At 42.2% G+C, this 144,179-nt stretch overlaps 1 protein-coding gene across 2 annotated transcripts; it reads left to right on the forward strand.

The window, feature by feature from the left end:
- The first annotated feature begins 20,638 nt into the window (after positions 1–20,638).
- On the forward strand, positions 20,639–108,881 carry LOC122846007 (protein jagged-2-like). 2 transcript variants are annotated; one of them, XM_044142647.1, is made up of 26 exons: positions 20,639–20,900; positions 22,937–23,248; positions 65,292–65,349; positions 72,000–72,254; positions 72,878–72,938; positions 82,567–82,697; positions 82,841–82,960; positions 83,065–83,178; positions 84,663–84,776; positions 87,350–87,463; positions 89,142–89,188; positions 89,716–89,889; positions 90,160–90,310; positions 90,423–90,587; positions 91,128–91,241; positions 92,577–92,690; positions 93,048–93,161; positions 93,265–93,378; positions 93,997–94,024; positions 95,759–95,844; positions 96,370–96,483; positions 97,887–98,002; positions 98,113–98,373; positions 99,850–99,981; positions 102,682–102,841; positions 105,991–108,881. In XM_044142647.1, exons 1-26 carry the CDS (start codon positions 20,832–20,834, stop codon positions 106,485–106,487), a joined length of 3,735 nt encoding a protein of 1,244 aa, XP_043998582.1. In that variant the 5' UTR covers positions 20,639–20,831; the 3' UTR covers positions 106,488–108,881. The 2 variants fall into 2 exon arrangements, with proteins under 2 accessions (XP_043998582.1, XP_043998583.1); XM_044142648.1 differs by lacking the exon at positions 87,350–87,463.
- The last annotated feature ends 35,298 nt before the right edge of the window (positions 108,882–144,179 follow it).

Below are 144,179 nucleotides of genomic sequence, written 5' to 3' on the forward strand. Positions count from 1 at the left end.
CAGGAGGTGGGCACCTGCCTCAACTTCCTAGCCAATTGTTTTCAGAGCTGGGGCCCTCTGTAGTCCTGACATTTTATGCACTGAGGTAGCGTTTCCTTGCATTATGGTCACAGAATAGCTCCCCTTGTCCATTGTAGAGCATGTTAAAATGTCTTATGGATTTAGGAACAGTGATGAGGCGATGGGGGTGGAAAGTTGAGGGAGGGAATGTGGGGATATTCCGGGGGATTCCAGTGGCATTCCTTTTAGATTGCCTTCCTCACTCTTTTCTCGTTTCCTTTTCAGTTCAGATCTGTGTCAAGGTCATGTCAACCTTTACAACATGCTTTCTAAAAGCTTTTGTATCATTTGAGCTTCAATTCTTTAAATTTGGTCAAACTACAACAAACAGAATTGCATTTTATAGGAGTTTTTTGTGGTAAATCAACACAAAGTAGTATCTAAAAAAATTGGAGGGAATATTATGCATGATTTAAATATTTTTATTAATAAATTGTAACTTTGGCTATATGTTTAGGAGAACTGTTTTGCTCGAAGGAGAACTTCCACTTGTGTCAATTCTTTTGCAGCTTTTAGCAGGCTTTCTTCCAGGACTGTTATGAATTTAGCTTCATTCTTCTTTTCATCAACTCTGACCTGGTTCTGTCACCCCCGAGAAAACTCCTTACAGCAAAATTACAATGCCAACATATTTTACTGTGAGTTTGTGTATTTAGGGTGGAAATGACCATTACTGTTAGATATGATTTTCTCTCCGACCTATCTGCTATGTTCCTTGTTCTTCATGATGCTGCTCATTGTCTAATGCTCTCCAACAAACCTTTGAGACTTATTTTAAAGAGATAAATAAAAATAAAAAATAAAAAAAAGTACATTTAGGATTTAATTGGGAAGTTGACTTCAAAAAAGTGCACAAAATCATCTTGATAGCTTAATTGTTGTGTTACCATGGCTACAATATGGTGCTATCTGTAATCTTTGTGTTTGAGCTCAGTTTGTTCACAAATACATCACAATAGCCAATAATTAGTGATTGATTGCCCATTAACCTGGGCCTCCTCTGTAGATTTCACTAAATCTATTTTAAACACCCCAAACAAATACTGATATTTTTTGAAGGAAGGGGGGGGGGGGCATATCAGATTTACCCCGTATTACCTTGGGCCTCTGCGCTGCGCATCTCTCTGCTGGATGGGAGACCAATAGGAAGATTTAATTTACGAGGCACTAACAGGGACATACCTTCAAACCACGTTTTTCTGTTTCCTGGCTGTTGAGTTTGTAAAAAGCTATACAGAGGCTGTTTTGGTTGCCTGAGCTTGGGGTGAACTTTTTTCTGATCGTCACTGTTCATTGTCAGCCGGGGGCCGTGTTGCTCTGGTTAATGTGTTTACAGGTTTCCTCTGCAGCTGTTGCTGAAATCTGCCTGAATGGAGCAGCAGGAGCTAGGTAGAGAAGGCATTTGATATGATGCAATTTGAGGCATTGTGGCGACACAAAACAAGAGGGTGCTGCGAATTGCACGTTTTGGCATGGAACTGGGCTGGAGCTGCATGGACAGTCCAAGTGCCCACTAACGGAGTGGTCCATCGGGAAATCCTTAGTTATGCCAGCACTCCCTGCTTTTGGGACATCTTGATTTATTTAATTGCAGCATATTTGGCTTTATTCTGCAGTCCAAATTACTGGTACAGTAGTGGTAAAAATGTTAAAGGGGTTAATAGACAAGCGTTGTGATGAGGACAGAGTTTCACATATAGAATAGGAATTTTTAAAGACAGACCAAATTTCAAGGTGTTAAATCAGAAAGTAAAATTTCTTTTAAGTCATATTTGACATGTATTTCATTTTTAGAACAACTGATGGTAACATAGTTACTTGATTATCCTATAAAATGGCACAATGTAACTTGTTAACACATAACACTGCCCTTTAAGCACACATAAACACAGTCAGCTTAAAGTTTCAATGATTGTACATCGCTCAGAGTTTTAAAGAAATCAGATTAGGACTTCTTCAACAAAGATGCATCAGAAAGTGGTTCTTCCACCTCTGACTGAAAGAGAAAGACAAGTGAACCAAGTTCCAGTTCGGGAATGCGTGGACATTGAACACAATAGTTCACTCAGTCTAGGAGAGAGAGAGCAATGGCAGGTCAGCCTGGGTGCTACTTGGCTTTTGTTTTTCACCTGGTGATGCTTGGAATGACTTGAAAGCTTCAAAGGTATAAGACCCCACTCTGATAGTTGAACTGTCCCCTCATCCATTAGTCTTTGATGGTGGACTGAGGAGGTGTGCCCTGGATCAATTGGATCACAGAGCAAGCATCCACATTGGCCATGGGTAACAGGAAACAGCTTCTGTGCTTTATGGATTCCTGAATCTTAGAACATCCTTCCTTCAGGAGCCAGGTATAGCAAAGAGAAATTTCACATTCCTTCTTGTTTTGATTCACGGTTTGAGTGTCTTTTGCATGTCAAATATCCTGGCTTCTTGTTAGTTTGGGCACTTTATAAGCACCTGCATAAATGCAGACAACTGAAAACTAAGTGTTATTGATGATAAATGCTACCCTTCAATAGCATGTGGTTATTTCTCCCTCTGTGTCTGCACTGTGTTTGCAGACTCGTGTGTGCTCAGAGCTCCTGATAGCACACAGGAACATTTTCCCACTGTTCTGTGGAGCCACGGTTCTGTTGTCACCATGCCACAGCCATGCTGATCATTGTATTTATGTCCTGGGTATAACTTCCTGCTTCAGACTGTGGATTGTTAGGAAAACAATGGTGTGCTTTGCCTTGAAAGAACACCTCAATCGTTCACCACCATGCTGTAAATGCAGAGTTATACAGCATGATGAAACAATATGCATTTTTCATTCCTGCACTGTCACTTGAATGGAGGTTGTGCTGACATAATAAATCAGAACGGATTTATGTTTGAGATATTACTTTTTTAATGACATCTGAATACAATGCAGTGAACAATTCTCTGTGCACCAAATTTCAGAAGCCTGAATAAAAAATAAAAAAAGATCAAGAAATCTTCTTAAAGATTATAGAGACAAATAATGTGCAATATCTCTCCGGGTTCTCCGGCTTCCTCCCACAGTCCAAAAACATGACTGTCAGGTTAATTGGTTTCTCTAAATTCTCCCTAGGTGTGAGTGTGTGTGTGAGTGTGTTGTTTGTCTTGTTTGTTACTACGCAATAGCCAGCCTCGCCCTCTCCTCTCAATTCCTCGGGGCTGACTACTGACCAGTTCTCTGTCTAACAGGTCCGGAAAATCTCTTAAGACCAGGGTCTTACCCTGAACAAGATCTTTGAGATAATCTGTTTAAACTGGTGGCGAAAGAAATTCGTCCAGCACTCACTACCTTCGATCCAAAAGTTATGACCTTTTTCAGTTAAAAAAAAACAATCAGCTGAGTAGCCCTCACAACTGCATAGTTTCAATAACCACTTCTGTTAACGGTAGTTTTCTTTCTAAAACTGTAATGTGCACTTGTTAACGGCTGGATAATTTTTAGTGACTAGGAAAAAAGTCCCAAGGTCATTATTTTACACTCACCAAAGGAAAGTCTGAAGCCACCACATTACTAGAATCATGTATACTGGTTTTACTATAAATAGAAGAACTTTGATTCAAATGACTCAATTAATTTCAAGGTCCACAACCTGATTAGAATTTTATATTATATGCATTTATTAAGCAAGCTTTAGCAGGGAAAATGACAGGTATACAGAATTTACTTGAGGTTACCATATAAAGAAAATCAGTAAAATTTAGATCAATTTAACCTTTCTCTAATTAATCTCCCTATACTGTCATCTATAAAATAAGGCTTTAGGATGCGGCAAACTCATACCCAGATGGAATTGGATCTCGGCAACAGAAGACCTTGGTCAGAATCCTTCTCCGTGAAAAATGAATCCTCTTCGCAAGATGAACTGTCTGTTATATCCAACTGAACAGCTCTTGGTCAGAGTCTTTATCTTTAAAAAAGTAAATCCTCTTTTGGAAATGAAACAAAATGAACAGTCTGTTATATCCAACTGAACAGCTCTTGGTCGATCCTGTGACTTTTGTTCAATTCCCCAAGTTTGTGCGATGTATTTTGAGATCGCTGGGTCGAGTGCAGAGTAGGGAAATCCAATGAGGAACCAAGGTAGTGGATAGGTGGATCTCCGTCCTGTTAGTCCAGAGTGAGGTGAGTCTCGCTTTCCTTGGTTCCATCGGCGTAATCCTCTGCTGGTCTTCCTGCCGCTCTTGTGTTGAGCCTCAGCTCCGGAGACGAAGAACCTCGTGTTCCTTCAGTCTCGTGGCTTTATACCTTTCTTTTCTCTCTCTCCATGGGAGTGTACCAAGACAAGGAACCTCTGCGCACGCAACCCATGGTGGCCCAACCAGGCCCCAACTCTCCACGTGTCTCTTTTTCCACGTGGGTGGTTGACTTGCGCAAGCAGGAAGCCAGAACTTGGGTCACCATGACCCGATTGCGAACTAATGCACTTGTGACACCTGCAACCCGAGATCTGCTCCATTCACACCTCACGCCCTTCCTCTGATCTTTATCAGGCAGCTGCATCCTCCAACACCATAAAAGTCACATTTAACTTATTTTACTTTTCTAATTTATCAATCATTTATAATGTTATGATAACTAGAATTTATCATAAAATTTATAATTAAACTCTCATGCTAAGTAATAATCTGAACTATTTTTATAAATCTGCCGTTTCTTAATGAATATTTTGAACTCTCTGAGAATCCGCACACGCTCTGACTTCTAACCACTTCCTGTCGCTGCAAAGGGTTATTTCTCCTCCTGTGTAAAACCTCAATTCATTACATTTCAACAACCATAGATTATTTGATTTTAGTTCATCATTATAACCTTTTCTTTCTTTTTCTCAATAGAGGGACTACATATCAAGTAAATATAGGGAATACACATTTGATAAACAGCATTAATCAACCTACAAAGCCGCAACAATCTCTTCAGGCCTTTTTATGCTCGGATTTTCTGCATGAGCCTGGACAGATCTCACACGCATACCAGATTTCTTGACAATGTCTTTGTGTTGCCCTGCGACAGACTGGCGACCTGTCCAGGGTGTACCCCACCTCTCGCCCGGGACGCAGCTGGAGATAGGCACCAGCAACCCTCCCGACCCCATTTAGGGAAGAAGGGTGTAAAGAAAATGGATGGATGGATGGATGGATAATGTGCAATAAAAACTGTCTTCTTAGTATGAACCAGTCTGCAATGTGGAAGACGAATCTAGCAAAGTTATGCAAGTGAAATAGGGGGTAAATGTGACAAGGTGGCAGTGACCCTGGGCTGCCACCTTATCGTGGTGGAGGTGTTTGAGTGTCCCAGTGATCCTAAGAGCTATGCTGTCAGGGGCTTCGTGCACTTAGTAGGGTCACCCAAGGCAGACAAGTTCTAGGTGAGGAACCAGACAAAGCACAGTCCGAAGACCCCTTATGATGAGCGAGATTGTTGGATCCAATGTTCCCTCTCTCAGGCGTGTGGTCACTGGGGCCCCACCTTGGAGCCAGGCCTGGAGGTGGGGCACGCTGGTGAACACCTGGTGATTGGGATTTTACCCATGGAGCTAGATGGCAGGTCAACCTGGGTGCTACTTCGTTTTTGTTTTTCACCTGGTAATGCTTGGAATGACTTGAAAGCTTCAAAGGTATAAGACCCCACTCTGATAGTTGAACTGTCCCCTCATCAGACAGCTGATGAGGGGACAGTGATTTACCATGGAGTCAAGTGCAATATGGAATGAGTGGTGGCCAAGAGCAGGGACCCTGGCAGTCTGATCCTCTGTTGCAGAAGATGGCTCTTGGGATGTGGAATGTCACCCCTCTGTTGGTAAACTGTGATGGCTGCTTTTACAGCCACACAAATGTGGTAACATTCAACTACACTACATACAATAGTTCACGCAGTCTCACATTTGGGCTTCTTTAAAATCTAGGATTTAATTTATAGGTTTTTGTTTAGAATGCAACACATCATAAAACTCTATTGTAGAATAAGTTCACACATTTTAGCTTACATTCTAATAATGTTTTGCTTGATTTAACCTTTGTTTGTTTTGAGCTACCTCAGTGCCGGCTGGTCCAGTCCTTCAGAGGAACAAAGAGGTAGAGAAGGGGTGGAGCAAGCCTGTGGAGCCTGCAAACTGGTCCATACCACAACTCAGCCTTAAGGGGGGAAACTGTTGGTTTTAGTTAGGTTTATGTGTGTTCTCCCCTTTGAGTCTTCTATATGGCTTGATCAGTCAGTACTTAAGTTTCCCCTTTATCTCATTTAGATAGGTCTGTTTATTTGAGTTAGTCTGAGTATGTCACTTTGACCTGTTTTATGGGTCTAACGTTGTCATTTTTTTCATTATTTAAATTTCTGTTTTGGGTTAAATAAAAAACATTTTTTCTTTAAAATTTAAACCTGTGCCTATTTCTCCTTTGACTGCTTGGTCCATCACAGAATAGTCGGTCTCACCTCAATGCATGGCTCTGGAAACAGTCTGCTTGAGAGGGGTTGGACATACTTCCACTCTGGAGTTGCCCATGGGCAGGAATGGGTTTACGTGTTGCCCCCCATCTTGGTGCGTGCACGTTGGGAGGGTAGCTTCCCTCCACCTACAAGTGGAGGGACAGGTTCTGACTGTTTGCATTTAAGCACTGAACAGCAGTTTAGACTACCCACCCTTTTTGGAGTCCCTGGAAGGGGTACTGGAGAGTGCACCTCCTAGGGACTACCTTGTTCTGCTCACGTGGGCAATGACAGTGAGACCTGGAGGGGGGTGCTTGGGAGGAACGCACCCCGCACCCCCCCCAATCTGAACTCGAGTGGTGTTCTGTTGTTGGACCTCTGTGCTCATCATCGACTGTCCATAACAAACACTATGGTCAAACATAATATGTGCATTTGGCACCAGGACACCTTAGGGAGATGTCCTGCCTGTACCAGTCTGGTGAAGCCTAAAAGCAAAGCTCTCAATTTATCGGTCGATCTACATTCCTACACTTATCTATGGTCATGAATTTTGGGTCATAACCTTAGATGAGTGTAGAGATAGGGTGAGAAGCTTGGACTCATAGTAGAGCCGCTGCTCCTTCTTTGTCAAGAGGAGCCAGTTGAGGGTTGGGGTGGCTCGGGCATCTGGTTAGACCTCCCTGGTGAGGTCTTCTGGGCACATCCCACCGGGAGAAGGCCCCAGGGAAGACCCAGGACACACTGGAGGGACTATGTTTCTCGGCTGGTCTGGGAATGGCTTTGAGTTCCCTCAGAAGAGCTAGCCCAAGTGGCTGGGGAGAGGGAAGTCTTGGCCTCTCTACTTAGGCTGCTACCCCCACAACCTGACCCCAGATAAGCGGAAGAAGATGGATGGATGGATGGATGGATGGATGGATGGATGGATGGATGGATGGATGGATGGATGGATGGATGGATGGATGGATGGATGGATGGATGGATGGATGGATGGATGGATGGATGGATGGATGGATGGATGGACCATGTTTGATAGAGTCTAAGTGTCAGAATGAATGGACAATTTCTTCTCTGATGTGATTCACACAGAATATTGGTACAAAAATAATTTTGATCATTAATTTTTTTGGTTGGGAAAACTGTTGTCATGGTTGAGGTGGAGCCAACTGCAAAAAACACATCAAAAGAAGCATGGAGGTGAGGAGATTTTAACAAGAAATTTCCAGATCACGTAAGGAGGAAAACGGGACATGACCAGAACTAAAAGCAATGAAACCAGGTAACCTAAATTCTATAGCAGTATGATTAAGTGACCTGGAAACACTGTGAGAATCTAAGCAGGGAACTGAGCGAAGGAATAAATGCAGCAAATTAAGAAAAAAGGATCATCCTCTCCAAAACATAAAATCTAACTAATAGGTTTACCTAACTGCTTAGTCTAAAGCCACACATACAGGCAGTGGAACATGAGAAGAAATTACCAAACATAAAGGACTGGCATTAATAGACAACCCTAAAATCAATGGGTGAGGATGGCAACGGTGGTAGGTGGTAGGGGCCTGTAAATGTTCCATCTGCCTTGTGTCCATGGGAAAGACTCTTCCCTCAACCTCCCTGCTGCTGGTGGTCAGAGGGCCCAACAGGTGGCATCAGTGAGTGGCAGCATCGGCTCTGTCGGTGTGCACCAGGGCAGCTGTGACTACTATTGAGGAGCGCACCACCATCAGTGTGTGAATGGGTGAGTGAGTAATGTAAAGCACTGTGGGGTCCTCTGGACTAGGTAAAGTGCTATACAAGTACAGACCATTTACTATCAATACGATCACAGGTGAGAATCAGAAAACCACACGTGGACTATCAAAAGATCAAGGTTGTCACCATTAAACTGTTACTCAGGTTATTGTTATCTAATATTTAAATAGATTTTCAGGTTAGCACTTTTTCATAGCAGTGTCTATTAGCAGTACAAGTATGTTGTTTACTTGGACCCTTTTTAGAAAACAGTAAAGGTCAATTAGTTCCTAAAACATTTATATTTTTGCTGACAAGAATAAGATAAAGAGGCCTAAATGGAAGTGATACTTACATTATGCGTATTTCTTGAAAAAGAAAGAACAAATTTAAGTACCTTGTTGGATTATAACAAAACCTTTGACAAGGGGCCTATTTCATGTAAATTCATCAGGGGTGTTGTATCGCCCACTATACAAAAGCTGAAATATTTGTGTTAGCCAATGCAAACATGCCCACCTCCACAAATATGCAGTCAAGCACACACTTGTTCTGGGTTATGAATGTGGTGATGGTGGTGTGAGGGAAGCTTCTCCCGCATCCCATCTCACCTCCCAGCAAAGATGTTGTGCAAAGTAAAGTTAAATAATAAGTCAAAGCAAACTAAAAGCTAAATGCAAACCTAAGGAGAAAAAAGAAAGAGCAAAGCTAACATGTTCAGACTCAAAGGAATTCTTGGAGTCAGAAAGCCTGCTTTAATTAGGCCACAGCATGTCGGTGCTTCTACTGCTACAAGAGGCAGTAACTGTACAAGAATTGTAAGGAAAAAAAAAAGATTTATTCAGATTCAAATTTATTACAAACACAATTTGAAGACATAAACCCTCTGATGACACTAAACTATCTTCTTTTGAATTCTAACAAGACAGAAGTTGTCATCTGTGGACCAAAACCTGTAAAAAAGGAACTGCTTAGTCAATCATTTGATCTGGATGGAATTGTTGATCAAAAACCAACTCTGATAAATAGAACCTCTGTGTTATTTTTGGACAGAATATGTCATTTAAATTCCATATTAGAAAAATTAGAAATATTCTGTCCAGGAGTGACGCTGCAAACTAGTGTATGCATTTGAAACTTCAGGGCTGCGTTACAGGAATGATTTATAACCAGGAAGTCCACAAAATGTATATGTGTCAGTGTTTATGTTGCCTCATTGTTGACTTTCTGCATGCAGTTTGCATGTTCTCCCTGTGCATGTGTGGGTTCTCTCCAACAGTCCAAAAACATGACTGTTAGGTTAATTGGTCTCTCTAAATTCTCCTTAGGAGTGGGTGTGTGCCTGGTTGGTTTTCCTGTCTCTGTGTTGCCCATCATTTGATTTATTTTCCATTCATCCAACCTCATAAATGCTTATCCCATTGGGATCACCAGGGGTGCTAGTGCCTATCTCCAGCGGTAAACGAATGAGAAGCGGGGTCACCCTGGACAGGTCGCCAGTCTAATATCCAATGTTTTAAAAGGATAAGTGTTGTGTCCATATGAACTTTAATGATGTAACAAAACCTAAATTGTGCTCTGGCTTTATAGAGATCTACAGAAAGACACTGATATTAACCAGGTGAGCCAACCTCAGCTAAGACATTTTAGGATACAAAGATGAGACAGCATACATTCGCTGGAATGTTGTGAAAGTGACTAAATGTTTTATCCCAACTTCTATAAACCCGCTGATGTGTTTCTTGCTTCATTTGCGATCTGTGGGCGCAAGTATTTTCTGTAACAGAGGAATCAGTTCAAAACAGAGAAACCATCTAAACCTGAGCACGGTTAAAGTTTGTATTCAAGTAATAATGTAATTTTGTATGTGAGCTGTGTATATGATTGTTTCATATAAACAAAGATTATAATCAAAATGTATGCATGAGAACCACAAGCATTATTGTACTTGTTTATTCAAAAGACAAAAAAGAATAAAGATAAGAAACGAACAAGATTATATAAAATACAAAATTCAGTATTAATTAGAAATATTACTGAGAGAAACAGAAGGGAAGAAATAATAATGATCAGATTAAGAGTAGGTCATACCAGGGCATGCTGTGGTGGCCAGGGGGTTAGCATGTCCCACGTTTTGGAGTCGAACCCGTGACCTCCGCAACCTTTGCCGCATGTCCTCCCCTCTTTTCTGTCTGCCTACTGTTTCAAAAACTACGAGCCAGTAGCGCCGCAAAAACTCTTCAAAGTAAAAAAATGGGGAAAAAAAGTAGGTCATATCTATTTGAATGACATTTTATATTTATTTAATAGGGAGTAAAAATAATGATAAATATGAAGGATGTGGAGAGAAAGAAACTGTAGAACATCTATTGATGAACTGTAAAACATATGAACCTGAAAGGGAGAAATTGAGAAGAATGGTTGGAAGGAGCTCAAGAATGGAGTCTTAAAGGAATATGTGGAAATTAAGGAAACATAGTGGATATTTACAGATTAAGGAAAGCATTATTTATTTATCTTCAGAATATAAAATTTAAAAATAGAATTTGATAGATGTAAAGTAATATTGCTTCACACTCGTGTACAGTAGGTGGGGTTATGCACCTTATTATGGCGATACGCCATAATGAAAAAAGAATTAACAGAAAACACAGAAACCTACTGTAAATCCTTAGTTGTTAGTCATTAACAGAGGAGTACGCACAATTTTGTTCATTTGTGTATTTTGTTGCTCTGCACCAAATTGAATATGATGAAACCCTTAAAAGATATTTATGCAAACACATTCACACTGATGGTGGTGGGCTACTGGATAGAAACCCCAACAGTGCTGGGGCAGTCTGACAGCTACCATGCCACACACCGGAAGCAGAGATCGAACCAGCAACATACTGGCTGGGGGACAAATTATATTGTATTGTATCATACCTTCTCATATCATACTTAAGCAAATTGTTAACCAGTTTCTAACAATAGAGGTGCCAGTTACCAAACTTCCCATTGACTGTACCGCTGAGCTGGCATAATCTGAGGTATTTGACTGCTTCACACATACCGTCACCCAGTCAGCCTAAGACTCATGAATGACTTTTGTTGGACGACTGCTACATGGAGCTAAAGACCTCTATCTGATGATCTTTCCATGCTACATCACCAGCTCCAATTTGGACACTCTCATTTCTGGAACTTTGAAATAACTGTAAAATGCAGCAAAAAAATTTTTATTTGATGTACTTAGATGTTAGAGTAGTTTGTAAGTTTATTTTTGCATTTTGTTCTTTCGGTGCATTTCTATTTAGCTATTTTAGCTTGATGTTGGTCTTTCTTGATTTGGTATGTCGTCCTGAGTTTCTCTCATGTTGGTCTGCTTCCCGTTTTTATTGTATTTATGCTTTCCAGTGATCTTCCCTTGTTCCATTCACTGTGACGCCTCATCATCCTCATGTATTTCAGCTGATCTGCCACTCAGCTGATTGTTCATCATTCAGCTCCAGATTATCTGTTTTCTCTGTTGTATTCATATTTTTGTTCCTGAGTTTAGTTCCTCTGTGTGTGAGAATAGCGCACCAGTTACAAGCTGAGAATGAGCACAACACCAGAAAGTCCCAGTTCATGAGGGGTCAAATTTAGAAGTGGTAGTTGGCTTACTTAAAGCACGGGAACTGATCATGCCATGGGAAGAACAGATGGGGGCTCCATATGAGCGTAATTATGGAGATCTATCAGCAACATGTTTGGAAGCCAGATGGAGAGCATTCACTTTCCCAGTGAATGTTGGGTGTATGGGGTTAACAGGGTTGTCTCCTCAAAACTCAGAACCTCAACAGGCAGTAGGCTCTCACAGCAGTCTACATTCAACCACAGACTCTGACAGGCACCAAAGACTAGACAGGGTACATGGAAGGTGAGCAGGTTCGGTGACAGGTTCCATGCCTCTGACATGAGGTCAGTGTGAGAGCAGCAGCAGGTGCTGCTCCTTTAATCCAGAGGTGTGTGTATCTGATAATGCTGGAGCCATCCTGGAGATTTATTAGCTTTATCAGCAACGGTCATTTCCCACCTGTGTCAATCCACACACCTCTCAGGCTGTCTCTTGGTGGCCATTCTATGGATGTGATCCCACTTCAGGGTGGAAAGTTATAAAATTTAAAGAAATAATGAGATACAGAGTAGGTAGGAACAGTAAATGGCTGACATGCATACCATGTTAAAATAGAAATCACTCACAACTGGACCAGATGTGTGCCACATGTGGCCAATTGTAAGTGATTCCTAGCTTCTACACTCAGACTGAATTAGGATCATCATTCCTCCAGTGAGTACCAAAGGACAAAAATTACATACCATAATAAAAAATAAAAGCATAAATATGTATATTGTTTTTTCTTGTCCTTACACATATGTTTTCCTCAAGAAATGTATATATTTTGGTTTTCCTGGTCCTTACACGTGTTGTTGTCAAGAAATATATATATATATATATATATATATATATATATGTATATATATATACATATATATATATATATATGTATATATATATACATATATATATATATATATATATATATATATATAAATGTTAAATGTTTTTTCTTCCCATTATACATGCGCTGTCATCCAAAAAGGTATATTCATTTTACTTTTCCTTACATGTGTTTCTGTCAAGACATATATATATTTTCTTTTACATCCATCCATCCATCCATTTTCTGTTCACCCTTGTCCCTAATGGGGTCGGGAGGGTTGCTGGTGCCTATCTCCAGCTACATTCCGGGCGAGAGGCGGAGTACACCCTGGACAGGTCAGCAGTCTGTCGCAGTATTTTCTTTTACATTTTCCTTAAAAATGTGGTTTTTGTCAAGAAAGGTATATATTTTCCCGTGTCTTTTTCCTATACAAGCATCTCTTGAAGCATCTCCTTTTTTTGCTTTTCCTTGTGCATGTGTTGTCATCAAGAAAAATTTAATGCAAATGAGGGGCGGTGTCGTCAGGCTTCAGTTTCTGCAGACTATCATGTGGGCATTCCTGCAGGCCTCTGTGTCAGTTTTATGGACTCCCAGTGGGTTCACAACTTCAGAATATCCAGAGACATTCACCTTTCAGCAGGGAAAATATGTGCCAAAAGCACTGATGGCACATTCATTTTAAAAAATCTGTGTTATTGACATGCAAGAGGAATCTGTGTATGGCGATGAACCTCTGAGTTTGAAAGCCGCTAACTGAAACATACGTTCCACAAGAAAAAGAATAAATTCTGGAGTTATAACACTATTTTCTAATAAGCTAAGAGCTCCAGCTCACTGATAAACAGCTATCTCTGTTCCAGGCAAGTCCAGTGTGATGCTAACCAATCAACAGAAGCCTAAGACTGACGACACCATCCCTCATTTGCATTTAATTTTTCTTGATGACAACGCATATAATGCACAAGAAAAAGTTAAAAAAAAAAAGGAGATACTTTAGGAGATGCTTGTATAAGAAAAAGACAGAACAAAATATATACTTTTCTTGACAAAAACGCATGTTTAAGGAAAAGAAAAACTAACACATATTTGGATGACAGTGCATGTAAAAAGGAAAGGAAAAACAAAATACACAAAGATGATCATGAAGGGGTTGATCATTTTGTTTTTCTTTGGATTCTCTCCTTGTGGGTATTAGCTCAGATATTTACCGGTGCTCCTGTTTCCATTGTCAATATGACTTATGACATGTTCACCTCAGGCTGCCTGATCTTCTGTTTGATCAACACATCTGCCACGCCTGGTGAGCAACCATGATCTGTCATAGTAAGCATTATTTTTCTCATCTTCTACTGGGAATTTCAGTGTGAATCATGTTTCTCTTCACACTCTCTTAAACATCAGCAGCTTCATAAGTGTGGGAGCAATTTTTTTTCTTATGACCTCCCTTTAGCTTGCATTGTTCTGGGCTCTAAGCATAAGGATCCATTCCAGGAAGCTATTACATGTCCTGCTGTATTTATGGCTGAAAGACCACACTGGCAAGCAGGAACAAGACTTAGTCTAAAGTTTGCTCTTTTGTCAGATAAGAGCTGCACTGACTTGCGTTTGCATTCTTCAGGACGAGACTTGTAAACGTTTCCATGGCAGCTCATTCAGCCATCTGTCTGTTTACATGCTGCTGTAAGCTGAGGGTGAAGGTGCAATTGTATACTTCCTAAAAACACACACTTTGATTTCTGACACAAACCTTTAACAGTAGCTCATGGGTCATGAAGGAAAAAAATGTGGAGGTGGGAAGAACCACCAGAGAGAGTGAAAGAATGTGTGAAGAGTTTCTAATTTTTCCTGTATGAATGAGTCATCACCATATCTTTGCTTTTATTTTGTAAGTCATCTGAGGAACAGAAGCTGATTTCAAAGTTTTGCAAAAATAAGCTCACTGGATTCTTCTCCTGTCCTTGTCAACTTTAAAAGAAATGTGTGCTTTTCAAATTATATTGGATAAATTATCCAGAGAACATGCATTCCTAGCAAATTGTGGTTCTAGGAGCCTATCTGTGTTGCCTCATATTGACAAAAATACCTTATCTTCAAATTTTTTGCATTTTCTTTTTGCCTTTACAAATTGGTCCATAAAAAAAAATTTTATTATAATGTTACTAGAGGTGTAAAGTTAGATGAGTTTCTTCACAGATGTTTGCCTGAAGAAAAAATAGGATTCTCCAAAAAACAACACCTAACACGCTATAAGAAATAGCGAATAATTCAACCCCATTTTGGCTAATTTACTAACTAGCCTAAGAAAAATGGTCCTATCATCTGTTAGTGCTGATGACATAATGTCTGATTACTAAGTGTTCTTCCAGTACTGTCTGAACTCCAGCAGAAGGTTGTTTTACAGCAAGTTTAATGTTATCAATAAACAAATTCCTATTTATTTGGTTTTAAGCATTGCCTTGCAAAAGAAACTGCTACATCGCAACTTTCAAAAACTCACTCAAGAAAGAAATGTAGAGGGGGACTTATTGAGAGAACTATTTAAATGACATTGTATGTCTAATAGGGAGGAAGAATTATGATAAATGTGACGTATGTGGAGAAAAAGAAAATGTAGAACATATATTGATGAATTGTAAAAGATATGAGGCTGAAAGGGAGAAATTGAGAAGAATGGTTTGAAGGGCTGGACAGAAATGGAGTCTTAAAGGAATATTGGGAAATGAAGGAAACGTGGATATTTACAGATAAAGGAAAGCATTCTTTATTTATTTTCAGAATACAATATTAAAAAATAGAATTTTATAGATGCAAATAATGCTGCTACACACTCATGCACAGTAGGTGGCTGTGTGCACCTTAAAGTTTTTTGAAATAGTAAGTGATGGCATGTGTTGCTTTAAGGCTTTCCTGTTCTTTTTATTTTTTTATATAGGTTTTGCAGAAAATCATTTGTGTGCACAATTTTTACACTTTATTTTTTATTCTTTAAGTCATGTACAGCACCTTATCAAAAACATTGTTAACTGTATTTTCTTTTTAAAAGAAATGCCCAACCAGGGTCTGTCCCATTTTCCTGACACACATTACATTGTGGGGACCCACTGCAATGCTATTTTTGGGTTAGGGGTTAAATTTAAGACTAAGGTGTGAATTATGATTTAGTTAGGGTCAGACTGTAGAAATGAATGGAACTCAATGGAAAGTCCCCACATTGATAGTGTGACAAACATGTGTGTGGTGCTGTGTGTTTGCACCTGCCTTCCTGGGAGGAAACATCTGGTGGAGAGTGTCAGAAGCCATCTGTTGAACTCCATCAGGCAGTTAGCTGAGTGACCTGTCTGCATGGTAGGATTAGTGTCTGCATATGTTTGAGTTGCAGAGTGATGGTCTGTGTGAGAACAAACTGCTTTCTCATTAAACTGCCTCATGCCTACCACACGAGGGAGTACAGTTTCACCAAAGCCAGTCCTCCACGGCCGGTATCCTGCATGTTTTAGTTCTCTTCCTGGTCGCGGGTACCTCTTCAGCATGTCGATATTCTGCAGAAACCAGCTAATAAGCCATCATTTCATCTGGGTGTGTTAAACCAGAGAGAGGGAAGTGCATCAAGAATAAAACCCTGAAGAAGTTAATTTGCAGTTAGCCACAAGCCTCTCAGTAGAGAGCAACACTGAACTAACTGTATGACATAATTGGAAAAAACAACTCTGTATGTCACCCTGGCCTGAGCACAGTCCCTATGATGACACATGGAGGAGGCAGCATCATGATGTGAGGATATTTCTCTTTAGCAAGAAAAACCTCTCAAAATGTAAAGTTGGTGATATTCCCAAACTCTCTCCATCCAATCTGTGCAACAGATTTTATAGAGTCTTCTTAAGATAGCAAAAATGACTGCCTGTCATGTTTATAACTAACTCTTTCACCATTTGCCTTTCATAATGCAATGATTACAATACACTGCTTAGTATTATTTTAACTTCTTGTGTGTTGAAACATGCTACCTTGGAGCTGCAGAGGGATTGCAGAAAGAGTGTAAGGGGGTATTACCACATTATCCCAAAATGTGTAAATAGGTGAAAGGCTTCAGGGCTGTGAACAAACAGGGTTTTTTTGTGCTGAGCAGGTGGTTGTAGATTGATCCAAACCTTTATAACTGATAGTATCATATTTCACTGGTTCATCTTGGTTGTCAACATTTATTCTAAGACAGAGCCTCCCTGATGATTAGTCTAAAGTTAATCAGCAATATACAGTAAGTCTGATGCTAACAGGCTCTGCAGTGGTAAATGGAGTTTGACACAAGCAAGTTATTGCAAGAAACGTTAGAGCTCCCTTCAAAGTGTTCGACTCCCAGACATTGACCCGTGGCAAGTATTGAGTTTGTGGAGAACAGATAACCGTCTCTCAGCTCTTCAGCTTCAGTTGGCATTATCAGGCTAAACATACAGTGAAACACAATAACTAAACTGATAAGGAGCAGCTACACTCATCTAAAGCCTGGGCTGATACATCTTAAAACCAATGAGGCCATTTCAAAATATGAACATTTTCTGCTATTGTTTTATACCTTACAAATATGTGAAATCTAAAGTTTTAATGAATATTATGACTTTCTGTTTTCTGACTAGTTTAATAAAATGTTCTTCATTTATGTATTCAAATGTAGTTAAAATAGGTCACAATTTGAACTTACTAAAACGCACAATCTGTGTATGCAGATGAGTAAATATATTTGAGCGGTATTTCATTCTTAATCCATCCGTCTATTGTTTATGCTAATTTTTTCCAGACAGGCTCGTGGAAAGTGGGCCTGCTGAGACATGGCAGATTCCTTGAACTCAGTCATCTTTATTATCATTATTATTAGGGACCATCTATCCATCCATCCATCCATCCATCCATCCATCCATCCATCCATCCATCCATCCATTCCTTCCTCCCACCCTCCCTTGTGTATTCTGTTTAATGTGTTTCAATTCATATATATACAGTTGGAATCAGATATTTACAAACACTATATTGCCAAACGTATTAGCTCACCTGCCTTAACTCACATATGAGTTTAAGTGACATCCCATTCCTAATCCATATGGCTCAATATGAAGTTGGTCCACCCTTTGCAGCTAGAACAGCTTCAACTCTTGTGGGAAGGCTGTCCATAAGGTTTAGGAGTGTTAATGGGAATTTGACCATTTTTCCAGAAGCACATCTATGAGGTCACACACTGATGTTGGACGAGAAGGCTTGGCTGTCAGTCAACACTCTAATTCATATCAAAGGTGTTCTATCGGGTTGATGTCAGGACTATGTGCAGGTCAGTCAAGTTCATCCACTCCAGACTCTGCCATCCACGTTGTTATGGACTTTGCACTAGTGCAACTGCTTCAGTTATAGTGGTGGACTGAAAAACAGCTCCTGTAATGGCCAGGAGGATGACAGCCCAGAAGCAGCAGTGAGGGCAGCTTCTTCTGCTGCTGGTAGAAAAATGCTGCAGGGTAGAAACTGGCGATGTGGCAGCAGACTGAGGAGCATTGGAAGCAGACATGGGAGTAAGTTTCTTGTGAGAACCCTTTAGAAAAAAGAAACAGCATCAGCTGCTGGTGATGAGGAGTGGGCTCACGTGCTTGAAGGCGATGAGGAGCAATGAAGGCGTTGGACAGAAGCAGCAGCCTCTCACAGACGCACCGGAGAATAAATCAGTTTTCAATTAGGAAAAAGCCAAATTTTGTTGATCATGTCAGAGTAGTGAAATCAATAAAAAGGATATAGTATCCAAAGGGGTAAATACATTTTGGAGACACTGCATACTGGTTAACTGACAATGGGAAATATTTATTTTTGGACACTGTCAGTTTTAAAATGATTGTTAGCTGTTTAGAAGATTTTCAAATGTTTTTTCTTGTTTTGGGAGGCAGCAGAGCTTCTGTCAATATCTCAGATTCCCCCACAAACAAAAGAAAAAGTGTCATCATAGTTCTATTAACACAAGCAAAGTCTTTCAGAAGCAATTCATGCTCTTCTTCTAAAACAATTCAAGCACGTTAATATTTTTTAAACAAAGATGGTGATAAACTCCACCAACTCAATGAAACTCATCTCTCTACATCTGCTGTGATTGCTGCCATATTTGGAAAAAGAGTATGTATTAAAGATTTAAATACTTTATTGATTTACAGCTTAATGATAAATGAATTGTGCTAAAAGTGGCACTCTTTCATCAAAGTGGTAACATTTCATTGTTTTATGGATTCTGTTTTCTTGTTTCTGACCAGAGGAAACTGGAGCCTTCCTCTGGAACTGTTTATAATTACAGCAACTACAAATGAAGCTCAAGGCTGTCAGATAGTGTCATTGTAGTAGAAAAAACATGAACTGGATTTAGCAAACCACTTGTGAACTCATCATGGTTGTGACAAATGGAGTGAACAACAGCCATGGTGTAGACTCCCAGCGCTTCTTGAAGGTGCTTCAGATTAGCTTTCTCCAGTTGAATCCTTACAGACTTCTGTCATGAAAAGAAGCATATCCTGGACAGTAAAGAGAAATAAGCACAACACAATCTCTTTAAAATGTGTGAACAGGTAAGACACATCATTAGTTTTACTTTTTAAACCTGGAACCATTTTGGTTGGTCATCTAGTTACTAATCTCCAGTTTAGTAACTAGATGATGAACTACTGTACAGCCCACTTTGGGCTAATCACTTGCCAGCTTAAGAAATATCACATCGTGTCATTACATATATAGGATTGGCACAAATAATTTATAAAACTTGGATTTACTGAGAAAACACAAAGATGACATTTCTAATAGTTTTTTTTAGTTTTGAGGTTATAAAGATTTTAGTTTAATCTAAAATATGTCTATTTCATCTGATTGTAGGAAGCCAATGTATCATGTCCTACCTATAATGAGCTGGTACTAATGGAGCAGATATCACAGATAAACACCATCAACCTCTTCCTGTTCTTTCTGTCAGTTTATTCATATTGCACTGATTTGTAAAAAGTTGTAATTCTGCTAATGGTTTACTTTAAGTCAGATTATCCTAAAGGTGGAATGTAGTACATTTTGCTAAACATATGCATTTTTACATTTGATTTTAATGTAATTATTTGATTTAAGTTTTCTTAACTACTTTGATGAGATTCTAACAGTGCTTTGTTTTTCTGTGTTTGTTATTGAATCCATCCATCCATCCATCCATCCATCCATCCATCCATCCATCCATCCATCCATCCATCCATCCATCCATCCATTCATCCATCCATCCATCCATCCATTTTCTGTTCACCCTTGTCCCTAATGGGGTCGGGATGGTTGCCTTTTGCCTATCTCCAGCTACGTTCCGGGCGAGAGGCGGGGTACACCCTGGACAGGTCGCCAGTCTGTCGCAGGGCTGAATCCATTCTCATCGGTCTCATATCCAAGACTGCCATAGTTAGGTGTCAGTAGAGGGCGCTTTCGGCCGTACTCTGTCCCAGTGGACTGAAAAGACACTGAACGACACTGAACTGAATGTGATATTAATCATTTATGGCCCTCATTTGGAGGAGAAATATTTAATCAGCTTCTTATCATAAGAATTGAAGCATATACTGCATCAGGAGCATCCTTACGTTCAGGTTTTAAGGAAAAAAAATTCTAAAAGTCTAATCTTGTAAATAAATGAAACTCGACTCCATGCTGTTGTTAAAATACTTGAAGCAACGCATCAGAGACGAACCTCAACAATAAATCCATCAGAGTCCCTTTCGGAGTTTCTCCTTCTAATTGGCTCTGAGCTAGAAACGGTTCACCTCGGTGGACTATGATTGGCCCGCTGAGCTGCCAGTCACAGCAGCTTCCCTGCTCCTGCTTTGGACAGCAGAGACGCGCTGCTGCTGCGCTGCCCCGCTGCTCAGATCCCGGAGCGGAGCGGCGGAGGGAGGCGGACTGTACGTGGTTCAGACAGCAGCTGCAGCAGCGGTAGAGGTGCACTTCACCTCTTGCAGCCCTGCACGCCCTCGACAATCTGGATACTGCTTTACCTCCATCTCCAGCATTATTCTGACTCTCTGAAGCGCACATATCTGCTTCTTTTCCCTGATGAGCCTTTACTCTGAGCGGACGGAGACATGTGGAATAAACCTGGGAAAGCGCATCGCTTCTTCATACTGTGTTTCCTGCTTACTGTATGCACCGAGGTGAGAACTTGATTAGGTTGCTCTCCTAGCAAGACGATAACTTTGCTTTTGATTCAGCTTTTTCCATGTTTTATTGTTTTCTATATTTTGTAACTCCATCATGTATTTGGAGCTGAAGTCACATCTATTATTTCTAAATATACTCCCTTCAGTGAATGCAAATATTTCTCAGCAGCATGACCTGCGTATTATTTTTAATCATGTCACTTTGAATTAGTGAAGCACTGATCCATGTCTGAAATGTCTGTTATTAGTGGGGCAATCTCCAATTTACTGTATAAGCAAATAGTTAAAAAAACACTTTAACAAGTTTGATCTCTTTTTAGTCAGTTTTAAAGTTGTTGTAGTTTTTTTTTTGGGGGGGGGGGGCAAAGAAAAAAAATGTCTTCAGGCTAAAGGTCAGTTGCACAGCTGCAACCTGAACTGTATCTCCAAAAATTGCACTGAACTGCAGCTCTGGCAGATCGTACAGTTTCTGCAAAAAGTATGCAGTCTGAAAATTAAGAAGACATAAACTAGGAAATTGCACCTTTTTCCCAACACAGGGCTACAGGAATCAACTTCAGAGAAACTTCATTAGTTTGGTGCAATGGTCCCCAAAGTTGAGGTTTGGCATCACTCGGGGTCACGTCTCACTAAGAATGAGCTCCTTTTGAAAACTCATATCCCTATTTTACTTACTAGTTATTGTTAAGAACTCAAACAGCAGTTGGAACTTCATGTTTCCTCCAACAGTGTTTGTGGGTTTGGAAGGTGGAAACGTTTGGGATTGATTTTTAGCAGCCAGTCCTCTGCAGCTCTTTGTGATTCAGCAAGCCAGTTTAGAAAGATTTGATAAACGTTCTGCACTCGTTCTGCAAGGCTTTGATTTTCTGATGAATGAAACAAAGAAATATGCTGTTCAGATTATTCAAAATTCATACAACAAATTAGGAATCTGACCATTATATTTGGCTTTTTTTTTTCAATTTTAACTCTTATTATAAGTCAAGTTAAAGTTTATTTAAATAGCACATTTACAACAACCTCAACAGACCAAAGTGCTTCACAACAATCACAACATCAAAGGAGTATTTTACTATTTAATGGAAACAATTCTAGTTTTTAATATTTGCAGCCAACCCTTTTGTGAAAAGAAAACAAATTATATCCTTTTATGGATACAAGTTTATCTTAAAGTCTATTTGTCAGATTTTTTATTAAACTCAAGTAAATAATTACAAAAGTGCATATTCAATTAGTCCATAAATTGTTGGATTTGAAAGGACAAAACATTTGGATTTTTCAGGATTTGATTTTCTGATCATCATTCAGAGAAACTTTGATGGGTCAAATTTATAAAAGGTCGCTGAGCACTGTAACAAAAATATAATTTGATTATTTTGCATAGTGGAAAATTTTATACTACTAAGCACAAGTACATATGCAGGCAGCTTGCACCATCTATGTCTAAGTATTATAATTTCCTAATGGGAATGCCATAGTACACAAAACTGGATGGCTTCTTGAGCTTCCAACCACTTTAAAGTTTAATTATTACAAATGCACTGATCAAGAATTTCAAAAGAATCTAGAAAATGTCAATTAATTTCTAGATTAATCCTTAGATGTATGACATGCTGATTCTGACTCTGAGTGATCCCATTTTTATTTGTGTGGTTCACGAAACCTGAAGAAGAAGAAATGTGATGTATTTGATAGAGGTAGGTTAAGCAAGCAGAAAAAGCAGGAATTACTTCACTGTCGCCTTTCAGACCTTGAATCAGTTATATCTAATTTGTATTGGAGTTTTATTTAACCAAAATAAATGTGCATCAAAGAACCTGCTGCTGATGGAGGTGTTTACAGCCTGAAGATGGTGAAAATACCTTTTTTGGATGCACTTTATGAATAAGCAAAAGAAAAATAAGATTTTTGGCTTTGATTGGCTGAACGCCACATGGGAAAATTACTTCTGTTTGTTTATTTCAAACATTGAAAGCATGAAATAGAGACAAGCAGCTTTAGCCATCTTCACCTCCCTGTCTGCCCCTCAGGTGTGTCAGTCTTCGGGTTACTTTGAGCTGCAACTCATCTCAGTGGAAAACCCCAAAGGTCAGCTCCTAAACGGCGACTGCTGTGACTCGGAGGGCCGCCAGGCAGATGGAAACTGCGGCCTGGACGAGTGTGATACTTACTTCAGGGTGTGCTTAAAGGAATACCAGCAGGAGGTGAAGATTGGTGGACCATGCACCTATGGGTCAGAAATCACCAAGGTGATTGGTGGGAATACTTTCCAGTTCAGAGGAAGCCAGAAAGGCAGTCACGACACTGGGAAGATTGTCATTCCCTTCCAGTTCTCATGGCCGGTAAGTTGATCATGTCATAGATTATTAAACAGCATGAGTTATTATTTCAGTTTATTTTCTTCAGAATTTTATAAAAATGTTTTCCTGGAACATGTTAATCACTAGTGTTTTTGACTTTACCATTCCGCTACCTGGGGTACATCTGTATCCATTGGTGGTTTTGGAGATCCTTTAGTCTATTTCATGTCGTCAGACATCTGTCAGTTGGTCAGGAAGGTTTCTGTTGCTGAGTTGTCACTCTTCAGTCAATGCGGAATGTGTGCCATCCTGCCTTATGCACTATGAATGAAAAATATTGCTGACTATTTGATTACCATCTATCTGTTTGAGCATTCACAGAGATGGACAAAGAGTAGACAGCTCCTCCTTTAATGTTTCTGTCAAGTATCATGATACAAGGGGTTTGCCACAGTACTGGGTGTGTGTGTTTGCTTCTTTTAGGGAGCTCACCTAGGGCATCTCTGATGCAAGAGCCACCTCTGTGTGTATCATCAGTTTTCTGTCTGGACACATCACATTCTTGTGTGGGGGCTTTGGAGGTAAAGCTCCATGTCTTTCCTATGAAGACAGGACTTTGATGCTCACAGTTGTGTCTTGGTTCAGTGCATAGCTTCAGCTGTTGATGACAGAGGAGTGGGATGGTTCATGCGTTTAGTTTAGGAAAAACTAATGTTTTTTCTAAAGTGGTTCTGATTAAAAAGTGGCAGGTAACCTATTATCTCATCCAAACAGAGCAGCAAGCCAAACAAAACCTGCTCCTGCTCCTTACTTGGAGAGGCAGCGTGGGAAACTGGATCAGCACTGGCAATCAGAGCTGCAAGAAACTGTTGTCACACGAAGAGATTTTAATCAGGGGAGGTTTCATGGAAGATACGTCATTCGTTTGATTCCCATAATAGCTGATGACTTCGAGTCATTGTGAACCCAACAACATGGGAGGGAAAACAGAGGATGAGATTGGGAATGAACCCAGTAATCAGGGAATGTTTTTATGTTCTGAAGGGTTCAGTGGGTTAATCAGTAAATCAGCAGCAAAACAAACTGCTTAAGCTTCTAATGACTGATTCTCTAAGCTATCTGACTGAACAGTTTTTAGCCTCCTTTAAAGACTTAATACAATATTCAGTGAGGACTTTGAAGGCATTCTGTGTTGTAAAAAGAATAATATTAGTGCCAAAATCACAATCACGAAGGATTTTTTGTCCTAAAAATCAAACTACATCAAAATAATGTATTTTTAGGTCACGATAAGTAGAGTAAGTTCAAAAAGCAGTTTTTTTATATTCTGATTACTTTACTACAGTAGACATTTCTCCACACCAACCTGACCTAGTACTCTTGTTGTTTTGATTCAAGTCAAGTCAGACATCCTGCTTGAAGACTTAGAACTAGAGAGCAGAATTTGTCATGAGTTGTAGGTTTAGTGGACAGGATGGACACGGCTGAACCCAGGTTGAGATGAAGTATTATTGTTTTAATGAAAAACAAAAGGTGAACTGAAATCCAGGCAGCACAGATGAGCAATGAGGCAAAGAAAACACTGATACTGGTAGCACTGGGAATACAAGACATTTGAAACACAACATGTCCACTTAGACAAGGACCTGACAGGGAACAAGAGACACAAGTGGGTTTAAACACACAGGGAAGGTAATCAGGGAAAACAAGAAACAGCTGGGGATAAACAATAGGTACCCGGGACAACACAGAGACTCAATTAACTGAAGACACATACAAAATCCAAATCCTCACAGAATTAATCAGTTAGCTCACATATGTCAGAGTCAAGGCCCGCGGGCCACATCCGGCCCGCGAGAAGATTTTTTACGGCCCCTGGGATGATCTTGATTTATTATTAGAACCGGCCCGCAGACCTCAGCAAGCCGGCACCCCGTCTGAAAAAAAATCTTCCTTATTTGAACTGTAAGTAGTTCTTTAAATGTTCTGTGAGATGATGTACTTACCCATGTATCCATAACAACAGGTACTTTCAATATCCACCAAGTTATTGCCGAAATATACCGTCTATTAAACGAGTGCCCCCCGGATTAAATACACTCTCTGCAGCTGCAGCTGCGAAGTTACCGTATTAACCCGATACTTGCTGGAAAGTGCAACGTCTCCCCTTTCAGAAACCGTTGGAATTTTTCCACTTAGCGCTACGTGTGGCGGAATTACGGTACTGCAAATTTAGATAGATTTTTGCACTTTATTTTATTGTATTTCAGTCTAATTATATTTTAAAAATATTTCAGTTGTGTCTGTTGAAAATTAAAGATTACTGACAGAGCCATAAGAAAATATTGCTTTATTTATCTGATCATATTGGAATATATTTGTTAGGTTTTCAGTAGGTTCAATTAGGTTCACTAGACTATATGCGTCATTTAAAAAAATTTCAATGAACATTCGATCAGTCCGGCCCTCGGCTTGTAGCTAAATTTTTTATTTGGCCCTCCGTCCATTTGACTTTGACACCCCTGAGTTAGCTCAAGTTGTTCAGTTCCTGAAGCAGGATAGTAGCTGTAGACCATAACACCATCACCATGTTTTACTTTATTTAAGATATTATTTTTCTTTAGCGTTGTTAGTTTTTCACCAGAAGTAATGGGGTACACATCTTCCAGGAAGTGCTACTTTTGTCTCATCACTCCACAGAATATTCTCCCCCAAATCTTTGAGGCAAATGTAAAAGAAACCTTTGTGTGCTTTTGGGTCAGCGGTGGTTCCCTTTTTGTGTATGTTTTTTATTGAACCATGAACTCTGACCTTCACTTTGGCAGCGTGGCCTGAAGAGCTGTAGTTCTTGATTCTTCTCTGTAGACTGGCCGTTCTTGGGAAGGTTTTCCACTGCTCCATGTTTGATTCTTTAATGGGTAAAGATCCTCGCTGTCAGTTTGGAAAGGGTAAACAAAAAACATTTCAATGGCTTTAGGAGTCTTGAGAATCACAAATGTCAGTAACTTTGTTTCGCATCTGTTCAATTTATATAGATTAGGTGTATTTCAGGTTGTCGGACAGGTCCTGTTTAATTGATTTCTTGATTCTACAGGCTAGGCATTAATCAAATTAATTAATTAAACTCAGTTGCCCTTGACGTGTGGTTATGTGCAGTTGATGTATTATTTCACACGGAGGGGGATTATTCTGGTCGTTTTGGATGCCTTTTTCCCTTCATACAGATGAAATCGTTATTTGGAAAGTGCTCTTTGTTTTAACTTGGATTATGCTTTTTTATTATTAACATTTGATTGATAATCTGAAACACTGAAGTGTGAGGAAAAAAAAACAGGTAATATTATCTGAGAAAAAATGCCTTTATCAGAGTCTTGTAAAGTTGAAGTTCTAAATTTGTCAATATTAAATAAGCAGTAGGTCTTTACACAAGAAACGTGTGTATCCACATCCTTCATTAAATACACTTTGTTGACAAAGTGCTTTTATGATTTTAAATATATGATATTGTGTTGAGGTTTCTTTATATTTAAAGTAAAAGCCAGTATAATAGAGTCTGTGTGATCATTTTTGATCACACATGTTATGAGGGTTGTGGGCTTGGCTGGCTACACGACTCCTCCATTCATCACTCCTCACGGTCAGCTGTCAGCGGAGTAGAAGATGGAAGTAGTAACTTGGGGCTCTGTGGGTAGATAGGATTACCACTAAGTTGTATGTGACACTGGAGCTGGATATCAATAACACCAACTACTCAAACAAGTGAAGATCCTGGAGAATGTTGTCTGGGGATGCCTTTACCTCACAGTCTCTCAGGTTCAGGCTACGTCTGTTATTGGGTCATTGTCTCACTCCACATGCATGGGGTTGCTGCTTTCCACTGTGGAGGGTGAAGAGTGCTGTGTGCAAATGCCAGCAACCTCTTCTAACGGAGGTCTTAGCACCGAAGCAGAATGAGTGCCAAGCTGTGGTATTAATAATAATAATAATAAGTAAAATATATACTGAAAATGCAAGTGGTGGAACTTGAATAAAACTTTTAATTGACTAAATTTCAGGATCTGTAATTATCAAATCACATTTTAATCAAAAACTATATGCTGACAAAAAAAAAGAACAAGAACACTTTTAATTCCTCTCTGAATTCTGGTGATGATGCTGTTTTGGTAGTGGGCTCTTTGGGTTATAAAGGATGATATCCTTTTATTTCAGCTGGCTCAGATGGCAAGATAATTTTGCTGATTTTGACCTCATTTTTCCCACTCCAACAATTTTAAAGATGCTTCTATTAATGACATGGCTCTAAAAACAATCTTAAGAAATATTCCTACTGTATGTGGTGTGTAAAGAGTGACCTAGTCTGATTAGAAGATGGTCTGGACTGCTCTAGATTGATTAGTACTTTATGTATTTTTCTTGGTACATTTTATTGTTTTTTCACTTTTTAAGTTTTGATAGCTTTTATGTCTTTTTATATGTATTAAAAGAATAAATCTGAATCTGATCTCAAATTGGAGGTGTTCAACATGTTGGATCATCTTGACCCGATATCACAGGGTGTTTCTCGAGGACAAACGTGAGCACAGCTTGTTGAATGCGATGTGTAGCCAATAAGAGCTTGAGGTGACAGAAAGCGGACACAGAAGACAAAACAACTGCCATGACTAAAAATAGTCCACAACCTGTCATCTTTGCTTCTTCCTCATTGATCAGGTTTCTTTACTCTGAACTTAAGTTTAATCTCGAGAGGTTTTGAAAGATTTCAATCGGAAATTTCATGAGTGAAATCTGTCCATGTGGTGTGTTGTCTTTGCCATATGATTTTCTCTTCCCAATACACTCAGGAATCCAATACTGTACAGTTATAAACATTTCATCTATGTCCTCTGAGCAACAACCACTATTCAGTTTCACAAATTAAATCATGAAGGCATTCATATTTTCTGACTGAAAGTAGCTGTATTAAGAGGAGTCAAAGTAAAAATAATGTTTATAATTTATCAGCAATGGGCTCTTTGGACATACAGCGCTGATGTCACATCCGCATGAGCAAAATGCGGCTTTCTTGTTTCGGATCTTTCTGCATGGAGTTTGCATGTTCTCACTGTGCATGCGTGGGTTCTCCCCGGGTTCTCCGGCTTCCTCCCACAGTCCAAAAACATGACTTTAGTCGTTCATCTAAAATATTAGATGAACGACTAATATGAAATATCTCCATCATTTTAATTTTAGTGAGGCAGCCATGAACAAAATCCATCAGGTATGAGCATTAAGGATCATTAGATTGCTTCCAATTAGCTGAAAATGTTATACATTGTGATATTATATCAAATATTCAGTGCAGGCAGTTCTTTATGGTTGTTATATTGCACATATTGATATTTTCATGACAAGTAGATATATAGAGTAGATATGGTGGGAGCTGTAATTCTGATGCAAGAAAGCTTTGATTGCTTTCTTGCATCAGATGATGAAAATCTAAACAAATCGGAAATGGACAAGCAAGATGTCAAAATAATTCTGCCTGAAAATGAAAGCTATATCAGAAATTTTGCATTTTTTTTCATAGCTGGTTTTATTGGTTATGCATAGGACTCCTCTTTCATGTTTGTATGAAAGAGTACCTTCTCTCTTTGCCACTAGTGCAAAGAGAGAAGGTAATAAAGACCACTAGTGCCACAAATGTCTTGAAAACAAAATGTATTGGGTGAAGGTTCAGCAAAGTTTCTCAACTATAGGAGGACTAAAATCTCTGAGTTTCTCAGCCTCCCCATAACAAAGAAACTACTGTAATCCCCACATTTCTGAAACCATAATGAGTGAACTTACAACAAGCCTAGTCTTTTTGGAGGCTAGTGTTGAGGAATAGGTTGGTTGATAGATTATAGAAAATTCCATCTGGCATGCTCATAAGAACATAGTATTTTTTCATCGTCTCACTCTTGGTTGGGATCTGGGAAACATTGCTTAGTGGAGGTCTAGTCAGTGTTCCTGTTGCTTTTTCTTTTTGATTTCTCTTTAACAATTATACTTAAGAGGATTACTGCCTCTGCCACCATGTAACAGACTTTTATTCTTGTTACAAAATTAATTCCGTCTGAGAGACTATCAGGCAGTATTACTTAAAGAATTAATTTATGTTAATACTTTCCATCGAAAGTGTTAGCATACTTTATTAAATTCCTCCTGAGAAAACAGTTTCCTTTCAAATAGATATGTACAGCATTGAACCAGTTAATGCCTGACAGTAGCCCTACATCAGCAGCCTGTTTCTTAAGCTTTGGTGACAACAGTAACCTTGCATCACTTTGTTAAACTTGCTGGATGCCTCAACCTTAACAGTAGGCCACTGTTGAAATAAATGCTCTTCATGTGGAAGAATTCTGAGCACAGGTCAGAATTACAGAATATCATCATGTGCAGCTGTGACCTAAGATGTCTGCAATATTCCACCCTGAATTTAACATTTTAGTATTTACAACAGAGCTGTTTGTCAATAACACACATTTCTAAAAGAGTATGAACTTATTTTAACTAAACATGACTAAATGTACACAAATCTGTTTGTGCTGCTAACCTCAGATGACAAAATAGTTCTGTCGTTGCTGCTTCTTGACTTTGTAATACAACAGCTACACCACACTGATGTTGCAGGAAAATCTGTGGACTCCAACCAAATTTAGACTACAGTACCTTCAATTCCTCTTCATAGTGTTGCTTTTTAACAATTGGACCTTATTTTTTAGAACTGGAAGTTTGATGCTTTCATTTTGATTAATCACAAAAATTTTAATGTTTAATGTAAAATTTAAAACTGTAATAGAATTTATCACTTCTTATAGGTATAATTTTTTTATATATATTATTTCCAAAAACTTGTTTCTGATCAATCTGAAGCACAAGTGATTGTGCGTCAGACGCATTTAAACACAGCGTGACGCGTCGTGTGCGCCGTCTGACGCATTTAAGCAAAGCGGGACGTGTCGCACGCGCTGTCTGACGCACTAAAACACAGCTTGACGCGTCGTGCGCGCCATCAGACGCATTTGAACACAGCGTGACTCGTCGCCTGATGCATTAAAAACAGAGCGTGACGCGTCGTCTGACGCATTTAAACACAGCGGGACGTGTCGCGCGCGCTGTCTGACGCACTAAAACAGCCTGACGTGTCGTGCGCGCCGTCTGACGCATTTAAACACAGCGTGACGCGTCAAGCACGCCACCTGACGCATTTAAACAGAGCGTGACGCGTCGCCTGACGCATTTAAACACAGCGTGACTCGTCGCCTGATGCATTAAAAACAGAGTGTGACGCGTCATCAGACGCATTTAAACACAGCGTGACGCGTCACTTGACGCATTTAAACACAGCGTGACATGTTGTGCACGCCGTCTGATGCATTTAAACACAGCGTGTTGCGTCGTGTGCGCCGTCTGACGCATTTAAACAAAGCGGAACGTGTTGCGCGCGCTGTCTGACGCACTAAAACACAGCTTGACGCGTCGTGCGCGCCGTCAGACGCATTTAAACACAGCGTGACTCGTCGCCTGATGCATTAAAAACAGAGCGTGACGCGTCAAGCACGCCGCCTGACGCATTTAAACACAGCGTGACGCGTCGCCTGACGCATTTAAACACAGCGTGACTCGTCGCCTGATGCATTAAAAACAGAGCGTGACGCGTCGTCAGACGCATTTAAACACAGCGTGACGCGTCACCTGACGCATTTAAACACAGCGTGACACGTCACCTGACGCATTTAAACACAGCGTGACACGTTGTGCACGCCAACTGATGCATTTAAACAAAGCGGAACGTGTCGCGCGCGCTGTCTGACGCACTAAAACACAGCCTGGCGCGTCGTGCACGCCGTCTGACGCATTTAAACACAGCGTGACTCGTCGCCTGGTACATTAAAAACAGAGCGTGACGTGTCGTCTGACGCATTTAAACACAGCGGGATGTGTCGCACGTGCTGTCTGACGCACTAAAACACAGCCTGACGTGTCGTGCGCGCCGTCTGGCGCATTTAAACACAGCGTGACGCGTCGAGCACGCCGTCTGACGCATTTAAACACAGCGTGACGCGTCGCCTGACGCATTTAAACACAGCGTGACGCGTCGCCTGACGCATTTAAACACAGCGTGACGCGTCGCCTGACGCATCTAAACATAGCGTGACGCGTCACCTGATGCATTAAAAACAGAGCGTGACGCGTCGTCACACGCATTTAAACACAGCGTGACGCGTCACCTGACGCATTTAAACACAGCGTGACGCGTCTTCTGACGCATTTAAACACAGCGTGACACGTTGTGCACGCCGTCTGACGCATTTAAACCAAGTGGGACGTGTCGCGCGCGCTGTCTGACGCACTAAAACACAGCCTGGCGCGTCGTGCGCGACGTCTGACGCATTTAAACACAGCGGGACGTGTCGCACGTGCTGCCTGACGCACTAAAACACAGCCTGACGTGTCATGCGCGCCGTCTGGCGCATTTAAACACAGCGTGACGCGTCGAGCATGCCGTCTGACGCACTAAAACACAGCCTGACGTGTCATGCGCGCCGTCTGGCGCATTTAAACACAGCGTGACGCGTCGAGCACGCCGTCTGACGCATTTAAACACAGCGTGACGCGTTGTCAGACGCATTTAAACAGCGTGACCAGTCACCTGACGCATTTAAACACAGCGTGACGCGTCACCCGACGCATTTAAACACAGCGTGACGCGTCACCTGACGCATTTAAACATAGCGTGACACGTTGTGCACGCCGACTGACGCATTTAAACAAAGCGGGACGTGTCGCGCTGTCTGACGCACTAAAACACAGCCTGGCGCGTCGTGCGCGCCGTCTGACGCATTTAAACACAGCGTGACTCGTCGCCTGATGCATTAAAAACAGAGCGTGACGTGTCGTCTGACGCATTTAAACACAGCGTCACCGGCCTTTAAACAGCGTCTGGCGCGTAAACATAGCGTGACACGTTGTGCACGCCGACTGACGCATTTAAACAAAGCGGGACGTGTCGCGCGCGCTGTCTGACGCACTAAAACACAGCCTGGCGCGTCGTGCGCGCCGTCTGACGCATTTAAACACAGCGTGACTCGTCGCCTGATGCATTAAAAACAGAGCGTGACGTGTCGTCTGACGCATTTAAACACAGCGGGACGTGTCGCACGTGCTGTCTGACGCACTAAAACACAGCCTGACGACACGTGCGCGCCGTCTGACGATTTAAACACAGCGTGACGTGTCGAAACGAAAACACAGCCTGGCGTGCGTGCGCTCATTTAAACACAGCGTGGCGTTGCCGACAGCGTGGCGTTTAAACACAGCGTGACGGCGTTTTAAACACAGTGTGACGCGTCGCCTGGCGCGTTAAACACAGCGTGACGCGTTCGCATTTAAACACAGCGTGACGCGTTCACGCCGTGCGCATTTAAACACAGCGTGGCGCGCCGTCGTTATTTAAACAGCGTGACGCGTCGCCTGACGCATTTAAACACAGTGTGACCGCGTGGCGCATTTAAACACAGCGGCGTTCGCAGCTGTCTGGCGTTTAAACACAGCCTGAAGTGTCATCGGCGCCGTCTGGCGCATTTAAACACCTGGCGTGGCGCGTCGAACACGCCGTGGCGCTAAAACACAGCCTGACGTGTCATGCGCGCCGTCTGGCGCATTTAAACACAGCGTGACGCGTCGAAAGCGCGTCTGGCGCATTTAAACACAGCGTGGCGTCACCTGGCGCATTTAAACATAGCGTGACCGTTGTGCCGCGCCGACTGACGTTTAAACACGCACTAAACACAGCCTGGCGGCGTCGTTGTGCCGTCTGGCGCGTTGAACACAGCGTGACTCGTCGCCTGATGCATTAAAAACAGAGCGTGACGCGTCGTCTGACGCACTAAAACACAGCGGGACGTGTCGCGTTCTGGCGCACTAAACACAGCCTGGCGACGCGCTGGCGTCAGCGATTTAAACACAGCGTGGCGTTCAAACACAGCGTCGCGTTTAAACACAGCGTGGCGTGTCATGCGCGCGCCGTCTGGCGCTTTAAACAGCGTGTGGCGTGCATGCGTGGCGCGCTAAACACAGCCTGACGTGTCACGCGTCTGGCATTTAAACAGCGTGGCGTCGACGCCGTCTGGCGCATTTAAACAAAGCGGACGCGCGCTGTCTGGCGCACTAAACACAGCGTCGCAGCGCCGTCAGGCGCATTTAAACACAGCGTGACTCGCGCCTGATGCATTAAAAACAGCGTGGCGTCGTCTGGCGCATTTAAACACAGCGGGGCGTGCCGCGCTGTCAAACTAAACACAGCCTGGCGTGCGTCGCGCCGTGGCGCATTTAAACACAGCGTGGCCGCGTCAAACACGCCACCTGGCGCATTTAAACAGCGTGGCGCGCCTGCGCGTTAAACACAGCGTGACCGCGCCTGATGCATTAAAACAGCGTGTGGCGTCATCAGCGGCATTTAAACACTGGCGTGCGTGAGCGCGTTAAACACAGCGTGACGCGCCGTGCTGTCTGGCGCTAAACACAGCCTGACGCGCGCGCGTCTGACGCTGGCGTGGCGACCGCCGTCTGGCGTTTAAACACAGCGTGACGCATTTAAACACAGTGTGACACGTGCGCTGGCATTTAAACACAGGCGTGGCGTCACCTGCATTTAAACACAGCGTGACGCGTTGTGCAGCGACGCCGTTTAAACAAAGCGGGACGTGTCGCGCGCGCGCTTTAAACAGCGCGTGCGTCGCCTGCGCATTTAAACACAGTGTGACCACTGGCGCGCATTTAAACACAGCGGGACGTATGCAGCGTGCTGTCGCCAGCGTGGCCTGGCGTGTCACGCGTCTGCGCGTTTAAACACAGCGTGTGGCGTCGAGCAGCGTCTGGCGCACTAAACACAGCCGCGTGTCAGCGGCGCGCAAACACGCAGCGTGGCGCGTCGACGCCGTGCGCGTTAAACACAGCGTGACGCGTTGTCAGACGCATTTTAACAGCGTGACCAGTCACCTGACGCATTTAAACACAGCGTGACGTGTCGCGCGCGCTGTCTGACGCACTAAAACACAGCCTGGCGGCGTGGCGCGTCGATTAAACACAGCGTGACTCGCGCTGATGCATTAAACAGAGCGTGGCGTGTGCGTCGGCGCTGGCGTGGCGTGGCGCACGTGCTGTCTGGCGCACTAAACACAGCCTGGCGACACGTGCGCCATCTGGCGATTTAAACACAGCGTGGCGTGTCGACAGCGTCTGGCGCGTTTAAACACAGCGTGCGCGTGCCAGACGTTAAACACAGCGTGTGACCGCGCCTGGCATTTAAACACAGCGTGACGCGTCACCTGACGCATTTAAACATAGCGTGACGCGTTGTGCCGCGCGCGTTTAAACAAAGCGGGACGTGTCGCACGTGCTGCCTGACGCACTAAAACACAGCCTGACGTGTCTTGCGCGCCTTCTGTCGCATTTAAACACAGCGTGGCGCGTCACAGCGTGCCGTCTGGCGCTAAAACACAGCCTGGCGTGTCATGCGGCGCGTCTGGCGCATTTAAACACAGCGTGATCGTCGAAACACGCCGTGACGCATTTAAACACAGCGGGGCGTGTCGCGTCTTTAAACACAGCTGGCGCGTCGTGCGCGCCGTGGCGCATTTAACACAGCGTGACTCGTACGCCTGCATTAAAAAACAGCGTGGCTGCGTCTGCGTTTAAACACAGCGGGGCGTTAAACGGCGCTGTCTGGCGCTAAAACAGCTGGCGTGACGCGCGCTGGCGCGTTCACAGCGTGGCGCGTCAAGCCACCCGCATTTAAACACAGCGTGGCGCTGCGCATTTAAACATGGCGTGACGCGTTTTCGCCCGACGTGCATTTAAACAAAGCGGGGCGTTTGCGCGCGCTGTCTCTAAACACAGCCTGACGCGTTGCGCCGTCTGGCCATTTAAACACAGCGTGACGCGCCTGATGCATTAAAACAGCGTGGCGTTAAACAGCGCATTTCGCGCGGCGCGTGTCGCTGCTGAACACGTGGCGCTAAACACAACCTGGCGACGCGTGCGCGCGCGTGACGATTTAAACACAGCGTGGCGTGTTCGCGGTCGCGCATTTAAACACAGCGTGCCAGGCGCGTTAAACACATGACCGTGCTGGCGCATTTAAACAGCCTGGCGTGACAGCGCCTGGCGCGTTAAACAGCGTGACCTGTGCGCACGCGACTGGCGTTTAAACAAAGCGGGGCGTGTCGCACCGCCTGGCGCATTTAAACACAGCGTGGCGTCGCCTGGCGCATTTTAGTGTGCGACGCGTGACGCATTTAAACACAGCGTGGGCGTTCAGCGTGCTGCTGGCTAAAACACAGCCTGGCGTCATGCGCGCGTCTGGCGCATTTAAACACAGCGTGGCGCGTCGACAGCGTCGCACTAAACACAGCCAGCTGTCATGCGCGCCGTCTGGCGCATTTAAACACCTGGCGTTTTCACACGCCGTCTGGCGCATTTACAGCGGGCGTGTCAGCGCTGTCTGCGCTAAACACAGCGGCGCGTTGCGCGCCGTCTCGCATTAAACACAGCGTGACTGCGCCTGATGCATTAAAAACAGCGTGACGTGCGTCTGGCGCATTTAAACAGCGGGGCGTTCGCAGCGCGTGCTGCAGGCGCTAAACACAACCTGACGACACGTGCGCGCCGTCTGACGATTTAAACACAGCGTGACGTGTCGAGCACGCAGTCTGACGCATTTAAACACAGCGTGACGCGTCGCCAGACGCATTTAAACACAGTGTGACACGTCGCCTGACGCATTTAAACACAGCGTGACGCGTCACCTGACGCATTTAAACATAGCGTGACACGTTGTGCACGCCGACTGACGCATTTAAACAAAGCGGGACGTGTCGCGCGCGCCGTCTGACGCATTTAAACACAGCGTGACGCGTCGCCTGACGCATTTAAACACAGTGTGACACGTCGCCTGACGCATTTAAACACAGCGGGACGTTCGCGTGCTACCTGCGACAGCCTGGCGTGTCACGCGCGCCGTCTGGCGCATTTAGCGTGGCGTGGCGTCGCACATGCCGTCTGACGCACTAAAACACAGCCTGACGTGTCATGCGGCGTCTGGCGCATTTTTCTGGCGTGGCGCGTCGACACGCCGTCTGGCGCATTTAAACAAAGCGGGGCGTTTGCGCGCTGTCACGCGCTAAACACAGCGGCGTAAACGCCGTGACGCATGAGCGTGACTCGCGTGAAGCATTAAAAACAGCGTGGCGCGTCTGGCGCGCATTTAAACACAGCGGGACGTGTCGCGCGCGCTGTCTGACGCACTAAAACAGCCTGACGTGTCGTGCGCGCCGTCTGACGCATTTAAACACAGCGTGACGCGTCCAGCACGCCACCTGACGCATTTAAACACAGCGTGACGCGTAACCTGACGCATTTAAACATAGCGTGACACGTTGTGCACGCCGACTGGCCGACGCTGCGGCGTGTCGCGCAGCGCTGTCGCGCTAAAACACTGGCGTGTGGCGTCGCCTGGCGCATTTAAACACAGTGACCGTCGCCTGGCGCTTTAAACACAGCGGGCGTTCAACGCGTGCTGCCTGACGCATTTAAACACAGCGTGACGTGTCATGCGCGCCGTCTGGCGCATTTAAACACAGCGTGACGCGTCGAGCATGGCGTCTGACGCACTAAAACACAGCCTGACGTGTCATGCGCGCCGTCTGGCGCATTTAAACACAGCGTGACGCGTCAAGCACGCCGCCTGATGCATTTGAACACAGCGTGACACGTCGTGCGTGCCGTCTGACGCATTTAAACACAGTGTGACGCGTTGCCTGACGCATTTAAACACAGCGTGACGTGTCATGCGCGCCGTCTGGCGCATTTAAACACAGCGTGACGCGTCGAGCATGGCGTGGCGCGAAACACAGCGGCGTGTCACGCGTCTGGCGCATTTAAACACAGCGTGACGCGTCAAGCACGCGTCTGGCGCGTTAAACACAGCGTGGCGTAACCTGGCGCGTTTAAACACAGCGTGACGCGTTGTGCACGCCGCTTTAAACACAGCGGGCGTGTCGCGCTGTCTGACGCACTAAAACACAGCGTGACGCGTTCGATTTAAACACAGTGACACGTGCCTGGCGCATTTAAACACAGCGGGGCGTTCGCTGCTGCCTGACGCGAAACACAGCCTGGCGTGTCACAGCGCGTCTGGCGCATTTAAACACTGGCGTGCGCGTCGAGCATGCCGCTGGCCTAAAACAGCGTGACGTTCAAAACAGCGCCGTCTGGCGCATTTAAACACTGGCGTGGCGTCGAAACGCCGCCTGGCATTTAAACAAAGCGGACGTGTCGCGCGCTGTCTGGCGACTAAACACAGCTGCGTGTCGCGCCGTGGCGCATTTTAACACAGCGTGACTCGTCGCCTGAAGCATTAAAAACAGAGCGTGACGCGTCGTCAGCGCTTAAACACAGCGGGGCGTTCGCGCGGCTGCGCTAAACACAACAGCCTGGCGCGTGGCGCCGTGCGATTTAAACACAGCGTGACGCGTCAACACGCCACCTGGCGCATTTAAACACAGCGTGGACGTCGCCTGGCGCATTTAAACACAGCGTGACCGTCGCCTGATGCATTAAAAACTGGCGCGTCACGCGCATTTAAACGCGTGGCGTGCGCGCGTTAAACACAGCAGCGTGACGTTTGTGCCGCCGTCTGACGCATTTAAACAGCCTGGCGTGTTCGCGTGCGCTGGCGCGTTTAAACACAGCGTGGCGTGTTCGCGCGCTGTCTGGCGTTTTAAACACAGCACGGCGTCTGCGCTGACGCATTTAAACACAGCGTGACTGCGCTGATGCATTAAAAACACGCGTGCGTCAGACGCATTTAAACACAGCGTGACGCGTCACCTGACGCATATAAACACAGCGTGACACGAAAACTGACGCATTTAAACACAGCGTGACACGTTGTGCACGCCAACTGATGCATTTAAACAAAGCGGGCGTTAACAGCGCGCGCGCTGTCTGGCCTTTAAACACAGCCTGGCGCGTGCGCGCCGTCTGGCGCATTTAAACACAGCGTGACTCGCGCCTGTTTAAAAACAGCGTGGCGTGTCGTCTGGCGCATTTAAACACAGCGTGTCGCGCGTGCTGTCTGGCGCTAAAACACAGCCTGGCGTTAAACACGCCGTCTGGCGTTTTAAACACAGCGTCGAACACGCCGTCTGCGCATTTAAACACAGCGTGAGCGTCGCCTGGCGCATTTAAACACAGCGTGACGTCGCCCGCGCATTTAAACACAGCGTGGCCGCGTGCTGCGCATTAAACACTGGCGTGCGTGCTGACACAACAGCGTGGCGCGCCGTGGCGCATTTAAACACAGCGTGACGCGCGGATCTGGCATCTAAACAGCGTGGCGTCACAAGCGCATTTAAACACAGCGTGGCGTCTGGCGCATTTAAAGACAGTGTGACCGTCGCCTGGCGCATTTAAACACAGCGTGGCGTTCCTGGCGATTTCATAGCACAGCGTGTGCGCGACGTTAAACAAAGCGGGACGTGTCGCGCGCGCCGTCTGACGCATTTAAACACAGCGTGTGGCGCTGGCGCGTTTAAACACCTGGCGTGACGCGCGCATTTAAACACAGCGTGGCGTGACGCGCGTGCTGCCTGGCGCTAAAACACAGCCTGGCGTGTCACGCGCGTCTGGCGCATTTAAACAGCGTGGCGCTGCGTCGACAGCGTCTGGCCTTCACAGCCTGGCGTGTCAGCGGCGCGCTGGCATTTAAACACAGCGTGGCCGTCGAAACAGCGTCTGACGCATTTAAACACAGCGTGGCGTGTCGCCGCGTCTGGCACTAAAACAGCCTGGCGTGTCGCGCGCGCCGTGGCGCATTTAAACACAGCGTGGCGTCAAACACGCCACCTGGCGTTAAACACAGCGTGGCGCTCGCATTTAAACATAGCGTGACGCGTTGTGCGCCGACGCGCGTTAAACAAAGCGGGGCGTACGCGCGCTGTGGCGCTAAAACACAGCGTGGCGCGCTGGCGCATTTAAACACAGTGTGACACGTCGCCTGACGCATTTAAACACAGCGGGACGTGTCGGACGTGCTGCCTGACGCACTAAAACACAGCCTGACGTGTCATGCGCGCCGTCTGGCGCATTTAAACACCTGGCGTGGCGTCGAGCATGCCGCTGGCCGCTAAACACAGCCTGACGTGTCATGCGGCGCCGTCTGGCGATTTCACACAGCGTGTGGCGTCAAACGCCGCCTGATGCATTTAACACAGCGTGACACGCGCAGCGCTGGCTTTAAACACAGTGGCGGCGTTGCCTGACGCATTTAAACACAGCGTGGCGTTAAACACGCGCCGTGGCGCGTTAAACACAGCGTGGCGCGTCGAGCGCTGACGCACTAAAACACGCCTGGCGTCATGCGCCGTCTGGCGCATTTAAACACAGCCAGCGTGGCGAACGCCGTCTGGCGCATTTAAACACAGCGTGGCGTAACCTGGCGCGTTTAAACAGCGTGACGCGTTGTGCCGCGACTGGCGTTAAACAAAGCGGGACGTGTCGCGCGCGCTGTCTGACGCACTAAAACACAGCGTGACGCGTCGCCTGACGCATTTAAACACAGTGTGACACGTCGCCTGACGCATTTAAACACAGCGGGACGTGTCGCACGTGCTGCCTGACGCACTAAAACACAGCCTGACGTGTCATGCGCGCCGTCTGGCGCATTTAAACACAGCGTGACGCGTCGAGCATGCCGTCTGACGCACTAAAACACAGCCTGACGTGTCAACGCCGTGGCATTTAAACACAGCGTGACGCGTCAAACCACGCCGTCTGGCCGTTTAAACAAAGCGGGGCGTGTCGCGCGGCGCTCTGGCGCTAAACACAGCGTGTGCGCGTCAGGCGCATTTGAACACAGCGTGACTTAGCGATGCATTAAAAACAGCGTGCGTGCGTCAGCGCATTTAAACACAGCGGGACGTGTCGCGCGCGCTGTCTGACGCACTAAAACAGCCTGACGTGTCGTGCGCGCCGTCTGACGCATTTAAACACAGCGTGACGCGTCAAGCACGCCACCTGACGCATTTAAACACAGCGTGTGGCGCCGCGCGCATTTGAACACAGCGTGACTCGTCGCCTGATGCATTAAAAACAGAGCGTGACGCGTCATCAGCGCTGCGCTGGCGTGGCCGCGTCCAGCGCGTTAAACACAGCGTGACGGACGCCGCTGATGCATTTAAACACAGCGTGGCGTCGTGTCGCCGTCTGGCGCATTTAAACAGCGGGCGTGTTCGCGCGCTGTCTGGCGCTAAAACACAGCTGCGTGACGCGCCGTGGCGCATTTATACACAGCGTGACTCGTCGCCTGATGCATTAAAAACAGAGCGTGACGCGTCGTCAGACGCATTTAAACACAGCGTGACGCGTCACCTGACGCATTTAAACACAGCGTGACACGTCACCTGACGCATTTAAACACAGCGTTTTCGCCAGCGTGCAAAACAGCGGGCGTGTCGCGCGCGGACGCTAAACACAGCCTGGCGCGTCGTGCACGCCGTCTGACGCATTTAAACACAGCGTGACTCGTCGCCTGGTACATTAAAAACAGAGCGTGACGTGTCGTCTGACGCATTTAAACACAGCGGGATGCTGCTGTCTGGCGCCTAAACACAGCCTGACGACACGTGCGCGCCGTCTGACGCATTTAAACACAGCGTGACGTGTCGAGCACGCCGTCTGACGCATTTAAAAACAGCGTGACGCGTCGCCTGACGCATTTAAACACAGCGTGACGCGTCGCCTGACGCATTTAAACACAGCGTGACGCGTCGCCTGACGCATTTAAACACAGCGTGACGCGTCGCCTGACACATTTTTACACAGCGTGACGCGCGCTGGCGCTTTAAACACAGTGGCGTTAAACACAGCGTGCGCGCCATCTGATGCATCTAAACAGCGGCGTTGGCGCATTTAAACACAGCGTGACGCGTCTTCTGACGCATTTAAACACAGCGTGACACGTTGTGCACGCCGTCTGACGCATTTAAACAAAGCGGGGCGTGCGCTGTCTGACGCCTGGCGTGTGGCGTCGCCTGACGCATTTAAACACAGCGTGACGCGTCGCCTGACGCATTTAAACACAGCGTGCGTGCACCTGCCTGGCGCACTAAACACAGCCTGACGTGTCATCGCAGCGCTGCGCCTGGCGTGGCGTCGAGCATGCCGTCTGGCCTTCTAAAACACAGCCTGGCGTGTCAGCGGCGCGTCTGGCGCATTTAAACCAGCGTGGCGTTAAACACGCCGTCTGCATTTAACAAAAGCGGGGCGTGTCGCAGCGCGTCTGGCTAAACACAGCGCGGCGTCGTGCGCGCCGTCAGACGCATTTGAACACAGCGTGACTCGTCGCCTGATGCATTAAAAACAGAGCGTGACGCGTCGTCTGACGCATTTAAACACAGCGGGACGTGTCGCGCGCGCTGTCTGACGCACTAAAACAGCCTGACGTGTCAAACGCCGTCTGACGCATTTAAACACAGCGTGACGCGTCAAGCACGCCACCTGACGCATTTAAACAGCGTGTGGCGTGCCTGGCGCATTTAAACACAGCGTGACGCGTGCCTGATGCATTAAAACAGAGTGTGACGTCATCAGGCGCATTTAAACACAGCGTGTGGCGTGCAGCGTTTAAACACAGCGTGACGTTGTCGCGCGCTGATGCATTTAAACAGCCTGGCGTGGCGTCTGCGCCGTCTGACGCATTTAAACACAGCGGGACGTGTCGCGCGCGCTGTCTGACGCACTAAAACACAGCTTGACGCGTCGTGCGCGCCGTCAGACGCATTTAAACACAGCGTGACGCTAAAGCTGATGCATTAAAAACAGGCGTGGCGTCAGGCGATTTAAACACTGGCGTGGCGCGCGTCACCTGGCGCATTTAAACACAGCGTCACCTGGCGTTTAAACACAGCGTGACGCGTTTACCTGATGCATTTAAACAAAGCGGGCGTCGGCGCGCTGTCTGACCACACAGCCTGGCGTGCCGCCGTCTGGCCTTTAAACACAGCGTGACGCGTGCATTAAAAACAGCGTGGCGTGCGCTGGCGCATTTAAACACAGCGGGATGTGCACGCGTGCTGCTGACGCACTAAACACAGCCTGGCGTGTCGCGCGCGTCTGGCATTTAAACACCTGGCGTGTGGCGTCGACACGCCGTCTGACGCATTTAAACACAGCGTGACGCGTCGTCTGGCGCATTTAAACACAGCGTGACGCGTCGAGCACGCCGTCTGACGCATTTAAGCAAAGCGGGACGTGTCGCGCGCGCTGTCTGACGCACTAAAACACAGCTTGACGCGTCGTGCGCGCCGTCAGACGCATTTGAACACAGCGTGACTCGTCGCCTGATGCATTAAAAACAGAGCGTGACGCGTCGTCTGACGCATTTAAACACAGCGGGACGTGTCGCGCGCTGTCTGACGCACTAAAAACAGCCTGGCGTTAAACCGCGCCGTCGCGATTTAACACAGCGTGACGCGTCAAACCTGCGTGGCGCATTTAAACAGAGCGTGTCGCGTCGCCTGACGCATTTAAACACAGCGTGACTCGTCGCCTGATGCATTAAAAACAGAGTGTGACGCGTCATCAGACGCATTTAAACACAGCGTGACGCGTGAGCGCATTTAAACACTGGCGTTGACGCCGTCATTTAAACACAGCGTGGCGCGTGTCGCGTCACGTTAAACAAAGCGGGCGTTCGCGCGCTGTCTGACGCTAAAACACAGCTTCGCGTCGTGCGCGCCCAGGCGCATTTAAACACAGCGTGACTGCGCCTGATGCATTAAAACAGCGTGACGCGTCGTCAGCGCTTTTAAACACTGGCGTGTGCGTCACAGCGCATTTAAACACAGCGTGACCGTCACCAGCGCATTTAAACGCTGGCGTGACCGTGTGCCACCAACTGATGCATTTAAACAAAGCGGAACGTGTCGCGCGCGCTGTCTGACGCACTAAAACACAGCCTGGCGCGTCGTGCCGCGCCGTCACGCGTTAAACACAGCGTGAACGCCTGGTACATTAAAACAGCGTGGCGACGTCTGGCGCTTAAACACAGCGTGTCGGCGTGCTGTCTGGCGCGCTAAACACAGCCTGGCGTAGCGTCGCGCCGTCTGGCATTTAAACACAGGCGTGGCCGCGTCGACACGCCGCTGGCGCATTTAAACACAGCGTGGCGTCGCTGCGCATTTAAACACTGGCGTACGTCGCCTGACGCATTTAAACACAGCGTGACGCGTCGCCTGACGCATTTAAACACAGCGTGACGCGTCGCCTGACACATTTTTACACAGCGTGACGCATCGTCTGACGCATTTAAACACAGCGTTGTCACGTCGCGCGCGCCATCTGATGCATCTAAACATAGCGTGACGCGTCACCTGACGCATTTAAACACAGCGTGACGCGTCTTCTGACGCATTTAAACACAGCGTGACACGTTGTGCACGCCGTCTGACGCATTTAAACAAAGCGGGACGTGTCGCGCGCGCTGTCTGACGCACTAAAACACAGCCTGACGTGTCATGCGCGCCGTCTGGCGCATTTAAACACAGCGTGACGCGTCGAGCACACCGTCTGACGCACTAAAACACAGCCTGACGTGTCATGCGCGCCGTCTGGCGCATTTAAACACAGCGTGACGCGTCGAGCACGCCGTCTGACGCATTTAAACACAGCGTGACGCGTTGTCAGACGCATTTAAACAGCGTGACCAGTCACCTGACGCATTTAAACACAGCGTGACGCGTCACCTGACGCATTTAAACATAGCGTGACACGTTGTGCACGCCGACTGACGCATTTAAACAAAGCGGGACGTGTCGCGCGCGCTGTCTGACGCACTAAAACACAGCCTGACGTGTCATGCGCGCCGTCTGGCGCATTTAAACACAGCGTGACGCGTCGAGCACGCCGTCTGACGCATTTAAACACAGCGTGACGCGTTGTCAGACGCATTTAAACAGCGTGACCAGTCACCTGACGCATTTAAACACAGCGTGACGCCTGACGCATTTAAACACAGCGTGACGCGTTGTACGATGGCCGTTAAACAAAGCGGGACGTGTCGCGCGCGCTGTCTGACGCAATAAAACACAGCCTGACGACACGTGCGCGCCGTCTGACGCATTTAAACACAGCGGGACGTGTCGCACGTGCTGTCTGACGCACTAAAACACAGCCTGACGACACGTGCGCGCCGTCTGACGCATTTAAACACAGCGTGACGTGTCGAGCACGCCGTCTGACGCATTTAAAAACAGCGTGACGCGTCTTCTGACGCATTTAAACACAGCGTGACACGTTGTGCACGCCGTCTGGCTTAAACACAGCGGGGCGTGCCGCGCGCTGTCTAAACACAGCCTGGCGTGTCAGCGCGTCTGGCGCATTTAAACACAGCGTGACGCGTCGAGCACACCGCTGGCGCGCAAACACACCCTGACGTGTCATGCGCGCCGGCTGACGCATTTAAACACAGCGTGACGTGCCGCCTGACGCATTTAAACACAGCGGGACGTGTCGCGCTTCTGGCGCTAAAACACAGCCTGGTGTCATGCGCGTCTGGCGCTAAACACAGCGTGCCGCGTCGAGCACACCGTCTGACGCACTAAAACACAGCCTGACGTGTCATGCGCGCCGTCTGGCGCATTTAAACACAGCGTGACGCGTCGAGCACGCCGTCTGACGCATTTAAACACAGCGTGACGCGTTGTCAGACGCATTTAAACAGCGTGACCAGTCACCTGACGCATTTAAACACAGCGTGACGCGTCACCTGACGCATTTAAACATAGCGTGACACGTTGACGCGCGACGCATTTAAACAAAGCGTGGCGTTCAGCGTGGCGCTGTCTGACATTAAACACAGCCTGGCGTGTCATGCGCGCGTCTGGCGCATTTAAACACAGCGTGGCCGCCACACGCCGTCTGACGCATTTAAACACAGCGTGACGCGTTGTCAGACGCATTTAAACAGCGTGACCAGTCACCTGACGCATTTAAACACAGCGTGACGCGTCACCTGACGCATTTAAACATAGCGTGACACGTTGTGCACGCCGACTGACGCATTTAAACAAAGCGGGACGTGTCGCGCGCGCTGTCTGACGCAATAAAACACAGCCTGACGACACGTGCGCGCCGTCTGACGCATTTAAACACAGCGGGACGTGTCGCACGTGCTGTCTGACGCACTAAAACACAGCCTGACGCGCGTGATCTGGCGCGTTTAAACACAGCGTGGCGTTCGACACGCCGTCTGGCGCATTTAAAACAGCGTGGCGCTTCTGGCGCATTTAAACACAGCCTGACGAGTCTTGCGCGCCGTCTGACGCATTTAAACACAGCGTGACGTGCACGCGTCGCATTTAAACACAGCGTGCGTGCGTTGCGCGTCGCATTTAAACAAAGCGGGCGTGTCGCGCTGTCTGACGCACTAAAACACAGCTTGACGCGTCGTGCGCGCCGTCAGACGCATTTAAACACAGCGTGACTCGTCGCCTGATGCATTAAAAACAGAGCGTGACGCGTCGTCAGACGCATTTAAACACAGCGTGACGCGTCACCTGACGCATTTAAACACAGCGTGACACGTCACCTGACGCATTTAAACACAGCGTGACACGTTGTGCACGCCGACTGATGCATTTAAACAAAGCGGGACGTGTCGCCCTGTCGACGCATAAACACAGCCTGGCGCGTCGACGCCGTCTGGCGCGTTTTAAACACAGCTGCGCCTGGTACATTAAAACAGCGTGGCGTTCGTCTGGCGCATTTAAACACAGCGTGACGCGTGCTGTCTGACGCACTAAAACAGCCTGGCGTGTCACGCGCCGTCTGGCGCGCATTTAAACACTGGCGTGGCGTCGACACGCCGTCTGGCGCGTTTAAACACAGCGGCGTGTGGCGTCGCCTGGCCTTTTAAACAGCGGCCTGGCGTGGCGTCTGACACATTTAAACACAGCGTGACGCGTCGCCTGACGCATTTAAACACAGCGTGACGCGTCGCCTGACGCATTTAAACACTGGCCTGGCGTTGTGCCGCCGTCTGGCCTTAAACAAAGCGGGGGCGTGCGCGCTGTCTGACGCACTAAACACAGCCTGGACGTGTCACGCCGTCTGGCGCATTTAAACAGCGTGGCGCGTCGAGCACCGTCTGGCACTAAAACACAGCCTGGCGTGTCACGCCGTCTGCATTTAAACACTGGCGTGGCGTCGACGCGCCGTCTGGCGCGTTAAACACAGCGTGGCGTTGTCAGGCCGTTTAAACACAGCGTGAGGAGTCACCTGACGCATTTAAACACAGCGTGACGCGTCACCTGGCGCGCGTCGCGTTTACGCGCGACTGGCGCGCAAACAAAGCGGGACGTGTCGCGCGCGCTGTCTGACGCACTAAAACACAGCCTGGCGTGTCACGCGCGTCTGGCGCATTTAAACACCTGGCGTGACGCGTCAAACGCGCGTCTGGCGCATTTAAACACAGCGTGGCGTTGTGACGCATTTAAACAGCGTGACCAGTCACCTGACGCATTTAAACTGGCGGCGTCACCTGGCGCATTTAAACACAGCGTGACACGTTGTGCCGCGCCGAACGCTGCGCGGCGTGCGTAACACAGCGTGCGCTGGCGCGCAAAACACAGCCTGACGACACGTGCGCGCCGTCTGACGCATTTAAACACAGCGTGCGTGTCGACGCCTCTGGCGCGTTAAAAACAGCGTGGCGCGTCGCTGGCGTTAAACACAGCGTGACGCGTTACACGCGTCTGACGCATTTAAACAAAGCGGGACGTGTCGCGCGCGCTGTCTGGCCTAAACACAGCCTGGCGATCGCCGTCTGGCGCATTTAAACACAGCGTGTGGTCGAGCACCGTCTGGCCTTTTAAACACACAGCCTGACTGTCACGCGCCGTCTGGCGCATTTAAACACAGCGTGGCGCGTAAACGCGTCTGGCGCATTTAAACACAGCGTGTGGCGTTGTCAGACGCATTTAAACAGCGTGACCAGTCACCTGACGCATTTCATCACAGCGTGACGCGTCACCTGACGCATTTAAACATAGCGTGACACGTTGCGCCGCCGACGGCATTTAAACAAAGCGGGGCGTGTCGCGCGCTGTCTGACGCGTAAACACAGCCCTGTCATGCGGCGCGTCTGCGCATTTAAACACAGCGTGACGTGTCGAGCACGCCGTCTGACGCATTTAAAAACAGCGTGACGCGTCTTCTGACGCATTTAAACACAGCGTGACACGTTGTGCACGCCGTCTGGCGCATTTAAAAAGCGGGACGTGTCGCGCGCGCTGTCTGACGCACTAAAACACAGCCTGACGTGTCATGCGCGCCGTCTGGCGCATTTAAACACAGCGTGACGCGTCGAGCACACCGTCTGCGACTAAACAGCCTGGCGTGTCAGCGCGTCTGCGCGTTAAACACAGCGTGGCCGAAACACGCCGTCTGACGCATTTAAACACAGCGTGACGCGTTGTCAGACGCATTTAAACAGCGTGACCAGTCACCTGACGCATTTAAACACAGCGTGACGCGTCACCTGACGCATTTAAACATAGCGTGACACGTTGTGCACGCCTGGACGCGCTGGCGGGGCGTGTCGCGTGGCGCTGTGCATTAAACAGCCAGCGTGTCATGCGCCGTCTGGCGTTTAAACACAGCGTGGACGCGTCGACACGCCGCTGGCTAACACAGCGTGGCGTTGTCAGGCGCATTTAAACAGCGTGACCAGTCACCTGGCGCATTTAAACACAGCGTGGCGTCACCTGGCGCTTTAAACACGTGACCGTTGTGCCGCCGACGCGTTTAAACACAGCGGGGCGTGTCGCGCGCTGACGCATAAACACAGCCTGACGTGCGGCGCCGTCTGCGCATTTAAACACAGCGGGGCGACGCGTGCTGTCTGACGCATTAAACACAGCCTGACGTGTCGTGCGCGCCGTCTGACGCATTTAAACACAGCGTGACGTGTCGAGCACGCCGTCTGACGCATTTAAACACAGCGTGACGCGTCGCCAGACGCATTTAAACACAGTGTGACACGTCGCCTGACGCATTTAAACACAGCGTGACGCGTCGCCTGACGCATTTAAACACAGCGTGACGCCTCGCCTGACGCATTTAAACACAGCGTGACGCCTCGCCTGACGCATTTAAACACAGCGTGACTCGTCGCCTGATGCATTAAAAACAGAGCGTGACGCGTCGTCTGACGCACTAAAACACAGCCTGACGTGTCGTGCGCGCCGTCTGAGGCATTTAAACACAGCGTGATGCGTCGCCTGACGCATTTAAACACAGCGTGACGCGTCACCTGACGCATTTAAACACAGCCTGACGTGTCGCCTGGCGCGTTAACACAGCGTGACTCGTCACGCGCGCCGTCTGATGCATTTAAACACAGCGTGGCGTACGCATTTTACACAGCGCGTGTCTGGCGCATTTAAACACAGCGTGATCGTCACCTGGCGCATTAAACAGCGTGGCGTCACCTGGCGCGTTAACACAGCGTGACCTGCGCCGTGGCGCATATAACAGCGTGGCGCGCGTCTGGCGCATTTAAACTGGCGTGACGTGCGCACCGTCTGACGCATTTAAACACAGCGTGACACGTCACGCGCGCCGTCTGATGCATTTAAACAGCGTGGCGTCGCCGGCGCATTTTAAACACAGCGTGGCCGTCTGACGCATTTAAACACAGCGTGATGCGTCTCCTGACGCATTTAAACACAGCGTGACGCGTCACCTGACGCATTTAAACACAGCGTGACGTGTCGTGCGCGCCGTCTGATGCATTTAAACACAGCGCGTGCGCTTTAAACACAGCCTGACGCGTCTCCTGACGCATTTAAACACAGCGTGACCCGTCGTGTGCGCCGTCTGACGCATATAAACGCAGCGTGACGCATCGTCTGACGCATTTAAACACAGCGTGACGTTAAACACGCGCGTGCGCCTGGCGCATTTAAACACAGCGTGCGTGCAGCGTCGCTCGCCGTGACACATTTAAACACAGCGTGGGCGTCGCCTGGCGCATTTAAACACTGGCGCGTCACCGCATTTAAACACAGCGCGTGCGTGCGCGCGTGATGCATTTAAACACAGCGTGACCGTCAAACCGCCTCTGGCGCATTTAAACACAGCGTGGCGTCACCTGGCATTTAAACACAGCGTGACGTGGCCTGATGCATTAAAAACAGCGTGCGCGTTCAGGCGCATTTAAACACCTGGCGTGGCGTCACCTGGCGCATTTAAACACAGCGTGACCGTTGTGCCGCGCGTGTGATGCATTTAAACAGCGGGCGTGTCGCGCTGCTGTCAGCGCTAAAAAGCCACAGCGTGTGCGCGCCGTCTGACGCATTTAAACACAGCGTGACTCGTCGCCTGATGCATTAAAAACAGCGTGACGCGTCGTCTGACGCATTTAAACACAGCGGGACGTGTCGCACGTGCTGTCTGACGCACTAAAACACAGCCTGACGTGTCATGCGCGCCGTCTGGCGCATTTAAACACAGCGTGACGCGTCAGCCCTCTGGCGCGCAACACAGCCTGACGTGTCGTGCGCGCCGTCTGGCGCATTTAAACACAGCGTGACGCGTCGAGCACGCCGTCTGACGCATTTAAACACAGCGTGACGCGTTGTCAGACGCATTTAAACAGCGTGACCAGTCACCTGACGCATTTAAACACAGCGTGACGCGTCACCTGACGCATTTAAACATAGCGTGACACGTTGTGCACGCCGACTGACGCATTTAAACAAAGCGGGACGTGTCGCGCGCGCTGTCTGACGCATTAAACACAGCCTGACGTGTCATGCGCGCCGTCTGACGCATTTAAACACAGCGTGACGTGTCGAGCACGCCGTCTGACGCATTTAAAAACAGCGTGACGCGTCTTCTGACGCATTTAAACACAGCGTGACACGTTGTGCACGCCGTCTGACGCATTTAAACAAAGCGGGACGTGTCGCGCGCGCTGTCTGACGCACTAAAACACAGCCTGACGTGTCATGCGCGCCGTCTGGCGCATTTAAACACAGCGTGACGCGTCGAGCACACCGTCTGACGCACTAAAACACAGCCTGACGTGTCATGCGCGTCGCGATTTAAACACGCGTGTGCCGTCGAAACACGCCGTGGCGCATTTAAACACAGCGTGGCGTTTGCGCATTTAAACAGCGTGTGTCACCTGACGCATTTAAACACAGCGTGACGCGTCACCTGACGCATTTAAACATAGCGTGACACGTTGTGCACGCCGACTGACGCATTTAAACAAAGCGGGACGTGTCGCGCGCGCTGTCTGACGCATTAAACACAGCCTGACGTGTCATGCGCGCCGTCTGACGCATTTAAACACCTGGCGTGACGGCGTCACGCCGTCTGGCGCTTAAACACTGCGGCGTTGTCAGACGCATTTAAACAGCGTGACCAGTCACCTGACGCATTTAAACACAGCGTGACGCGTCACCTGACGCATTTAAACATAGCGTGACACGTTGTGCACGCCGACTGACGCATTTAAACAAAGCGGGACGTGTCGCGCGCGCTGTCTGACGCAATAAAACACAGCCTGACGACAAACGCGCGTCTGGCCTTTAAACACAGCGGGGCGTGACGCGTGCTGTCTGGCGCGACTAAAACACAGCCTGACACAGCGGCGCGTCTGACGATTTAAACACAGCGTGACGTGTCGAGCACGCGCCGTCGCATTTAAAAAACAGCGTGGCGTCGCTGGCCTTTAAACACAGCGTGACTCGTCGCCTGATACATTAAAAACAGAGCGTGACGTGTCGTCTGACGCATTTAAACACAGCGGGACGTGTCGCACGTGCTGTCTGACGCACTAAAACACAGCCTGACGTGTCGTGCGCGCCGTCTGACGCATTTAAACACAGCGTGACGTGTCGAGCACGCCGTCTGACGCATTTAAACACAGCGTGACGCGTCGCCAGACGCATTTAAACAGTGTGACACGTCGCCTGACGCATTTAAACACAGCGTGACGCGTCGCCTGACGCATTTAAACACAGCGTGACGCCTGCGTGGCGCGTTTTAAACACAGCGTGGCGCCTCGCCTGGCGCATTTAAACACAGCGTGACTGTGCCTGATGCATTAAAAACAGCGGCGTGCGCTGGCGCGTAAACACAGCCTGACGTGTCGTGCGCGCCGTCTGAGGCATTTAAACACAGCGTGATGCGTCGCCTGACGCATTTAAACACAGCGTGACGCGTCACCTGACGCATTTAAACACAGCCTGACGTGTCGCCTGACGCATTTAAACACAGCGTGACACGTCACGCGCGCCGTCTGATGCATTTAAACACAGCGTGACGCGTCGCCTGACGCATTTTTACACAGCGTGACGCATCGTCTGACGCATTTAAACACAGCGTGATGCGTCACCTGACGCATTTAAACAAAGCGTGACGCGTCACCTGACGCATTTAAACACAGCGTGACCCGTCGTGTGCGCCGTCTGACGCATATAAACGCAGCGTGACGCATCGTCTGACGCATTTAAACACAGCGTTGACACGACGTGCGCACCGTCTGACGCATTTAAACACAGCGTGACCGTGCCGCGCGTGATGCATTTAAACACAGCGTGGCTCGCCTGGCGCATTTTAAACACAGCGTGGCGCGCGTCTGACGCATTTAAACACAGCGTGATGCGTCACCTGACGCATTTAAACACAGCGTGACGCGTCACCTGACGCATTTAAACACAGCGTGACCCGTCGTGTGCGCCGACTGATGCATTTAAACACAGCGTGACGCGTTGCTTGACGCATTTAAACACAGCGTGATGCGTCGCCTGCCGCATTTAAACACAGCGTGACCCGTCGTGTGCGCCGTCTGACGCATATAAACGCAGCGTGACGCATCGTCTGACGCATTTAAACACAGCCTGACGTGTCGTGCGTGCCGTCTGACGCATTTAAACACAGCGTGACGCGTCGAGCTCGCCGTCTGACGCATTTAAACACAGCGTGACGCGTCGCCTGACGCATTTAAACACAGCGTGACGCGTCACCTGACGCATTTAAACACAGCGTGACGTGTCGTGCGCGCCGTCTGATGCATTTAAACACAGCGTAACACGTCAAGCACGCCTCCTGACGCATTTAAACACAGCGTGACGCGTCACCTGACGAATTTAAACACTGCGTGACTCGTCGCCTGATGCATTAAAAACAGAGCGTAACGCGTCGTCAGACGCATTTAAACACAGCGTGAGGCGTCACCTGACGCATTTAAACACAGCGTGACACGTTGTGCACGCCGTGTGTCGCGCGCGCTGTCTGACGCACTAAAACACAGCCTGGCCCGTCGTGCGCGCCGTCTGACGCATTTAAACACAGCGTGACTCGTCGCCTGATGCATTAAAAACAGCGTGACGCGTCGTCTGACGCATTTAAACACAGCGGGACGTGTCGCACGTGCTGTCTGACGCACTAAAACACAGCCTGACGTGTCGTGCGCGCCGTCTGAGGCATTTAAACACAGCGTGACGCGTCGAGCACGCGTCTGACGCATTTAAACACAGCGTGACGCGTCGCCTGACGCATTTAAACACAGCGTGATGCGTCGCGCGTGCGGTCTGCCGCACTTAAACAGTGCGTGACATGTCGCGCGCGCCGACTGATGCATTTAAACACAGCATGACGTGTCGCCTGACGCATTTTTACACAGTGTGACGCATCGTCTGAGGTATTTAAACACAGCGTGCATCGCGCGTCTGGCGCATTTAAACACAGCGTGACGCGTCACCTGACGCATTTAAACACAGCGTGACGCTTCACCTGGCGCGCGCAGCGTGACGCGTGCGCCGTGCATTTAAACACAGCGTGAGGCGTCGCCTGACGCATTTAAACACAGCGTGACATGTCGCGCGTCTGGCGTTAACACAGCGTGACCGTCGCGCGCCGTCTGGCGCATTTCAACACGAGTGATGCGTGCTGGCGCATTTTTACACAGCGTGACGCATCGTCTGACGCATTTAAACACAGCGTGATGCGTCACCTGACGCATTTAAACACAGCGTGACGCGTCACCTGACGCATTTAAACACAGCGTGACCCGTCGTGTGCGTCGACTGATGCATTTAAACACAGCGTGACGCGTTGCTTGACGCATTTAAACACAGCGTGATGCGTCGCCTGCCGCATTTAAACACAGCGTGACCCGTCGTGTGAGCCGTCTGACGCATATAAACGCAGCGTGACGCATCGTCTGACGCATTTAAACACAGCCTGACGTGTCGTATTTAAACACACGCATTTAAACACAGCGTGACGTCCTCTGACGACACAGCGTGATGCGCTGCGCAGCGTGGCCCGCCGCACTTAAACAGTGCGTGACATGTCGCGCGCGCCGACTGATGCATTTAAACACAGCATGACGTGTCGCCTGACGCATTTTTACACAGTGTGACGCATCGTCTGAGGTATTTAAACACAGCGTTGTCACATCGCGCGCGCCCTCTGACGCATTTAAACACAGCGTGACGCGTCACCTGACGCATTTAAACACAGCGTGACGCTTCACCTGACGCATTTAAACACAGCGTGACACGTGCGCGCCGTCTGACCCATTTAAACACAGCGTGACGCGTCGCCTGCCGCATTTAAACACAGCGTGACATGTCGTGCGCGCCGTCTGACGCATTTAATCACAGCGTTGACACGTCGCGCGCGCCGTCTGACGCATTTCAACACAGAGTGATGCGTCACCTGACGCATTTAAACACAGCGTGACGCGTCGCCTGCCGCATTTAAACACAGCTTGACAAGTGTGCACCGTCTGACGCATTAAAACACAGCATGACGCGCGCTTGACGCATTTAAACACAGCGTGACGCGTCGCCTGCTGCATTTAAACACAGCGTGACGCGTCGCCTGACGCATTTAAACACAGCGTAACGCGCGCTTGACGCATTTAAACACAGCGTGACGCGTCGCCTGCCGCATTTAAACACAGCGTGACGCGCGCTTGACGCATTTAAACACAGCGTGACGCGTCGCGACGCGCTTGCCCTCTGACGCACTTAAACACAGCGTGTTGCGTCGTGTGCGCCGTCTGACGCATTTAAACACAGCGGGACATGTCGCACGCGCTGTCTGACGCACTAAAACACAGCCTGATGTGTCGTGCGCGCCGTCTGACGCATATAAACACAGCGTGACTCGTTGCCTGCCGCATTTAAGTACAGTGTGACGCGTCGTCTGACACATTCAAACACAGCGTGACACGTCGCGCGCGTCGTCTGACACATTTGAACACAGTGTGACGCGTCGTCTGACACATTCAAACACAGCGTGACACGTCGCGCGCGCCGTCTGACGCATTTAAACACAGTGTGACGCATCGCCTGACGCATTTAAACACAGCGTGACGCGCCGTCTGCGCAGCGTCGCAGCATTTAAACACAGCGTGATGCACGCCGTGCGCTCTGCCTGGCGCATTTAAACAGCGGACGCTCGCGTCACGCCGCCTGATGCATTTGAACACAGCGTGACACGTCGTGCGTGCCGTCTGACGCATTTAAACACAGTGTGACGCGTCGCCTGACGCATTTAAACACAGCGTGACGCGTCGCCTGACGCATTTAAACAGCGTGACGCGTCGCCTGACGCATTTAAACACAGCGTGACGCATCGCGCTTGCCCTCTGACGCACTTAAACACAGCGTGTTGCGTCGTGTGCGCCGTCTGACGCATTTAAACACAGCGGGACGTGTCGCACGCGCTGTCTGACACACTAAAACACAGCCTGATGTGTCGTGCGCGCCGTCTGACGCATATAAACACAGCGTGACGCGTCGCCTGCCGCATTTAAGCACAGTGTGACGCGTCGTCTGACACATTCAAACACAGCGTGACACGTCGCGCGGGCCCTCTGACGCATTTAAACAGCATGACGCGTCGCGGGCGCCGTCTGTCGCATTTGAACACAGCGTGACACGTCGTGCGTGCCGTCTGACGCATTTAAACACAGTGTGACGCGTCGCCTGACGCATTTAAACACAGCGTGACGAAAGAACGAGATTGCGGATATGAGCGGCCGAAATGGGCTTTCTCCGTAGGGTGTTTGGGCTCTCCCTTAGAGATAGGGTGAGAAGCTCAGTCATCCGGGAGGGTCTCAGAGTAGAGCCGCTGCTCCTTCACGTCGAGTGGAGCCAGTTGAGGTGGTTCGGGCATCTGGTCAGGATGCCTCCTGGACGCCTCCCTGGTGAGGTGTTCCGGGCACGTCCCACCGGGAGGAGAAGACCCAGGACACGCTGGAGGGACTATGTCTCTCGGCTGGCCTGGGAACGCCTTGGGATTCCTCCCAAGGAGATGGAAGAAGTGGCTGGGGAGAGGGAAGTCTGGGCCTCCCTTCTGAAGCTGCTACCCCCGCGACCCGACCCCAGATAAGCGGAAGAAGATGGATGGATGGATGGAATATTATGTCTAGTTATTTTTGTTTAGGTGCAGAAGTTTTACAGAATCTGATCTTTGTACAATGTCACTGTAAGCAGAAATAGCATTTGTAGCATAGATAAAGCTGCGTAACTCTTGATCTGTGTATCCAGCAAGAACAATTCCGAAAAGTATGTGATAGGTGTGGGGCAAATAAAGTTGCCAAAACAGAAGATGGAGTCCTTTCTGTTTTATGCGTGAAACACATACATGCCATAAAGGCAGCAACATAGATCTCCAGAAGAAGGCTCCCTTACACCTGTTTACCTCTAACTTGGATCCATCTATCACATTAACCACATTAACCACACACTTCACCACTGTCTCTTCCATGTCTTACACCATGCCCTAGCCATTATTTCATATTTTTGTAAAGTTTTTGTTGTGATTTTACAATCTTGCTGCTTTAAAAAGAAACTGATATTATGCCTATATACATGTCGTCATGTCAGTTCAGCTCAGTCTTGGAATTGGTTGGCAGCACCTCAGTGACCTCTTCTCTGAATTTGGGTCTCTGACTCTGCTGATCATTTCTGTCAGTTGTGAAGTTGGCTTCCCAATAGTTGTAGTTGTACAACAAGATAAACAGTAGATTTAGACATTGGTGTGTTTCTGACAGGTGGGTATATATGCTCCAAGTCTGTGTTCTGTATTCCCCGGCACTGTGATGCGGTACAGTCTTGCAGGATCTGAGTACAGATGATTTAATGAGATGTTAATAAAACTGCTGTACAATGATTTTATCTCTATACATACTGTGACTTTGTGATTACACCTGCTGGCTCAGGAACAAACAGTTGTGCTAGGGTCTAATAATCCAGAAACTCCAGGTCCTCACACACACGTTGGTCTCACTGTAAAAGACTAATTCACAGAATTCTTCTGTTAGCAAGCATGACCTGGAGCTTTTTACAGGTTTGGTGTGAGAAAAGTGAATTAGGTCATTTCACAACTCTACAGCACAGTATAAAAACCTGATTAGATTAGATTTGATTAGCACAGCTAGGTCTCCTCAGGGAGAAGCAGTGAGACTGGATCAGGGGGTGGTGGGCCTGTTTTGTTAATAATGTGCTAAATTAACCATCCGATCTCCTCTCTGCCAGGAGCAACATGTTTTATTCATGGTAATAGACTAACAGGTGCAAGTTGTCAATTTGCACCTTCATTAGTCCTTCCTCTTATTTCAAACAAATGAAAACTTGTTGGATCTCTGGTGCTGCTGTAAGCTTCATAGCTGAGGTTTAGTCTAACTTTGTCCTTCAGAGTGAAACAGCTCCTGTAGGTGAACTGATCCCAGACAGTGTCACTTATTGGTTTGTGACCATCAGCTAGCTAGGGAACTGCAATTAGATATAAAAAATTGACCTTATTTGGGAAATATTTATCTTAGATGTAAAAACAATACAGTAATAATACTGTAGGTTATTTAGTTTTTATAAATTTTAATGAAATATTTTTACAGGAATGTCGCCACGTTGTTCACGCTGCAATGCATTCTGGGTAAGGACGTGTAGTGGTCCAACTGCCTGGCTCCTCCAGCCAAAACAATGATGAGTAACTTTATTAAGCCTTTTCAAATTGAACCAGAGCTCACTGAAGCGAATCAGAATGTAGGAATAAGAAGAGGTGATGAGGAGGAGGAGGACCAAACAGAGGAAGAGGACAGAGTAATTATGAGTTTTGGCTTATCAAAAACAGCAATTTTTTAGGTAATAGGAAAATTGCAATGTATTAAGGCCAACATGTTCAACTAGTCCTGGATCTTTTTAGGTCTTCACCATGAGGTTATTATCATGACATTAATGTAATTATCTATTTGCAATCAATTGTTTTTATTTCAGTTCTTTTACATTCACAAAAACATGTACAATACAACACAATTACAATACCAAGACATAGGAAGAAGAAAACATAGAAATAGACATAGAAATAGAAAGATTTATATAACCCGCCTGCCTCCCAACTCTCAACCCCATGGAGACCCTCAACCCCATTCCCCAAGATCTCAAAATAATAACAAATATGGAAGTGAGAAGATGAAATCATCACTTATAGCCACATGTTAAGAGGGTTACATAAAATTATGTTGCATTCTTTAATCTCTTTATTTATCTCTTCATTTTTGGCTGGCCTCGTGCATCCTGATCATTGATCTCTCCTTCATAATGATGTCTAGGAATAAATTAGCCCATTGTTGCCAAGGTAATAAGTGTTGTGGTTGCCATCGTAGTGCCAACATCTTCTTAGCTGCAGTGAAGCCTGCCCACAGCATGTACTTTTGTTGAGGGGAAAGTTCTAAAATGGAATCGTCATTCCGCAAGAATAAAGATAGTGATAATCGAATATTAGCTTGAATCATATCAATCTACGTGTTGGAAATTTGTCTCAAGAAAGCAGCCACACTGGGGCAATCCCAATACATGTGCATAAAAAGCCTGGAATCTTAAATGTACTTAAGTCACAAATAGGAGATGTGATAATTTTCATAGCATGATGTTTCCTGGGTGTTAAATACATCCTTTGGATGGTTTTTGGGTGTGTTGTGGAGGTTCCTGCAGAATCTACATCTCCTGTAAGGGAAAGGTCTCTCCCCCAAACATTTTCTACAGGGAGCCTAGCACGAGGATCCGAAATAAATGTATATAATTCAGAAAAAAATGCCACGTGCCTGACCCCACAAGGCAAGACGTTCTTGCAAGGGATGAGATGGGAAAGGCACACCCAGGGCCAGCCCAAGCCTCCATAGGGCCCTAAGCGAAATTTGGTTTTGGGTCCCTCTAGTTCTGCTAACAATGTGGACTGGCTGTAATCAGCAGTCTGATCATCATCAAACATTGAGAAGTTTAAATTATTGTTATCAAATGTTATCAAACACACACACACAAACACCCTAGCATCAATGTTTGGCTGTTGAACTGGACCGTACCAGATCGTTATCAAGCTAATTTTCTATTAGCAGCTTTACAAATCTTTTACATTACATTACCAAGGCACATTAAAACAAACCTTTATCTTGGCTTTTTTCTCTTCTTCCTCTTTCTTTTCTCTCTCCCCTTTGGACGTTTGGATGAGCTCTGCAACTGCAGCTCAAGGTACTGGCGAATTGTGCGGTACCTACTGCGGTCACCAGGGGGCTCCAAGAGCAATTTATTATTGTTTTTTTTTTTTTTATTATTATTATCAATAAAATAAATTCTACATACATTATCAAATATATATATATATATATATATATATATATATATATATATATATATATATATATATATATATATATATATGGTATGGTTTGGAAATTTTTTTATTTTATATATATTATATTGTGAAAACAAATCAGTTCATAGTGAAATTGTGTGCTTTTGATATTATAATGACAGAAATTATTGCAAAAGAAAAAATAATAAAAATTAGCTCAACTGACGGGGCCCCTTAGTGGCTGTGGGGCCCTACGCGGCTGCTTAGTTTGCTTATGCCTTGGGCCACCCCATGGCACACCGTATGCTTTCATGGCCAATTTGAGTTGTAAATAAAAGAAGAATGTAGAATATACTTCGTAGCTCTCTAAAAGAACGCAGGCCATCATTGTTCATAAGGTCTTTGAGAACATTGACACCCTTATCCCTCTACGTAGGGAAGGATAAGAGATGGAAAAGTTATTAAATATAGTTTATGCCACTTCAGGTTGGTGTTTGTGTGATTCAACGCTGAATGACAGGTTCTATGAAGAGAAGAAATTATGGGTCCTAATTGTGATCTGGCCTCTTTAGGAGGTATGTTAGAATATACTAAGTCCTGAAGCCTGTATGGTTTGGATAGATCTTCTTCAATTGGTTTCCCAGAAACGGAGGCCTCAGGATAAACCATACAAGCAAGGTTGGAGCACAAAGGACCAAAAATATGAGATATGAGAGAGTGTAGCTTTTCCCACTAACCCCTTGGCAGTGCAAGAGGAATCATTGTAGAGTAAAAGTTAACACGTGGAAGAACATCCATCTTAATTACTGACACACAAGCTTGAAGAGCATTTGGGAGTTTTGACCACAGTTGTAGATCTTTATCAATACGATTAAATTGACTCTGGCAGTTGTGTGAAGCTATATGAAATATGAAAGGAGAAATGTCAATCCCAAGGTATCTAAAATGGTTCACCACTGGGATGCCAGATGGCAAGGCGAGGGTTCTTGCGACTGAATTTAGACGCAACAATGACTACCTGCTCCAGTTAATTTTATAGCCAAATAGTGAGCCGAACAGATCAAAGATGGATGGTAAATGTGTTAAAGAGGACCCTGTGTCACCAGTTTAGAGTAAAATATCGTCTGCATATAAAAATATGCGATGCTCAGTGCCCTTGACTGAGATAGACAGAACTGAGGGGTGTTGTCTAATTTTCTGGGCCAGAGGTTCAAGGGAGAGGGCAAGAAGTAATGGGGGCTGGGGACAGCCCTGGCATGTGCCCGTTAGTATGGGGAATAGAGACGAACAAGGATTACCAGTATACAGCATTGCAGATAGGTTAGATAAAGAACCTTTAACATTAGGATAAATTGCGGACCTAATTTGAAATTGTCCAAGGTGGCCCACAGATAAGGCCAGTCTGTCAAATGGTTTTTCGGCATCCAGAGACAAGACAGAGCATGGGGAATCAGTTGTCTTTGCTAAATAGCACTGTAGATTGTCTGCCTTTTATAAATCCAGTCTGATCATTATCAGTCTAGATAAAGCTGTTAATAACAAAGTGTATGACGATCTATGTCATGATTCTATGTTGCTGATTAAATAAAATCATATGGTAATGACAGCGGATATGCGTCTGACAGATGTAGCCGTGAGTTTGTGCAAATGGATTTTCTCTCTTTATTGTTAGCATCTACTTTACTTTCTTGTGTGCTTATTTTTACTTATCAGGATGTGAGAAGCTGAAATTTTAAAAAGGTTTCCAAAGCTTAGATTTTTAGAGTTTCCATGTAACATTCTTCTCATGTTCCAATTATCACTTTCTTCATAAACCACAGTTGTTAGGAGATTTTTGTATTCATATTTTTCTCACTTTGTCCTGTCTCTGTTGGTCTTAAACATCAGTTTAGACATGTTAAAAGAGTAAAGATGCAACACAAGCCACAGTTATTTGGAAGGCAGCACTGCCTTAACCACAATTTCCTCATTCTTCTTTTCGTTTTTGCTGTTACTGCCAGGTGCTGTAATGAAAATAACTGTTTTACCAGAGAACATGTGTATGGACACATGTTATCTGTGTCCATACACATGTGATTATTTTACATCAGAAGAAAATATATTATTAAACCAATATCTACAGTAGCCACCTCTTATTAATTAAAAGTGACGCACGGCACTTTTCAGTTTTTGTATGTTCAGATTACAGCTGTATGGTATTAGGACAGCATGAATTCAGTATCATTTCACAAAACGGATTAAAATTACCATATTTTCCCAAGTTCTAACTTGTAAAAATATGACTTTTATTTCTTGGTAGTTACAATCCTTCTTGGCAATATCTTGTTTGGTGTTGTTTTTTGTTAAATGATTGAAGATTTGATAAGCCAGGCATGTTGGCAGTTTAACACTGTATTCTTTTTAGAAACGAGAATTAGAGTGCTGCGTGGGAGAATTATATGCATTCACAACAGCCAGGTGTCCCCTCACCTTTTCACCGTCTTGGTTTCACACTAATAAAGGATGCCACAACATTGTGCAACAGGAAAGTCCACGCAACAACTTAAATGTATTGTTGATGAGTAAAGTTGTAGTGCATGGCAGCTGGAATATTATTGTGCCTTCAAGCTGTACTTTTCAATTGGTATGTTTCACACAGCATAGGTTTCATATATACCTATACTTAAAACTCAAAGGCTAAAAATACTTGTGGTTTCTTCTATATTTTAGAGTTTTTAAAAGAGACTAAACATGTTGTAACATCAATGTTTTTCTCATTACTGATCAGGAACCTTGGAACCCTTTAAAGAGATTAGAAATTTCTTTAAAGAATTTAATTTTAATCTTTAAAATCCAAAACAGTTGCTGTAAATACTAAAATATGTAGCAGCTAGTTATGTTAGCACCACATAGAACACATAGAACTTGATCTATGACTTTTAATTGTATGTGACATAGATGTAGATGATTGACTTTGCAAACTCAATTTAATCAAACCTGTGGGATTTGTAGTCCATACATTGGACTGAGATAGTTGAAGGATGACAGGTCATCCATTCCTTTTCCTATTGATGACATTCCTGCTCTTATTCTTAGAATCAGACTAAAGAATAAAAGCATAAGAAGACAGTTGTGTAAGTCTTCTTAGAAGACAGTAAAACTGTCAGTAGACTTCCATGGAGTGAAATCCAGACCAAGAAGGCTGCAACTTTTAGATGTGTTCCTGGACCAACACACCTGACCCAAACGGCAGACTAACTGCCTAAGCATGCAATCACATTCTAGTCCAGATAGTAACTAGTGCTTGATTAAGATGTTCTAATGCAGAGGCACATCTAAAGGTTGCTACATTCCAAGCCCGTGATTTAGCTAGCCTACATGATTTTCATCAGATGGCTGTCCTTTTAATTTGTCTGCTGTTAGAGAAGTTCTACTGAGGCAATAATTTATAAACATGTGATAAACCAACTTCCTGCATGTGAAGCAGCTCCAGACCATACAGTTGGTCTTTAGAGAACTGTGTGTTGCTGTTTGCTCGTCCTTCTCAGTTTAAAGCAGTAATTTATTCATTAAGTAAGTGAAGGCAGTGAGGAGTGTGTTGGTGTCTCTCCGTCTAATGAAAACTTAAATCCCTCAGAGTTTTGCAGATTAGTTGTGAGGTGCTAGGTTTCTCCCAGCATGCCTGATTTCCTCTCTGTCTTTGTTCACTCTTATAGCCATTGCATTGTGGGTAGTATGGACTTGATTCTTTGTTCCTCAGTCCATCATGGTGCTCACAAACACACACTTAGACACACCTTGAAATGTGACAAGCAGTTCAAACTGCAGAGAAGCTGTGTGACAGCTGCATCGGTTTCAGGCCTGGGCTCTGTGACAACATATGGCATATAGATTATGATCATGTACACTTTTTCAGAGTTACGATTGTTTACAAATTACAGCTCTGTGTTAGTGTCAGTAGCAAATCTGAATGGTAACTTTCCCCAGCTGACCTTATGTCAAATGACTCATGTCTGATATTTTACTTCCAATATTTGTCAGCCCTCCTGTTATCTTGGGGCACGCTCTGAGTGAATGAACTGCAGTGACTGGATATGTAATAGAACAAAAGTTTCCTTTTAAATAGCCACTTCCATTGGGTGCTTCCTCAGATTCTTTAAGCACCTCATTAAGAGTGAGAATTGGTACATTTGTGTCTCTTTCACTGAGCTATAGCGTCCACAACAAAGAGTGTGATTGCCCTACCTGTGTATAGTGCATTCACCAATGTGTTTCTTCTGAAAATAAAAAGATTTCAGAGTGGCCCTAACCAAAACCTGACACTTTTTGGTTTAAACCATTCTCCCCCTAATTTTTCTATGTACAAATGTGTTCAGCTCTTCAGCCTGCTTGATGTTGTTGACACATCCAGAGGCAACAAGTTCCAACATCATGAAAGCATATTTGATTGAGGACTCTATTCAACATATGGGCATTTTCCAACCACTAATCTATAGGCATGTAACATTTTTGGTTTTTATTTAGGTCTTTGTCTCTAACATCAAGCAGCTCAACATTGTTTCTTCTCCTGCAGCCTTCAGTCGCTTTGCACCAGACTTGGGTCACAGGAACTCACAGTTGCTTGAGTCCTGTTACCCAGGAACTCATGCAGCCAACAGAAAGCAAGGTCCATCTTCAAGTTGCTTGCAGATGCTGATGAAAACAAAGGGGAAAGAAAAAAATCCCTGCACCTGGATCAATTTGGAGTTTAAGTTGTTGATGGATTACATCTCCTCTGGAAAGTAGGGCATTGAGTGCAGCTATGCTGGGCTCCTTGACAGGAGATAAACAGTAGGCAGCATATATTTATAAAATACTTAAAAAATAGATTTAAAAAATAACTGTCATCAGTGATGACTCATAGACGTTCACATCAAAATATTTACCAATTTGAAGTAGCTCATAATTGTAAAGTTCCAGATCTTATTAGCTATTTTTCCAGTTTGCTGAAAAGTCTCCTCTGCTTAGAACAGCTTCTTCTGCATACTTGCTGTCTCCCCACTGCTTCTGATAAAATACAAACAGGACTTCTCAAGACTTCCTTCAAAAATGATCTTCTTCTTGACACTTGCCAAAATTACAAGAGGTATTATTACTATTATAGCATTCTTGTCCAATAAAAGAACCCCTCATTACTGAAGATAAGTAAAGAAAAAAATTATAGCTTCTGTGACCAAAGAAAAAAAAAGAAATGAACATGTCTAACCTTGATCAATATTTGCCTGATAGTCCCCTGAGTTATTACCTCAAATGAAAAGGATTTTTAAGGATTCATTATGCAAGACAACATTTGAATTATTATTGATTACTCCTACAATAGAATGTCCATCCATCCATTTTCTGTTCACCCTTGTCCCTAATGGGGTCAGGAGGGTTGCTGGTGCCGATCTCCAGCTAGGTTCCGGGTGAGAGGCGGGGTACACCTTGGACAGGTCGCCAGTCTGTCGCAGGGCAACACAGAGACATACAGGACACACAATCATTCACACACACACTCACACTTAGAGAGAATTTAGAGTGACCAATTAACCTGACAGTCATGTTTTTGGACTGTGAGAGGAAGCCGGAGAACCCAGAGAGAACCCACGCATGCACAGGGAGAACATGCAAACTCCATGCAGAAAGACCCCGGACCGGGAATTGAACCTAGGACCTTCTTGCTGCAAGGCAACAGCTCTACCAACTGCGCCACTGTGCAGCCCTACCATAGAATGTGTGTATGAAAATATTCATGAGAAGATTTAAGAGTTTCTAAAATTTCTGCATTTAAGGCATGTCAAGTAAGGCATGGATGATTGTGTCCCAGTGTGTATAGAATGATTGCAAGGTTGTCGGTTTGATTCCTCCTGTCACTTGTGGATGAGCCCTGGGTAAGGCACTACGTGCCAAGATGCCTACCAATTGATGTGTTAAGTTGGGCATATTGTTGACTGTTTTTATTTATTTATTTATTTCCCCACCAGGGGATCTTTTGTGGGCTCTGGTGTCCCTTATATGGCAGTAGGCTGACAGGAAGGGGGGAAGGAAAAGGGGTAAGACATGAGGCAAATGTCGGCTGGGTCCGGGAATCAAACCCGTGACGGCCGCGTTGAGAACTAAAGGCCTCCAAATGTGGGTTGCGCTGTCCCCTACGCCACCACAGCACGCCCCATATTGTTGACTGTTTTTAGTGTAACGTTCTATATAGGTTTAGTCTGTTCACCATGTAAATGTCTGTATCTTACAACGGACATCCTGAAGTGGCACTACGTCCATTCATGCTTACATTTTTTGTATTAGTGTGCACTATGATAACCTTTGCTTTCCCCTCTTTCTGTTTCAGCAAGATTACACTTTGATAGTGGAAGCTTGGGATAAGGACAACGGCACACGTGGCAGTGGTGAGAGTCTTCCAGTTCTTATCAAAATGTTCTAAGTTATTAAATGTAATAATTTAAGATACAAGGAGCCATGTGATGTTACCTTGGTTAAACAAATGTGAGATTCTACACATAATTCGCTGGTCTGTCTTATCACACAATCAAAAAAGTATTGGTAAGGACTGAAAGAGCATATGTGTTGTTCCCATCAGTCTGGAAAGAGTCACAGGGGAGTTTCCAAGTTTGAGTTTTTGCAGTTTATATTCACAGAGAAAAATATGTTTTACTTGTAAAAAGAGTTTCTCCATCCACTGACTCTGCTTATCTGAAATCAGGTCATTGTAGCTGGAGGGACCCCCAGACATGATTTTCTCTTTTTTGGGGTTTCAAATGTAATGCAAAGCAAAATCCTCCATCAACTTCTAAGTCTGCAAAAATCTATTTTAAAGTGCCATTTTTAAAATCATTCTCCAGACTATTTCAGAGAAGTCAGGGAATTTGAACTTAAAGGTAATTTTTTTAACCTTAAAATTTTACAGAAATTTCTATCCATTTTCTGACTATTTGGTTGAATTTAAAAAACTTTGAATAACTTCCTCATTAACTGGGTCATATATGTTACCCTTTTGCTCTAACACATATTTTCAACTATGCCCCTCAATTTTTCTCTGGGCGTTTGAACCGGACATTGGGATTGACACTCAGAACATTGACTTTGGGTTCCTTAATTCACTTTATAACCAGCTTGGTTATAAAGTGCAAGTGTGTTTTGAACGTGCTCCCAAAAGAACGTAGTTTTCACCGTAGTTTTGGTTAAAAATTCTAAACTTGAAGAGAGAACCCAAAATGCTTCATGCATGCTCATTTCATTGTGCGGATAAAAACCAACGGAAGAAACCCGCATCTGCATCCAAAGCAACTGAGTCAGCGCAGTAGCTACATATGCTAGTGCGGGTTACTTCTTCAAGTCACCATCCCTCCCCGCAATAGCTGTAGGTAATGGTCAAACAATAGTGCCACATTTAAGCTGTGATAGCTGATGTTCCCACATATTTCATAGCCTAAAACCACTGTGGAAAGCCAGTTAGCGAGTTGTTAATATGTAAAGAATTGGCGGTTCTGGTTTGCCGCGCAAGTCATGCCTGTAAATCATGCAAGCCCTCATGGGGGCTATGAATAAGGTGGATAAATAAAATTACCTTACCTTGATTTTTTTTTTTTTTTTTTTGAGTGTGTGTTGCAGTGACTGTTGATTCTTTCAAACATAGTTGTTAAGTTATGTGAGACGTTTTTATGTATAAACAAAAACATAAAAGTTTTTTCCCAAGATATGTAGTTAAAATCTCATCTTGTTCCCAGGAACTCAGTGTGATATATATTCGAGCTGGATGTATAATATAAACCTTTAGATCAGGATTTAAGAGAACAGAGAGAAAGCCAGGAGGCTTGAACTGCTTCTCATATGAATGAGTGAAGTGAACTGAGATGAATCAGGGGAGGTGTCACTGCAGAAAGAGAGAGTCTGTCTCAACATGTTTCCTGTTCATTAAATCAAAGAAAATGAAAAGCCATCCTAAGATTCTGCTCTGACTTGTAAAAGACAGATTATTTTGCTCCTCTGTCACCTTCTCCCTCTTTTCTCACTGTTTGTATGCTTTCTCACACTGTCTTTAGCTCTAGCAGTAGCTCGTTAAGCAATTAATTACAGTCCACAGGGCCTTCTGTCCCGATGTGCTCCTTCTTTTGATGTTTGATTCCTACTTAGCTTTCCAGCCGCTCCCAGACCCGGCCTGCTGTGCCATGGACTCACTCTTTTCCTGCTCTACCACCTTCACATAAACATTGCATGTTGATGACTGAGGGTCTGCATGTCCCAGCTCATGTACAGAGTCTGTCAGCACTACACACTCATAACTCTTCCACTGGTTGTCATTTTACAACCATAAACCTGAGTGGGTTTTATTAAGCACTATGTGATGTGTAGTGGTGAATTGGAAGTAAAACGGTACATCATTTCCAAATTTGGAACAAATAAAAATGGAAAAAGTGTGGTGTGCATTTGTAACTTACTCTAACGCCCCTAAATAACGGAGACATGTGGGAAAAGATCTGAACATAGAACAAAACTGAAATTAAATAAATAAATATTTAATTCACAGTGGCACAGTGGGTAGCACTGTTTTCTTGCAGCAAGAGGTTCGCAGGAGTTTGCATGTTCTCGCTGTGCGTGGTAGGTTCTCTCCGGATATTCTGGCTTCCTCCTACAGTCCAAAAACATGACCGCCTAAGTGTGTTTGCGTGTGTGCGTGGTTGTTTATTCTGTATATCTCTGTGTTGCCTTGTGATGGATTGGCACCCTGTGCAAGGTGTACTAGGCCTTTCGCCCAAAACGTTTGCTGGAGATAGACACCAGCACCCCTTCTGACTGCTTAGGGGATGTTTTCTTTGGGAGGACCAGGGTTTCCATCCTATATGACTTACTGACCTTGAGTTTTTATGAAATAGAATGGGAAACCTTTCAGTCTGGTAGAATGATGAGTTGCCATTAGCTGCAATTGGAACGGCTGCTAATGGCTGTTGTTCAAGGTATCGATCAGGATGCTGATTACAAATCACAATGTTGCTGTGTTACTGTGTTACGGACATTTAATAGGACTTTTCTTATCAATTCGTAAACTACTTTGTTTTGGTCTGTCATATAAAATTCCAATAAAACACATATAATCTTAAAATTGTAAAGTCACAAAATCTAAAGAAAATGAAAGGGATGTGAAAGCCTACCCACTTTGTGTAGAAATGCTTCATCCATCTGGGGTGACTATTCAGTTAAATAAGGATCTTGGGGACTTAAACCACATCCTTTCCTTCTTGTTGCGTGCAGTTATGCTCACAGATATTTCCACCTCCTGTGTCTGGGAATTCCTGCATTTTCCAGCAATGATTTTGACATACGTCAGAGAGCAGGTAGAAACCTGTAGAATCAAGTTTGCATATGCAGGTGGAGCCTACATTAGTGATGTGGTATCATAATTATAGAGAGTGAAAGTTCTCATCTGCCCAGGTGTGCAGAGGAAAAGGTATCTAATGACGTTGCAGTGAAGTTTTGTTTTGCCCGAGAGCCCAACATGAATCCTCTGGTTCTGTGCCAGCACAGGTCTGATGATATCATCCTACATATTAATGTTGAATACAGCTCCGTTATATAATGTGTGTAAGATGTCTGCTGATGCTACTGAGACTAATGCTGCCAGATTGCTAATAATATTTAAGTAATTAAGACAAAACCAAATAAATAAATAAAAAAAAGCATGACTAGGTTTGAATATATGACTACATTAAACCTTAAACAAACCTGAATGTTAAGTCATTGGGTGAAAGGCAGAATACACTCTGGACAGGTTGCCAGTCCATTGCAGTACATCAAGTCAATAAAAAAACTTTAATACAGACATGTAGCCTTAATGAATAGTATTTTTAGTATCCTACATGGTTCTATTATAAAGTTTGTACAGTGAAAATAGTTAATAGTAAATGCAGCTTACTATGCTAAGTTTCTTTCCAGTTTTTTGAACTGAGGTTACCTTCAAAGAACAAGGCTTCTCTAAAACATGGCTACTCTGCTAAATAGTGTAAGAGTGAAGCAACAGGAATAAGATTCCTTACAAAATTAAATCAAACTGTTTTTATTGCTGATTCACTGTTGCATGAGTAATGTTTTAGCAGAGCTTTCCATTCCAGGTGTTCACCCTGAATTATTTTAACTGTCACACCTGGTATATGAAATAAAAGAGAGTATGAAAGGTTAGACCCCACGCTGTTACGGTCCTGAACGAGCAAATTCAATCAAGGTTCACAGTGATTAGATTAGATGGTGTAATTCATTCATTCAGCTGTGTATTTCATATTTGTATGCACACAGGGTAAATATTGGCCATTGATAGCAGTAGAGTGATTTGAACTGAAATGAACACATACAGCCTTGAATTTGATCCTTTCTACACACTTGGTTTCTGAATTCCAACATAGCCTGACTGAGAAAAAGTTTCAGCTGTTGAGAAACATCTGATGTTATGCGAAGGTAAAAGCCTTGGCTCCAGGTCAAGGTTCAGCTCTATCTCAAACAACAATTTTAAAAGAAGTCAGGGGCCAAAGAGCTGGAGATCCCCAACGAAGCCCTTCACTAGGACCTAAAGACGTTTTGCTCTCTGCTTTTAAAAATATGTTCCTTTTAATGTTTCATTGTGCTGATCTCGACATGATCAGCTGCTCAGATCTGGTGCCCCTCACTGTTTATGTAAGCTGGTCTTAAGAACCCCCTGCTAACCCCCCGCCTGCTCTCCCTAGTAACAACCGCCTCTCTTAGTATGGCTCCTCCACTTCAGAGAGAGTTCTTGATTGGTCTATATTTTTATATCTAATTGCTGGAGATGAACAGCCGTGTTTCAGGTGGTGGGTGTGTAACTGAAATCTGTGGCAATGTGTTAATTCTCAGCGAGATTCAATAAAATAGGACAGTAAAAAAAAAATAGTCTTTTTTTTAATACTTTTTGTGAAGGAACTGATTTATGTTAAACAAAGAAAGGCATACAAGCTCGGTGTCATATTCTGCACACTATAAAACAGAATTTGTGGTTAAGTGAGCTACTTTTCTGAAATTGATGTGGAAATGAATGTCATTAATAGTTTTTGGGTTTATCTACTGCAATTTTGTTTTCCTATTTTGTGCTTATGGTTCATAGTGCTAGACTGTGAATGCTAAATGCAAATGTTTCTACTATAAAACTGACACTGGAACTGCAGGACTGAGCATAAGAAGCATCACTGAGGCTCTGCAAGCTACCTTACTGCAAACTTACATGTTATTTATAGGAATTTCATAGGCGCTTAGCATAAAGTAGTGCAACACTGATGTGAAAGAATAAAGATATATTGTTTTCAAAATGTCTAACAACTGAAAATCTGAAAAAATTTGTGATGGGCATTTCATACCTCCATGAATCCAGACGGCTGCAGCTCCAAATGCAGGTCTTCAGGAATCTGTCTGAAATTTCTTTTCTCTTTGGAAAATACACCAAGCTCAGTCTAATTTAACCATAGTTTCCGTGATCAAAAACATTCCACGTCTTACAGCAAATACTTGGTTGAATTTAGGTCTAGACTTTGACTGAACCATCATATTAATAGGCATCAATCTAAAGCACTCTGTTGTAGTTCTGGCTGTATGTTTAGAGTCACCTATGTCTCAAGTCTTCTGCAGCCTCTAACAAGCTTTGTTCCAAGACTGTCCTGCATTTAGCACCGTTCACCTTCTCATCAACTCTGGCCTGCTGAAGAAAAGCTTTCCCACAGCATGATGCTGCCCACTTGTATGTCTCCTAACTAATGATGCAGTGGTACCATCACATCACACTACTTGCACAACACAACCAGGTCATAAACCTGTCTGCCATATTTTAGGTGAAATTACACTTTGGGTTTTTGGATGGGTTGTCTAGTTAGTTACTGTGTTGTCTACTGTGTTCTTGCACAGTTCGGTCAGAGCTCGAAGTCTTGCAGTATTGTGTATAATGTAACAAAGAAATAATAGTTTCAGGTTTAAAAACCTGGTTATTAGTACATTGTCACAAGCAGCTTTCATTACTTTATATTTTAGGGTTGGATGTTGTTCAGTAGACATTTGAGCAGTAACATCAGTGAAAATGACATTATTGCAGCTAAGAAAAAACGTACAGCATTATTAAAAGTGCTCAGACTGTAATTAAACTCAAGTGAAATGACTATAAGGGCAACAGGAGCAAACCCGCTGGGTTAAGGGTGTTTCTGTTCCTTGAGAACAAGCTAAAGTGCCTTTCCTATGTCGCCCTTCCCTGCCTGTCCCTCGTCTCATATTATTTCCTTTTTGGCTCCGATGAAGTCAGGGCCGAATATCCTGAGAGAGGGGAAGATGGTGGAGGGGGCAGAAAAGCCTTTTACTGAGCAGGAAAGCACTTTTTGGTTATCAAGCTAACACAGGCCTTGCTGCTACACCCTCTGTGTTTCCTTCATTTTTCTGTTCTCTTCCACCCTTTCCTCCACTTATTTCTTCTACATTCTTGTAGAAGAAATATGGAGATGAAGATGTTTGATAGGAGATCCCCCCTGCCCTCCCTTATTATGTGCTCTAACAACTGGCATTTTCCAAAGCTCCATGAATTTATTTGGTGGAGTCAGACAGACCTGTTCAATGGAATGTCATTCAGAGGTTTAGATGGTTTAAACCAGGAGTCCTCAAAGCAGCACTGAGAGAGAATAAATAAAGAATTACACTTCTAGACACTCAAAGTACACAAAAGAAGGAGAAGGTGACAGAGGCTAAAAAAGTGGATTTTGCATATGTTCTCTTGAAATCAAAACAAGGTGTGTAGTTTATTCAATGCCAGCTTTGTTATGGGGTAGTTTATGGCCTTAAAAAGTCTTACATTGTTATTTTAAGATCAGAAAATAATTATCTATGCCAACAACACTTGCCTATTTGTACCAAGTTTAATAATTATATTTGCTATATAACAAGTATAACCAGAAGTAAAGTCTAATTTGTATATTTTTTTCATTCAAACAAATCCTCCTGTCATTCACCTCCATATCTAACAAATTGTGTTATTTTAATTTCTTTTTACTTTTGTTGTTTGCAGATGATGAGCTGCTGATTGAGCGAAGCATCTACAAGGGGAAGATTAATCCTGGCGAGGGGAAGCAGTCAGTAGAACATAAAAGCTTCATCGCCAAAATTAAATACACCATGCGTGTGCGCTGTGATGAACACTACTATGGCATGAGATGCAACAACGTATGTCGTCCCCGTGACGACTATTTTGGACATTATGTGTGTGACCATCTTGGGAAGAGACATTGTATTGAAGGCTGGGATGGAGAAGATTGCAAAACAGGTGAGCAGATACAGAAGAATACAGATTAAAAGGCAATAGAGTTGCAAATTAAAAACATACTTCTAAATTTTGGGACACAAGTCAGCTCAATGAACAAAATTTTAACATAAAAATAAAGAAAAAAATAACAATTTTCTTCACTTTGACTTTTCTTGTCTCCCTAATTAGGAGTGGATGGTTTTCTTTCTTTTTTTTTTCTTTTTTAAGAAATTCATAAGAAGTGGAACAAAAAATAGCAGAGTCATAAGTAGAGCAGCTGGACAGAATAAAAACTACACAGAAATGCTTCTTTAGGTCATTGGTCACATGTCCAAAGTCAGATCTGACTTCCTTGTTTGCCATTTTGGAAAAAGCACAGAGGCTGACGGAAGTTCATGTAGAGTGTCACTTCAGAAGAATCTGAAGAATGCTTCCAAACGCCTGTCAGTGTTGAATAGCACCCCCAACTTTTTCACAGTTTGTTTCCCATCCACTGCAAAAACGACAGCAACTTCATCCCATAATCAAAGACATAAATTCAGATTTCCAGAGCAATATTGGGGTTTTCTGTAAATTAAAATAGTAGGAATCAGTAGGAATCTTTCTATTAACTCAAAAATATGTTTTCTTTTTTTCTCTTAAAGCCATCTGTAAACAGGGATGTAGCTCGTTACATGGGACCTGCAGCTCCCCTGGGGAATGCAAGTAAGTCAGCTCTTTTATGCATGTGTATGTTTGTCCCTGTTTGCTATATATATATCTATATATATATATATATATATATATATATATATATATATATATATATATATATATATATATATATATATATATATATATATATATATATATATATATATATATATATATATATATATATATATATATATATATATATATATACATATATATATATATATATAGATAGATAGATACTTTTTCTTTTTTTTTTTTTTTTTTTTTCAAATTTTGTATTTATCACCAAAGATGAAGTAACTTTCAACAAATAAGCAATTTCCCTTTGTGGATCAATAAGGTATATTCTATTCTATTCTAATGCAGCCTAGACAGTGTCACTCTTCTTCCTAATCTTGCAAAGTGCCCCTCATGCTCTGAGACCCCAGCTCTGCTTCCTGTCATGAAGCTGGCCAGCTCCTGGCCGTACACACGCATGCACACGTTTCTCACGCTATCTTTGTGGGGACTTTACATTAACTTCCAATGGAAAGTCAATGGACTTAGGGTTAGTGTTAGGGTAGCCTAGCTGTAACGCTACCCTTAAACACAACTCAACCTTAGTCCTAAACCTAACCCTACTTCCAAAATCATAATTTCCCCTTGTGGAGACCAGGCTTCGGTCCCCCAAGGAGCAGTGGGTGTCCACAATGTAATATGTGTCAGGAAAATGGGGCCCACAATGCATCAAATACACCTTACACACACACGCACGCATGCCCACATACAGCCACACACACAGTTAGAATAAGACAGACATGATTTGGTTCTTCCCTTTCTGTCGTCCTCCATGACTACTTGTAGCTCTCATCACCTTGTCCTGTTTTGCACCTTGTTAATGAAGCTTGACAATATTGACAAGAACATATTGTACTGTTGGAACTAAATGCAGGTAAAGCAGCGCAATCTACCAGCACTCACCCGGATTAGCATGATGGTCAGAAAGCTAAACAAATAACCCAAAAAAATAATTTAAGTCAACAAGCTAGCGGTGTAAAACGCTAGTTCTGCTCTCGTTGTTGATCCGCCACTATGCGTTACTAGTAGTAATATTTCACATATGGAGAGCCATTCATTTTCCGCCCTACAGTGAACTCTGACACCGAACACCTGCTTAAAGCTGTAGAAAACAGCTTCAAAACTTAGACAAACAAAATATTTAAAATTTTCGCTGTCCCATAAAACAGATAATCTCTAAGGGAAAAAAATAAATAAAAATAAATCGAGCTCCTCTACCTCCTTCTGGCATTCTGCAGAACTCAGCTCAGCTCAGAAATATCAGAGCCAGCACAAAACAACGCCATGTTCTCAGGAAGTTTTGATTTAGTAGCTCAGGACTATTTAATTTTATGCAACCTGAATTTGACGTTCAATGAATGTTTAATTTTTTGCTTGATATCATGATATAGGCAGTGTTGTGAGATTTATTTGACTCATTTAATTTAGGGTACTCAGAACCTTGCTGCTAAATATTATATTACTGCTTGCAAGTTTTTCAGTTGTCCTTTAAACTGAATAGCTGCTGTATTGCGCTTTCAAGTATTTGAATTTAGGTGAATTAGGTGAATTTATTGCCAGATCATTTTTCAATTTTGCCAGATCACATAGCCTTTATAGTAGCATAGTAGCATGAAGTGAAAAATTAATAGCCAATCCAGGTGATCGGTGATCGGCAGTGATTGGCCCTCAAGGGTGATCGAAATCAACTGCAAAAACCTAATTGAAGCATCCCTATTACCTAGTAAATACATAGCTGTAGAATTTCAAATTTGATTTTTTTGTTTTTGCTGAAATAATCAGAGGGAGTTCTCCATTTTCAACAGCAGGTGGCATAGTGTTGCGATTTAGTCTGAGTTCTTCTTTGAGATGAAGAAGCATTGAAGTAGCACTTTTAAACCGTTTATGTGCTGGCATTCTGCATCCTCTGTAGACGAATGATACTGGCTAATCTTTTGCTGCTAAAGTTGAAGTTGGCATCTGTTTCTACTTGAGAGTTTTTTCTCGATAGAAAAACTCAATATTTTCTGTTAAGTTTGGATTATATTTGATTATCAGTAGTTTAAATTGTAGAATAAACAGGATTGTTTTATACTAAACAGATTTTTACAACATAGTTTGAGGTTTAAACCTTTCCTCTATTTGTGAAGACACAAATAGGGAGCATTTGCCAGGTTTTCATTGGCATTAGGACTTTCTTAAAATTGGAAAAGCAGAAAAGAGTCAATGAGATCTACTCAAGGAATACTCAAACACTAACTGAATTATTCAACACTTATTACAGATTCTCTAACATGCTTTTTGTCTGCAACATATTTTCTTTTGTTAACAATAAACTATATTCTGTGTTATTATAATATAACAACATGATTAATTATTATATTACAAAAAATCTGGTTGAAAGCAATATTATGTTATGACAGATTAAATGTCATCTGGGAGCTGGGTGCATCATTCCACTCCTGCAAATAGGTCACTAATTGTGTGGTCGCATGCTATTAAAGTTGCTTTCATGAGGTAATATCTTTATTTTTCAGAAAGCATAGTCCTCCCATGTCTCTTCTTGCCATTTCCTGACTGAAACACAAAATAGAAGCCGCTAGCAAAATAAATGTATTTGTGCTGAAGCACTCAGACATAGGCTATGTAGTCTGTAATGATACATCCAGCTCGCAAAATATTATAATACACAAGACTGACGCAGAGATGATACACAACTAAAGTAAAGGTTTCATTTGTCATGTTTTAAAGAGTCAGTAGTTAGCCTATAGTTTTCTAGTGAAGATTATTTTTGAGTTTTTATATTTGTCTAACTTTAAAGAAATGAATAAATCTTAAACAATTCAGTAGCACCTTCCGAGACACTAGTTTAATGGTAAATATTTTTGGGCTATGTGAACTTGGTGTGATGCTAGACTTGATGTACAACTTTTACATTATTTTCTTCAAGCTCCAATCTGTGGTGATGTACATTGATGTAGTTAATTTAAGTTCTGTTTTAACAATGCAGAGACACTGAGCTGCCAGCAGACAAATAAAGGTAACAGTGCTGAGAGCTTGGAAATGCCAGGAGAGCAGTGAGAAGGAGGGGTTAGGGCATTTTAAAGATGCATGTTTGATTTAGTTAAACACATAAATAATGAAGCTGACATTTCTCACTGAAAATGGCCAGAGGATTGGTGGAGAGAGAGGAACACCCAGGAATGTGCCTCAACATGTGATCTGAAGCTCCTTGGCTATGAGGGAAAACACACGCAAATTGACTCCTGTGAAAAGAGAAGAGAGAATAAGAGTTTCTTTATTATGGATTTCTGGGTCGTTGTTTAAATTTATCAAAACAGATGCAGAAAAAGGGCCTTCTTCTGGGTCTGCTGGGTCTTACAGAAATTTGCTTCAGGAAAAATTAGAACATGGCTTACAGTTTTCTCATGCTATAGAAAATGAGTTTTCCCAGCACATGTTCACTTTCCTTAGTTTTTTCTTTCTGAATTATTATTCTAAACTTTTTATTTTATTTATTTATTTATTTATTTATTTTTATTCTAAACTTTTCACTGCCACTTTTTTTGATTAATGGGACATCACAAATAACCATCACTCTCTCATGTCTACATTTTGTTGGAAATGAATGACACTGATATTGACTCAAATTCCACATCATTGTGCACCAATACGTGAATACATGAGTTTACTCCCAAACTCACCCTATATTGACAAAATTATTTGCTCACCATGGTGTGATTTGAATTTCCTTAACGAAACTGTGGAAACTGTTGATATGTCTTAGTTTAGTAAATCAAACTAAGACTACTGCTGCCATATATATTAAAACTAGATAAGTAAAGCAAAATTCACTGACTGCCACATAAACTTAAATCAGCAAAGTTGGAGCTGCAAAGTATTTTTTATGAGTTTTACTAAATACAATAAAGGTTCATTTATATACTGAATATTACTCAATTTTGTGGAAATTGATATAACTGTATTACGTAAATGGAACAATGTATTTTTTTTTTATACAGGTTGTTGTCATGCATCTTGGAAAGGTTAGGTACATGGCCTTCAAAACTGTTTCACATTTCATTATAGACACAGACTTTAGTGTGCTGCCTGAGGATTTCATGTCACACAAAGTCAAATACTCCAAAACTGTATTATATATTATTGCCAAGTTATTATATTATATGGCTTTTAATAATGATAATATTAACAGCCATAATTACATTATTACTCCATACACTCTCTGAGCCTATGCTTTGTAGACAACCATTCATTTATGCAAGTTATCTCTGAGCAGCTTCCCTGTCTCTGGTAAAGAAATATATCCCAACAGCTTTCTGCTGCCACCACCATGTTTCACTGTGAAAATAATGTTTAGAACAATGTGCAGTCTTTGTTTGTTAAAGAACCCGACCCTTCTTTAAACTGAACAACTTTCCTGTCTGTTGTGTTTCTTGGTCGTCATGATGCTGTTTGAGCTTGAATCTTCAACAAACCTTTGGGGTCAGAACCAGAACCAGAACCACTGCTGCTATACGTGCAGTTGCTCTTTGTTTACCAATTAGTTGACTTTTAAAGGTAGTTGCTTTCTGTGTTCATAAGAGGGGTATTTGCTTTCTTTTGGATAGTGATGGCATAGTTACTTTGAAAAAGTAACTTTAATCGATTACTGATTACTCCTTGAAAAAGTAACTTAGATTACTGACTACTTGATTTGGAAAGTAACTAAGTTACATTAAAAGTAACATTTTTGGTTTCAGCAGCTGCTTATAACAACAACGCTCTGCCACTTGTGAAAATTACAAGGAGCTTTGCCATTACTTAATTGTAAGCTATTTTATAATGGTAATATCAACAATGTATCTCCACTTATAAGGCTGAACTGAAGATGAGATTTTTTAATGGTTACAATAGTCAAAAACAAAATGTTTGTAATTTGTGTGGGTTTTTGTGTGTTCCACTATCGTCTGGAAAACTCTAAGAAGGATTTTAAAGCCCTCACCTCTACCCCCAGCCTCCAGGTTGTGCTTTACGGCTCTGCGTTTGGTGTCGGAGCGCAGCACACAGCGTTCCTCCTGTGGCTCCACAATTCAGATAGCTGCTTCACAGATTTGTGACACGTATCTTAATATTAATAATTATAATGGCATTTAGTTGCACATTTTTACGGACTCATTCATTCATGGCTGTTTTGAGGTTTATTGCGCTTTTCATATTAGTGTCGATGTTTACAAGTTCCTGGAGCACAATGCAACATAATTCACAGGTAATAAATTAACTTGACATTAACAAAGACACAGTGAGACGGATCATCCGGGAATAGATGGACCTGGAAGGCCTGACTAAAACTAACTGAATGTCAGACACATTCTGGAGTTTATTATGAGTCTCTGCTTAATTTCAAGCCCAAAGGAGCAACTTCACGTTCAAAAACGAGCCCAAAAGTGCAGCCCAATTTGCAAGCAACTTAAAAAAAAAGAAAAAACAAGCCCAAAGCCGCTTTTAATAATCGGATTTGGCGACAGAAACTCAAAATAGTTCTTGTTTTTCCACCAACAAAATTGCATCCCCCTCCTTTGTTTACATTTCTGTCGCTGCTGACACTGTCGCATAGAAACAGCCATCACTGGACAAGACACGTAGAGTAAATACAATTAAATTCCAAAAGGAAAATAGTAAAGGACAGTAACGCCAAGTGATTTTGACAAGTAACTGCAGTCTGACTACTGGATTTGAAATAGCAACTTGTGAGATTACTCGTTACTCAAAAAAGTGATCCGACATCACTGCTCTGGAAATATGTAAACATTTTCAATAACCATATTTTCCTTTCCTTCCAATTTACAGATAGTTTTTACTTGGTGTTCCTGATAAAATACAGGAAAATAAAAAAAATGACAAAATGTGAGCAACTTCAAGATCCATGAATTTATGTGCTGCCTGTGCAGGATGTGCATAAAACATAACTGTCTGGACATGTGTTTAAAGAGACTGGAATTACGGATGGCATGAAACTTAATAAAATCTGATCAAGTTATACCGTCAATCCGTAGTGTTATGGGTCATCATTAAGCAGCAGTGATTAACCTGAGGACTACAGTGTCTCCCTGTTGCTACTTTGTAGTGCTCTATATCACTTCTGTTTGATCAGCATCTATTTTGGAGTGTTTCATGTCACTCCAAAATAGAGGGTTAGGGATGGAGGAGGTGGGGGTGGTGGTGGATCCTTCCCAAAATAGACCTGACAGAGAAATGACAAGACAGGTGGGGGCAATGTTACCCAGTGGCCTTGAAATAACAGAGAGCTGCTATAAACCAACAGATTAGCTAACCCTGCGCAGGCCTCCCCTTCAAGAAGACAAACTCTTGTTCCACACAGCCAACTGGTCATTCCAAGTTTGACCTCAGCTCAGCTTCCACCACAAAGCCAGCGTTAAAGAAAAGAATAGAAACAATGCTGTTTTTTTATCACATAAAAAGGAGATTCAGGTGCATCAGCAACAGATATAAAGTATCACACAAATTCTTCTTAGTATTAAAAACACTCTGTAAAACATTTGTAGGTGGTTTAACTTGAAAATCAAAGTTCACTTGCTGCCTCAAAAATCCAATTTAAGTCTATAAGAAACTTGTATTGGTTTTAATTCTGAAATTAAAGTTCATGAAGTTGATTTAACAATGAGAGACAGGTTTTCTAAACATTGTTTTCAAGTTCATTAATCTTGAATTGTGAGTTTTAACTTATTAGTCACCAGTGTACTCTCCCTTACCCCCTGTCACTTCTTCTTTCTCTGTCTCGTTCCTCAATCTGCCTTCTGCTCTCTCCTCACATTTGCAACCCGTTAATCCAGGTCTATTGTTCAAGCATTAATTCTCCCAGTTTTTAATTACACCTCCTTCATTTACTCTTTTACTCCTTTTTAGTTACTTTCTCATAGGGATGCTCCGATCAGCTTTTTTGCTGCGGATACCGATAACAATCACCCATGAGGGCGATCTCTGCTGATTACTGATCTTTGCCGATTGCCTGGAATGGCTGTTAATTTTTCGCTTTAGATATAAATGATACTGAGTGATCTGGCAAAATCAAAAAATTATCTGGCAATAAATTCGCCAGATTTTGACATAAATATGCAAAATACTTTCAGGCACAATACAGCAGCTGTTCATTCAAAAGGACAACTGAAAAACCTGCAATCGGGAAAATAACACTTAAAAGTAAGGCTCTAAATTATTAGTCAAATAAACCTGCCTAATAATGTCAAGTAATAAAGGAGACATTCATTCAAAGTCAAATGCAGGTTGCATTAAAATCCTAAATTTCTGAATCAAAACTTTGTGATAGCATGGCTAGCTGATTAATGCTGCCTCTGATTGGCTGTTTCTGACCGAGTAATTCTGCAGAACACAGGGATGAGGCAGAGGAGATTGATTACATTCAGATATTATCTGTCTTATGGTAGGACAGCGAAAGTTTTAATACAACGCTAAAATAATTTTGTTTAAGTTACATGTTGCAGCGTTAAGCAGACATTCAGTGTGAGAGTTCACTGCGGGGACAGGTTGAGCAATGCTACGTCTGTGAAATATTACCACCAGTAGCGAGTACAGGCAGTCCAAGAACAAGAGCAGAACCAGGGTCTTATACCGTTAGCTGGAAGACTTAAATTATTTTTCGGGTTATTTGTTTAACTTTCTGACCGTGATGCTAATCCGAGTAAGTGTTGGTAGTTGTGCACTGTTTTACCTGCTATCTGGCCGCTCCGGATGTCCTTTTTTTCCTACATTGAGCCTCAATGTAGCCGAACTCCTTCAAGTGCTTGTTTTTTCGATGTCATTAGATTCATTATGTTGATGCATTTTTACGTGGTAACGTATAAGATTGTTAGCTGTTAGTGGAGAAGATTGTTGGTTCCTTGCTGTTTATGACCAAAAACATACAATGGCCATGGACATAAGTTGAAAAATGTTAATAATATGTTAATAATGTTAATGTTAATAATATGCTAAAATGTATTGAAAATAAACCAAGAAAAGTCAGACATTAGTTTTCAAATGTGGTTCTACAGAATCATAAAAAAACAAACTAATGAAACAGATTTGAAAAGTAATGATGGATATTTGTGAGCTGTTCTGAGTCATGGTGTACTGCAGCCTTAAGTTGCTGCAACTTTCAATCAAGTCACCATCTCAGACTTCAATAGGATCCAAATCAAGAGCTGAAACAACAAATGAAATCTGAATTTGAAAAAAGATAGTCCTATAAACACATGCACACACACACAGAGACATAAAATAAAAGTGTCTGTTGAGAACTGTCCCCTGTTCTAAAAATAGAGACTGTCACTCAGTTTGATGATGATTTTCTGGAAGCATATTACAGTGGTCACACTCTGCTTTGTCAGCACTTGTCTGTACAGTCTGACTCTCTCTCTGTTGATCTTTGGCCTCCACCACCAACTTAAAACACTCTGAAGGATCATCATTATTTGTTATTTTAAACCAGAGTTCATCCAGCACTCTTCACTGGCAGCAATTGCTCGTAAAGCATGAAAGTATTTATTGTTGCATTTATTGTCACCTCACTCTGCATATTTCAGTAACCCAAATTGCAAATAAGACAGTCAGTTTTCTGTGATAGAACTTCTATGAGTGTCTGGTCACACCTGAACCATATCTTCTTCATTGGTCTTCGCAATGTTAAACAATATTCACAAAAGAGCAAATTGGTAGGAAAAGTGGGTCTCTACATGTTCACATTAATACAGGCAGAAGGAAATGGCAGGTGACTTTCACTAGAATTTGATAGATAGAGTAAACAGACAACAAATATTCACAAGTTATTTTTTCTGACTCGCGTATGTGAATTTGTTTTGCATTGCACCATGTGTTTTGTTTGATTTGGGGCAAAACTGTAAGTGTAAGATTTCCTTAGTGACTCGAGTGTGTGACTTGAGTGTGACTAAAAGAATACAATCTGTGTCTTGTACTTAAGAATTTGAAGAGGTTTAACTGCTCTTTTATATTTCTGAAAAAATACAGAAATGTGTCTGAAATAAATCTATAGTTACAAAACTATTCTAGGATTTTTTTCCAAAAACTTTAACTTCTACAACTAGTTTTGTACCAAAAATGTCTTCATAAAAAATCATTCTGTATGACTGAAGTTACTTCAGATTGGACTTCTGAGCATGCACAATGTCTTCTTAACCTGATATCATACAGTAACAGATCGGGTTGTTGAATTCACTCAGTCCCTGTTAAGTTGCATTTAAAAAAGCAGTTTCTGTTACTTTAACAAGTCACAAGAAAAACAACAACTGTAAAATAAACTTAGGATAGTATTCTATGTTTATGTTTAATTCCATCTCCTTCATAGTAATTAATTAGGTTCTAAAACAACATCTCAAGCTCTGATCATCTGTTCAGTCCATTACTTGGACATGTAGAGGAGCACCTGCAGACGTACCAAAACATGGAGGTTCACCTAAAGTAAAACAGTTGGCAAGGAGAGCATAGATGTCCATGGTAACTCTGGAGGAGATGCATAGATTTACAACTTAGGTGCACAATGTCTAATAATAATACCAATGTGTTCCAGGTGTAACTATGGGTGGGATGGCCCACTGTGTGACAGGTGCCTCCCATACCCGGGATGTGTTCACGGTACCTGTACTGAGCCCTGGCAGTGCACCTGTGAGAAGAACTGGGGTGGGCTACTCTGTGATAAAGGTCAGGTTTCTCTAACCTTTTGTTTAAACAAACCTATGTTTGCTATTCAAAAATAGATAATATGTCCATGTCCCATTCCAGAAGTGCAACAGCACAAAGTTTCTCTCTAATCTAAAGAATTTATTACTGATTCTGGTGTCCAGACCTGAACTACTGTGGGACCAATCAGCCCTGTAAGAATGGAGGAACCTGCATGAACACAGAGCCAGATGAATACAACTGTGCTTGTCTTGATGGCTACTCTGGCAAAAACTGTGAGATTGGTGAGTATGTTATTAATACCCAAATCAAATATGACTGTTTTGTTGCAACAGAATTCCTGAAAGTTAGAAAAAATCAGAAGTAACATGTACAACTGTCTCTCTAGCGGAGCACGCTTGCCTCTCTAACCCCTGTGCCAACGGAGGGACTTGTCATGAAGTTCCTTCAGGTTTTGAGTGTCACTGTCCTGCTGGCTGGTCTGGACCAACCTGTGCTGAAGGTGAGAGGCAGAAGAGATGCTTGGTTCCCTTTCAATTTAGAATAAAGGAGCAGACATAAAGAGCTGATCATCAGGCAGGGGCTTTTCATTGGTGGCAGCCTGTGTAATGAAGAGCAGTCTGATATGAAAAACACTTTCTAGGGTCAGAACAATGTCCTTTATGCAAATTACATATTCCCTTTAAACCAACCAATTAGGAGAACTAAAATAATTGCTTGTAGTTGTTAAAAGTAATTGATTCAAACGCCCTAATCAAAGGCAAAATTAGAGGCAACATCAAGTTTCCAAAATTGTCCATATCTAAAAACAGCTGACTGTTTGCAGCATAAATTAGAGCAGAGCAAGAATCAGTCACTAGGCGATCATGGGTAGTCAAGCTATATCAATCCGCTCGAAAACGTTTGTGTCATGAATTGCAGTGTGAAGTCGTGAGGCAGAACGCAGTGGAAACAGGATGAGAAGTGGTGAGGTGTGAAGTCGTGAGGCAGAACGCAGTGGAACCAGGATGAGATGAAAAATGAATGTTTAATGGTGAAATAAATTCCAAAAGTCTAAAAAACCTGGCAGCACAGTTGAGCGGAAAGCTAGGGCTCAGCACTGGTAGCAACAGGCTACACGAATGGACAAAAATACAGACTGGTGCATCCGACAAGGATCCGACAAAGTCACAGAGACGCAGGTGACACTAAATACACAAGATCAGGGAATGAGACATTCATAATAATCAAGGGGAGACAGGACAACATGGAAACTCAGACACAGAAACTCAAAATAAATACACAGAAAAACACGGAACATGACAGTTTGTTTGGTTTGCATAGCAAAAATGTTTGGTTTTGCTGCTTTTGCTTTGAAAATGTTAATGAAAGTTTAAAGGTTAAAAGGTCAACCAGCCTTTGGCCAACACCAAATCTAACAAATTGATGTGAACTGTTTGTGCTATGTTTGTGCAGTAAAAATGCCTTTTGTGCCTATCATTTTGAAGATATTAATAAAAAGGTTTCCCGAGGTCATTAGAGGTCAACCATCCCCTCCCCAACCCACTCAAATTCATAAAATCAAACAAATTTGGTGTCAATCATCTCGGCTACATTTGTGCTGGTTTGTACAATAAAAATTTTCATTTGTGCTGCTTTTGCTTTGAAGATATTGATGATGACCTCTGATCTTTACAATGATAGCAGCACAAACAAAACTTTTTACTGTCCAAACCAGCAGAAGCATAGCCCCAATGCTTGATACCAGTTTGTTAGATTTGAAGAGGGGGCAGAAGGTTATTTAACCCAATATTTTTTTATTGAAGTTTAATTATGAACTGTATGTATGAGATATCTGAACCTTTATTGACAGACAGATAGAAAGCCCTAAAGGATTCAATGGCTCCCACAGATTTTCTTAGTGTTCCCAGTTCAACCTAGAAAAAAACAATTAGGGCTCGGAGGCGGGTCTTGTGATAACATCTGCATTGTATGTCTACATTTCAGACACAGATGAATGTGCCTCGGCCCCCTGCGCTCATGGAGGGACCTGCATCGACATGGAGAACGGCTTTGAGTGCCTCTGCCCTGTGCAGTGGACAGGAAAGACCTGCCAGATTGGTGTGTTGTCCCTATTGTCTCTGTCTCTGGTCATCCTGAGACAGACACATACCAACAGATGATTTGCTTTTCCTAGTAAAACACCACTGCTTTCAGAAAGAGCTTGGCCATTTCAGCATTAAATTGCTAACTAGTACATGTGGGATGACTTTTTGCTGTGATAATGCTGGTGTGTACCCCTTTGTGCAGCAGCAGCAACAGTGACAGTTGCGTTAGTTAACATGAAGTATCTCCACATTTTGTCTCATTAAATAATATTACAAATATAAAGTTTGGTGTGTTTGTATTCAGGGCCTCTGATTCAACTCTTGATAGGACTTGCTGCTACTGCAGGTTTGTCTCTCCCAGATTTGAACATCTACAGACTGAATATTAAAACAGCCATAGCCAAGTCAGGTTGGATGGGGAAGATCTGTGAACAACTGTTTTCAAATTCTGCCACATATTCTTAGTTTGAGCTTAACTAATGGCCAAATCTACTTTGATGTAAACCATCACATTGCAGTGTCAGGTCTTCAGCTTCTAACAGTTTTCCTTCCACGATTCTCCTCCACTGAGATTCAGTCATCTTCCCTTCACCTGTGAGCCACTTTTTTCCTTGCTGAAAAAAATTCCCACAGCATGATACTGTGGACGGTTAGTCCAGAACGTTGATTTTCATCTACACGTGAGGTTTTCCATGTTGACCAAAATGTTGAACTTTGGTTGCATGACCAGAGCAATTTCTTGTTTACTGTGCTCTCTAAAAACACATTGTCCTCTGGGATTTTAAATGCCCTTCTTCTTGCCGTTCTTTCATCCAAACTAAATATGTTTGTTGCATTTTAATTTTTGTCCTGTTGAGAGAGTCCCCCACTGGAGCTGTGGATCTCTGCAGCTCCTCCAGAGTTACTATAGGAATGTTGGCTGTTTGTTGATTAATGCTCCCTTTAGTCAGTGTAGGAGGATTTAAATGTCTCAGTTGGTCCATCCTCTCTTCATGTTCAGGTTGAACAGAGAAATTCTCAGTGCTTGGGACTTTTTCTGTTCAATTCAACTTTTATGTAGTTCACAGCAAATGTCTTCTCACGCCACTTTGCAAAAACAAAAATAGTTGATTCAGTCCAATCAAAGAGGCAGAGTCCAAGTAAAGTACACACAGTCCAAATTGATCCTATTTTTCGAACCGTTCAGGGAGCTTCTGTTTATTATTCAAATTGGTTAGAGTTTTTATCAAAAGAAACTCAGAAAGCTGCTCTGAGTTAATGACGAGCAGCAATCCCTCCTAGAGGAACATGTGGCGACAGCAGACTGTTGCTTGCATTGTGTCGTTGACCTGGCAGTAGCCCTTCCTATTAACCATGCATGCTTTAGAAAATAACTCTGCTCTAACTTCCTTCTTGACATGTCTGATGTGTTCCTTTGTTTACATGATGCTGGTTGTTCTCTTATGATCTGTAGCAAACCTCTGAGGTCAGAAACAGAACAACTGGAGCTAGACTAGCATTCAGTTACACACAGTCAGACTCCCTTTAGGTCACTGCTGAAGGTTGCAGTACCTTTCATGTAGGGGTATCAAAGTATAGGGTTATGAATACAAACGCACACCAAACTTTGTGCTGGTCTCTCACAATGAATAAAAAGAGAATGCATATGGCTTTTAAAATGAAAAATGTGGAACATTTTAAAGCACTATGAAAACTTTTACATGGTTATATGTGTCTTTGTATCTGTGGGAGTGTGTGTGTGTGTTGTCTACACCCATCCCCAGCAGTGGTAGTATCTGCAACCCAAGCCAGGTGACTTGAGTAAGGCTAAAAATAATCACCGTGTGGCAGCTGCTGGCCTTGGGAGCAAATATCATCCTGTAAGGGGAATTGGGGGGAGGGGCAGAGAGCTCCAGACAGGACATAACAGAGGAGTAAATGCTCTACGGTCTGCCCCTCCAGCTTCTCCCAGGAAACATTAACTAACAAGCAGCAGTAGCAGCAGTTTGCTCTGGATGAAAAGAGGACCCTGTGGGACACAGAGAGCTGGTTTGGAGGAAAGGCTCCTGGGTGTTTCATTTAACAAGCCAACAGGTGCCATTCATCTCCTGGGAGTACTATTAATGCTCTGTGTTGGGTTTAGTGGATGAACTGGTGAAACTGACCACTTGGAATGTCACAGGTTGGCCTTTAGGGAATGCAACAGAGACACATTAACCCTGGGGGAGCAGTGGAGGAAATAAATCACTGTTCAACATCTGCTTCAAATGTTTCTAGTAATCTTACATTTGGATCAAAATCTCATAAAAAAAAAAAAAAAACAGTTTTAACATCTCAGAACAACACATCATGGAGCTCTTTGACCTTATTTAATGTTTTACAGTCAAAGATCTGGAGGGGAATCATATTTGGTTTCATTTTTAATTTACTACTAAATTTGTTTAAATGACATGCAATGCCATGACACAACACCATAGAGCAATGTAAACTTTAATGAAATGTCAAGACGTAAATACATTGATTCTGGTAGGATGAGTGTAACACAGCTGTGCTTGGTGATGGGGCTTCTTATTCCCTGTCTTTGTGTCTCTCGTCTCCACTTTGCAGACGTTAACGAGTGTGGGGGAAAGCCTTGCCTCAATGCTTACTATTGCAAAAATATGATTGGTGGATATCACTGTGCCTGCTTTCCTGGATGGGTGGGCCACAACTGTCACATAAGTCAGTATGATTTCAGAAGTGTTGGTCTTCAGTCTGTTTCCCGCCTGGCTGCATTACTCTGAGCTGTAATCCAGAGCCTTTACTGACCAACCTCTGTTCCACTCCCAGCATGTTATACTGTTTGTGTGGGTGTTCTTTCTCAAATATTCCCAACATCCTGTCCATGTTGTTGGTTGGTTTTACATCAGAAGCTTAAAAATGTATGCATAAAAGTACTAGTTCCATTTGCACTAATGGAACTACTACTAATGGTTCTATTATGATTTTTTTATATGGGAAAAAAAATCATAATTGAAATAATCTGCCAATGGAACCAGTACTTCCTCATCAATATTAAGGAATTGAAACAAGTTCATATATCTGCTGAAAAGGTAGATGTAAGATAGTCTTCTCTTATTTCTAGTGTACTCGATTTTTGCACTGAAACTGAATCAAAATTACTTGGTAAGATTTTGTGTTTCTGTAGTATACACATAATGCCACTATTAATATTTTTTCTAAATGTCCCTGAATGCATTCTTTTTCCAGTCATGAAGAAGCTTCTTAATTTGGTTGACATGAATTGTGGCCCTGATTGTGGTTTGGGACATTCTGTGTTTGTCTTTTCAATCCTTTCCAAAACCATGTGTTCCATATGGTGCATTAGTACCGCTGACAGTGAAACAGCCCCTCAGCATGATGCTACCTCCACCATGCTTAACAACAGGTCAATACCTGTTGTTAAGCATGGTGGAGGTAGCACCATGCTTAACATGGTGGCTTTTCATTTCCATTTTCTTGGAAATGAAAAGCCTCACTTTGATTTACCACAGTGACCTACAGCAGTTCAGCCTTTGTCTACTCTGACCATCAGAGGTTACTTGGCTTGAGCGTATGGTCAGCTGGAAAGAATCCCATCCTGAACAGGACTCTGCTACTGCTGGTCACAGTTGGTCTTTGAACATCCTACCTCATTTCCTTTCATCAGAGGTCAAAGTTTGGGTCAGATGATTGGAACTTTGAAACTGTTGGATGTCCCAGCCTGACAGTGATCAAAAACACACATGAAAACTGGTTCATGTAATTCATGCCATATCTCAACCCAATAAACATTCATGTACCAGCAGGATTTCTATTTTAAGGAGAAGGAATGTGTCTATAATTTTAGCTATATTTAGAAAATCCACAGTAAATGCAATCTTTTGCACTAATTCATAGCTTTTATATTCCTTGAACTTGTTTGCGGCATACATACAAAACTATTCCACCTGATGAAAGAGTGATTCAAATGCATCATTAAATGAGTGGATATAAACGTTTGATCTAGTTGATGTAAGTGCAATAGAAGCTGGTCAGTGGAGGTTGCTGGAATATCTTCCTCTGTCTTTTGTCTCATGCCTTTCTGCTGGATTTTCCCACGGTTCACCTGGGCTCCAGGGTTTCTGGCTAAATCTTAAATTTCTAAAAACTCTGTTCAGTCATCCATGAGAGGGTTTCCTAATTAGTATAATTGTTTAGTTCCACATCTTTCTTCCTCTGAATCTGCATCTCTTCTGGGCATTAATCACCCCGCTCTGAGTGTACACCAGGGCACCACTCCTCCCAGCCCCCAACCACTTTCTCGCATGTTGCTCCATCAGTGTGCTTCTGTCTCCGTCTTCATTGAATTTCATTTCAATCCTTTGGTTTTTTTCCTCAGACATGAACAGTTGCCATGGACAGTGTCAGAATGGAGGTACCTGTAAGGTAAGGCCCACTTTTCATTCTCTTCAAACATGCTGCTGGTTTTAATGAATTTTTTTAATGCTTTTTTGAAGATATGAAAAAAAGCATCAAAGAAAGAACAATAGGTGTGTCAGTTTTCCAAGGGCTTCAGCTGCTATCTAAACCATGCTTCCTAACCACTTTACCAGATGCCATTGTATGATAAAACTGTCAATACAACTACATTACTATGCATTTTTCTATCAATTAGGAAATAATTAGTGTTATTGATAAATAATTGTTGACTCTGAGCTGAATTTAGAATGTCTTTGAAGTTGAGTTGTACTTTAGGCTTATTGCTGCTGGATGACTGAATTATGCATTAGCTGGTGTAGTTTTGCAGTTTGATAAAGTCTTACGTTAAGAAGATTATCTGTTGCTGCTTTAGTGATCTGGTCTTTTCTCTCTTGCAACTAAGTGAAATGAGAATTTAACCTTGAGTTACTTTTGACAGCTGTTGGATCTATTGACTGACTTGCTGAGAACCACACTTGTTGTCTTCATACCAGAACACAGCCAGAGGCTACCAGTGTGTTTGCCTGCCAGGTTTTGTGGGTCGGCACTGTGAGGCTCAGAGGAACCATTGCTCTAGCAGTCCTTGCAGAAATGGTGGCCGCTGCCACTCGCATCTGGAAGGTTTTGTGTGTGACTGCCCACCAGGGTTCACTGGAACCACCTGTGAGGTGAGGAAAGTATTGTAAACATAGCGACAGTTAATGACAATGAGACAAGATGAGATTTTAATATTTTAAAGAAAATGGCAAACCTCAGTTTTAGTTCTTCAATAAAGCTAACTATTACCTAAAAATTGATGCAATGAGACTGCCTGACAAAAGAGCTCATCACAGCCCTATAAAATATGATGTAAAGCAACTGTTTTATTTCTTATGTTGAATAACATTGACAATGTGGAGAGTTTGAATGTGCCTCAGTTATTGATTTCTTCTCTGAAGGTGCAAAAGGATCCTTGCAATCCAAATCCTTGCCAAAGTAAGGCTCAGTGCAACAGCCTAGCTGGTGACTTCTACTGCAGCTGCCCTGATGATTATGAGGGCAAAACTTGTTCTGAGCTCAAGGATCACTGCAAGACCCACCAGTGTGAAGGTAACAAGGCTTCTGCTAGAGCCATTGTTTTTTTGTTTTTTTTATTTATTTCAAACCAGCAGCAATGCTTTGACTTGCTGATTTTGACCATTTTCTTGTCTGTGACCTTAAGTGATTGACAGCTGCACTGTTGCCATTGCAACCAATGACACTCAACAACAAGTGTGGTACATTTCATCAAATGTGTGTGGGCCACACGGCCGTTGCATTAGCCTGCCTGCCGGGAACTTCAGCTGCTCCTGTGATCCGGGATTCACTGGCACCTACTGCCACGAGAGTGAGTCATTATTAGCTTGACACTCACACATGTTCTATATTTATCACCAGTTACCATCACTAGGAACCATAAGCCTTATAGTAATTCAGGCTCAAGTTTCGCTAATCATCACCATCAGTTTGGTGTATAGTGGAAATTAAACGTCCAGAGGAAAACCTGAGCCACATGTCACAGCATTACCATTCTCGTTCTATTTACAAGTTGTTTGACACATGCCCGTTTTTATAGCTTGGCATCTTTTTTTAACTGTGCATTTTTTTGTCTTGTGTTTGTTGCTGCTTCTGGGCCAGGACTCCCTTGAAAAAGGGCTTTATTCTCAATGGGTCTTTATTCTGGTAAAATGGCAAAACAAATTAAAAAAACATTTCAGTTCAAATCACAGTGGTCAAATATAAAAAAAATTTTGCTAACAACTGACCCACGAAGTGGATGTTTTTATTTTCCATTGTTTTTATTTTTCCAAAGAAAGGAAAGCATACCATGTGTTCATTTATTTATTTTTAGCAACTTCCTTCTCTTAAATACTAACTCTGTTTGCAGATATCAATGACTGTGCATCAGACACATGTAAAAATGGAGGCACCTGCATAGATGGGATCAACTCCTTTGAGTGTGTCTGTCCAGGCGGCTGGGAGGGTGACCTCTGTGATGTTGGTGAGTGTGTGACTAGGCAGCAAAAATTTAAACTGGCAAAGTCAAACAGCTCTTGTGGGAATCTGTAGAAAAATGTTTTTAAGTTACAGCCTTCTTCTACAGAACCACCATAACTGACTCCCCAATGCATACATATGATTTAGCTCCAAAAGTGATGCTGTTTGGTAAATTATTATTATACATTATTTTATGGTTTTTTTATTGTATCTCTCCAAAATCATAAGGTGTGTCATTATATTTGATGCGGTTCAAAAAATGTTAACTTTGTTACATCAGTTTTACTTTAGAGCATTAAGACATGTTTAAGTCATTTTTCTTAAGTCGCCAGTCATGCACATTAAACATTACTCGTCTGACCATAACAGCATCAATACAGCTTAGAAATGCAAACCTGCAATGTTTGTCCTAAAGCCTAATTTAGCACTTGAATATTTATAATTATTTTTTAACTTTTCAATGTGCAGAAAAAACAATTTAGAGTTTCAATCTCTTGGTTTCACTCCTGATCACTTAAGATAAAGATTGTGAATAAGATTGCAGTCTCAGACCATGAGTATTAGTCAAGACTGAAGTCTTTGTTTTTCCTCTTTAAGTTTGTGTCAAACCACTGTTTCTGGTTTGTTTACAATATTTATTTGGATGTTGTCGTTGTATCTTGTTTGGGCTCATATATAGCACATAAATTAAGCATGCCTATTTTCCGATGATGCTGTTTAACTGCATTGTAAAGGCGCTGGCGCAATCCAATATTTTGCCTATTCTGCATGTTATACCTACACATTGTGATTTTGTTTCTTGTTGTACTTTCATTTTGTTACTGTAACAAAATGAAAGTACAACTATAGTGAATTGATTTCACCAATTATGAAGATGAAAGATGATAAACATGCTGAAATCTTATGTATAATCTGTTAAAACTTTATATTATTTTTCAAAAACTTTAAGACTTCATTGCTCTTTATTTTGATTCTGATCATGATTTGCACTCATTATGACAGATTATGATCCAAGAACAAACTAAATAACTCATGCTAGGTGAAGTTATTCATTGGAGATCTAATGTCTCCTTCCTTTAGACATGAAACTTTTGCCTGATCTGTGCAAAAAGTGTCTACCAATAAGGGGCAAGCTTTTGTACCAAAAAACATTGATCATAAAATAACCAAAATAACCAAATCTTCAAAGGCTTGAAATGATAAAAATGTGAAAGACCAACACCTGCTTTAAATGAGAAAATTTACCAACAAAAACAAGTCCTTTTTCTGTCTTTTCTAATCATTTTATTTAAGTACTCCACATACCTCTCCATAACCCAAACTGACCTTTCACTTCCAGATGTGAATGAGTGCAGCAGCAACCCCTGTCAGAATGGAGGCCAGTGTGTGGATCTATTTCATGATTTCTACTGCAACTGTGTAGACAACTGGAAAGGAAAAACCTGTCACTTAAGTGAGTTCGACTGCAGTCATTTAGGCACACATTGAAAACTATTTCTGCGATTACCACAAACTGTTAGACCTCCCTCCCACTCACATATCTGTCTTATTAGTGTCAGTCAGCAAAAAAAGGTGCAATATGTTTTCCTTCACATTCCTTGCATGTCAGGTCTTATATTTCTGAACTGCTTAATCTACTTGATCTTTGGGGTGAGGAAGGATTCCAGAACTGCTTACATGTCAGTGATCTTGATCCTCTTACTACTCTGTAGTTAGGGTTATTTTCATATGTGGAGTGGAAGTAGGTACTTATCAACAATGGCAGAAAGACAAATACCAGCAGTGTTTGTGTGGTGCTTCCACCCTCCAGGTGAGAGCCAATGTGACTCCAACACATGCAGGAATGGCGGGACATGTTATGACCGTGGAGACTCGTTCCTGTGTCGCTGCCCATCAGGGTGGACAGGAAACACCTGCAACACAGGTCAGCCATTGTTTCCATGCAACTAACCAGTCATGATGACTGCTCAACTGCTGTTACTAGACAAAATTAAATCAGTGGATGATGAAATGTTGTTTTACTTTAGCTAAGAACAGTACTTGTGATTCGGATCCATGTGAGAATGGAGGAACATGTGTTGGAGGAGAACCTTTCACCTGCATCTGCAAGGATGGCTGGGAAGGGCCTACTTGTTCACAAAGTATGTCTCTATTTTCATAGATACACACAGAGAGAAGTTATTGTGTCTTAAATATAAGCCACATATTAAAATACACTATATAAAATGCCTAGCCTTATTTTGCCGTACCCAGTAAAGAGAATGAACCGTTCTGAGTTCTAGATGTATGAGGTTAAAGAAGAGTCTGTGAGTTGAATACATGAATTCCATTTTTTAATACCAAAATACAGCTTGTCCATTCTAACATGCTGCCTTTATGAGCTAACATGCAAAATGGTGACAAGCAACAGTTGGTAACTACTTTTGTTAGCCTCTGTCCAAAGAGGCCGTTCCCTAGTGTGTCATTTCTTCTAAGCAGAGCTCTCCTTTGCATTTCCTAACATGCCATTCCTGTAGGTTTAGCTTAGCAATTAGCTAAAAGAAACAAAAGGAAAACACAGAATTGTTTATTCTCAACACCAGACTAACTGCTTCCTGTTTTAAGTCTGTTTGATTACCAAAAATGTTATTTTCTGAATGCCACAATAAGGACAGAGAATATCTCACGCAAATCCAAAGATTTGTGTAGGAGAAGTCTGGCACAAATGTTCTCATTCATTCTGAGCCATCTGATCTTTTATTGTTCTTTCATTTTTGCAGATATTGATGACTGCAACCCACACCCTTGGTAAGACAAACTGATGTAGATTACATGTTTATGTTTGCGTTACCCCTGTTATTCAAAAATCCATAATTTAGTATTGTAATATTTATCTTCTTTTAGGCTAAGCAGCAGGTAAATGCGGCCCAAGATTATTTGCCCAGATTCTGACTGTCTGAACAGCCCCATTCTGATCTATTCACTCCAAGAAAAGTCTGATTTGTGCCTCTTCCATCTGTTGTTCTAAATTGGATACATATCCAATAGTTTTCCAAGTGTCTGTAGTCCTTGCTGTCAGTTTGCATTTTATCCATCTTTTCCATCATTGATGTGAGGCATTCATGCACCAGAAGAAGCCAGACTGGTAAATCCTGCCGTAAACAATGTCTGAATCAAGGAGCACCAATACTTTTTTGTAGGCTGTGAGCCGACAATAGTCAGCTGCCATTGCTCAATACCTTTGTAATCGATCCATTATTAATTCTGCAAACAGTACACTGCTGTGTGTTGTCTAGGTTTTTCTGTGCATGTGGGTCGCACTGGGATCATAAACTGTTCACACACAAGTCTGATTGTGCTAGCATTTGATTAGTTGTAGAAAGTCCATGGAAAAAATGAAGAATATATATTTCAATAAAGATTTGGAGTTGATCATCAAGACTTGCTGCATGAACACAGCCCTAAATTCCAAGTAAGCATTCTGGCTATCGGAAAGTGAAGAGAAGTACAAACTGGCAAAGAGTTTGGATTTAGGTTGTTTCTTTTGTTAAGAGCTTTATGTCACCCAGTCGGACAATATTTTAGTTTTTCCACACATTTAGATGTTTAGGCTGTTGTTCTTTTGAATGAGATTTAACAGGTCAGCAAATCTCATAAGTGCAGTGTTTCCCACACCTGGTCCTCAAGGCCCTGCATGTTTTAGGTGCTTCCTTGTTCAGCACACCTGATTTCAATTGATGGCTGATTAACAAGGTTTTACTGAACTCTAATAATCTGAATCAGGTGTGTTAAACCTGATTGATTGATTAAAGCAGGGAGACATTTAGAACATGCAGGGCAACATGTCTTGAAGACCAGTGTTAGAAAACACTGCAATATCTCACCAAACTTCAATAGAACTGTGTAACTACAGAACTACCTTCTTTCTTACTACAACGTTCATATTTAGAATCCATATTTAACTACAGCAACATTGCTGCTATTCTTACAGTGGTCCACAAAAGTCAATCCCAATCTGGGCCTCTGACCCCCACCTACCCTCACCCTGGCTCTTCAAAGACTGATAGGTGGATTAGTGGTGGTTAAGCTTTAGGGAGAGAGGAGGTGGAAAAGGAAGAGAGGCAGGGCAGGGCGATGCAATGCCTCCTGCGCTATTCCGGGCCCAGAACCTGGGGCAAAGTGTGAGAATTGGAGCTGTTCACAGGTGGGGCTGTGACTCTCACTATGTGGTCTGTATAGATTTACATATGAAATCTGGACATTGATCTGGCTTTAGCTTGAAGGTCTCATAAAAATCAAAGAAAATAGTAGCACCACAACTTTATAATAAAGGCAAATTTTCATCTTTTTTCTCATTATTAATGAATAACAGATCAAAATGTTGATTCTTGGTTTCCACCACTTTTCGGTACTTGAAGCTGATTTTAAAAGCACTGATATTTTATTGAAGAAACCTAAAAGCCTTCAAATCATTTAGGAAAACAGGTGCAAAAAAATTAAATCAAATTTCTGAATGAGGTTTTGCTCTTCTCTCATTTGCAGCTACAACGGTGGAATCTGTGTTGATGGTGTGAATTGGTTCCGCTGCGAGTGTGCGTCAGGATTTGCTGGACCAGATTGCCGCATCAGTGAGTGCATGGGAACCGAAGGGAGCTAGAGGCTGGGGTCAGGTGGGCTGGAGCGTTGGGAAGGGGGTCAGAGGTGAAGGGCCTTGGTAGGGGAGCCTGAGCCGATTGTTTCTGGGTGACAGATTTGAAAGCCTTTTAGGAAAACGGTGTTAACCTTTCCCCTCTGTGCTGAGCCGAGGTCAGAGCTTGTGTTGGTTGGGCACTCTCACGATGTCTCTGACTAGAAAGCTTGTCAGAGAAGATTTTGCAGAAGCAGAGTAGTATCCATTGGAGATTTTGGGACCAAACTGTGATCAAACTGAAAGAAAATAATCTCCTTAAAGATTTTCAAATGAACATTAAAATACACCCAAGTTTCAGGTTTTTACAGGTTTGACCTTCTACAAATGTAGAGTTTGACTTGTTTTACTTGATCAAAACACTACTAGCTCTTCTAAGTTTAAAATTCAGTTTTAATCCTGAGTTTATGTCTTTAAAAACAACATTTCATATATCTGTGAATGTTCTACATACTTGTTTCCATAGATATAAATGAGTGTCAGTCATCTCCCTGTGCTGAAGGCTCTACATGCATAGATGAGATCAGTGCCTACCGTTGTGTCTGCCCTCCTGGACAAGCTGGACCTCAGTGTCAGCAGTGTAAGTTAAATACATCTAAATCATCTGTGTATTAATTTAAAACCAAGGCTAAAAACTAGTGGTGAGATATTATAGTGTCTGTGATTAATGAATTGCATTTTTATGAAGAATTACAATCCCCAGCAACATTCTCAATTCAAAAGAACATTTTGCTGCCGGATTATTAAATAAATTAGCATTTGAGCTCAACATTATGAATTTCATATCTTTATCATGTTCTTCACATTTTTCAAGCATCAGATTGGTACAGTGTCATTCAGATTTCCAGTGTTTCAAGAACTCCTAATCATTCATAGAACATCTACAAGAATATGGACCCTGGGCACTGACATTAGCATTAGCTGCTACATGTTTAGCATTGAGATGCTATTTTATGCTTGAATAGCTTCACTGATAGGCTAACTCTTTTTAGTATAACTTATACACAACAACAGTCTTTTCCAGCATCCCATCAGATCTGTTCAAAAGCAGAAACGAACCCCCAGTGGGCCCACAGATAGGTTGGTGAGTACCAATCACCAGTTGTGGTACTCACCAATTTATTTATTTATTTTTTTACCAATGTAAAAAAAAAAAAGTAATTGTGTTAAAATATTTAACGTTATACAATATTTTTTGTACTGTAAGCAGCTATTTTTTTCCAACGCTTTGGAAAAGTGCGTTGGAAAAGCGTTTTTTGCTCCAAAGCTTTGATTGTGGCTTTTCTGTGGATTTTTCTTCAACCACCTGGGGCCCAGTGAATCACTGGAAGTCAAAATTGGAAATCAAAGAAGAGAGTGCTGATTTTCATTTAGAACAAGTACATGCAAGCAGCAGGCATGATGGGGAAATTTCAAACTCATACACCCTCTTCATGGAAACAACACGAGGAAGTTCATATGATGCCGCTTTTAAGTTGAAGGCTATCGATCTGTCAGTACAGATCGATAGCCGCTTAAAGCCAGCCCAATAAAAACCCATTTGCTTACAGTTGCCTTTGACTAATAATAACTAGAATATAAATTAATTCTGGTCTGGATTACAACTTTTTGTTACTTTTTTGAATCTTCCATAATATTTCTCTTTTTGTTTCGTTTATTTACTTTAACTTCATTGCTGCTAAAATGTGCTGTACAAATAAACTTGACTTTGCTCGCCACTGAAGTTTTATATTAAGGTTGCCTTCACAGAATTTGGTATGATACAGGTAGAATGTAGATGTTCTTGCAGATCCTTGGTAAGGTTTTGGTGAGGTTTTCAATACTTTCACAGCAGGGTTGTTTATGAAACTTTGTGATATTCCCAAGCTCTAAAAGAAAGTTTTTGTGAAATTATAATATAGATTGATTATTTTAAAGAAGTTCATCTTTGAAAATCATTTACAATGAGTTGCATCTTAATAAAGCTGCATTTTACCTTTTCAGTCCTGGGACTTGGAAAGTCATGCCGCCACGCTGGCCTGCAGTATCCTCACAGCAGTCACTGGGAGGAGGACTGTAACACCTGTCAGTGTGTCAATGGCGAAGTTCACTGTTCCAAGGTTTCACTGATGAATAAAATTTTTTTTCCACATACATAAGCTGAGAGTAATTACTGATCCACTTTAAATTTTGAGGCATGTACTAAATCCCTCTTACTGTCCATTTCTAGGTGAAGTGTGGCCGTCGCCCCTGCATCCTCCCAAATGCTGTCTTGCCTTCAGTTACCAGCCATCAGCCCTGTCCTGGAGGCCGTGAGTGTGTGAAGCATCTGCTCCTCACATGCCTGTCTCCACCATGTCATCAGTGGGGTGTGTGCTCAGCACCTGACCCTCCCACTCCTGAGCATACCCAGTGTGAGCCCAATAGTGGCTACCTGGACAACAGCTGTGCTCACATCACTCTCATCTTTAACAGGGACAAAGTGCCACAGGTACTCATTCATAGAGGTGTTAGATGTTTTGGAAAGCATTAATCAGAGAAGTACCCAGTAAACAAGGATTGTCAAACTAATCTATATTGAGACATAATTAATGCTGAAAATATAAATGACTCCAAGGTACTCATCAAAACAGATATAAAATGAACCATTTTCAAGACATTGCCCTTCTTCAGACACCAGTACTGCAATAACAGAGATCCTTAGAGTCTCCTTCCCTACTAGAGGTTCACCTGCAGATTAAAGGCTCAGAATAAAACTAGTGGTGTTCCGGTACCAGTGTCAAGTAGTCTTACCAGTACTCGTAAAAGCAAACCGATACTCCAAACTGATAACACTTCACTATGGTGAAGAGGCTAAACCACATTCCATACCAGGTGGTGGTATTAATACATCAATAGGTTATTTGCCGATTCTCCAAAAAAACAGAGACGTTAGACAGTGGAAGGTCCATAGATTTCTAGTAAAGGTTGCACTAGACTTTCGCCGTGCATCATTTTAAAAATCGGTGTAAAAAGAAATCCTGTCATAATCTAATTTTACCATGAATTTTTAAAATGATAATAACGTGATTTAATTGCATTTAATTTTCACTAAATTAAACACAATTTAATTTAATTTAATTCAATGTAATCTGAACAGATGATCCACAACACATCACATCAAACTGAATACATTTAACTTTTTTCTGCAGTGACAAAGTTTTGAAATCAGGTAACATTTCACCGGCGGAAGTGATCAGAAGTCGGCAAGACTCTCTGAATGTTACCTGATCTTGCAAACACTCCCCTCAGCAGTGGTTCAGCTGCCAGACGTGCTTCAAGCTCTTCATAACTCTTCAAGGCGCCGCTGTTTGCTCTCAGATAGTGTCCAGATCAGAGATGATACTCTGTTGGAAATTCTTCTCATATTGATTAGTTTAGGACCTCTGTTTGTGAATTTGAGACCAGGTGTGTGTAATTACATAGGATATAAGCAGACTGCTTGGTTAAGCCGTCAAGCGGGGCGAAACCCAACCTTTTATTTTAATTAAGCTTTTACTGCTTTCGTTCTTAGATCATCATTAGAGTAAGCAGCGTAACTTTTAACTTTTTAGATTTTATCATCTCTGATGTGTGATTAATTGGAGTGGAATGTGGAGCTGTTGTACATTTATTCTTCTGCGCACTGCATTTGTTAGTCTGATGGACATTTGCTCTTTGATTTCTTTCTTTCTTCTACACCAAAAGCTACCTACTCTTCTATTTAGACTATAGCAAGTCACAACTTGATCACGTATTTTCTTTTAGTCTTCTCTGTGTATTTATTGTCAGTTTTTAAAATGCACCACAAAAGCCTGACCCACCATCAGGCTAATAATTTTGGCTCGACAGACCCAGACATCCTAATCAGAAACTACTGTATTTTAGACATTTTGATAATGTTGTTACTAATCTACCTACTTTGTGTGTATGTATGCGTGTGTGGCAGGGCACTGCTGTAGAGAACATCTGCTCTGAGCTGAGGTACCTTCCTGTGACTCGGATGCTGGCTGTGGACCGAACACTGATCATCCTTTGTGACTTGTCCTTCTATACAAGAAATGCTGTGGAGGTTGCCATGGTAACTACTACACATACGTACTCTAACATTTATATTTTCACTACTCAGCCAAATATGAGATGTTTGTTAAAATGCTTCATATGTAAGCTATATAATGACTGCCAAAAAAAAGACATAAATTTTACATTTTAAACTTGAGATACACCTAACAGAATCAAGTCACCAAATCAGCTAATTTGTGTTTTAAGTTCTAACCTTTTGATGCTGATTTATCTATAAAATCAACATTGATATAAGATTAGTCTTCAAATAAATTCTTTCCATCCTTCCTACTCCAGTGGTGGCATTTTTTTCATTCGTGTTGTGGCAGCAGAAGCAGCAGTAAACAATCTTTGTATGAGATCAGTTTCAGTGAAGCAGGACTTAGTTATAAGCAATTAGCACAGGTAGCACCACTGGCTAAATGTGGATTCTGAACTTACTTAAATAAGCATAGGGATGAAATAAATGTACAATGTCCTACTTTTACTATTCTTCTTAAACAAACATTGCTTAACGTGCCACTAAAACATTTCCAGAAAAATTAGAGCAAACATTAGAGCAAGTCTTGATGTCCATCCATCCATCCATTTTCGGTACACCCTTGTCCCCAGTGGGGTCAGGAGTGGTGCTGGTTCCTATCTCCAGTGAACATTTTGGGCGAGATGTGGGGTCACCCTGGACAGGTCCCCAGTCTGTCCAGGATGTTGATGTCATCCTTTAATTAGATTTACAAAAACAAAAAGAAATAAGAGCAACAGGCAGGAGAATAAATTTAGTTTCAGCAACTTCTGGATAAAATGTCTATATTGCTTAGAAACACCTTAGAAAGTAAAATGTCATATCTCTGACATGTTCTCTTTTTTATCTTTAGAATCATTGCTTCTTAGCAATTGCATCAATAACAGATTTTGTAGATCTGCTGATACATATTTTGTCTCTAAGAACTATGAATAACAAGAGACTTATTTCTGTTTTCATTATAAAAACAGAAATGTGTTAGCATAAGTTATTTTTGTAAAATAAAGCAATGTTTTCTTCAAAAATTAGCCACATAGAAGCTTTTCTGCTGCGACTTGTCAGTCATTATGCATATCAGAAGAACTTTACTATAATAGGTTCAACTTCCTGTTCTCGGCTGAAGTCTCACCATGTTTAAAAGCAGCAGCTGGATAAAAAACTGTCCTTACACCCCAGTAGGAAAACTACCTGCTTTGCTCTTAGTTTTCTTTATTCAGCAGCAACTTCCAAACTGAGGAGCACACACATTCATCAGCTGGTCACCAATTACAGCTGATGAATCGGATGTAAAATCCGGTTCAAGTCAGCAACAGATTTCCAATGTATCTCTGTTTTTTTTTGTTTACTGTTATGCGTTTTTCCATATCTCTTGGCCACCTAGACTTGAGAGAAATCAGCAATTTTGGAGCTTAGCGCACTGAAAGAGAGGATTAGCTCTGATGATAGGAAGGCAGCTTTGAGAAGCTGATGTAGGAAACCTGATCCCCAGCAAGGTTTTACAAAAAACACAACAGCTAGATGAATACTAATGGTTGATTTGGACTCCTGTTGCACCAAAATGTTAGCCGTGCAAGGCTTCTTTTAATAAGTAACTACAAGTCAGAGTTTATGTCAAATGCCTGTGCAGTAGATAGGGGAATGATGCGCAGACATTTTTTATGAAGGTTAATGTAATATATAAATAAAATTGAGTATTTTCACTCAGACCCTAGCCAGATTTAGATTTTACATTCTTTTCTTTGTTCTCTTATTGAAAATAATACAGGCAATTATTATTTTTTATTTACCTTTGTACAAAAAAATTTAAATCCAAAATTTTTCATATCTTTGCTAGCTATGGCAATAATAAAATGCTTAATTGCTCACAGTTTGTCTCCACTTAAATCGTTGTACCTCAGAAGGTCTTCTTGCTATCTCCCTAATCTTTTCTCCTGTCCATCGACTCTCTGTCAGGTTGAAGTCGGGATTCTGGCTAGGCCAATCCAAATGTATTATTTCACTCACTTTAAGGTCTATTTAAGGTGGAACTTCTTTGGTTTGAATTTCTGGTTATTGCAGCTCCACAGACCCTCCTTTACCTCTGCTCTGAGGTTCTTTTGCTCTGAGTTGCTCTAGCAACTTGTTTTGCTGCTGTCTTTTGAGATATTTCACTCCTCGTCCCTCTCCAGGTAGCAGAACTTTCCACTCCACCGCAGTTGGCCAGTTTTGTAGTTTAATAGCAGCGATACAATTATCTACCGACACTGAAATTTTTTTTTTCCCCCAAGTGATTTTACTTTTTATAGACATATGTTAGAGTAAAATGAACATTGTTCTTTCATTCTATGAACTACTGACATGTCTCCAAAATTCCAAGCAAAAATTTTTATTTATTTGCAGAAAATGAGAAATGGTAAAAATAATGATAAAGATGCAGTGCTTTCAGACCTCAAATAATGCGAAGAAAACAAGTTCATATTTATTTAGAAACAGCAATACTAATGTTTTTAACTCAGGAAGAGTTCAGAAATCAAATTGGTTTTCATGGTTCTTCCATCATGAAAAACCATCATTTGATGGCTATTCATCAAATGACCAATGGTCAGTGATCTTTGGTCATTTATGCAGTCCATTGACTGCATAAAAATAATAAAATTTAATAATTACACCCAAATTATTGGAAAGTGTTTCATGTCTTTCTTTACGTCTCCTTCTCTGCAGTCTTTTGAAATGGATGGACAATTAAAGGACAGTGACTGTGGCTATGTCCAGAATGCTGCAGCTGCCATTACTAGTGCATTGTCCAAATACCACAACAGCACCATTCTTCAAGCTGTAGTGGAGGCCAGGGTGGAGATGCAGGCTGAATGTCGAGCTGAAGGTAAGTCCAGCAACTGGGTTATGGAAGAGTATTTTGTACAAGTCACAGGTTGTGGGTGTTAATAGAATCAAAGATAAATTGATTATTAGTGGAAGATTAATGATGATGTGATATTTTTGGACTATTGAAAATAGGAAAAAACATGGAAAAACAAAAAAATTGTGAACCCAGCACTGTGTTATGTACCAAACTATTAATAGAACACTTACATGATTGTAATTAGAAGTTTAATGTGTAAATAGCTGCTTCATTGACTTATTGACAATTCAACAATATTTTCACTCTCTGGCTGCAACTCTACTGACTTTGCTGACAAAGCTAGCTTATTAACCACTGCGATATAATGACATTTTTCTCGTCAGTGTGAGAAGCTGTCCACCAGCTCTCTGCATGGCGAAAAAAGTGACATGAGCTGTTTGTTTTCAATGGGCATATTAGCAAACATTTTTAAGAAACAGTAGGTCGAAATAAGTAATCAGAAGAAGTGATGAAAGAGCTTTTAACATTGACTATACCTGTTGGTTAAAAATTACGTAACTTGGAGCATTTTAGATGTTGGACTTCTCTTTTGAAATCTGTGAGAAGTTGGAATCTAAATCACAAAAGTTGCTTCTCCTAAAGACTTTTTTATGTCCTTCTATAAAACAGTCAACTGATAAAGTCTGATGAAATTTGACTCATTCACTAGAAGAAATGTCAGCTGACTTGTTACAATTCTTTTAGTAAGCTAAAAAGCTATGTTTGCTACTGTATTGCTATAGTAACTACAATAGAGAAAATTGTGCCTTTAAACAAAAATACATACTTGAATGCATTAATATTTTATGTTTTAAGTGTGCTGTTTTAGTCAAATTCTGAAATTAAGCTCTGTATTTTTTTTCCATTGATGGAAATAATGCATTTACATGCATTTGAAACTTGAACAGACAACTTATTTATTTGGTTTAAAAATGTTTTTTGTTTTTAAATGTTTTGGGTTTTTTTTTTGTTTTTTTTTTTTTTTTACCAAAACACTAAGTTGTATAATCCAGCTTAAAGCTGAACTCACAATACACTCAATGGGGATGTGTCACAGGAATCAGGTAAAATATGCTACACCATTAATTTGATAAAAATAAATAAATACCCAACCACTCAATAAGAAAGTAGTGGTTATGTAGTGGTTATGTTACAACGTTGTCTGACAACACTTTAATGACTCCTGTACTTTGAAATATTCTGGTTTGGAGCATTCTGGAATTTTAGTTAAAATTACACAGTGGTTTGGTTCTTCTGTGCTGCAACTGGTTAATAATTAGCCGCTTATATCTGTAAATTCAGCATCTGCTCCTGAGCTTCTTAAAGGCCTTTCATCATTTTTGAATCACATTGGACTGCATTTGATCATCTCTTGATCAAAATCCCAAATACTTTATGATTAAAACTGAACTGTTTGTGATTTTCAAACCTTTACTCTATTTGTAACCAAAAAGTTAAGGATGCATTTTAGTTTTCTTAACAATATAGTTAAAATCTCATATCTCTCAAATAGGGTGTATTTTTATACCTCTACTAGCCCCCTTAATTGCCTGTACACCATGTTCCAAATTATTATGCAAATTTGATTTAAGTGTCATAAAGATTGCTTTTTTTGTGCTATTACATTTATAGATGGTAATGTGTCAGGGCTCTTTGAATCACTATAATTAATTTCTGAGAGCTGGTTAATTAGTTTGCCTGGTGAGCTGAATTAAAAGAAATCTACTTAAGAAGGATGTTCCACATTATTAAGCAGGCCACAGGTTTCAAACAATATGGGAAAGAGAAAGGAACTCTCTGAAGTGCCGTATGACAAGGTTTGAAAACATTAGATATCTAACAAAAACTGAAGCGTTATTGTACTGTGAAGAGATTTGTGGCTGATTCAGAGCAAAGATGGGTTTGTGGAGATAAAGGCATAATGAGGAAGTTTTCTGTTAGACAAAGTCATCAAATTAAGAGTGCAGCTGTTAAAATGCCCTTACAAAGCAGCAAACAGTTATTTGAAGCTGCTGGTGCCTCTGGAACCTCAAGCTGAAGGATCCTCCAGAGGCTTGTGGTGCATGAAGCTATTATTGGGCCCCTAACCAGAGCTCACAAGCAGAAACGGTCTCAGTGGGCCCAGCTGTACTTGAAGATTAATTTTCAAACAGACTTGTTCACTGATGACTGCTGTACAACCCTGGATGGTCCAGATGGACACAGTAGTGGTTTGGTGGTGGATGGTCATCATGTCCCAACATGGCTGTGACGTCAGCAAGGAGGTGGTGGAGTCATGCTTTGGGCTAAAATCATGAGGAGACAATTATTGGTCGGCCCCTTCAGAGTCCATGAAGGTGTGAAAATGACCTCAGCAAAGTAGATGGACTTTCTGATCACTTTCTTTCATGGTTCAAAAAGAAGAGCCGGACCTTCAGTAGCAAAATCATCTTCATGCATGACAATGAATGCTGCAAGAATTACCACTGTGTCATTGGCTGCTATGGGCATGAAAGGTGAGAAACTGATGGTGTGGTCACCCTCCTCCTCTGACCTCAACCTTATTGAGAACCTTTGGAGTTTCCTCAAGCAAAAGATCTGAGGGTGGAATGTAGTTCATATCAAAACAGCAGATCTGGGAAGATATTCTGACATCCTGCAGAGAAATTCAAGCAGAAACTCCACAAACTCACAAGTTTAATGGATCAAGAATTGTACTGCGATATCAAAGAAGGATCTATGTTAACATGGAACTGGTCTGTTAAGATGTTTTTGATTGAAATAACTTTTGATTTTATTACATGTGACCAATTAATGCTGCACTTTCAAAGAATGACCGTTTGCAGTTCTTTATAATCCATAAAATGTTTAGAAAATCTGCTGTGCATAATAATTTGGAAAAGTGCATTTTGAGTTTTTTATTTTTGAAAAAAATACTGTTCTCATTGGGAGCTTTGTTCAGTAAAATTTGATTTATACTGTAATAGTTCATGACTTGAAAATTATACTGATCATCATTTGCATTGACCATTTAAGAAAATCTGAGAAAATATCCCTTGCATAATAATGTGGAACACGGTGTAGATAAATGTGCAAAGCAACATTTTAAGTCAACTTCTAATTCTAAAATGTTTTGTATCATTCTTGTTCAGGTTATTTAGTCCCTGTGCTTGGAGTTGTCTTCAGCCTCCTTTGGGTCTTCTGCCTTGTTGTCTGTGTTTGGTGGACCCGTAAAAGAAAGAAAGAGCGAGAGAGAGCCGCCCTGTCTGAAGACACCACTGTTAACAACCAGCTGGAGCCCCTGCGGAGCAACACCCCAAAGGACAATCGAGACAAAGACATTCAGTACGAATGCAAGAAATTAATAGGCCCCTCCGATAGGACGTGTGATGAGGCTGATGAGGAGGAGCAGCAGCTGGAGGAAGATGAGGAGATGGTCTTGGGCTTGGGGGACAAGTATTTGTCCCACAAGTGTCCCATAGTGGGAGCTCAGGACAGGAGCACCTCCATAAAGGCAGATGTGATGTGCACGACACGCAGCGGTCCAGTGAAGGCACCGCATCGGACAGCATACAGCCCCAAAGATAACCGATGTAAAAACCTGAATGCAGCCAAGTTTAGCGAGGACATTACAGACCTCTGTGTGTGAACAAACAAATTCAGCATCACATTGTAACATTAATGAAGACTGCAGATGTTTTCATTTTCTATTGAGTTCATAATGCCTTATTTAAGTCTTTTATTTGCAGCTGGAGGCTTTTTTAAATTATGAAAGAAACTTAAAAATTGGCATGAAAAAAAATCGTCCTTTAGGTATTCTGGAGTACACAAGCTTCTCTTTTTGGTTCAAAACGTTGCAGAGAAGCTGAATTTTTCAGTTTTTATCATTAAGGTGAACTTTTATGGCTGACTGCTGTTTACCTTCAGCCCAAACGCTGACATCTATAAAAAGATTTACAATGTGTGCAAGTTGGCATATTAACCTGGCTGACTGATGCATAGAAAAGCTTTTTTCTCTATTTTTATTTTTATTTTTTATTTTTGTTGAAGCTTGCAATTTCTTGCATTTGCCCTTTTAGGATGAAAATTGTCTCCTGTTTTTCTACACAGTGATTTTTCAGTATTTCTTTTTTTAATTAAAGTGCCTTGAATTGCTAACTTCTCCCTTCTTTACAATAGAAGATTCTTAATACATATAAAGGGAAAGTGACTATAATCACAAATGTCTCGCCTCTAATACTTGTTTTATTGTGATGTACAGAACACTTGTAAATAGGACAGAAATTCCTGTGTATATTTGATTTTAGTAAGTTAAGAGATTATTTGCATTACAGTAATTTTAAAGAATAAGGCTTCCTGTATGTTTGGATTTTTATGTCATTCCGTTTATTAATGGCTGATTTTATTTGAATCATTTTCAGAATTTGTAAATTCTCAAACCTAATTATTAATGTAGAATTGTTTAAAGAGTATTTGCTCTTCTAATTAAAGTGTAAATGCTGCATTTGAAGAGTTGCCTTGTTTTAGCCCTGTGAATGGTTGGACAAACTACTTTTCATATTTAATTTTGGCATATTTGAGCTGTCAAAATGATATATGCGTTTTTTTCATCCCTTCCTGAATCCTTGTTCCCAAAAGTACATTTTGTTCTTTAAAAAAAAAAACATTGAAGACATTGTATAGTTTGTTACTGTTCTATCACTGGTCCCAGTATTCTTGCTACGATCTTAACACAAAAACCTAACCATGGCCAACATTAAAGAAAAACAGATAAATGTCCTTTTTTTTAGTACAAGGTCAAGCTCTGAATTGCCTCGTTTTATCCTATGAGTCTAAAGTATTGTTTTTGAATAGCATAACAACACGTAGGGCTTCTGATTGAAACAGTTCACTATTCATGACAGACGTGTTATGCTCAAGTTGCTCTTTACCTGAATCCACATCAAATCATGGATGTTGTGCTCCCGATTATAAACACACTCTTAGAAGGCAAGTAATGTGAATTTTAGACACATACCTATCAATGGCATTCACTTAGCAGACATAATCATCCACAACTGACTATGCACAGATCAGATCTTGTTGGTAGAGCCTCCCCCATTACCCATTTCACGCTTTTGTGCATGTCTTCCAGTATCTTAAAATAGATGCAACAGGAAATGCATAATGGAAAAGGCTTCAATCCCCACAGCTAAGAAAAGTGGAGGCAGCATCATGGTGTGGGGATACTTTGAAGTAGAGAGAAGAAAGCAAGTCAGGACTGATGAGAAGATAGATCAGCATGTTAAATCGTGTGGACTTAGGCTGCATTGTTCTGCATGTTGTCTTTTCAGATTACTGGACTGAAATTGACAACTGTTACATGTACCAGCAAAGGTTGGCTCTTACATGCATCTGATTTCTATTTTCAGTTCACACTTCATGGGTCACAGCTGGCAGTCTCTCTTTAGCCTCCTCATGTTCCATGTTCAGATCTACAGTTTTACAGTCGGTTGACAGTGTAATCACTATAGAGTTTTAGGGTGCCTGATAGCGAAGTGGCCTTTAGCAACATCCTCATTGCAGGCTTCATGGTAGGAATGAGGCATGAGCTTTTTCTCATCATTTTGTTTCCCTGCGTTATGTTTTTCTGGTTTTATGAAGGGAACAAGCTCTATAATCATTGATCACTCTTTTGAGTGTTTACGGGGTGACGTCAAATATTGTCAATATTTGTGTATGAAAATTGATTGAAAAAAAAAATTTATGCTGATGAAAGAGAACCTACACTCAATTTCTGACTGTAAAATGTACTATGTGTTAGCCCTGGAAGAGGAGCTGAATGTGCAGAATTTTTTAATGATTTTGTACAAAATTTTGGAAAACTCTTGGTTTGTCAGTTGGCTTTTTTTCCAGAAAAATCCTATTATTTATTAAAGTATTTTATACCAAAAATGATTTTGTTAAGTTTTTATTGATGACTCATCATTTCCTCTCGTGGATAATGTTGATGTGTAATTGATACTTTAATACATGTAAATCTAAAAAACTTGAAGCACAATTAAATAGGATAAGAGAAAAATACAAAATACATTTTATTTTTATCATAATGTGTTTTTTAGCTTTTGAAAATCTGAAGATGTAAAAGGCCTTATAAATAAAACATTTTATTACTACTATGACTATTATAGTTTATTTTCTTTTGTGTTTATCCATTCCAGAATTCATATTTTTATCAAAAAAGTTAGAATATTAAAATCTTATCTGTCAGTCGCATTTGCTTAGCAGACATAATCAGTTATTCTAAAACTATGTATACCAACCATGGCCAACATTAAGTCTCCAGAAATGTCCAAACGGCCCATTCTACTTTTGCCCAGTCAGAGTTTTAAGACTCAATAAAAAGCATATACCATGCTGAGAAGGTGATAATGAAGATTGCTTTCAGTTGCCTTCAGGTTTATTGAGTAAGGAAAATCATTGTTTGTGATATTTTCCAATAGGACATTTACATATGCAACCATTAATCCCTTGTCTCCTGTAGTGCCAAGCCAATGAGGTGAGTTATTTGTGTGACTCCATCTGCCCTTATTATGACACTGTGGGAAATTATTAACAATAGACAGCCCTGCATGAAAAGCCTCCAGCAGCTGTGATGGATATCCTTAATGCTCTGTGGGACATTATGTGCCATGCTGGGAGTTTATTAGCCCAGCAGTTGTTTTGGGAAGAATGGGAAATGTGCTAGGAATCCTGGATGGTGCAGTGTTTGGGTCACATGCACATACAGTGTACCACACTCACTGACCTACTTGGAGAGAAGTACAATGAAGGTGTGTGAATGGTGGTGGCAAAGCGAGAGAGAGGAAGCTGTGATGGCATTAGGATCACATGTCACCCCACAATACAGCCTGTAAACTGATTCAGAGATGCAGACAAAATCTATTTAAATCCATTTTGAGATTTTAGACCCAACTAGCACTCCCTAGTCCTAATATTTCTTTTCTGTATTTTACTAGTTTTACTAAGAAGTTTAGAGAGAAAATTAAATAAGTTCCAAATCATATCTCTACATGGCTTTTGTATTTGAGTCTAATTATTTTCAACCTGTAACCTATAGTACAAGACATTCCATGAAGCAACAGATAAGTCTCACACTGAATGCAGAGGATCAATGGGAACATTTCATTGTATAAAGACAGAACTGAAATTTTGATGCCATTTTAATCTGAGCAGCAACAGATGCTACAGCACTTTGCAAAAAGAAAAAAGAAAAAAATCACACCCCCTGAAAACCTTTACAACAGGTTTTGAACACAGACTTTGCTGTATTTTATTGAAAAAGGATCTGACATCTGACAATCTTTGCAGTCTTAGTGCGTTGCTCAGGAAGAACATGGAAAGGCAGCTTTGCTGGTGAGTGAGAAAACAAACTGGCGTCTACATCAGTGGTTCTGCTTCTCATTATGCTCCTCCTCATTGACGTTGATTACGGTAGCTTCAGCGGGGAATTGCCTGCTGACCATGGTCTGTAGTGGAGGAACTTAAAAGACACACACATATATCCCTATACACATATCTGTTTATAAGACACACCAGCACTGGTCCCACCCCATGCATGTGTCAGGGAATCACAGGTGTCTGTATTTTATATAGTTTCTTTTGTGTTTGTGTTCAGTAAGTCTTGCCATTGTCAGTTTGTTTCCCAGTGTTCAATATTATTAGAATGGTGTTGCCATATTTGTTTATTTCTTTCTGTTTAGTTTCTTGGTGTATTCTTATGTTGTGTTTCTTTTACATTTGACATTGTTTTCCTATTTACAAATGGCTTGTTTTCAGCTCCCTCTGTTTCCTTGGTTTGTCCCAGCCGCAACTGGACCACATTTTCTCTGAATAGTTTATCTGATTCCATTTTCCACGTCTCCCTCTGTATTTATTGTTCTTATTTTTCACTGTTCTTCACTGGAGTCTTCCATGTCTGCACCTGCACCTCACTGCATGTCACCTGTAATTGTTTATTTTCATTAAAATACTCTGTTTTACTGCAGCAGCAGCAGCAGCAGCATGACGCTGTTCCAGAACTGCAGCGCTCCTTCAGTAACAGACTTTCAAAAGGCACCTCGGCACAATCTCAGGTGCAAAGGTCCAACTATGATTGTGCATAATATTAGGTGCGTAAAGAGGAATTATCATAGCTCCTTCCTCTCAGCAGTTGTTGGAATTAATCACCAGCACTGCTCCCAGCAAACTCCCAACAACTTACATCCCTGCTGTTATTTGCAAAGGTATTTAAAAATTTTATGAGTGGCCTGTATTTGTTAGCACAAATATTATGAAATTTTTATATTTTCTTTTTAACTATAATCTTTAATAGAAACAGAAACTGTACAGAATTATTATGCTTAGTGCACATTCCTTTGAATCTGCATATGCTTTTTTCAATAACTACAGACTTGTCTTATATTGTAAACTAGATTTAGCTTACAGTCTTGTGATCATATATTATATTTTATCTTAGCATGAAATTGCATGCTTTCATTTGCTTTTTGCTTTGATGCTAGCATATGTGAATTTCACTGCTGTGATACAAAAAATGATATTTCTATTTTACTCCAATATTATCTAACGTATTTACTCTTAAACCATGTGAACAGATCACAAATTCTCTGAAAGACAACTTTATTCAGTTCAGAACACATGGGATGATGGACATCCCACACACTTTTCAGTCACAGGTGAAAAATATTCTTCAATAAATTAAGCAGCGTATTTGAGTTCATGTATGATGGTATATGAACAAGTCAAATTTATTTGTAGAGCATATTTTAGCAATAAGGCAGTTCAAAGTTCTTTACATCATAAAAACAGCACAGCGTCACCAACTATGAAGCAAACAATAAACATCACATTTTGTGAAATGCCACCATCAGAATCATCAAATCACACTGGAAATGAGATCAATCTTCTTGGAAAGCATTTAATCAGCACCATTCCAACATATTTCATTTATCAAGCTCCTTGTTGCTAAGATGGATAATTGTTTTATAATGTTGGTTAAAACTAGCTAAATGGAGTAATGAGTAATGATGGCACCATTACTGAGTTGACATTTCTCTTCTTGGATAATTTATATTACCAACACTGGTCATCTCTAGGGTGATACAATGCAAGTCTTGTTTTAGGTTTAACTAATTGTAGTATCCTTATTCTATTAAGCCAGATGGCTCAGCATGCCATCTACTGAGAGGACTGACTGTCCATAGAGAATATGTTCAGTAACAGCTGATTGGCCAGGTTTTGAATTGGTTGGCTGAAATGCATTGTACACTGGTGTGCTTTAGCAACTGAAACTAAAACACATTTGAGAAAGACCATATAGTTCCCACAAGTGATCATCTTGGTAGGCAAGAGCAGCATAAACCGTGGATGAATCATGGCTTTGACACCAACAAAAAAAAAAAAAAACAGATTGTCCCTCTTGATGAATATCTAAGAGAGATATGGATCAACAAAATCACTGTTGTCGGTTCTGCGATATATGAGCCACATAATGAAAACATGCTACACAATGTGGACAAGCTGCCTCCAATATCCTATTGTGACATAGTTCTAGTGAACACAGAGAGCGTGCACAGCATGGAGGAGCTTCATGGCCTGAAGTCCATGGATGCAAACAATCAGTTTTTCAACGGCTTTGTGGAGTAGATCTGAGTTATTCATAAGAATAACGAGGTTGTGGTGACTGGCAGAGTAAGTACACGTAGTAACATACACAGACTACATGAGTCAGTTATCAAACCTGGACTTAAAATATGCCAGCAGACAGCAAAGAAAGATCAGTTGAATTACTACTGATCCCACCCACCGAGTTCGCAAATTGTTTGTACCACTGCTATCTGGAAAACAGTACAGGCACTTAAAAAGCACAAGTAGGAAGGAAAAACTTTTTCTCAAGAGATGTAAAATCCATCTGTCCACCTTCCATCCCCTCTGGCCGTCTGCAGACACACTCACCCATTGTGACTGATTGAGGTTCTTTATTTATTCATTACAGAGATTAACACTACAATTTTGTTATGTTCTCAAAACAATGACAAATTAAAGCCGCAAGCTTTAATTACAGAGGAAAAATTAATGTAGCAAGTGTTAATTTGGGCTCATGGTGATCACAGAAGCCTCAGTACCTCTACCTCAGTCCTGTTGTTGATGCCTTCACATCATTAACTCCATGAAACGTAACGTAGGGGGCGCACTGGAGTCCAATTCCATTATGGGCCTCTTCAGAGGCTAACAAAGGCTGTTTATTTTCAGTTTGGTGCAAGTGTAATTTGGAGCCAAAAATATGCAACTGGTGAGGGATAGAACTTTGCAGCTAAGCAATGCAGTAATGGCAAAATTTCTTAACTTAAGAAGTCCTTTTATAGGCCTTAACATGTTCAAAAAAACTCACCAAAATTTGTCCCCTGTGTGACATTTTTGGATTCCAATGGAACCAAAAGTGGTCGTGGTCAAAATGCTCTACGGCGACCCCCAGAGATGGGATGTAATGAAGAACTTCATTAATGTACACTAAGGTCATCTTTTTGTGTATCTGTACTTAACAGGGGCTGCACAGTGGCGCAGTTGGTAGAGCTGTTGCCTTGCAGCAAGAAGGTTCTGGATTTGATTCCCGGCCCGGGGTCTTTCTGCATGGAGTTTGCATGTTCTCCCTGTGCATGCGTGGGTTCTCTCTGGGTTCTCCCGCTTCCTCCCACAGTCCAAAAACATGACTGACTGTCAGGTTAATTGGTCTCTCTAAATTCTCCCTAGGTGTGTGTGTGAATGGTTGTGTGTCCTGTATGTCTCTGTGTTGCCCTGCGACAGACTGGCGACCTGTCCAGGGTGTATCCCGCCTTTCGCCCGGAACGTAGCTGGATATGGGCACCAGCAACCCTCCCAACCCCTCTAATGGACAAGGGTGAAAAGAAAATGGATGGATGCTGTCATTAATCATTAATGTGACAGCAAGGGTGGATGGATGTACTTAACAGAAGTAGATTTAATCATAGGTAAATTACTGATGAAGTGGTTTATTGTTAAAGACTATGGTTCCATAGACAACAACTTCTGTCATTTAAAAAAGAAATTAAGTCTTGTCTTTAACTGTCAGAATTGGTATTTTCCCTCCAATATTACAGAATTCTAAAAACCACAAAGCCAAAGTGGAAATGGAAATTTACTCATAATCACAAGGACCAGATCTGAAACTTCATATTTCTGCATTTGAATTCTAACTCTTTTGTTTTTCTACTTTTTCTAAATACTGTTGTATTGTTGTTGTTGGGTATTTTTAATTAGGTTTTTTTGTTCTAATTTTGAAGCATTTTGTTATTTTTGAAAAGGGATTTACAAATACAATTTACTTACTGATGGAAATTTAACAGCAGACATTTGCTGGGCTCATTCTCACCAGGAATCTGACAGAGTAGTTGTTGACATTCTAATACAATGTAAAGCGTATCCTCATACACTAGCTCAGTCAAAGGTGAAGAAAGAAAGGCACAGAGTGCTCAGTAAAGTGACCACACCTCAGCCAGCCTGATAGCAGTAAGCCCTCTTAGGAGGGCGTGGCCCCAAGGTTAGGGCCACGTCCACATGTTCAAACGGAGATGAAAGGCTCCTGGTAGGAAGATTTGCTGGTGCCAATAGCAACCGCCTGCCAAGGGAGCCTTTCTTAACACATTCCTCCAGATGTTACCAATACCAAACCTTCACCCTCCCTAGAGACAAGGAGTAGCCTCACTTCACTTCACTTCAAAGCGTGGACAAAGACTCAAAACAAAGAGCATTCCCAGGAAAGACTGCTGTGATTTTGTGTGTGCTTATACATGCTACATACAAAGAACTTTCACACCATAAAGGAGGGCATTTGATGTTTGATTAAAGGTGGGGTTAGGCATATGTTAATATGGGTTAGGGTTAGGGTTGCTATTTAAAAGAACCAAAGAGCCTTTTCAGAGAGGCTCTAAAAAATAGTTCTGATCTCAAGAAAAAAAGTGGGGCAGATAAGGGAGGAAGAAGGAGAGAAAAAAAGAGAAAAACATTACTTCTAGAGACTCTAGTCAGGACCAACCAGGAGGCACAGAGAACTCATGAAGTACCTTGTCAGGGGTGAACCATGTGACTGGAGGAGCCTCTGACAAGACATTGGAACCAATGGATAAAACTTGGAGAGTGGTGCTCGGGCCAACGGAACCCTTAGAAAAACCTAACACTTCCATTGGCCCAACCTAGCTAGCAACGTAGGGCTTTTTCTTTTTCATTTTTTCATTAAACTTTCATTATGATCCATGTTTCCAGCTCCTGTCCATATTTTTGGTTCATCCTACAACTCACACTTCATGACAATCAGGACCTCTCCCTAGGAGAGCTCTGAATCATAATCATCTTCTGATCATCCAGTGCTCCTGAGAGCATGAGTGTGGGGCAGGCCCTCTTCTGGCCTGCAAAGAGGCATGATTATGTCATTTACAGTAAAATTGGAAAACAAATTAAAAACTGACTGTGGCATGGATGTCATTTCATCTTTCTGCAATATGAAATGACATCATATTGCAGAATATTCTGCAATAGGCCTACTCCTCAATTTTCCTTGCAAAAAACTAAGGAAGTCCTGAAAGTGGTAGTAGCTAACAATTTGTCAGAAGTGTTCTTTGTTTTAGTTGACGTTCAAAATGTAAACAGTTTAAAGTAAAAATGTTCATATTAGTTTGACAGTCTACATTGGACTGTTATATTTTATGTCATTTTGTTTAACTGAAAAAAATCTGTTTTTGGGTTTTACCTTGAACTCATAAGTGGGCTCTTTTTTCAAGAAGAATCAAGTAAAATTTTGTATTTTGTGTCAGTTTGTCAGTTGTATCAGATATGGTGTGTTCCCAAGGAGTACATCCCATCTCATTATTGGTGGGGGAGGGAAAATACACAAGGAAATTTCTGAAGCGTAATTTGGGGGGGAAAGGGTCAGTGAAATGTAAAGTGGTTTAAAAAGTTTTTAATGTGTTCAAGCTGCAGGAATAGTAAGTGGTAATGTACAACAAACGTGTTTTTCTCAGTAAACAAAATGTTGAGGCCCAGAGAAGTCAAACTAAAATTCAAATGTTGTTTAGATATGAGTATGGTTCAGTGTCTAATGTCTGCTAAAACTTTACAAAAATGTAAGACTCTAAATAAAAGCAAGTTTTAATAATTGATTCCACTTTTACAAAAAGATTCTTATAAATATTGATTTATTGTAGTGGCTCTTACATGTGCTTATGTCTTATTTAAATTATAATTTGCTAAGTTGGTTTATTTTTAAACCTGTTTTGGTTTTCCAATATCCTGGATGCCTGAGAACCTGGTAGGTGAACATCTGGGAAGCAGGGAAGCCTGGTGCTTAACGTTCAAAGCACCAGGGTTTTTATGGAAAAATATTCATTTTATGGTGTGGTTTTAAAGGCCCTACATTGAAGACAGTAAGAAATAAAGGTATCCTTTCTTTTTTTACTGTCAGCTGCTCTGCAGTAGATCCTCTGCTCTCGACTTTCACCAAGCTGTCAGCTAGTGCCAACGCTCAGCCCCTCCTGCCCATTTCAAACTCTTATTAATGCAAGAAATGTTTAGCCCTTTAAGAGTTAAAGACCTAAATATAATTTAGATATCTGCTACCTTTTTGCTAGTTTTGATTTAAGGCACAACAATGCAGTTTATTGTGATTCACCCTAAGTAATGAAAAGAACAAACTGCAGTTTGATTTTAGCTAGTCTAACTTCTGGAAAAAGTACTTACTCTCTCTATAAAACCTACCAAAAACATTTATTAACTAATATTAATTTATTTGTATTCTCATAGGTAAAATCTCAGATTTTTACACGTACGTATGAGTTGAAAAACAGGACAAATACAAAACCTACATTTATGCACATTTATCAACTTAAATTCACAAATCTAGATGTATACACATGCATTTTTAATTGAGAGTAGTCTTATCTCATGCATAACTCCTTGTGTTGCCATAGCAACTAAAACAAACAAAAACCTGACACAGGTTGTTTGACATCATTATGTCATAAATGTTCTCATCGATGATGTCATAGAGGTTCAAATGATTATTATTATCATTCCAAATACAAGAATTCTCAGTTTGCTTTACAACTTGGTTGGAGGTACAACACTTTGAGAGAGAGTCGATTTCAAACAGGGATTTTAGAAACCATTTCAACTGCCGTCAACATGATTTTTACTATCGGTTGGAGCATTGGATATATTGTGACAAAAGGAATAGAGAAGTTGCTGGGACATCAGATTAAAGATGAAGACATTTCAGCAAAGCCCTCACTTGACAAAAATTCTAAACACTTTGATTCTGACACTGTCACAGAAGAAGATGAAAAACACAGTGGCAATTCAGCGAAGAGCTCAGATGATCTCAAATTTAAGTATTTTAGATTTGACGAATTCGTCGAAGACTGTATAAAACAAAAGGAGGTTTCAGCAGAGACCTCACCTGACAAAAGCTCAAAACCCCTTGATTTTGACATCGTCACCGAAGACGACGTAAAACACAGTGCTAATTCAGAAGAAAGCTCAGCTGATGACGAACAATTTAAATACTTTGGATTTGACGGTTTTGTTGACAGTTGTGTAAAACACAAGAATGTTTCAGGAGAGAATTCATCTGATGAACAGTCCAAATACTTTGGTTTTAACATTGTGGCCGAAGATGATGCAAAAGACAATGGAATTTCAGGAGAATTGGAAGAGGATTCTCCTGAAATTAAAGTTGAGGAAGTTACCGTCAATACCGAATTGATAGTTAAGACGTCTGGAGACACTGCTGCTTTGGAAAGCGTCTGTCTGCCTGCTAACAAAATGGAGCTGGAATTTGAAGCTAACTCTGGGGATGATTTTGTTGATGTTCCTTATGAACAAATGGATCCAGCAGTGAAAGAAAGTTGTGAAAGCCAGGAAAATCTGATGACTTTTGTAAAAGACTTTGAAAATTCATCAACAGAGGAAGCCTCTTCCGTTGAAATTCAAAACCACACAGACCATTTTGACAACGTGGATACTAAAGAGATGGATGCTTCATTTAAGGAAGTTGACTCTGGAAACATAAATGCAGCAAATGTGTCACATTTTGATGACGTCTCTGAGAATTCTTCATCAGAAGAATGGTCTTCAGAAGAAGAAATCTCAAACAATGATTCTGAAATTGATCCTGACCATTTCGACAGCATTTTTGCTAAAGACTTTCATGCTTCCTCTGAGGAGGAGGAAGTTTGTTCTGGAAGCCCAAATGCTGCGAATATGAAGAATGTCTGCTCGTCAGAGGACTCATCTTCTGAAGAATAAATCTCAGAAGATGGAAATCAGAATGACACTGATCATTTAGACTGCATGGATATAAATATTTTCCCAGCCATGTATTTCTGCAAATTCTCCAACTCCTTTTTCAACTGTTGGATGAATTCCACAACACAAAGTATTATGAATTGTCTGTTGTCAGAAGGTTGGTGGCTCAGTTTCCGGAGGAGATTTCTGATATTTTTGCAGAAACACCATTATTTGCGCAGTGTTTCTTTAGAGCAATGTACCATCCAGGCAGAGATTTTCCACCACATGAAGTCTTTGCTATTCAGAATGAACTGGTTGACACTCTAAAGATTAGGGATGTAAAACATCAGGACAAGCCAGGAGTCCTTTTGTTTTACATGTCACACTGTCTGGTTCAGTATGGCATCAACACAGTCTCTAAGCTGTATACAGCTGACTACTGTCAACAATGTCAGACGTGTTCACAAATTATTCGTACCATTGGTCCTGTCATTCCTCTACCAAAGGAACAACAAAATGACATAACATCAACTCTCTTGGAGTGTTATTGGAATAGAATTTCGGAAGGTTGTGACACCTGCAAGTCCAAGAAAAAGAGGGATTGCTTTTTCAGTAATACTGATGTGATGACCCTGATACTGCCATGGCCAGACAGTCCGGACGATGTAAGACATCCTGTGATACCTGACAGAGTCCTAGAAGTACCTGTAAAATGCGGAACTCAGACATATCATCTCTCCTCCGTCATTTGCTGGAGACAGGCAACTACTTCTGACACCAGCAGCCTTTACACTTATCTGATGTGCGGAGAACTGGTGTTTAAGGCAGAGGATGAGCGGGTGTCACTGTCAAATATCGACTGTGGAGCTGATATTTGCAGCAATGGGTACATCTATATCTATGAAAAAACCACAGAAGGACAGGACCAATACAGTGTAGGGCGCAAAGTGACAACTGACCAACAACAAAGATAGTGCTTCAGACACATTTTGGAGGAAGTGTGTGGAACATGGCTCACACATGGACATGTGTCCCTGCCTCCATTGTCAAGGAGTTGTGGCCACAAAATCTTCAGTAAATTTTTTTATGGGGAACTCTAGGATCAGCTCGAAGGCACCAGAAGGGAGGGAATCTGTCTACGGCGTTGAAAGCAGGAACAACGGAGGAGGTCCGGCGGGCAACGTCCACGGTGCTGAAGGCGGAACCCACAGGGAAGGTCCGGAGGACGTCGCAGGGGCCGGGCATCTGAAGGCTGGTCCAGCGGAAGTCGATGGCACCAAGGGTGACGACAAGGAGTCTTGGGGGGCCTTGGTCTCCCAGACCTTGTTCTCCCAGTCTCCCAGTCCTAAAAGGCTGGGACTCGGGAGGAGCACTAGGGGGCGGAGAATCAGAGGAACCACTAGGGAGCGACAGGGAACACTGGGGACACTGGGGAGTGACGAGGGAACACTGGGGACGCCAGGAGGCTCAGAAGGGGCTGAGAATCCACTTACTGGGGCCGAAGGCACACTTAGGGGGCGCTGGCTGGCTGGCGCACTGGCTGGAGCTCTGGCTGGAGCGCTGGCTGGTCCCGGAGATGCTGGGGCTTGGCTGGCGGAAAGATAGTCCGGCTTGGGAGGCAGAGAGTTACCTTTCAGCTCGGCATTGGCTGTCAGGCGTTACCACTCTGCCTCCTGTTGCAACTCTGCCGGCCCCTGATGCCGAAGTCGCGGGATCCACTCGTCCAATAAAAGCACCAAGCGTGTGTTTATATTAAGGCGCTGACGGGCGGTTTTTCCGCCCTTCTATATTAAAGAGACTCCAAAGGTCTCTTTAATAGTTCAGCTGGATCCATATTAAAAGCTAACCTCACCTTTCGGCCTGGTGGGGTCCTTCTGTCACGAAGTGGTGATGCAAACGCTGCAGACCCAGTTTGAAGAGAGAAATGATGTTTTGTTTTTCCCCACCAGGGGCTCTTTTGTGGGCTCTAGTGTCCCTTATTCGAAAGTAGGCTGACAGCAAAGGGGGAAGGAGAGAGTGGAAGACATGCGGCAAACATTGGCCGGATCCGAGAATCGAACCCGCGACCGCCGAGTCGAGGACTGAAGCTTCCAAATGTGGGTCGCTCTATCCCCTACGCCACCACAGCACGCCCCGGAAATGATGGTTTTAATAATGAAAGAACACAATCCAAAGTCCAAAATCCTGGCAGCACAGCAGAGTGGAAGGCAAAGGCTCAGTACTGGTAGCTAGTGATGGGTTATCTGAAGCCAGGCTTCGAAACTGTTAGGGTATGTCGTAAACATGTAATAATTTATTTTAATTTATGAATGCTTCAATATATCAAGGACATTTGTGGTTGAAATGTTGAAATAAAAACCTATTGTGTTTAAATATGCCAAATTTGCTTTTTTTATTGAACTTTATTTTATTTTATTTTTTTTACATTTCCCTTTTCCTGTTGTGCCTGCAAATGTATAAAATTCACTTATCAATAACTCTGATCGATATTTTCTTGATCAGAATCAACTTTGATTCGCCAAGTTTGTGCACACAATTTGATTTGCTAAGGGTTTGTTGTTTGCTGCAGAGCCACAGCAAAAACCAACTCCTCACCTCAGTGTATCTAACGGAGCCTATGCTGTTCAGCGCTGCTTTTGCTCCTCTTACACTTTGGACTGTACTAACAATGGTCGGGGGACGGGGGGACTTAACATTTCTTCCTTAGTTTTTTTTATTAGATGAAAGGCAGATTTATTTCGTTCTTTGTTTCTTTTGCCTTTTGCCATTGATATTCTTTAAATACAAAGGTTTCCTCCTTGAGTTTTTGGGGGGACGATTCTAGAATTTTCCAAGATTGGGGAGGTCCTCTTTTGAGAAAAAAAGCAGCTATAAAACATTTAATCTAATTTACTTAAATATACAAAGTGCTTCATGCTATATCTAAAAAATATATAATTCTCTTAGTCTCCTGTCCTGACATGTTTCCCAGTCTACATGTGTTGCACTTTTTCAAGCTGCAACAGTTAACAGTTTGAGTCATTTAATGGGGTTTTGAGATCTACAGACTGACTTTCTTATACTTATACCACCCAAGGCTGCACATTGTGAAGACAAGCCTCAACTCAGAAAGGAAAGCTGTGACTCTTAAGATTACACAGCTATTCATCACAATTAATGGTCTGGATCACTTTCAAATCAGTGTTGTGCGTCCTGCAAATAGCTTGAGTCTTGTCCCCAGACAAGGCAAAACTAAATCTAGGATTACTAAAACATATCATATGCTTTTATATAGGTCCATGTGCTAAAGAGTCTAAATATGTCATCTGATGTGGAGAAGTGTAATTACAGAACAAAAACAGCCTGAAGCTGAAGTTCAGTGAGGGTAAAACCATACAACTGGCAGATTTCTGAACTAACACGTATAGAGAACTGGCTCTGAAGGCCTTGAACTCCTTTCTGTTCCTGGTCACTTCTTTTTTGTCTCCAACCCAAATTTGACATTATGCTATGATCCACAATGTTACCCAAATACAAATTATTTAACAAATCATAAAATTAGGCTGGGAAAAAATAACCAATAGAAAACGTAAAAGACATATTTTTCAGCTGCATTTTTGCATTTGTGTCCCTTGACAGAGACACAAACAGAAGGCGGCAGTGACAAGCAGAAAAACAAATACTGTTCATAATATGTTTAGTTTATGATGTTCCAACTTGCACAATTGTGGTCAACATGAACATTTGACTGGTCATGCAGCTGTACAAGATGTGCATCATCAGGTAGTATCAGCCAGTATTTGGCAAAAAAATCTGATTCAAGTTATGCTGAAGAAATCTGGGAGAATGTTCTGTTTTTTGTTCTTTTACTTCTGGATAATAGATTTCTATCTAAGCGATCTTTTGTTTTTGTTATTAATATAGCTAGTGAGGCCTAACAGTTAATTTGAAGTATTTCTCTTCTGTTTCTATTTAGATTTGTTCTTATAAAGTACGGAATATAATTTAATTAATACAGATTTACTTCCTTGGAAATATTTGTTTTCATTTTGAACCCTGGAAAATTGTAATTGATAGACTACAAGAATTCATTTAAGAGAAAAACTGACTCATATTTCAATTTAAAAAGTTTTTCCTCATTTAAATGTTAAAAAAGGTAAACCCAGGAATGACATGAAGAAATTAGATTAACGACGTCACCATAAACTATAACTCTCCGACTGCATGAGAAACAACTTGTCTGACTTTTGTTTCACTTCTGCCTCTCATTTCAAATAATCATTTCTAACTCCAGTGAAATGTTAAAGCTTTCTCAAAATTGATTCAGGTGGGATCAATTATCATACTCACCATAAAAGAGAGAAGTCTACCTTTTTTTCAGCACAATGTTTTAGACCTGGGTACAGCGATAACCAAACTTGAAGAATAAAATTTATGTGGATAAAAATTCATTTTTGCTGGGTCCATCCTATATCTAAACTGTGTGGGCAAGACAGGAAGTTGGACCAGAGTTAAAAAATGTATCCTTTTATCTTTCGTCTGAAACAAAGAGATTCCCATTTGGACATCTATGCTGAGGGCTAGGCACATCGTCAAAGAAGAAAAAGCACACAAACATCACTCTACGACTCAAGAGTACCATTTGTCTGGTATCAAAATTACTTTACACTATTTTCAGTTCAAGACATAATTAATTGAAGCGTTTCTGGTATCTAAGGCTAGATTTAGTGCTCTGGGTTCTATTTATTTAGCGTTACACCCCCAGAAATTGATTTCACTACATTTCCCATGAACCACCAGGTACTGATTTGTAATAACAAATTCCACTTAGTTGAACTGCCTATGTCTGACCCCTCAATAATGAGGCTTCATAAAACAAAAAGTATTTAATTACCAAACTTCAGAATGAAAATTAAAGTAGACCTCATGTGAAATTGTGAAATTTATCATCACACTGAATAGTGTCACCAACCGACCTTATGTCGGACTGAATGATTATAAATTAAAACGGGTATTATCTGTTTGCATTTTCAAATTCACCTTCAAATATCCCAAAAATACAAATAAAAATACAACAGGCTTTGTCAACTACCTGGTTTATAAATAGGGACTTTCCCTTTCTATTAAATGCTTATGGAGTTCTAAATTAAATTATTTTTGAACAGTCCTGAACACATAAGAGTACTTTAGTGTTAACACAATACACAGAAAATAAATGACAGTTTTTAATTAGTGGGACCACCAAAAATAAAACAAGTGAAAGCTGGCAATATAGTCAATAACCCCCCCCCCCCCATTGCAGGCCTGATACTGACGACTCTCACCACTGGTCCTCAATCCACAGTGACGGGTTAATATAATGTCCTGATGACTCATCTCTCCAGATAACAGTTATCTAATCCACGCCTTTCTCTGTAAAAGTGGAGGAACCCGCAGCCAAATCCAAACAGTGGGCCCAGCACAGGCACAGCTAGTCTCTCCCTCTACTTTAGCACATCTTTTTTGGTTTTGCCCAAAATAACATAATTTTTGGTTTCTCATTTTTCAATGGTTCTCATCTGTGTTTAAAGTCATTGTCACACCAGATCCTGGAACTGCTCTGCTAGGGTGGTTCAACACCCTGGAGAATCTGGATTGTAACATGCGGACAGCTCTAATTCTGCATGATGATTGCAAAGAGCTGTAATCTGAAATTGTGGAGGTATGATTTATCCACCAAGATTGAGACCTGGCTAACTGAACTTGTAAGCATCCTACATGTGGAAAGACTAAGATACAAACTTTTGGAGTGGTGACTATAACTACAAAACAGTTACAGTAAATTTCAGGGGAATCAACTGTTGTACGTGATAAAATGATAAAACAAGCTTTAAGAAAAAAAGACATCAGTATCTTTATTCAGTCATAATAACGATATGTTCCTTTTTCATCATATTAATTAAAGTACTGCACTTTAAAAAATTAACCATGAGAGGCAGCAAATCCCATGCATGCTTGGTAACCAAACAACAGGACCTTTTGTTGCTTAAGGATTTAACATTTGAGAAATTTAGTTGAGGATTATGAGATATCAAATGCTTTTCATTCTCCTTAAATTGATGTCAAGGCAAATAAAACGCCAACACACTGGAAACCGTTTTTTTTACTCTCCCAGTTGAAAGCCTACAGTGAAACTTTTAGTTTTGGGTGTGCCACCAATAGCATCTTATTTCCATGAAAGTGAAAAAGAAAGAACCAAGTCACACACCCATGGAGGTTTTCATGTTGAATCAATCAAACTGTGCCCTGGCCCTCAAGCTAGGTGTAAAATATGTTTATTTTGTGCCAGAGTGTTTTATCCAGCACTGAAACACTCTTGTTTCCAAAATGTTTGCCTTCTCCCATGCCCAGACAAGCACAGCTAGGCACGGCTAACGCAGCATGTTAAGGCAGAGTAGGGTTAAGCTTGCTCACAGTAATGTTCAAACGAGGAACAAAGCAGCGCACCTCAGTGTATTAATCACTTCTTACTTTCTGTGACACTAAGTCGTCCTTCTCTTTCAACAAGGATCAGGAACCAAAAGCAAAAACAGTGGATTTGATTGGAGTCAGTCTAGGAGCCTAGTCAATGCATTGCTTTGTAGTTGTGGGGTTTCATGAGAGCAATCTCTGGATTAATATGGCCCCCATAGAAATATTCAGATATGCTGGCTCTCCCACGCAGGCTTTGCTTATTGTGGGTTTGGACAGGAAGCGTGCATCTTGGTGAAATTCCCAAAAAATTTTTTACAACCTATGGACTACTACTTTTAAAAATATACTATTCCATTCCTTTTAAAGGATTAAGTAAACAGTGACTTTGAAAAGTCTTCACACCACATTTAAAACTGCATCAGTGTCTTAACTGAACTCTCCCTTAAATGCATACAAACAAATGTGTAAACACAAGCTGATGCTTAAGTACTCATACAAATAACACAAAACGTTAAAGGTCATGCAAACAGATGATCATATTTTATTAATGCAGTGCTTCTCAATTCCAGTCCTCAGGCCCCCCTGCTCTGCATGTTTTAGATGTGCATCTATACCAGAACAGCTGATTCAAATGATTGCATGATGTCTTCTGCAGCCACCAAGTACTGCAGGAGCCTGTTAATCACCCAAAGATTCAATCCAGGTGTGTGACAGAAGGGAAACAACTAAAACATGCAGGGCTGGGGGGCATGAGGACCGGAATTGAGAAACACTGTATTAATGCAACCTATCTACCATGACCCCAAATTCAACATAGTTTAATTTAGTTAATTTATATAGCACAAATTCACAACATATGACATCTCAAAGCATGTTACAGAAATGTCAATTCAACTGAGTTATAAGAGCTCATCGATGATTCAAATGCATACATTCTAATACAGGGGTCTCAAACTCCAGTCCTCAAGGGCCGCTGTCCTGCAGTTTTTAGATGTGCCACAGGTACAAAACACTGGAATGAAATGGCTTAATTACCTCCACCTTGTGTAGATCAGTTCTCCAGAGCCTTAATTATTCTATTCAGGTGTGGTGCAGCAGAGGCACATCTAAAAGTTGCAGGACTGCGGCCCTCGAGGACTGGAGTTTGAGACCCCTGTTCTAATATGATCCTACTTAAACAATGCAGTCATGTTCTCTTTATTTTTCAAACTGGTTAAAAGGCTTTCTGCCTAAGGGAACCCAGCAGATTCGCCAGTCATTTTGGAAACACCAAACAGTCAGATGTAAGATAATGAGACTTTTGCACACACCTGCTACATGTGTGCACCATGTAACATCACCATGTACACACCTAAATATTTTAAGAATGTGACCTGTGTAATGTTAATCTGCAGTTTATGGGAGTCACACCAATCTAGAAACCTATCTACGCCAGCATTATGACTATTGGCAAGTATTGTTCCCAGTGTGGCACACAGCAGGATATTCTTCAAAATAACTAAAAGATGCAAACACCAGTTTTTAAATTTGATGTCTCTTCTTGTTCTGGGATTTCTGTGTTGTATTACACCAAACTCTGAGGTTTACATTGGCAGTCCATCAGCCTGTAAAGGATAATCATTAGATCAAGACAGATCCATGATCAAATCCAAAATATATCTCCCACGCATTTCATATTCTCAGTGTATTTGGGTTGTTGATGTTCCGGTCCAAAGGCATTAATGAATAAAGTATAATTGGGAAGCTGAAAGGCAATGGTAAATAAAGGTTCAAAGCTCCTCTTCTATTCTTCACAGGCATGACTAATGATGGTGTAGCTCCCAAATAATCACAACAGGTAATTTGTATGGATTCGGAAAGTCTAACAGCTAAAGAAATTGAAATAAATCTGGTTCCCACAGAAGAAGCCTGATATTAGGAAGTATGTCAAGAGGAAGGTGAACTTAGAAAAAACTGAAAATGTATTTGTTTTAACAAATGGCTTACAGCTAGACAGCTACTCTGTTGAGTAAACACAAATTAATTTTCACTGGTCTTGTTTTTCTGTTATTTTTTTTTTATAAAAAAAATTTATATGGTATACATCAAAACATGCATATGGTTCTTTTTAACTTTTTCTTATCTACTCTGTGTGCAGGTGAAGTTGAAGTCCAGTAAGTGAAGTTTATTTGTATAGCTTATTTCAGCAAGAAGGCAGTTCAAAGTGCTTCACATAAAAAACATATTACAGTAATCAATTATGAAACAAGCAATAAACATCACATTTGTCAAATGTCATCATCAAAATGATCAAGTAAAGGCACCTAAAATATTTGCCTTTGCTTACATGATATGTAATATGTTGCAGTTATTAATCAAAGGAAACTCCAAACAGGTGGGTCTTTTGTATAAGTTAAATTATATAAATTAAAGTTACATAGAGTAATTTTAATAACTGCTCATATTTCTCTTACTCTGGTCCTCTCTCCCATCTTATCCTCTCTTTCTTACCACTGCTGTCTAGCAGGAGCTATGCCCTCTGCTGGATATTGGGAATCAATATCAAACCAGTCTTATGCTGGATTGTTTTCTGTTGTATCTTATTGTTTTTTTGTTTGTTTGTTTATTTGTTTTGTTTTTTCTCAAACCACATTCAATATTCTTTGTTGCACTGTGTGAAATGTAAAATCGTCTGTTGGGTTTAAAATAGAAACAAAAAATGGTTAAAACAGGAAACTAAAAAGGCTGCACAGTGGCACAGTTGGCAGAGCTGTTGCCTTGCAGCAAGAAGGTCCTGGGTTTAATTCCCGGCCGGGGGTCTTTCTGCATGGGGTTTGCATGTTCTCCCTGTGCATGGTGGGTTCTCTCCGGGTTCTCCGGCTTCCTCCCACAGTCCAAAAACATGACTGTCAGGTTGATTGGGCTTTCTAAATTCTCCCTAGGTGTGAGTGTGTGTGTGTATGGTTGTGTGTCCTGTCTGTTTTCTGTGTTGCCCTGCGACAGACTGGCGACCTGTCCAGGGTGAACCCCACCTCTCGCCCGGAACGTTAGCTGGGGATAGGCACCAGTAACCCTCCTGACCCCATTAGGGACAAAGGGTGTAAAGAAAATGGATGGAAACTAAAAAAATTCGAGCTTTTAAAAAATACTAAGTAACTGAAAAAGAAACTGTAAATAAAATTGATTAACAGTATTGACTCAAACTTAAATAGACCTATAACTTATTAAATAAATAACGTCCTTTAACACCTAACATTAGATTAAAATTTTAAAACAGCATTAAATAAAATCTTCTGAAAGAACAGGAAAACTATTTTGGATTGAATTCTGTGTTAAATGTACGTCAACTGTTTGTAATATTGTCCATTTCTTTTCAACAAATAATAAGCCCGCAGTTTAAACTTATTTTCTGGTCTGTGGTCATACACCTACACATTTCACTACTCCAGTAGAGGAAACTAGCACTGGTCTTATTATGTGTTCTAGTTACTGTAATCACATTGTAAGTGTTACATAGACACAGGATTGTTTAGAAAATTTATCAAAGGAGATATCTAATGTCCATCACATGTCTAACAATAAAGAAAGAGAAATGATATGGGATGAAACCTGTCTGATCAGTGTCTATAATGGATTTTGAACAGTTATTTTACCTTTCTGTAAGTATTTCATTGAGTATCTTAAAATCTAGATTGAGCAAGAGGGAGAAATTATGCCATTTATGGCTGATAGGATACTTTCAGATCTCATTGGGTTCAATGGGATCTGATGTAGAACTGTAGATATTTGATTTAAAATCCAAAATTAAAATTAATACCAAATCCATCCAAGATGGGGATCGAGTATTAAATGATAGTCCCCAGCAACTGTTAAATTTGTGCTTGAAAGGTCAGACAATTTCTCAGAAATCAATATCCAGCAATATTTCTGAAATATTTTAAATCATCAATAGTGGGCCCATAGATATTAAACAATGTTAAGTGAATAGAATAAAGATATCCTGCTACAAAGACGCATCAGCCATTCAGATCATATAGTGTTAAACTATGTTTAAAAGGAATGTTTTTCCAAGTAATAATTGCAACACCACAAATCTTGCTGGAAAATGAAGATTGATATAGTTTGTCTACCCAAGTACAAGGCAGAGACTTCTGTTCAAAAATGTCTAAAAAAAAGATGGTCTAATGTGAGTCTCTTGAAGGAACACCACATCAGCCGCCAAAGATTTAAGATTTATGATTAACTTTTGCATGTCTGAGAGCTCTGGAGCGGAGGTAGACTCTTTCCTCTAAGTGTCTTGAAAAACTCAAGGTTGAGCTATGTGGCACATGAAATTGGCCAAAATATGTATAAGAATAAATTTAAAAAAATAAAGAAATAACATTTTTAGAAAGACACATGAAGAGAACTTACATTTACTCATCCCAAGCTCCCACTTTCCCAAACAATCGGGAGAAAGCATCCTAACATGCTGTTCTCGGGTGTCATATACTATTTAACCTTTAGCAGTGATATTGCTAGTTATCCAACTTACAAGAGTATATAGCATTCCTTCTTAAAATGACGACAAACATTGTTATTTCAACATTTTAATGACAAAAATAAAATAAAAAATCCTGTTGTTGATATAAGAACTAAAGAAAATTGTGTTCGCCTCTGTTGAAAGAAATATGACTTAATCACACTGTTGACTTGGCAGTCAAATTTTAATGCAGGGGTCTATTTTCACCCCTAAATTTGTGAGAGTGGATTTTTCATAAGGGGTCAAAGAAGAAAAATCAAAGGCAGAAATTCTACTAGATAGACAAGGATCGCTGTTTCATTGGGTAAAGAGTTTTGACCCAATGAAAAAGATTTCTTCAGTTCTGGCTCAGAGTGTGAACTAAGGCATTGACAGGCTAACCCATCTCTTTCCTTTGGTTATATCATTCCCCAGCCTTGACTGTGATATATTGAAGCTGTTGTACTAATTCACTTACTTCACTCACCGCCATTGTTTCCATCTCTTTGTCATCCAGTCCAGTGAAGGATGTTCTCAGAGGAAGGAATTGTTTTCATGCATGATGTCCATTTTGTGGTTCAAAGAAGAAGTTCCCACCTTTGTATTTTTGGAGATTCACAAGCTTCACTCTGTCTTCTCTGCCTTGTAATAGCATCTTTCACTCGTGTTCTTACATGTTTTCACCAGCTTGTCAAAGAAAATGAATGGATGCATCCATCAGCTAAAAATGGTGAGCAGTTGGCTCTTGTTTCTGGCCGTGTGGTTGGTAATCATCACCTCTCAGTTTCTGGTGATTTGTTAAATTAGCAAGCTTGAAAATTTTTATGTGAATTGTTCCTGAAATGTTCAGACACAAGCAGTGTGAGTAATGGGAAGACTGTGAACTTCACGCAAAAAACTCCAGTTTCTGTGGTTAAAAAAAGACGAAGATTGTAAATGGGGTCACTCTAAGAATAATTTTGTAAATTTACAATAAAATACTGGCAGCCACACCATAAATTTCTGTAATTGTCCTGTAATTTACTGACAGTAGATTACTGTTAAAGTAGATACAGTACAGATACTGTAAAAAACTTGTACAATACTGGTGAATTTAGCTGCCAGTAGTTTACTGTAAATTTACATATTCAGCACTGTGATTAATTTTCATAGTAGTTTACTGTTAAAGTAAATTCAGTGATGAAACTACATATGCAGTAAAATTCTGTTGTCTTCAGCTGCCAGTATTTTATTGTAGGTTTTATTACTCCATCTACTTTATCAGTAAGCTTCTACAAAAAAGGCAGTGCAAGATTTTATTGTGCAGTTGCAAAATGCATAATCTTTACATTACATGACACAAAATAGGATGAGCTCACAGTCTTTAGGACAGAATTTTCATATATACAAATTATGTTTTTATTTATACAAGTACGTGAGAATGTGGGTTTATGTGTTTGTATTTTGGTTAATTTAGTCCCTATGAGTCTAAAGTACACATGGGGACATAACAGCTGTCCATTGTTATGCCATGTATTAGTCTGTATGTAAGACTAAATAGATGTAAATAAATGTAGGAATTACAGTTTCTACTGTCTTACACTGCATTTAACTAATTCATTTTTACAATCTTAAGGACTCGAAAAAGTCTGTTAAAAGAAAATTCACAAATCTATGCCTTTGGGTATTATTAAAGAAAAAAGAATAAAGACCCTCCCAAATAAAAAAAAGTAAACATGACTGCAGTAATGCTGAAACCAGTAATAGTTTGTTCTTTAAAACTGTGCTTAGGACAACAAAATGTGATTCTACACTTCTTATTCGGATGCAGGTGAAGGCACCATTGAGCTTGGGAAAATATAAGAAAATATCCGTTAGACCTTAAGTTAACATAAATATTTCAAAGAAAAAATTACAACTAACCTGAAAGTGAGAAAATGATCATACACTGAAACTTTTAAAAGTGGTCACTACATTGTCAAAGAGAATGTTGACGAGTAAATTTAAAAAGTTTCACATTAAAATCTAAATTCATTGTAAAAAAAAAAAAATATCTGATGGTAAAAAGCATGGTTTAATTTTTTATAAAGGGGTTTGTGAAGTTTGTAAAAAAAAAAAAAAAAAAAAAAAAAGCTCTTTGGAGTGAAAGACCCATGGTATAGCAAATTTCTGTATCTTAAACCAAATCAAACTATCATTTTATGTCTGTGATCTCATGAGTCGGATGTATCAGTATACCCTACTAGTTGAATAAAATTGTAATTTTTCTACTACCCATTCTTCATAGAAAAATATTTTGAGGTTACAGCAAGAAAGAATATAAAATCTCAAAATCCTTCAAACAATTAGACCACATGAGTGACTCTACCCTAAAGACTGCAGAAGGTATATTGATGGCAGGAGTAGTCCTGTATTCACTCATCACTATTAACGACTAATGTGCTTGTGTCAGTTCAACAAATGATCCTCCCATTACTATTTTCTATTTGCTAGCTTGTCAGTTAACCAGATAGTTTTTCTTTTAGCCATTAAGCTAATGTCTTCATTCCCAATTCTTCATATCACTTTTTGGCTCTTAGACATACACATCCATGCTGAACTGTGATGCTGATGCATTGTTTCTCTATTGTGCTACTGTTTTTCATTATTTCATTAGCATTTCAATTATTCCTCATTATTACTTTCTTTGTTTTTAATCATCCATTATTTTATCAATTTATCAGGTTGCTTATTATTATTTTTTAGTTGAACAATGAACTATATTAATTACAGAGTTTATTATCTGACATTTTTAACTGTAAAATTAAACTATGTTGTTTATAAACATGTTTTGGAGAGAATCAATCTGTGTTTATTCTGTACAGATAAACGAACAGATAAATGAATTCACTCATTTATCTGTTCGTTAATGTCACCTCATAAGATTAGTATGCATAGAACTAAATACCTAAGAATTATTTGGCTAATAATACCCTATAATCAAGTGGTAACTCGACTTGTTATTTTTGACCCTCCCATTACGCATCCCCCCCCCCCCCCCCCCACAGTAGTTTCACAGTGAAAGCCTTCAAAGTAAAAGCCTGTCATACAGGCTTTTACAGGTGTTCTGATTTGTATTTGAATTTGTTTGGTGTTTCTTGCCGATGCTGACTTTTCTTATGGAAGTCTGACTGTGAACTACAGTGACAGTGATAGCTAGATTTGTGTGTGCAGACATGGAGTCTTTCATTTCACAAAACCACATGTGTGATGCTAAAGAGGGCGGGAATGCATTTGGTTATCTTTTGGAGTCCTTTTAGCACAGTTATAATTGTGAAATATACCAATTTGACTTATTGTTAGCAGCTTGCGGCAAAGGTCTGTGTGGACCATAAGCCTTCCATTCATCAGGCTACCATAACTGATTAGGTCTGTGCTGAGTTATGGTGGGAATCAGTAACATTTCCTCCCTCATGTAGACTCGGGTTCCTGCTGATAACAAACAGCTCCATATAACTCACATGTGGACGTGCAGCACAGTCTTTAATGCAGGGAAAATTGTGTATTTGAAGGCCTTGTTACATTCACACCACAAAGGGGGGTATTAATAGATTTATGAGACATGGAAGAGCTTATATAAAACAGGAAATCCACATCAAATGGAGCTTCCCCCCAATGCCACTTATTCTATTTTCTATCAAATCACAATTTTATCTCACCACGCAGCTAGATTTTGCATGTGCTTGTGCTCAATCCAGCTCTGTGTTTCTTACATTGTTTGTCTGAGGAATGATTTGTTTTGTGCATTTGCTTCTCATGTGAGCTGTTATTTTAAGAGCAGATCCTGTGACTAATGACTTGAGGTTTATTTTCTAGGTTATTTTCACTTCTACAGCTGAATGGTAAAATGTCCTCAGAGGGAATGATTGAATTTTGACAGCATTTAGTCTACATCTAGACCAGCGTTGGGTATGTAAGCTGGGACATGTAGAATGGACATGAGGCAATTGACAGATTATCTTACAGTTAAGTTGATTTAAATTTTCAAACAGAAACTACTCAAGATAGCTGTATAGCGGAGAAAAAAAATTGGGAACTTTTTTAAAACATATCAACCTTAGCCATATGTCATGTACCAAATCCTACAAGCATCCAAAGGTCAACATTTGATGAGGTTTAGTCATTGATTTGCATTGGGTCTAAGCAAGAGATCTTTCACTCCTGACCTCAGGGGTTGGTCTCCTGCAACTTTTGAATGAATGAATATACTTTATAAATTCTCATGCATTAATAAAATATGTTATTCTTTATTATATATTATTCATGAAAATTCACGTGTCCTATTAGACACCAAAAATCTTTACACATGTAAGCAAATTAATTAGTTATATGGCAACAAAGAAGATCATACAACTCTCAGCACCTAACGTCAGGGATGGCTGGACTTTCTTTTCCATGTCTGCTTTGCTGCCCCAGTCAGCAGTCAGCATGTTAGCACTTGCAGAACTGACTACAAAACAGAACATTTAACTCAAAATGAGTAAAATGATTACCTATTACACTGTGTTGCATTGTTTTAATACTTCTTAAACTAGTTCACCTTTTGTCACATTACAATCAAAGCACATACACACTGCAGTAGCAGGAGACAGCGTGCATACCTTCTGCAGCTCTATTCTGATAAGGCCTGAAAATAGATCCATCTTGCCTAAGCGTGGAGTGTTCAGGCTATCACTACTGGTTGTGAGGCCCAGACAATAGCAGTGAGTCTGTGGGATGTGACAAGAGCGCCGCCGTGGGTGGAAACTCCTCTCAAAGGAAAATTCCACCCACTAATCCCCTTGAATATCATCAGCTCTCACTCACCTGTGAGGCTTTGCGTGGGTAAAGCTGACAATGGCATTTTTGCTTTGCTGTGCAGTTTAGCATGAAACTCTAGTCATTGCAGCTTGAAAAATAACTTGCTGACAAAATAGCCTAAAATTTAGGAAACACTTTTAAATGTGTCTGTAATGGCTCCAGAGTAAAAGAGGCAATCCTTTTATTCTGGAAATCCATTACTCGAGATCCATTATTTTTCACACTCAGGTTTCTAGAAATGTAATTTTTAGATAACTTTTATAAATGCATCTGTTCATAAACAAAGGGAAAAAATAGTAAATAATGAAGGAATGGATGGAACAACTGAGGACAGAAGGAGGGATGTGAGAATTGATGCAACACTTAGACAACTGAGGGAGGAATACAGCTTGGCAAACATAAGTACTTTCCTGTGCTGTACTTTGCCTTTCCATATTTATCCAGACCTGGAAAGTCGTCAAAAACAAATAACAACCTTTTGTAAAATGGGTAAGAGACCTGGAAGCCATAAATGTTAGGAGAATCCAGAAATGCTGTTAAACAGCCAACTGAAACCCTCATGTAATGTCATGGTGTGAACTTCTAGTTGCTTCTGTTCAAGAATAAAAGCATGTCTGAGTATTCATGCCAGCATTCTGTAAATTATAAGTTCACTGAAACTTATAATTAAGTTTCTGTAATTATGAAGAAACTTAAATAAGAAATCTTCTTAGAATATAATAAAATACTGCTGGGTGTTAGAGACTCAACACAAAAGCCTGGATCACACAGCTTACAGATGAAACTAATGGTTTGATTTACACTGCTGTCGACTCACAAAACTTCTGGTGTGTGAGTGTGTTTAGGCGTGTATTTGTGTGCGTGTGGGTGTGCATGGGTGGGTGTGCTGTGTTCGTGTTTGCGTGTGTGTGTGGGGGGGAGGCGTGCGTGTGTGCGTGTGTGTGTGTGTGTTATTCACCAGAATCCACACCTCACCCAGCCTTCATCAGTCATGTTCCCACGCCTATCAGGACTTCCTGCTTGTGCAGCTCTAGCTCCACCTACATCTCAGCATCCACTTCCTTCCTTTTGGTGGTGTCAAGGCCTCTAATTGGGCCGCATCATTACAAGCTTGTTTTACATAAAATGTAAAATGCTTTGTGTGGCTCTTTTGGCTGTGACGGAAGACCGTTTTGTTTGTCAGTAGTGGAGAGAAGAGAGGTTTTTACATTTGTGGTTGCTGTTCTTTAGGCAACTGAAGACTTTGAGGCAAACACATTTGTTGTGCAGCATTACTTTTACAGCACAATATACCTTGTTAATGAAGGCTGAAAATCTTTGCTTTGGCTGTTAAATAATTTTGCTGGCTACATAACTGCTGTGACTGAGAGCTCCAAGAATTAGCAATTTTTGGGAGTATCCCTGTGTTTTTTCATAGTGAAGATGTGAAAAAATATGTTTAAACAATCTGTCATCAGTCTAGAATAATTCAGTGTTGGTTATACTGGTGCAGTACAAATATTTTTCCTATTTCCTTCTGAGATGAGACAATTTTCCATATGCTTGGATTTTTCACTAACTCAAATATTTTACTAAAATATTTAAAATATTTACAAATTCAAATGGGAGCCTCTCTCCAACTCACCTGAATCATCTAATGGCCATGTCTCCAACACAAAGTCGTTGCTCTGCTTCAGCTAATCATCACTGTATGAGACCCATCACCCATAGATCCTCCTGCTTTCCATCTGTGATGCGACCCAGCAACTTCATTGAATCAAAGGTTATTTCAACAAAGTATTAAGTTAAAGGTTAAAGTTACTCTCATCCAGTCAGGTTATGGCAGCATTCTTTTACCCTTTCCCAGTTCCAACAGAGTAATGTGTTTTTCAGATGTGTTGTACAGGGTAAAAGTAAGAAATATGAAGAAAACCTTTATCAAGGAAATAAAGGTACCTTGAAAAAAAATTCTTCCATTTTTTTACAAAGAAAATTGGTAAATTAACAGGAATGTGTGTGTGTGCGTGCGTGTACGTGTGTGTGTGTGTGCGTGTGTGTGGGTGTGTGTGCGTGTGTGGTGGTGTGTTGGCGTGTGTCTATCTGTGTAATTTATGTAAAAACACAATTTAAGGGAACTTTTTATTTCCATAATTTGTGCTAAAGGAATTTCAAGAGTTAGTGAACCACCTGACACTATTTGACACTTGATTAACTGCTTTAATTGGTTGTATAATTTTAGTCTCTGCTATCTTTCCTATAATAAACTGGCTAACTGACTTATTGAAAGGTGAGTTCACAACAAAGCAGGCTGCAACAGCATAATTTGATTGATGCTGATGTCTTGATGCTGGCTGTTACGCTTTGTCTTGTGTAATGTGCTGACATCAGGGCTATCATTAGAAAGACCTTTGACCCTCCTCTTTATGACCAGATGGTTCAACACTCCTTCATTAGCTCCATCTCTACTTTACCTGTTGGCCATGTTTCTACCCTACTCTTATCACAAGCACCACCTAACCCTACCCCCACACACCTGTCTAACCCCAACCTCCTGCTTTTCTTAATCTGACTAATGTGTGTGTAAATATTGCTTGCATTGTCCAGATAGCTTTTGTTTTACCGTCAAACAAGTCTGAACCAAGGGAACCTGGTCATTAATTACAATGTGATTCATGGTTATGGCTCTGTTTCTCGTCTCGCTGCTGCTCTGTCATTAGGACTTTCCCAGACTTCCCATCCCAACCTCACCCTGCTAAAAGCACCCCCACTGCAGCAACCAGGCCTGCTAAATTATCAGGCCATGTTTGCACACAGATCAACACCTTTGCTTCCTCTTGGAATAGAACACTTGCCACTTTTATTACTAAAGTTACTGGTTTACTTCAACTAAGTAATATATATATATATATATATATATATATATATATATATATATATATATATATATATATATATATATATATATATATATATATAGACAGACTTAGAACATGTAGACAGACATAGAACATGTTTTAAGAGATCCATGTGAAAACAAAAGTGTTGGATGAACAAATGAATGAAAAAGATAGCAGATGCAAACAAATATTGTGGAGAAAGGACCAGACTGGTCACAGAACAGATTATCCTTCTAGGCCTTCTGCATATCCTAACTATCTTCTATCCCCTGCTTCCTGTTTCTCTCTGTCTCATCCAGAATATGATGCAGAAAAATGTGAAGGTGCTCCAAATCGACCAGACCCCACTGCATCAGGAAGTGAATGTCTCACTGTGGCACCCAAAAGACAGAAAATCAGACAAAGAAAGAACATTGTTGTGAAGTCATGAGAGCTGGAATTAACAACTTCGTTTACCATCTCATGGAAAAGGAATTTCCAGTTTACAGAATATTATCAACCTTGCAAACTTTGATGTAAATTCAGCAGGTTTTTGGTAGGTATCTCTGCAGTCCATCTTTGATTGCAATGATGCACTCCTCTCAGACAAAAGACTTCAAAGTACTTCATGGACTGCATCATCCTTTGATCCATTTGTATTTTTTTTCTCTGTGCTAACTTTTCATGACTGATGATGATCTACACACCTGTAGTGAAAATCAAGCCACTCTTCTCTCTATTTGGAAACTCTGACAACTTTGTGTTACAAAATCTGCTGACCAAAACCTGTTCTGAAAACCAACTAGAGGGCATGGCTGGACTGATAATATTGGGTCAGTCAACAGCTAGGCCAGCTAATTGTACATTGAGGTCCTTAAACAGTGCTACTTTATGCAGAGCTTCTTTTTCTTTATTGCAACCCAGCAGGCAAGGAACTTTGTATGCGACTGAAAACATTTCACATTGTTTCATATGGTGTAGTTATGTTGTTTATAGTCCTGTTATAGTCCTGTTATAGTCCTGTTAGGGCGTGATTCCTGCAGCAGTGCTTGTTATGACCGTTTCTTTTTTGTAATGTTGGAGTTCATTCATTTTTATCTCTGTGCTCCGCCAGGTCCGTTAACCAGTTTCAGGACCCGACCAGAACCCCTCAGCATAAATTCCCTTGAGAAATAATGAGATTTGGTTATATAAAAACATACTTTAATGCTGAACAATTATCAAATGTTACAAGCCATACATGTCATACAAATGGATCAAATACAGTTACATTCACCGTCCAGCGCTGGGCCACATTAGCACACCAAGTGAAACAGGGATTCTAGTGCGAAGATAGCTTCTTATTCTTCTCTGTAATCTGTACCCTCCCTAAAGGGTTGTCTAATCAGTTTCAGTCTGTTTACATATGACTGCTGGTCACACATAAACATGGTTATGTAAGCTGCAGTGTGTGCGTGTAAACAGTTAAAAGAGGCTAAAAGAGATAGAATCTACAACAGTAAGTTTGCAGTGTAATTTATCAGTGTCACTGATAATAAGCTAATTTAGTGAGCTAAACGTCATGTATATGACGTAGTCATTGCATGTTTATTTACAATATGTTATGTTTGCATTATTATATTTACATTGACCCATCCAGCTTGTCCTGTAATCCAATGAAAAGATGTGAGCCTTCAGTAAACCTGCTAAATTAAGAGCTCTTCTTCCGTGTCACCTCTTTAACCAGAGCCTCTGTTGTGTTCTGTGTTTTTCTGTATGTTTATTTCTAGTTTCCTGTGTGTCTGAGTCTCTGTGTTGTCCTGTCTCCCCGTGATTAGTCCCCAGGTGTGTCTCGTTCCCTGATTACCCTCTTGTGTATTTAGTGTCACCTGTGTGTGTCTGTCTTCGTCGGGTCCTACGTCAGTGAACGTCTTGCTACGTCAGTGTCAGTCTGTGTACGTCTTGTTACGTGAATGTATGTCGAGTCCTCGTATAGCCTGTTGCTACCTGTAGTGAGCTTCAGCCTTCCGCTCAGCAGTGCTGCCAGGTCTGTGGACTGTTTTCTGTTTGGTTTTTCTCATTAAACTCCTCATCTCACATCATCTGGGTTCTGCTGCGTTTGCCTCACCACCACCACAACACCATTTCATGACAGAAGGACCCGACCAAGCTGAACGGTGAGGCACGCACAAACCACCATGGACCCAGATGAAACGCAGGAATTACTGGAGACCATACGGGAGTATGAGGCTGCCATGGCCAAGCCGTACGCGGCGACAAGACGGCTTGGATTCGCCATCCGGTTGGGTCTGTTGCTGGATTACTGGGTTCCACGTTTTCCGCTTCCTGAGCTGGTGGCATTGCAGAGGGAGGCAGAGTGGGAGCGTGAGGCAGCGCTAGCTGTCATGGCTGGAGAACCGCTGCCTCCCAGACCCCAAACTCTGTCCTCCCGATCCACCACCCCCGTTCCGCCGTCTCAAGAGCCAGCAGCAGACCCTCCGCAGCCGGAGCCGCCAGCAACACTTCCTGCGCCCGCTCCAGCCGGCGCACCCAGCCCGTTCCTGCCGCCGCTCAGCGCCAGCCGGGCGCCCGTTCCTGCGCCGCTGGCTCCAGCCGGGCGCACCAGCCCGTTCCTGCCGCCGCTCCAGCCGGCGCACCCGCGCCCGTTCCTGCCGCCGCTCCAGCCGGCGCACCCGAGACTCCTAGTGCTTCCCCCGAGACTCCTAGTGCTTCCCCCGAGACTCCTAGTGCTTCCCCCGAGACTCCTAGTGCTTCCCCCGAGACTCCTAGTGCTTCACCCGAGACTCCTAGTGCTTCCCCCGAGACTCCTAGTGCTTCCCCCGAGACTCCTAGTGCTTCCCCCGAGACTCCTAGTGCTTCCCCCGAGACTCCTAGTGCTTCCCCCGAGACTCCTAGTGCTTCCCCCGAGACTCCTAGTGCTTCCCCCGAGACTCCTAGTGCTTCCCCCGAGACTCCTAGTGCTTCCCCCGAGACTCCTAGTGCTACCCCCGAGACTCCTAGTGCTTCCCCCGAGACTCCTAGTGCTTCCCGAGACTCCTAGTGCTTCCCCGAGACTCCTAGTGCTTCCCGAGACTCCTAGTGCTTCCCGAGACTCCTAGTGCTTCCCCGAGACTCCTAGTGCTTCCCCGAGACTCCTAGTGCTTCCCGAGACTCCTAGTGCTTCCCCAGACTCCTAGTGCTTCCCCAGACTCCTAGTGCTTCCCGAGACTCCTAGTGCTTCCCGAGACTCCTAGTGCTTCCCCGAGACTCCTAGTGCTTCCCCGAGACTCCTAGTGCTTCCCCGAGACTCCTAGTGCTTCCCGAGACTCCTAGTGCTTCCCCGAGACTCCTTAGTGCTTCCCGAGACTCCTAGTGCTTCCCCGAGACTCCTAGTGCTTCCCCGAGACTCCTAGTGCTTCCCGAGACTCCTAGTGCTTCCCGAGACTCCTAGTGCTTCCCCCGAGACACCTCGTGCTTCCCCCGAGACTCCTAGTGCTTCCCCCGAGACTCCTTGTGCTCCTGTCACGCCCCTGCGGCCCTAGAGACTCCTTGTGCTCTCGTCACGCCGTGCGGCCCTAGAGACTCCTTGTGCTCCTCGTCGCCGCCCCCGTGCGGCCCTAGAGACTCCTTGTGCTCCTCGTCGCCGCGGACGGCCGCCGGACCGGCTCCTTGGTTCCCGCCTGCGCTGGACGCCCGGACAGCCTCCGTGGTTCCGGCCCCCTGCGCCGCGGACGCCCGCCGGACCGCCTCCGTGGTTCCCGCCTCCTGCGCCGCGGACGGCCGCCGGACAGCCTCCGTGGTTCCCGCCTCCTGCGCTGGACGCCACCGGACAGCCTCCGTGGTTCCCGCCTCCTGCGCCGCGGACGGCCGCCGGACAGCCTCCGTGGTTCCCGCCTCCTGCGCCGCGGACGGCCGCCGGACCGTCTCCTTGGTTCCCGCCTTCCTGTGTTTCCGCCCACCGAGTTGGGTTTGTTTTGTTTTTGTTTTTTGGACTTTGGACCCTCGTGTCTCCACCTATTTGATAGGTTGTTTTTCGTTTTCCATAGACTCTGGCCCCCCGTCCATCTCCCCTCCACCCACCCTGTTGTATTTCAGTTTTTGGGGCGTCTGGGAGCCGCCCGTTAAGGGGGGGGTACTGTTGTGTTCTGTGTTTTTCTGTATGTTTATTTCTAGTTTCCTGTGTGTCTGAGTCTCTGTGTTGTCCTGTCTCCCCGTGATTAGTCCCCAGGTGTGTCTCGTTCCCTGATTACCCTCTTGTGTATTTAGTGTCACCTGTGTGTGTCTGTCTTCGTCGGGTCCTACGTCAGTGAACGTCTTGCTACGTCAGTGTCAGTCTGTGTACGTCTTGTTACGTGAATGTATGTCGAGTCCTCGTATAGCCTGTTGCTACCTGTAGTGAGCTTCAGCCTTCCGCTCAGCAGTGCTGCCAGGTCTGTGGACTGTTTTCTGTTTGGTTTTTCTCATTAAACTCCTCATCTCACATCATCTGGGTCTGCTGCGTTTGCCTCACCACCACCACAACACCATTTCATGACAGCCTCGCTGTAGATGAGGAACTAGCGAAACAGTCTCAATTTATTACAATGGTCTATCGAGCTGGATCTAGATCACAACAGGGAAGATTATGGACAAGCAGATCGGATTAATAGAGCAGAGAAGGCTGAGGCAACTGCCCTCACATTTGTCGGACTACCATGTGACTTTACCTCCTACATTGAAGCCTTCTACTATGGCTGAGGAAATGCTGGCTGTAAGTAACACATCCCAGAGTGCGAGCATATCACATCTGCAGGCGTTAAGTATGTACACCGAGACCAGTCACGCTCTGCGTTTGGGCTCTCATCAATGTTATCACAGCAAGATTCACATTACATGGCTGGTAGACGAGAGCATTTAGTCCGACAGCACAGGGGTGGGCACTCCTGCTACTCAGAGCCGGTGTCCTACAACTCTTAGATGCCTCCCTGGTCCAACACACCTGAATCCAATAGCTGAATCACCTCCCAAGTGCAGTCAGGTTCTCCAGAGTCCTGCTAATGACATCATTATTTGACTCAGGTGTGTTGAAGTAGAGATACATCTAAAAGTTGCAGGAGGCTGGCCCTCCAGAACCAGGAGTGCCCGCCCCTGATCTAGCATGTGAATTCAGCAGTAAATTACTTCTGACATCAAAGACTATATTAGATGTTGGGCCTGAAGCAGCAGTCGCTCTGCATCAGAAGATGAATCAGAAGAGAGCTCCATTATCAGTGGTTAAGTGAGTTCAGCTCAGTCATTCTATGACTTATTACCTGCAAATACAGCTCCACACGCAGGAGAAAAAGCTGATGGATGTTGGGAAACTGAAGAACTCTCACATTCTATATTTGGAGCAGGAGCTCAAGAGTCTCCAAGCAGTGCTGGATAGCAAAAACAAACAGCTCCACATGCTCTGCAACTGCAAGTCACTTCACTGAAAAGGCAGTGACTGCATACCTTCTAGAGACGACATCCCCAGAAGGTATGGAAGATCTATTTAAACAAACGTATAGTGGAACTGCTTGTTCTGTCCACTTGTCCTAGTGTCTCCTAGTGCCTGGAGAGGGAAAAAGAGTTGTGCACTGCTCTTTAGGATGTGACATGGAAGCTGCAGGACGAGCACAACAGTGAGCTGACTGTTCTGGAGCAGAAGCTGCAGGCTGTCCACAAGGCTGAACAGGACAATGTTCACGTCACCTACCAGGAGGGCGCAAGAAGTCAAGCTCACAACTTGAGGAGTGACAAAAATCAGTTTAGTGGCAGAAGCCAGCAAGTCAGCCATAGCAGGTGCTCAACTGAACAAAAATAACATTTCTGGAGGAGCTGCACAAAAATCATTACTTAAATTTTTGCTGAAAACAAAACTCAGTTCAACCCCTTCAGGAAACAAGGGATCAGCAACCTTCACTACAGCATGCAGGTCTGCAGCTTCCACAAGCAAGGTTATCAATCTACACCATAGTATTATCTTGCTACACTAAAGTGGCATCTAGCTACACCATAATGGAGAAAGATTTGTCAGGTCAGATGACATAAAGGTGAAAGGAAGAGTTTATGTCCAATCTGTCACCCAGTTGGTCCAGTTACCTGGGATACCGGATAATGATGAGCCAAAGACGACATCCCCAGAAGGTAGGAACTCATAGGAGTTACATAACAACTACTGTTATAGGGGGGCGGCTGTTCTGAATTCCCACTAGAGGGCATGGTTGGACTGATAATATTACTGTAGGTCAGGCAACAGCTAGGACAGCTAATTGTATATTGAGGTCTTTAAAGTTGGCTATTTTATGCAGATCTTTTTTTATTATTATTGCAACCCACCAAGCAAGGAACTTTGTCAAATCTTGCATTTCATATTGTTTCATATGGTTATGTAGTTTATAGTTCTGTTACTGTATGATTTCTGCAGCAGTGTTTGTTATCAGCTGTAATCCAATAAAAAGGTGTGTGAGCCTTTAGTAAACCTGCTAAATTAAGAGCTTGGCTTCTGGGTCACCTTTTTAACCAGGGCCTCGCTGTAGATGAAGAGCTAGCAAAATGGTCTCAATTTATTACAGAACCTATGAGGTAGTCAGAATCAACTATTGGCTGTAACAGATTTGATAGACTTCTTTGACTTTTTTTTTGTCAAACCCTGAAAGGTTTTAATATATTCCTTACTTCTTCTCATCCAGACTCTTGTTTAAGTATTTTTTTTTCCTCAATAATATGCAGATCATTGATTTTAAAGTCATTCATCCAGCATAGCATCCATTCCAAAGACCCTCTCCCACATCAGAGTATGGATTCAGTGAAAATTAAAATGAATGAGGTATTCCAGCAGAAGCAGTTCAGGCTTGCATGTTTTATCCAGAATCTGACTCTGATGGTCCAGAAGCCATGATGCATGTTGATGTGGATGTTGAGGGTGAAACAAGTGGTAACTAGGATTGATAATTGTCTTCAGTTATTGAATTTGTATGTATCTATAGTGAACAAAAATATGAACGCCCCATGTCAAATATAAGTTTTATGAACACTTGGGTTACGCAATATATAGAAAAACTCAAAATATGTTTTCAGTAATTAACTGTCTTCATAGTGGCACTGATAACATCATGCAACATCCCTGCATTCAATGGCATGCTCCGGCATAACTTGTGACATCTGAGGCATTATGACTTGTGACAAAATTTGACATTTTGGAGAGGCCTTTTATTGTCCAGTTGTTGCTTGTCTTGTTTGATCACCCAGTGGACATGTCGCACCCATGCACTGAGTAAAACAATAACAAAAAATAAATAAACTTGCCGAGTAATGCTCACTGACAGCAAGTTGGATTAAAGATTATACACATAGAAATGTTACTGTTCTGTAAGACTTGGCTTTGGTCACCAGTGTGTCAACACCTGCTGACTGTGTTACTGTCTGTGACGCCACT

Source organism: Gambusia affinis, linkage group LG16 (assembly GCF_019740435.1).
Source record: "Gambusia affinis linkage group LG16, SWU_Gaff_1.0, whole genome shotgun sequence".
In the NCBI taxonomy this organism is placed as follows: Eukaryota; Metazoa; Chordata; class Actinopteri; order Cyprinodontiformes; family Poeciliidae; genus Gambusia; species Gambusia affinis.

Coding starts and splice junctions, on each gene's coding strand:
- LOC122846007 (XM_044142647.1), top strand. CDS start 20,832: ATGTGGAATAAACCTGGGAAAGCGCATCGCTTCTTCATACTGTGTTTC. Junction 83,179..84,662: donor TGGACCAACCTGTGCTGAAG/GTGAGAGGCAGA, acceptor TCTACATTTCAG/ACACAGATGAATGTGCCTCG. Junction 94,025..95,758: donor GACTGCAACCCACACCCTTG/GTAAGACAAACT, acceptor TCTCATTTGCAG/CTACAACGGTGGAATCTGTG.